General features: G+C 36.1%; 6 protein-coding genes and 2 long non-coding RNA genes across 11 annotated transcripts in view; 4 read left to right on the top strand and 4 right to left on the bottom strand.

Moving 5' to 3' along the window:
• LOC127938491 (uncharacterized) overlaps nt 1–5,448 on the bottom strand; it is an 8,669-nt gene extending 3,221 nt beyond the window's left edge. The window contains exon 1 of the long non-coding RNA XR_008148728.1: nt 5,226–5,448. This is a non-coding gene — a long non-coding RNA (uncharacterized LOC127938491). The remainder of the gene's footprint in view (nt 1–5,225) is intronic.
• Nucleotides 307–4,079, bottom strand: LOC127938395 (uncharacterized). 3 transcript variants are annotated; one of them, XR_008148723.1, is made up of 5 exons: nt 3,555–4,079; nt 2,772–3,388; nt 2,618–2,673; nt 1,599–1,778; nt 307–590 (listed from the first exon to the last, which is right to left on the bottom strand). It is a non-coding gene; the product is annotated as an uncharacterized LOC127938395 (long non-coding RNA). The 3 variants fall into 3 exon arrangements; XR_008148716.1 differs by lacking the exon at nt 307–590 and having other exon boundaries at nt 1,469–1,778; XR_008148721.1 differs by lacking the exon at nt 307–590 and having other exon boundaries at nt 1,469–1,778; nt 2,772–3,369.
• A 7,924-nt stretch (nt 5,449–13,372) lies between the features above and the next one.
• On the top strand, nt 13,373–26,644 carry LOC128026237 (CD209 antigen). The gene is made up of 5 exons (XM_052613146.1): nt 13,373–13,554; nt 19,090–20,367; nt 25,387–25,487; nt 25,556–25,659; nt 25,894–26,644. The coding sequence occupies exons 1-5, from the start codon at nt 13,416–13,418 to the stop codon at nt 26,060–26,062; spliced, it is 1,791 nt and encodes a 596-aa protein (XP_052469106.1). The 5' UTR covers nt 13,373–13,415; the 3' UTR covers nt 26,063–26,644.
• A 6,139-nt stretch (nt 26,645–32,783) lies between these two features.
• LOC127933787 (GTPase IMAP family member 8) lies at nt 32,784–36,184 on the top strand. Of its 2 annotated transcripts, none has more exons than XM_052530869.1 (3): nt 32,784–32,869; nt 33,862–33,912; nt 34,668–36,184. In XM_052530869.1, coding segments are annotated over exons 2-3 (726 nt in total). In that variant the 5' UTR covers nt 32,784–32,869; nt 33,862–33,911; the 3' UTR covers nt 35,393–36,184. The 2 variants fall into 2 exon arrangements, with proteins under 2 accessions (XP_052386829.1, XP_052386761.1); XM_052530801.1 differs by lacking the exon at nt 32,784–32,869 and adding an exon at nt 32,923–33,593 and having other exon boundaries at nt 33,777–33,912.
• A 17,294-nt stretch (nt 36,185–53,478) lies between these two features.
• Nucleotides 53,479–56,827, top strand: LOC128026679 (GTPase IMAP family member 8-like). The gene is made up of 3 exons (XM_052613967.1): nt 53,479–53,914; nt 54,954–55,832; nt 55,932–56,827. The coding sequence occupies exons 1-3, from the start codon at nt 53,896–53,898 to the stop codon at nt 56,657–56,659; spliced, it is 1,626 nt and encodes a 541-aa protein (XP_052469927.1). The 5' UTR covers nt 53,479–53,895; the 3' UTR covers nt 56,660–56,827.
• Nucleotides 56,828–60,391: 3,564 nt separating this feature from the next.
• LOC128026277 (GTPase IMAP family member 8-like) lies at nt 60,392–61,999 on the bottom strand. The gene is made up of 2 exons (XM_052613656.1): nt 61,219–61,999; nt 60,392–61,020 (listed from the first exon to the last, which is right to left on the bottom strand). Exons 1-2 carry the CDS (start codon nt 61,997–61,999, stop codon nt 60,392–60,394), a joined length of 1,410 nt encoding a protein of 469 aa, XP_052469616.1.
• Nucleotides 62,000–62,388: 389 nt separating this feature from the next.
• LOC128025608 (GTPase IMAP family member 7-like) lies at nt 62,389–76,520 on the bottom strand. The gene is made up of 4 exons (XM_052612417.1): nt 76,375–76,520; nt 72,714–72,908; nt 72,391–72,563; nt 62,389–63,365 (listed from the first exon to the last, which is right to left on the bottom strand). The coding sequence occupies exons 1-4, from the start codon at nt 76,518–76,520 to the stop codon at nt 62,389–62,391; spliced, it is 1,491 nt and encodes a 496-aa protein (XP_052468377.1).
• A 9,294-nt stretch (nt 76,521–85,814) lies between these two features.
• On the top strand, nt 85,815–142,790 carry LOC128024958 (adhesion G-protein coupled receptor G2-like). Its single transcript, XM_052611267.1, has 8 exons — nt 85,815–85,833; nt 90,492–91,024; nt 109,908–109,985; nt 110,117–110,306; nt 141,869–141,985; nt 142,118–142,299; nt 142,398–142,556; nt 142,632–142,790. The coding sequence occupies exons 1-8, from the start codon at nt 85,815–85,817 to the stop codon at nt 142,788–142,790; spliced, it is 1,437 nt and encodes a 478-aa protein (XP_052467227.1).
• Nucleotides 142,791–144,179: the final 1,389 nt, after the last annotated feature.

The raw sequence follows: 144,179 nt of genomic DNA, 5'->3' as shown, positions 1-144,179 counted from the left end.
GGCAAACAAGTTACCAGTAGGTTCAGTAGATTCTCAGAAAACAAATGAGACCCAGCATTCATGATATGCACGCTCTTAAGGCTGTGCAATTGGGCAATTAGTTGAATTAGTTGAAAGGGGTGTGTTCAAAAAAATAGCAGTGTGGCATTCAATCACTGAGGTCATCAATTTTGTGAAGAAACAGGTGTGAATCAGGTGGCCCCTATTTAAGGATGAAGCCAACACTTGTTGAACATGCATTTGAAAGCTGAGGAAAATGGGTCGTTCAAGCCATTGTTCAGAAGAACAGCCTACTTTGATTAAAAAGTTGATTAGAGAGGGGAAAACCTATAAAGAGGTGCAAAAAATGATAGGCTGTTCAGCTAAAATGATCTCCAATGCCTTAAAATGGAGAGCAAAACCAGAGACGTGGAAGAAAACGGAAGACAACCATCAAAATGGATAGAAGAATAACCAGAATGGCAAAGGCTCAGCCAATGATCACCTCCAGGATGATCAAAGACAGTCTGGAGTTACCTGTAAGTACTGTGACAGTTAGAAGACGTCTGTGTGAAGCTAATCTATTTTCAAGAATCCCCCGCAAAGTCCCTCTGTTAAAAAAAAGGCATGTGCAGAAGAGGTTACAATTTGCCAAAGAACACATCAACTGGCCTAAAGAGAAATGGAGGAACATTTTGTGGACTGATGAGAGTAAAATTGTTCTTTTTGGGTCCAAGGGCCACAGGCAGTTTTTGAGACGACCCCCAAACTCTGAATTCAAGCCACAGTACACAGTGAAGACAGTGAAGCATGGAGGTGCAAGCATCATGATATGGGCATGTTTCTCCTACTATGGTGTTGGGCCTATTTATCGCATACCAGGGATCATGGATCAGTTTTCATATGTTAAAATACTTGAAGAGGTCATGTTGCCCTATGCTGAAGAGGACATGCCCTTGAAATGGTTGTTTCAACAAGACAATGACCCAAAACACACTAGTAAACGGGCAAAGTCTTGGTTCCAAACCAACAAAATTAATGTTATGGAGTGGCCAGCCCAATCTCCAGACCTTAATCCAATTGAGAACTTGTGGGTGATATCAAAAATGCTGTTTCTGAAGCAAAACCAAGAAATGTGAATGAATTGTGGAATGTTGTTAAAGAATCATGGAGTGGAATAACAGCTGAGAGGTGCCACAAGTTGGTTGACTCCATGCCACACAGATGTCAAGCAGTTTTAAAAAACTGTGGTCATACAACTAAATATTAGTTTAGTGATTCACAGGATTGCTAAATCCCAGAAAAAAAAAAATGTTTGTACAAAATAGTTTTGAGTTTGTACAGTCAAAGGTAGACACTGCTATTTTTTTGAACACACCCCTTTCAACTAATTGCCCAATTGCACAGCCTTAAGAGCGTGCATATCATGAATGCTGGGTCTTGTTTGTTTTCTGACAATCTACTGAACATACTGGTAACTTGTTTGCCACGTAGCAATAAAAAATATACTAAAAACCTTGATTATTCTGGTTAGTCACATTGTACTGCTATTATTTTGAACAATACTGTATATGTTTAAGCAATTAACATTAAATTCTAAAATCTTAAGTAATTCTTACTTTCTCTATTCTTGCAATATTCTAGTGTTCATGTCCCTGAGTAATATCTGCATCCACCGAAGTCTGAAGAGCTGAAGAACACAATATGCTAGTAGACAGCAATCCTCGTGAGAGAGAGGTCTGGTGTGGAGGGTGGATCTGGAACTGACTTCTCTTGATTATCTCTTTTCACAAACTGCCCTGAAATACAATTCAAACATTAACAATGATTGTTATAAATGTAATGTAAGGCTCTTAAACTCATAATGCTCATTTTGGAAATATAGTTAATATCACTAATATGCAGCATGCACGATACAAGGAAGTGGTCAGTAATTACACTTTGAGGTATTATATCTATGTCAGTAAGGCTACCTTTAAGAAAAAATAAAATGAATAAATTAAGTTGTGTTATGCATTCAAATAGTTAGACATGCTAAAATACAGAATTTGTTAACAATAATAATAAAAAATAATATGCTGGGGAAAAAATTAGGGCCCTAAATATGTTTTTTTTTTTTAATGTTTAATAAATTGATGTGAAAATGTATGTCATACGAAAAAGGAGTAGAGAAAAATGAAATATTTATTTTATCATTGAGGATTTCTTAAAAAAAAAATATATATATATATATATATATATTGTCTCGCTCTCATGAACCCAGTCTCGTGTCTCGTCTCATCTTGTGGGATAAGTGTCTCATCACACCCCTAGTAGCCAGAGCAAGAGATACATTAGATTTCTTTTGCATGTCTGACAGTCTAAAATTAAGCAGAAGTATTTCGAAAGAGTTAAACCTGTATCCTGTTTTCTGGGTAACATTGAGAATATCATTATATATTGTTGCAACACCTCCGCCACGACCAGTCTGACAGGGCTCATGCTTATAACAGTAGTTTGGTGGAGTTTAGACTAATGCTAAATCAAAAATACCTGTCAAAATTAACACTGGAACAAACACAATCTTTATTGTAGTAGTACTTCTATTTGAGCGTGTAGAACAAAATTCATCATAACGGTTATTTGAGAATTGGCTTACTAGTCATATGGAGCGAAGTGTCCTGGAGATGTTGTCCAACAGGAGATCTAAAAAGCCTAGCTCCCAGAAAAGATTCCAATTATTAACAAAAGGCAGTTTCTGTTCTTTACACCATGACTATAACCATTCGTTTAAAGCAAAAAGTCTGCTGAACCTTTCATGTCCTCATCTATACGTGGGAAGTGGTCCTGACACGATGATCATCATGCAGGCGATATGCTGCGCACTGTCTTGATCAGGCTCCTGAAGTCCCTCTTCAGTGTCTCCGTCCGCTCTGATGCCCACCTCACTCTTCAGGGTCACGGGAATCTGTGCAGAAATATCAAGAACATGAGCACCAGGGAAGTAGTCAGTGTGGACTTTACCTTCAGCTAACATAGCGCAAACGTGCCGGACGATGGAGTCTCTGATGATCACAGCGTTTTGTTCTGTCTCGCGAAGTGGAGCGAATCGGGTTCTGGTGGAGATCCTGAAGACCGGAGGCGGCGGATGGAGAGAGGTCGTCGCCCAGGGCCTGGATCATGTCTTACACTATGAAATAGGGTGAAGGACATCTGGGAAGATCGCATCCTGGGTACACCGGGCCTTTGCAGAGAACCACACAGAGTAGAGGTGGTAGTAGGGTTAGCTGTATACTTACCCTGGACTTATGAGCATCAACCCCTGAATATTTCCAGCACAGCTCTCCACTCGCTCAGCTGGGCCTGCTTCTCCACAATATCATGGATCTGTATCTTCACGGCCTCCAGCTCCTTATTAGAAATAAACAAACTAGAGAATAGGGGAAATGCAGAAAAGAAAAATAGCAATATGGAAAACATACAATCTTTAGAAAATCTTTAGATACCAGAATTCACATGTTTAGATTTTACAGATGCATGATGATATATTGTAAAAAAATAAATATGAAGTTATTTAATAAGCTTTGTAGCATCACCTGTGTTTTCTATCTCTGTCAGCAGGTCCCGTTAGACATTTTCTTGGAACTTCTCCTCTGTTTTAGAGGGTTTTTAAGACACTCCTGAAATCACTGTACAATTTTTTTTATCAATATTTGTTTACAATGATAAATCAGAACAAGCTTGAAACAGTGGTTTAAAATAGTTTCAGCCCATTTTAGACCACGAGTGACGTCACTGATAGACTCTACAATGCAGATTTTTAGGTTAAATTAATTAGCTTAACTTTATTTCATTTATCTATTGACAAATTACCATCAAAAACATTTACAAAACGATCAAAACCGATCCTTTAGGCATAAGATGTAATTAAAAGGCCAAACTTTCATTAATAAGGGCTCAAATCTAATATGCTATAACGTTAATTATGTTTCTATGCTAGCGTAATACTTGATAGCAGACATTTCAGGAAAAATACCATAATCGCAGAGGTATAAATATTAACAAAAAGTACTTAAAGTAGACTGTGGATGATATTAACGTGTTACTTAACAAATCTGTCGCAGTTGATGTGTACGCGGTTGCCATGGTAACTCAACGGCTAGAAGGCTAATAAAAACAATAAAATAATAAAAAAAGGTTTTAGCGACGTTAGACTTTTGTTTTTACTTTGTTTTATACATTTTATCAACCAACTTATTTATTATAAATTGTAAAACTCACCTCAGAAAGCTAATTCTCCTGTCAGACACAGTTGAAGTGAAAAGTGCGTCAAACAAACGCGCTGTCCTTCTGATACAACAATCTCTGCTGCAGATGAGATGGTGTAGCCAGTCTGTGTCACTATTTCACGTTCATAACTCCTTACGAGATAGAAAGTTTCACAACTCTTTTCTTGTCAATACTGTGCGCGCGGTGCGTCAGTTGCGGAAGCGCGCGCCTGTATGTCACGTCACTATATATTAAAAGCATGTCCATATTCTGACTTGGTGAAAAGAAACATATTTTATCTTTAAGGAACGTTTAATCTTGAGTCTGAAGTTTAATTACACTTTTTAAATGGCTCTATACTCAGAGAGCATATAAAGAACGTAAAAAAAAAAAATATGGTAATGATATTACGTGCATACGACGTTGTAGTTACGTTGCCAGTAAGTCATGAAGTTACCAATATATTACCAATAGAGGACCTATCTGGGACGTTCTTGGTTATCTGGTCACGTTGGAAGGACGTACTGACGACGTTGCGAGTTGGTAATGTGATGGTAATAAAATTACGGGCATGCGACGTCGTAGTTACGTTGTCAATTGGTAAGTCATGGAATTACCAAAAATTACCAGTACGTTACGTAACTGTTACGTCGTGTGTTAGCAGGGTGACTGCATGTGCAAAGTTGTTTTACATCATAAAATAATCACGACAAAGTGTGCTGATAAACACTAAGTTACAGTGAATATAAACTATTAGCACTGAAACATGTCATTCATAACGAAGGATTCCAGAGATTTTCTGTCCATGGCTGCTATAGCGCCGGGGGATGTGTGAAATCCTACCGCGACCGCGCTACTGAAACCCCGCGCAATTCTGCCTCGCACCCCGCGGACGGATGATGCTTGAATCTGGGGTTACCAATATAATCCGCGAATGTAGATGCATTCATATACTATAAACTACCAAACAAGAAATATAAAAAACTGAAGTCACTTACCACAGTTGTGAATCACTCCTCTTGTCTTTAACGTTAATCTCCTCGACCGTTGACGATGCGGCTCCGAAGATTTGAAATTTACAGCAAAATTCTGTAAATTTGAGTCAGACCTACACGTGACCCCAGAATGCATTGCAGTTTACAGCAATATGCTGTATTATTAAAAAACAGTCCGCGGCTGTAAAATAATGCTGTAATTTTTACAGCAATTCATTACAGTGTGGTATGTGGACAAAATACGCACTATTAACGGTTTGGATCCATATTAAATTCCCAACAAAGAGTGGAGCACAGACGACGACTTGCTGCTGCACTTTTTCATTACAGATATCCTCGGCTCACATTACCTTGTTTTGTTTTGTGAGCACCTACACTTCAGAACAGTTCCGAAGCTACAAGTTATTGGAGTCTCATGTGCAGTTCACAAATGGATGGATTCAGGAGCTGTAGATCATAAAGCCGGCTAACATTGGGAATACAGTAATCCGGACAAAGGTAAACTGCGCTCCAACTAGCTGCTAGTTTATTAACCATTAGTGCTAACAACCATTCACACATGTACTTTTAACTATGTGTTTCAAAAGTGTAGTTAGTAGCTGTCAACCGTCACGTTTTTTTTTTCTTTTTTTTTTTCTGAGTAGCAGTAAAGGAGGCCATCAACATGGTGACCAGTCCAAGTAATGACGTCACGACGCCCAAGCCCTATTGAGTCTGGGATAATGGGAAATGACACCCTCTGGTGGTGAGAGGGAGGAACATCGGGTCCGGACTCATGCTTGGAATCATGAGCAGAAAGACAAGAAGAAGACATCAACATCAAATATATCTAGAATACAGCATTAATCAGCACATATACTCAAAAATAGTATATGTTAGGTTTTCCCAATATTCAAATTTTTGACAAGTTAAATACAGCTTAAAATCCAAGATAAATGACAGCTATGGCAATGTAACACTGTCAACACTGGGAGGAGCTTTTGCTGCAAGTAGGCTGGACTTTACAAATGGGCGGGATTTAAGCGGAAATCTCAGATCTCATCATTGCTGGGGTGCACAGCGAATGAGGATGGCAGGAAGTAGCGATACTAATGAAAAACAGATTTAGTGTGTATCATCGTAGTTTAAGTTTTATTCATTACCAAGAGCTAGTAATATAATTTTGTAACAACTATAAACACTAAAGTATATTGCATGATATTTTATAATTATACCAGTATCAAGAAAATGAATGTGTAATTTAGAGCCTTAAAATGTTTGCTGTAATGTAAAACTTGGAATTTAATCACCACCCACCTTTATTGTATGTTTTCCCCCCTTTGCATGGTCTTTTAAATGAAAGTGAATGCCAGAATAAACATTCTTCATTACATGTTACACAATTTAATGCAAGTTTAAATTCTGAGTGAACTATTGTTTAGATTGTTACAACCACCTGGCTCTAAATGAAGCAACATTACAAAGGGCAGGCCACACATGGAAGTCAATTTTAAAAATAAACATTTAATAAAAAAAAAGAAATCTAATTAGTAATACTGTCACGGAGTCACCAGTAACACCTGCCACACCATCAGAATCCAATCACCCAACTCCGCCCATCCGCTCATTATCACCAGATTACTGAAGTCACCACACCTGCACCCGCTCATCACTGCCACTTCTTAAGGCCACACTTCCTTTCACTCTCTGTTTGGTCTCGTCAGAGAATCACCAACTCTACTCTCTGTGCTACTCTTGGAATCATCTGAATACCTGAACGTCTGATCATCCTGCTTACCTGATGCTGATCTGTCATCAGTGTCCTGTCAGTTCCTCCTGTGTCCACCCTTCGTCTGTACAACAAGTATCCTCAAGTCATCCTCTTAATATCCCACTCAGCTCAACTATTCCTCTGCAAGATTGTGTGATACCATCTTCTGTCTCCATAATTCCAATAAACATCTACTTACCTGCATACCCTGTTGTCTTTCTCTTCTGTCCGTGACAGAAGACCAGAACGACTGTATGCAAAGAGCCGTTGGATTGGGAGAGGACCCTTGACGGGTCTCTCTCCCCGAGCAAGCACAAGCTGGCGATCCACCACTTCAACCTCATCTTCACTCTCCTTCAATGCCTGCCTCTCACAGTCCCATGGCCCGACCTGCAACGTACACCGGTGAGGCGGAGGGTTGCAGCGGGTTTCTACTACAATGTTCACTCTACTTTGAGATGCAAGTACATGCCTTCCCTACTGATCGTACTAAGATCGCCTATTTGATTTCCCTCCTCTCTGGTCCCGCCCTCCAATGGGCTCAGTCAATCTGGTAAGCGAATGGCCCCCTCACTCGCTCATGGGAGGCTTTCACCACCCACTTCGAAGAAGTTTTTGGCCTCAACACCTCTGCTCTCTCCATTCATGATCAGTTGTACCGCCTTCGTCAAGGAAAGTTGACCGTGAGTGAATATGCTTTACATTTCTGCACTCTAGCCGCCAACTGTGGATGGAATGAAACTGCGCTTATCACCTGCTTTCGTCAAGGATTGAATCCTACCATCCACCATCAAGTGGCAGTTTATGATGATGTCATTGGCTTAGAGAACTTCATTCAGCTTACCATTTGCATCTCTCAACGTCTCACCGCCTGTGCTCTGGAACAATCCCGCTGCGCACCCTCTGCCTCCCACACATACGATGCCAACAGCTGAATTAACTGCAGGAACAGCAGCAGGACGAGCTGCAGCGACTTGGGGTACATAAAAAAAAGGTGTGAACAGCACCAAAAGCGGTCTTTGGCTTATAATTATAGAGGAACCCATTTTATTTTATTTTTACAGGTAAATGTGAAATAAATAAGCCTTTTTTTTGTGTCAGTTTGCACTTTAGTTATGTAAGTGCCTCTTTAACATAAACTTCCTCTAAAGATCTCTCAGCGGTCAGTATGCTCTGAGTGAGTGCACATGCAGATGAGTGCACATGCATTAAATTCATTTTTACTGTTTTCTGCAAAATAAAGGGAAGTTTCTGCAAAATAAAAGGGGAAATGCCATTAAGCCAACATGTTTGATATCAGTCACATTTTTGTTGGGAAGCTGTACAGTTCATCAAAGTTTGCTCTCTTGACAGTCAGCAGTATGTAAAATCTAGAGGAGGTTCTCTATATTTATGCCTGCACTCATCCTCCAAAAGTTCAGTGTCAGCTCCAGCTCCTGAGTCCTCTCTAGAAATGGCTCCAGTCCCCACATTAAGCCCAAGGAGGGCTTCAGTCCCTAAGAGAAGAGAAGCCTCATGTTCCTACATTAAGCACAGGGAGGGCAGCTGTTCCTACTTCTGGCCCACAGAGTGCCTCAGAATCAGAAAATTCCCCCAAGGAATTTTTTTGGTGGGGAGCTGTAGGGCTGTGGTCATAGAGGTCGGGCCAAGGGTTAAGGTATACCCATTGGATATTGTGTGGCGCTCGGACGTGCCTTCCGAGAGGGGGGGTAATGCCAGTTCTGTGTTCCTGTGTCTTGTGTTTTCATCTCCCACATGTTCCTTGTTCACAATGTTTCCTAGTTTCTCACATGTTGATTGTGTTCTTTGATTTCTGGTGTTTCCTCATTAGTTTCCATGGGTTTTGATTAATTACTCCACTTATGTCAGTTCTCACTGATTACGTGCCATGTGTTTTTAAGCACTGTGTTTTGCGAGTTCTGCGTGCAGTCTTAAACATCTACTCTGTGTGCTATGTATGTGTTTCCAGTGATTTTGGTTTCATTAAAGATTATTACTGTTCTGGATCTCCTTCGTCTCCTCATTCATACACAATAGGCACATCATGACAGATTAATTATTAAACAACTTATCATTATTTTAAATTTACATTGTTATGAAAGAATATATATTATTACACACACACGCTGAAAATTCACAGTGAGCCACTGACATTTTACTCCTTATAATTATGATTATTTGAACATTATTTTCACAGCTGATTACTTATATAGTAATGTACAACTAATGTTGCAGTACAATGAACAATGCAGAACATGTGCTGTGTGACACATGTGATGTCATTCTTGCATGTTTAGAAAATCGCTGTTTGAAGTTTTATCATCCAACCCAGAAGGAAGGAGCTCTTCAGAAAATCTGTCAGCATGATGTCTGTGTGCCGAAAGTAGTATATTTAATTGGAAAAATAATTCAGAAAAACTGCAAAAGACGACATAAAAAGTTATATTGTTAATCTACAGCAGGTTAATTTCTCTCTCCTTTGCTGAAACAGAAAACTGCAGTCTTCAAAAGAAGGAGAATAGTATTGAGGCTCACCGTAATAAGAAAGCCTGTGAACCCATGGCCGAAAATGAGGGGGTTTCTGTAATGAGCCCTTTACACGCTGCCATTCCGGAAAATACACAGGTAAAGTGTTCTGGCAATTGTTCCCGGGTCGATAGATTTTGCACTTTCACACTGCCAGTGATTACCCGGGATATGTGCGTGCTTTCACACACAACCCGTGAAGGTCGCGTAATGACACGTGACATCAGGGAGTGACGTGTAATGTACGAGTCAAAAACGTTAGACACATTATACTTTCACTGAAGCTAGCGAACAATCTCGGCATCAGCGCGGTAGAGTTGTGACGTTCGCGAACGAACCGATTCTTTTGAACGGCTCATAAACATGAACGATGGGAGCCGAGTCGCGCTGGAGGGGAGCCGTTCTTTCCGTCATTCATTTTCCCTATGCGTGTTTCACACAGATGCACTCAAATAAGCTCCTCCGCGAGACAGAACAGTTATAGGGGGAGGGGCGCACCCAGCGTGATGATATTAAATTTGCCCAAGGACAAAAAAAGAGAGGCAGAAAAAGCCATAAAGTAAGGAACTGCTATGTATTTATTTACATTGCATTTTGTGTTCATTTAAAACTTGTTCTTTTAAAAACATTAAAATGTTCTTTTGTGATACTGTTCTTGTATAGAAATGTTTCACTAAAAGCTGTTTTGCACAGACATTCATTGCAGCCCACTTATTGTTCATTGACTTGAAGGGGCTGATGTCCTATTTGCAAAGTTTACAGTAGTAATAGTATGTAGTATATAGACATTTCCATTTTATTTATTCTAATTTTATCTACTTTAAATATTTTTTTGTTTTCTATCAAAATGTTCTTGTGTGGAAGTGTTTGTAGTAAAAGCTGTTTTGCACAGAAATTGTTTTGATGTTTATTTGTGAGTAGGTATTGTATGAATAACATAAGTATTGGTGTGTCATATCTGAGTTTTAATTATTTGACTACAAATCTCACCTCATAATACCTCCCAGTGATTATTTCCAGGATAAACTGAGATGCTCCCAAGCTGGCTTCTTAAAACTGACTAAATATTTAAAAAGAGCCAAAAGAGCCGTTCTTTTGAACGGCTCTTTGAAAGGAATGGATCGTGAAGATCCGGATCCCCTCAAAGAGCCATAAATCCCATCACTACAGCGCGGAAAGTGAGGAGCTAACTGATCTCTGCTTTATTACAGTTTGCACATATTTTTTTGTCGCGATTGTTGATCTTCCTCCAAAACAGCCGGCAAAAGACTCATGCGATAACGCGCGTCATCACTACGACATGGCAGTAGATCTGGCTTTTGTTCACACAGCGGTCATCCCGGGATTAAACCCCGGGTTCAATGCCGGAATCAATCCCAGGACGTGTTTGCTTTCACACAGAGGGCGACCCGGCAATGTTCCGGCAATTTGCCGGGTCCGACGTGCAGTGTGAAAGGGGCTATGTAGGGTCTATTTACACTTTCTCCACCCACTAACATGTGATTCAGCTAGTCAACACTACAAAAGACAACCAATAGTTAATCATCTCTACACTGTAAAACCCGACAAGTTAACTTAACTCAAATCGTTTGAGTAAACCGATTGCCTTGACTGTAATACCCGACAAGTAAACTTAACTCAAACGGTTTGAGTAAACAGATATCCTTAACAGATACCCTATAACAACCATCACCTAGATACAGGTGAACACCTGACAGCATTTCTTCTGGACTTTTGAGTTACAACAAATATGTTTTAGAAACACACGGTTATAACAGCCAGAGAAAAGACTAAGACAGAAATCAAGGGTCAAGAGCCCAACTAAAGCAAACACTGATCTCTAACATGGTTACTTCAAATGAAACAATAAATCAACATCTAAACCTTAGTTCATTCTCAATAAGATCTTCTGTAGACGTCTGACAGAAATAAAGTCAGTCTGGTTATTAATAAGTGGAGCTGCTGATGCTGTTTGTGGGGTTGTTTAATCAGATCTTGAGAGATTTCATGTATTTTATTTCAGTTGATTTCGTCTGTGTCTGAAGTCAGTTGTAGTAGTTCTTGTGTTTCTCTTTTCTTCAGTGATTCTGTTTGTTAACAGCAGCTGTTCATCACTAATTCTCAATCAACACTTAGTTAATCACTTAATTACTTGAAAGCAAAGTTTTAAAACTTACATGGTTTAAATCAAGGCAATCTGTTTACTCAAACGGTTTGAGTTAAGTTTACTTGTCAGGTTTTACAGTGTAGTGGTGAAGATGGTTAAGATGGTTTGATGTGGTCATTTCACAGTGATCTACCTGGGTTTGAATCCCTTTCTCCCTTTTCAAATTTCAGATCACATCAGAAAAACATTTATTTTCAATGAAAATTAAGAATATAATAAAAAAGTTGAAAATAAAGTATTGGGAAGGGTTAGGATAGGTGTGGCAATAGTGTGGCATCCATTTAATAATTTGAATAAACATTTTAATTTAAACTCCATAAGTTAATATTGCACACTGTTTTACAATGTACTACAATATTGAGGTGCAGATAATTGCCACTATTTGCAATAAGTAGTAAAATTGTAACATATTGTAAGTATAATCTAGTTATTTGCACAATATCACTAAAAATGCTGCTATTTGCACTTAGTGTAAATAGCATCTATCGCTAAGAAAATGTTATTTCCAATTAGTGTAAATAGCCGTTGCCTTTCTATAATAGTGCCCTTAATATAGAATTGTGCTATAATAACCCCTGTGAATACAACTAATTATATACACTATTAACACTTTAAAAGAGACAGAGATGTAGATGTTTCTGAAAGATGTATTCTCTGTCTTGGAGGGATGCTCATTTTTAAATCATACATTATTTATTGCATCAAAGTTTGTTAATATGTCACTATATTTATGGGGTGGATAATTTGGATGAGAGGACATGTTTGGAGTTTTGGCCCAGCTTGGAGCAGAGCGAGACTAGCTCTGAACTCAGAGAAAAATACAACGGCATGTTGAGTCTCCAGCAGGATCTGCGCTTTGGATGCAACTAATTAGTCAAATGCCAGACTATTGCTTTGAGATCCTCATTGATAAAATTAAATGTTAGAAAAATTAGTGTTGCCTCATTTTCAACTTTAAATGTGAGTTATGAGTTGCTTTTGACTTTTGCTTTTTTAGTAATTATCCTATTATTCAGTAATTAATTAGTGTATACCTAAGCATGACTTGTTTACACACCACCATTTCAAAAGCAGTGTTGTGAAACATGCATGTATAAGCAAATATCCATAATAAATATAGTTAAGCAAGATCATCTGTTCTGATCATCCCCTTATTCACTATCCAAAACAACAAACTTTTAGAAGGTACTGATTTATTACTGATGTGGAAATTCCATTTTTGAACTCAGTTTATAACTGATAAAATACTTTTTGCTTTAGAGTATTTTTAATGTAACCTCATTGTGGAAGTTCAACTTTCCAACAACTCAAGTTCAGCAGGATGTAAAATTAAAATCAAATAAATGTAAGCAAAATAGCATCCTTCTTTTTGCGAAAAAATGTGCATTTGAGTAAAGCACATCAGACTGTAGTTCATCAGCTCTTAGTGACACTGAGCACAAATAATACTGGTATAGAAAGGTCAGAATGGATGTGTGGAATGTGTGCACATGCAGTCAATTTTTGCTGTTTTTCTGCAAAAAAAAAGGGACGTTTCTGCAGAAGAAAGGGGAAGTTTCTGCAAAAGAAAGTGGGGTGGGGTGGGGGTTCATTAAGTCAACATGTTGGACATCAGATATTGGTTGAAAAGCTGTACAGTTCATCAAAGTTTGTATTCTTGACAGTCAGCAGTATGTAAATTCTAGGGGAGGTTCTCTATATTCATCCTTGCACTCATCCTCCGAAAGTCCACAGCTGAAGTAAAGTGATCATGGAACTAGTGAGTGTTCATTTAAATGACAACAAAGAGACCTGCAGCAAGTACAATGAGATGGGACTGGACAGAGATGAAGAAATGTATGCAAATAAGGACCAAAAACTCAGGCAGACTGAAGAAAGAGCTCGAAACAGTAAGACATTCAGCGTGATGCAGAAGTCATGTGTTTGTTGCCTGAATAAGTGGTAACACTTTATAATAACGTTCTGTAATAAGTTATTTATAAATTATAAGTTCATGATGAACTAATCATTTACAAAACATGACTATACTTTCATAAATTATTATTACGTAATAAGTTAACATTTTAGTAATGTTTTATTAATTCAGTTATAAGTCACTTATAAGTTATTAGTTAATGATGAACGAATCATTTACAAAACGACTATATGTTCAGAAATGATTCATGAGTGGTATGCTAACGATTTACAAATGTGTTGTAAGTTATCTTAAATATGAAATAAATCAAACTGATCATTAGTAGATGGTTTATAAGTTATTAGTTGATACATTATTTATCACTTATAAATCAATTCATTATTTTGTGCATTTTATTTCAAGTCTTCAGAAGTCGTACGATACCACCATGTGAGAAAAAGATTTGTTTTCCATAATATAATCCTTAGACATTAATAACAATACATAGCTGACATCTCATCCACTAAAACTTTCAAAATTGGCGCTTCAACACAAAGATACTGGTTTGCGGCAGTGACGTCAACCTCGCTTCTTATTGGCAGTCACTTGTGATTTGCGACCACCATAGATTGTTTGCGACATGCCAAATTGTGTTGAGCGAGATGCAGCGCGATGCTTTGAAGGATGGAAATGCAGATCAGGAGAATGTTTACAGCGATTAAACATTTAATTTAATTCTGTAACTCACACAAAATTGTTTTGCTGTCAGAACACTGGTAATGAGGCACACGCATCATTTTATCTGTTCTTTATACTGCTTTTTGTAATGTTTTAAATAAATTATTGAGACTAACCTACATTTATCTTTATAGGGTGGAGTAGGGAGCTTAAAATAATCTTTTTTATACAATAGTATATTAACTAAGATAATAGTCACTGTCAATATATCTATATTGCTTTTTATTTTTGTGAAGTGGCTAAAAAGTTGTGTATAGGGAGTTAGAGTTAGAGGCTCAAAGTTAATTAGATTTAGAGGCTCCAAAATAACTATATAATAGTAAAATATATTTGCAGAAAAAATATATAATTTAAATATCATATAAGGGATTTGTATACATTAGTATAACCTGTAACTGAAAGGTATACAACAACCTTTGCATATGGCAAATAACATTACATGGTAAATTTACAAACTGCAGTTTGTACATAATTTATAAAGATCTGAAAATGATATGTAACACATTTACAAGTGATGACTAGTTTACACTTTAGATTAGGGGATGCAGAAAGTGTTATAAATGACTTGTGTACATATACAAATAGTTTGTAACAGGTAATAAAGATCTACAAATGATATGTAACACATTTACAAGTGATAGATAGTTTACACTTTAGATAAGGGGATGTAGAAAGCTTTGTAAATGATTTATTAATGCATTTACACATCATCTATAACAGGTGTTGAACACTTTGTAGTGTGTACTAAGTACTGACTGGGGAGGGTATGGACAGCTGTCTTCTCTGACACACATAGAGTCTTTAACTCATAATTTCACCTATGCTTAACAAAACAATCATGGATTAATAAATGAAGAATACAGGTTATTTAGACTGTTAAAAAAATGTTTTAATGTCATCTGACATTCACAAATATGTCAAAATGTGTACCAATGACAAACAAAATGCAGTTTTATTTTTTTTTGTTTCCAGCAAATGCACAATGACAAACAAAATGCAGTTTTCTTTTTTTGTTTCCAGCAAATGCAAATGCAAATAAAAAAATAAAAAAATGAAAAAAATAAATAAAATAAAATTCACAGAAATACAGTTGCAATAAATAAGAACATTTGTTCTAAATGACCTGTATATCGGTTTAACTATTACATTTTGACATGTTTAACTATTTAAATACACAGTGAAATGACAATTACATTTTAAAAGACAAAGAATGTTAAATAATTTAAAGATGTCCTAAAATTTATACCAAGTATGTAAAAACTACTAGGCAAATGTACACTGCTTAGGGTAGTAAAGGTATAGTTCAACCTGAAAAAAACCAGCGACGCAAACCAGCAGGTTTAACCCAACACCTGGTAAATTGAAACTACCCAAAAGTGTTTAAAAAGAAATAAAATAACCCAACAAAATGACCCAACAGAATCAGCCCAGCATTTTGGGTTAAAAAATAACCCAGCCAATTTTAGAGTGCATTTGTTCATGATTAACAATTGTTTATGGAGATAATTATACAAAACAATTTTGACATAAATACTTGAATGATTTATAAGTGATAAATACTGTATAAACTAAAAACTTATAAACCATCTACTAATGATCAGTTTTATTTATTTCATATTTAAGATAACTTACAACACATTTGTAACTCATTAGCATACACTCTAAAAAACGCTCGGTTGTTTTTTTTTTCAACCCAAATGCTGGGTTGAGACCGCTGCGTAGGATTTTTGGGTTGTTTTAACCCAAGTTTGGGTTGAAAATTGGTCTCTATTATAACCCAGTGGTGCTGGGTTGAGAACGCGGATGTGAAGGAGAGCACACACGTCACGTTAAGATCGTATGTCTCCAGTGCGAGCAGCCGCCATTTTCTCAGCATGAAAGAATCGAGAAGCGAGTGAAAGACTATGGTAAGTAAAGATTCAAAATGTAAAGTTATCGTTTATTGTTTACCCGGTTGTATGAAAGGCGGAAGGTTTTATGAAAGGTGGAAACAAAGGAGCTTAAAGTTATATAAAAAAAAAAAAACGCGGACGCGGATTTTTTGTCTCAGAAACGGAGGTCTTAACGGCCTCATTTAACGTTACTGAATGGAAGAGGTACTTTTAATATAACGTCCTTTAGAGGCTGTTGAAGTAGTAATTGTTAAAATTATGTTTTGCATGTAATATTTCAGAGTTGTTGAGCTTGTGTCTGCATTGTCCTTGCGCCGAGAGTTAAAGACATAGAAGCTGTTTGTGTGAGGAGTAGTTTTTAGAAAATGTATGTTTCTGTTGTGTCCTGCCTGTTTACTTCACATTTTGATGCTACAACATTGTTATAACATGTTCATATTTTATTGAAATCATTGATGTCCCTCTTTGCAGAACTCAAACTTACTGGAGTTAAGGACACACAAGTCTGCTTGTGTGAGGAGGTGGTCTCAGCTTCTTCTGAAGAGAGGGAAAGATAGTTTAAGGCAAGTAAACTTCATAATTTTGTGTTATAAGTTATCAATTGTTGTCTTTCTACTAAGAGTAAAATAATGTTTTTTTTTTTTTTTTTTTTTTTTTATAGATGTTAAAAGCCAGAGACATGGGAGAGCATCATTCTTTTGAGATTTTAGGTAAGTTATTTTTAGAAAATAAATGTTTCTGTTGTCTCCTGCCGGTTTACTTCACATTTTGGTGCAATAACAGAGTGATAACGTGCTTATTTCATTAAAACCATTGATGTCTGTGTTTTTCACTGCAGAACTCAAACCAACTTTGGAGTTGTCTGATTTGGAGAGTCATCATTCTTGGTCTTCCTTCTTAAAGGTAAAGTTCACACAAAAAATCATTTACTTGCCCTCATGTCATTCCAAACCTATAAGACTTATGTCTGTCTTTACAATACAAATTAATATATATATTTTTTTTTCATAATTTTGTTAATCCATTTATAGTCTAGATAATCAGTATTTCCAAACCTCATAAATACAGAGTTATTGTAGAAGTAATAAATTCTGATATTTATATATGAATAAATCTTATATTATATGATACCAAACATGTATGTTCAAAATAAAATACTGGTCTCCCAGACTTGCAACGGAGGACAAAAATTAAGATAATATTAAATATATTTATTTGTTTTCCAAAAAGAGTTTTTATGAGTCTGGAACAACATGGTGGAGAGTAAATTATGAAAAATTGTATTATTTGGTGAACTAACCCTTTGAAGAGCAGCCCTCCACGTACATGAACATTTGTGAGGTATGTGAATGTCATGACTGTTTTAATGTTTCAGTAAAGTAGCTTTCTGAAAGCGATATTTATTCAAACAATATTACACACTCACACTAGTGCTGCCAGTATAGCACTCTAGAGCTCTTTAGAGACATTAAACAAACCACGCAAAGTGTTGAAATTATAAAACAGATTATTTACCTATCCTTACGGATGTGAATACACCTCTATCTGAAAATGAAATAGAGTTTAATTAAATGTTTTCTTTTTTCAAATGTGTTTCTCTTTTTAGACCGCTGATGAAGAGCAGGCGGTGACTGGATGAATGCTGGTCCCCTAAACTGACGCAGCAGTGGTTTTAAAGGAGGACGCTGCCCTGAATGATGTAGAAGATGTCACATGTGCTGATGTGGCTTCTTCATGACTACATCCATTATGCTAAAGAGATCATGAAAATTGACCGTGATGCATGATCTGCATTCATGGACTATGAAACAAACTGTAAGTGTATGATTTGTAAAAACAATGAATGTTAAAAGCTTGTTTTGTGTTGTTTAGTAGAAGAGTTAACACTCTGTCATTCATACACATGCTCACATTCTTTCACACACACGTCTGCTAAATGTTATAATATCAATGTTAATGTTGTGGTTTATTTGTGTGCTGTCATACCAGAATAGTTGGTAAAGAACCTAACTAATTGTACGTTTATTGAATAATAGTGTTTTCGTATATTTTATACAATATATAAAATTGATCCAATTTCCAATTTGATCTTAAAAGTTATATTCAACAAATGTTCAATGCTTTATTCATGAACTCTGCAGCTGTTAATTCAGTACTTTTCTGCATTTCTTCTTACATGTTACCTTTTGACTTTTCTCTTGTTTTTAATAAATATTTTCCTTTTGGTAATTATTATTTGTGTGTAGAAGTGATTAAAATGAACAAGATTAGTAGGTTTAATGCCTAGCTCAATTTGGGTTCATTTTAGACTAGTAGTGCAGTGTTTCCCACATCCTTACACTCAATTCGTGGCGGCACTCCGCAAATTCATTTTCTGCCAGCTGCGCTAAGAGCGGGAGAGGTAGGGGTTTCTTCGGTAATGGCTGCAAAGCAGCGCTGAGCTCACAAATGTTGCCTTATCCAGCATTACATGTGAAATGAAATCGAACATTTTCTAAATACAGTAGTTTTCCTTCTGAAATACAGTGATAAAAAACACCCGCTCTGGTTTTTAGAAACCCTGCAATGTAGTAATTTTAAACCATAAAAAAGCAACCCAGCATGCTGGGTTAAATGTAATAACTTTGGTTTAAAGTAGCCCAGCGTTGGGTTCATCCCTTTTTGACCCAGCGCTGGGTTGCCAAAAATAGCCCAAATTGGGTTGTTTTCAACCCAGCAGTTTTTAGAGTGTACCACTCATTAATCATTTATGAACATATAGTCATGTTTTGTAAATGATTAGTTCATCATTAACTAATAACTTATAAGTGACTTATTCAAGAACGTTATTATAAAGTGTTACCGAAAATTGATTAACATTTTTATTTGAATTTTGATGGGGGTTTTTTTCTGTTTGGCAGGAGGTTTGGCAGTAGGAAGTAAGTGTGTTGTGTTGAGCACTGTGTGCTTTGGCTTCATATGCATTTTGCTGGTGGTTGCCATTGTAGTATTGAGCTTGCATATCAAGGTCAATGCAGAGAGAGAAGAACAAGCTACACACATGTTACAATGCAGTTTAAGAGATCAAACGGAGAAAGACCAGTTACGAATCAGCTTCAACTCTTTGAGTCAGAAGAACCTGGAGCTGGAGACCAGAGTCAGTGATCTCACTGCCGAGAAAAGCGAATTACAGATCAACCTCAACTCTATAAGCCAGAAGACACTGGAGTTAGAGACCAGAGTCAATGATCTCATTGCTGAGAAAAGCCAGTTACAGACCAGCTTCAACTGTTCGAGTCAGAAGAAACTGGAGCTAGAGACCAGAGTCAATGATCTTACTACTAAGAAAGGCCAGTTGGAGACCAGAGTCAAAGATCTCACTGCTGAGAAAAGCCAATTACAGAGCAACCTCAACTCCCTAAGTCAGAAGAAACTGGAGCTGGAGACTAGAGTCAAAGATCTCACTGCTGATAAAATCCAGTTACAAACCAACTTCAACTCTTCGAGTCAGAAGAAACTGGAGCTGGAGACCAGAGTCAATGATCTTACTACTAAGAAAGGCCAGTTGGAGACCAGAGTCAAAGATCTCACTGCTGAGAAAAGCCAATTACAGAGCAACCTCAACTCTCTAAGTCAGAAGAAACTGGAGCTGGAGACTAGAGTCAAAGATCTCACTGCTGATAAAATAGGGTTACAAACCAACTTCAACTCTTCGAGTCAGAAGAAACTGGAGCTAGAGACCAGAGTCAATGATCTTACTACTAAGAAAGGCCAGTTGGAGACCAGAGTCAAAGATCTCACTGCTGAGAAAAGCCAATTACAGAGCAACCTCAACTCTCTAAGTCAGAAGAAACTGGAGTTGGAGACTAGAGTCAAAGATCTCACTGCTGATAAAATAGGGTTACAAACCAACTTCAACTCTTCGAGTCAGAAGAAACTGGAGCTAGAGACCAGAGTCAATGATCTTACTACTAAGAAAGGCCAGTTGGAGACCAGAGTCAAAGATCTCACTGCTGAGAAAAGCCAATTACAGAGCAACCTCAACTCTCTAAGTCAGAAGAAACTGGAGTTGGAGACCAGAGTCAAATATCTCACTGCTGAGAAAAGCCAGTTAGAGAGCAACTTCAGCTCTCTGAGTCAGAAGAACCTGGAGTTGAAGAGCAGAGTCAGGTCTATGAGTGAAGATGAGTCAAAAAAATGTCAGTACAAATCTGTATTTGTTGTAGGTTTTATATATATATATATATATATATATATATATATATATATATATATATATATATATATATATATATATATATATATATATATATATATAAACCTTTACAATTCCAATATTTTATTCAGAATACAACATAGATGGCATATCAAATGTTTAAACTGAGAAAATGTATAATTTTAAGGGAAAAATAAGTTGATTTTAAATAACATGCCATCAACACATCTCAAAAAAGTTGAGACAAGGCCATGTTTACCACTGTGTGGCATCCCTTCTTTTTTTTTTATAACAGTCTGCAAATGTCTGGGGACTGACGAGACAAGTTGCTCAAGTTTAGGAATAGGAATGTTGTCCCATTCTTGTCAAATACAGGCTTCTAGTGGCTCAACTGTCCCAGGTCTTCTTTGTTGCATCTTCCTCTTTATGATGTGCCGAACGTTTTCTATGGGTGAAAGATCTGGACTTCAGGCTGGCCATTTCAGTACCTGGATCCTTCTTCTACGCAGCCATGATGTTGTAATTGATGCAGTATGTGGTCTGGCATTGTCATGTTGGAAAATTCAAGGTCTTCCCTGAAAAAGACGACGTCTGGATGGGAACATATGTTGTTCTAGAACTTGGATATACCTTTCAGCATTGATGGTGCCTTTCCAGATGTGTAAGCTGCTCATGCCACACGCACTCATGCAACTCCACACCATCAGAGATGCAGGCTTCTGAACTGAGCGCTGATGACAACTTGGGTTGTCCTTGTCCTCTTTAGTCCGGATGACATGGCGCCTCAGTTTTCCCAAAAGAACTTAAAATTTTGATTCGTCTGACCAGAGAACAGTTTTCCATTTTGCCACAGTTTATTTTAAATGAACACTGGCACAGAGAAAACGCCAGCGCTTCTGGATCATGTTTAGATATGGCTTCTTTTTTGACCTATAGAGTTTTAGCCAGCAACGGCAAATGGCACAATGGATTGTGTTCACCGACAATGTTTTCTGGAAGTATTCCTGAGCCCATGTTGTGATTTCCATTACAGTATCATTCCTGTATGTGATGGAGTGATGTCTAAGTGCTCGAAGATCACGGGCATCCAGTGTGGTTTTCCGGCCTTCACCCTTATGCAAAGAGATTGTTCCAGATTCTCTGAATCTTTGGATGATATTATACACTGTAGATGATGATAACTTCAAACTCTTTGCAATTTCTCTCTGAGAAACTCCTTTCTGATATTGCTACACTATTTTTCACCACAGCATTGGGGGAATTGGTGATCCTCTGCCCATCTTGACTTCTGAGATACACTGTCACTCTGAGAGGCTCTTTTCCCAATTGACCTAATAAGTTGCAAATTGGTCCTCCAGCTTTTCCTTATATGTACATTTCACTTTTCCGTCTCTCTATTGCTACTTGTCCTAGCTTTTTTCGAATGTGTAGCTCTCATGAAATCCAAAATGAGCCAATATTTGGCATGACATTTAAAAATGTCTCACTTTCAACATTTGATATGCTATCTATATTCTATTGTGAACTAAATATATGTTTATGAGATTTGTAAATTATTTCTTTTTTTACTCCAATTTGTACAGTGTTCTAACTTTTGTAGAATCGGGTTTGTACATACTGTATATGAAGAGTTTGATTCAAAAGTGCAATAAATCCATTTTGATCCATTTCAGTAAAAATGTGATGCGATCTAGGAAAACCGAACACATGTTGAAATTTTACCTTTTTTAGGTTTTGATACCATATGAATGCTGAGTTGTTTTAATAGGTTTAACATAAAGTTATGGCTATCTGAAGTTGGCTGATTGCTATGTTTTTCCAGAATGGAATTTTGAGAAAAATAGGTTTTAAGTGAAATGGGTTTCACATTTACTTCAACTTAACAATTGCTGTCTGTCAGCTGTCAGGAGCACTATACTGCATCATTACACAAACAGACTAACAATACACTAATAGTAATGGAGTGCCTTATAGTTAAAAAAGCAAGTGCAGCGCAACTGTGCATATAACAAACTGTCATCGGAGTAATTTCATCTGATCCTTCATCTCTGGATGTGAAATAGTCCATCATAACATCTTTTAGGGCACTGACATCACCAAGATTGATCAGATTGAGACGAGCAAGTGAGCATCTACTTCAGACTGCGGTGTTTTTTTTGTTTTTTTTTCTTGTTGTGCTCTGCCATCTCACAATATAAAAAAAATAATATAAATAAAAAAAACTTTAGTAGTTGCCATAGTTTCCACAGGACTGGCAGGAAATGTGCATTGATACACCTTTATTATATACTTTACTTAATTTATTCTGATAGGTTAACTGTTTTTGTGGTGTTAAGTGGCACCTCCGCAGATTTTTTGCTTGCACAATAAATCGCTATTTTCTGCACTAAACAAGTGAATTTTGCCAAGATACTTTCAGAGATGATAGACAAAATGTTATAGAATTATAATTGAATGAAACCCTTTTTTCTTTACAATAAATAAATAAAATTACACACAACTTATTTTTAGAATTTACTGAAAATGTCCAATCGCAACATCCGACGGGTTTTCCCAGATCACAAAGCTAAGGGTATTTTATTTATTTATTTATTTTTTAACCAAGAAAGTTGAAAATCTATTTTTTTGTTTCTGTTTCAAACTTTCACATCACATCTTTAGCTTATAATAACATAAAAATTTCAAATCCAGATTTTGATTTTCAAAGATTTATTATTATTTTATTTTTAATTCAATAAATCCATGACACATTTTTGTTATTGTGGTATGTTTATTTGTTTTTTACCATTGAATCAATATAAAAAAATGTTTTTAGTATTGAAACTGTTGAAAATATACAACATTGTAAATTGATCCCCATATGACAGGCTCTGAACTTAGTCAATAATCTTATATAGAGGTACTGGACTAAAAATACATTCAATCAGTAATCGCTTCCAAAATGAATTCAATGAGCCATCTTGTTAATACTATAAATTAATTACAGCAATAAAATAAAATAAGTTTCACCATGAATATAGATGAATAACAACTAGCTACCAAAAGTGCATTCATCTTTGCCATGTTACATTCATTTAGTTGACTAGTACTATACACTCTATTAACAAAAAACATTAACAGCATTAATAAAAACACTTACACTGACAAGCTACACAGTATTGCATTCATAATCAAATGCGACTCATCTGCGATTATGAACGTGATATTGCATGACTTGTCAGTGATGTACAGTAAGGATATGTGTATTAAATGCCACTCCATCTGAAAGCATATGATGGAGATTTATCACAGAATCAGCTTTCCTGACAACATGCACGCAGCCCTTGTTTGTTGATCACAAAGTACAAAGTAGATGCTTTGGTGTATTCAGAGCACTGCCATTACTATCTAGAGTGTGTGGAATGGTGTGCTGTGATTGGTTGAGTGGATATATTGCATTCTGCAAAGAAAGGACATTGGCATTTGTCGTGGTTTGGAAATAAATGTAAAAATAGATTTGTCTGTACCGACCAGATACTATACTGATATTGGCAGAATTTTATAAAAAAATATTTTAATGGCGTTTATCGCGTTTAGGAGCCAAACTCTTCATATATATCAAATGCACTGACATCGCCAACCTTGATCAGATTAAAATGAGCAGATACTTCAGAAAGCGTTGTTTTTTTGTGCTCTGCCGATCTCATGTTATAAAAAAAAAAAGGAAACTTGCGTGCAGTAGTTTAGGATGCCGGGTTTATTCAGAGTGCTACCATTAATGACCAGAGTGTGTGGAAGGGTGTGCTGTGACTGGTTGAGTGGATATATCACATTCTGCAAAGAAAGGAGACTGGCATTTGTCGTAGTTTGGAAAAAAGGCAGAAAACATGACAGAATAACTCATGAATATCTCATTTTGTGTAAAATTTGTTACATGGTGTTTAGGAATCATACTCTCTCTCTCTCTCTCTCTCTCTCTCTCTCTCTATATATATATATATATACATTAGGGGTGTAACGGTTCACAAAATTCACGGTTCGGTTCGATACGATACACTGATGTCACGGTTCGGTTCGGTACGGTTCGGTACGTTTTAGATACAGCAAAATGTAAAAACATCTCAACTTTTCAGAATGCTGCAAGCGCACCGCGGGTCATGTGACAAGAACTAACCAATCAGCTTCATCCTTTCCCGTAACAACGTTGAAAGCTCAGCCAAGATGAAGGAACAGCTGATCATAGTTGTATATGGATTGGAATTTTGAAATAAATTTAGTAGCAGAGCTAGCCTACTGCAAGCGATTTTTAGAGCTGCAAATCCATTTATCCTTTGCTGAAATTTCCGCGTCTTCATGGAGAAAGCACGACATTGTTGCTTAGCAAAGGCAGACGCCTCAGGGGCGCTTCTGCCCGAGCGCTTTGGAAAGGAGGAGAAAGACGCACCTAGCGTTTTCCACGTGTTTTTAGGCGTGATATGTGGGAATATGTGGGATATGTGAGGGAATCCAAAGTGCACCCAAACACCAGACCTGTTGGTTATTGGAGGATCTTCTATTTCTGGTCTGTTAAACGCATTGGCTATTTTGAAACGAGCCTTCAGCGCGTACTGAGTGAGCGAGCGCCTGACTGAGTAGCCTAACATAAACATATTGGTGTTTTTGTCTTCTTCGGGGGTGTCAGGGGCATTGCCTGTTATGTCGTTTGGGTTATTGGGCTACCTTGTTGAACGCATATCATTATATTTCACTTTTTTTTTTTTTCAAATATAATTAATTAGTTCAACGAACGGTTCAATACGAATACGCATATCGTTACACCCCTAATATACATGTATATAAAATTTTCATAGTCATGAAAATAAAGAAAACTCTTTGAATGAGAAGGTGTGTCCAAACTTTTGGTCTGTACTGTATATATATATATATATATATATATATATATATATATATATATATATATATATATATATATATATATATATATATATATATTTACTGCAGTTTTGAAACATTTTGTGTTCAGTTTGTTTCTTCATGTCCACTGAGTTGAGCTGGTCTGACAGCAGACAGTACTGCAGGGATCGTGGAGCTGATCTGGTCATTATCAACACTGAAGAGAAGCAGGTGAGTTTGTGTGAGAGTCTGTTAATGAATGAGAGCAATCACACTTATTCCTGTTGTTCTTCACACAGAGGTTCATATCTTCATTAGTCAGTGAGAGAGTGTGGATTGGTTTGTCTGATACAGAGAAGGAGGGCGTCATGAAATGGGTGGATAATTCAACACTGAAACAAGGGTAAGAGCTAAACATCAATGTGTTTGATTGTCTTTTTGATTCTCATTATAAAAAAATGAGGCCAACACAACCTGCAGAAAACAGGTGAAGACAAATCTCTTCAACGATAAATATTTTCTTTCGCTTCTGCTTAAGCTTATGTATTACTTTAGTTTACTCTCCAATTATACTGTGTGTATTGTTGATTCATAAATTTGTGCTCCTGAAAATCTGAACATTTGATACATTTTTCAGGTTTTGGCTCAAAGGTCAGCCAAATAACCAGAATGAAAATCAGAACTGTATTGAACTGAATTATGATAGAGGGAAGACAGGATGGACACCGCTTAACAGCTGGAATGATTTTGCATGCTCAGATAAGAAGAAAGGGTTTTGTGAGAAACAGGGTTCATCCCACACATAATTATATATAATACATGATTTCTGACTTTAAGTTCCTGCCTTTTAAAACACTGTCAGCTGATTTGAGTGTTTTAGATGGAAAATAGGAACCTGTCATTTTCTCATTGCTATAATAATTTTTGTTTCTCATTGTGTAAATTTGGGTGATCTGGAACACAGAACCTCTGATGTGTTCATGTTTTGCTCCATCACAAGCAACTCTGTATTAATATGATGTTAGTCTAGCTGTTATCTTGAGTCTCATTTGTTGATCTGACATGTTGAGGAGACACCCAGCTAACAGAATTTTGTTCTTCAAATATTCAGTGTTGGTTCTGGGAAAATAAAAATAAATGTCCAGTTTTCTTGCGTTAGATGCACATTTTTAAAAGGTATGATGTTCATGATGGTGACCTCAAACAAAACATTTTCATTAAGACATCAAAATCTAAACCTCTGTTAATCCTAAATTCTGTAGACGTCTGACAGAAATAAAGTCAATCTGATTATTAATACTGTAACTGGAGTTGGTGATGCTGTTTGTGGGGTTGTTTAATCAGATCTTGAGAGATTTAATGTCTTTTACTCTTCAGTTCCTCTAAGCCTGTGGCTGAAAAAAAGTTGTAGTTTGTGTTCTTATTTCTCTTTCTTTCAGTGCTTGTTCACAGCAGGTGTTTGAAAAATTGAATGAATGTTTCAGGAACATCATACTAACCTTTAAATAACATTCTATTAACATTAAAGAAACTGGATATTTTTATGTTCTTGGAATGTTACAAATCAGTGTTCCGAGAATGTTGAATATTAAATCAAAATTAAGTTGAAAAACAAATTGAGGAACATCATGCCTTTTAAAAACGTTCCTCTAACATCAGGAAAATTGAACATTTTGTATGCTCCAAGAACCAACACTGAATATTTGGAGAACGCTCTTGTAACACAATTCTGTTAGCTGGGCAATCATAGTAAACTACAGAAGTCTAAAGTGTCCAGATTACTTTCTGCTTTCTGTTTATTTTTAAATAAAATGTTAAATTACCATAATTGCCAGAGTAAACTCTGTATTTTTGTTTTCATTTCACACTTCATTATTGTGTATTTGCTTTACTGTTGTTTCCTTCAGTCCAGCAGGACTGAACTGAACAGAGAGGAAGAGGAACATCAGAGCCAAAAAGTGTTTTTGTAACAATTTATTTTATTTTAAAAATAAAAATAAATAAATAATTTTGACTCCAAAGTAATTAAAGTAATTTAACAACTGAACTTGGGTTACGTTTCCCAAAAGCATCGTTAGCCAACTACGGTCGTAAGTTCCGCCGTTACCAGCATAGTTCAAAGATTCGGTGTTTCCCCAAACCATAGTTCAAACGAACATTCGCAAACTGCATCGCAAACTTGTGTTGTGTGAATGACAGCTCTCCTTCTGTGGTTAGAAGCATAGTTCGTTGTTAGTTTGCTGTGTCGACGTCAATGATTGCACCGCACCTGGGTTGTGTTTTATTCAGAGTTATCGACCCTATGCCCTATTAATTTAGAAGATTTCACCATCCACTTTGAGTGATTTAAAAGACTTAAAGTTGTGGTTAAAGTTTATTACCTAATTCGCATTTTTTATTATTATTACAAATTCAGTTTAAAACAATATAGCAGCTTGGCCCTCACAATTATTTTCCCTTAGAAGTGCCCTCTGAAAACATTAATCTTGCAGTTTGTCGAGTGAGTTATCTTTGTAAAAACATTCCAAAAGACATATTTCTCATATAATAATATTGGTAAAACAGTGTGTTAGAGGTTTTCACTTATTTTTTAAATATGAAAACACTCAAATCACAGTATTTTTATAGTAAATTAATTTTTAATTGTAAATGTATGTATCTAAATAAAGTAACAAAAATGTATAAATGAGTGATTTTGTTGTTTATACAGAATTAGAATAAATGTAACCCCTTTCACCCGGGTCCTCTCTGACGCTCCTCACACTCGCTCCGAGCGGGGCTCGAACCCGGGTCTCCAGCATGGGAGGCGGACGCACTAACAAGGAGGCTAAATGGCTACAGCCACTAGCGTCTGTCGCTAGTGCATTACTCTTTTAGAGTAGCGCTAGTGCGTTACTCAGTTACTCTTGAGATCGGGGAGTGAGGTTTACCTGCACAGCACTACTCGCTGGCCTCCGTTACACTCACCCCCCTAAACCTCACTCCCGTCCGGGTCACGGCACCAATGTAACGCCTCTCATCCGGCAGCACATAAATCACAGGCGGACACGGAGAACTGCGTTTAATGCGTTGTTTACTGTAACAACATGGAGACAAGGAGAAACATATATCCTCTGGCGACAGTGGTTATTTACAATAATGCATCACCTCTCAGCATCGGACACATTTCTTTGCTGTTACTTTAAACACTTGAACGCGACGCAGCGCGCATCTGTTTCAATAGAACAGTCAGGATTCAAACAAATAAACATACCTATAACAACATGGAGACAAGGAGAAACAAATATCCTCTGGCGACAGTGGTTATTTACAATAATGCATCTAAAATAACAAAAATGAGAGATTCAACTGTTTTTGATTCAATAAAGATGGTGTCGGCCATGCAATGCACATGGTGAGCAAATTGCATTTAAACTCTATAAAGCTCATCAAATACAGTCACAGTCACTTAATATCATGTTTCACAACATCGCTGAGCTTTGATTGTAACATTATTTGTGAAATTAACATATATTAAGTTACACAGACATCTAATTTCACAGGAGCACATTTTACCTACCACCTCTCAGCATCTGACACATTTCTTTGCTGGGGGTGGGGGCGTGGTTTCACGATTAAGTCAAATGACCCACTAATTACTTAATGTCGCCACAAGGGGTCTCCAAACAATTAATAAATGAACAAATACACAGTAATTTTGGTGAAAGTCATAACATTCACAGTTACATTTTAAACTCTGTTACATAAAGAATACTCTCTACAAATGTGTTTGTGTGTGAAGAGAGAGAGAAAGAGTAAATACACTGTTTGCAAAATTATTTTTTACGTTTTTAAGTGTTTATTTAATGCATATCGGCAAATAAACCAAATATTTAACTGATGTTATGTCAGATTAAAGAAATGGTTTAAACTGCACTGTTGGCTGGATGCTGCACAGATGTCAGGAGGTGGGTGAAGAAGATATCCTCCGTCTCCCAGCTATCACCAAAGCCATGCACCCTCTTCAGCCACCTGCAAACTGCAGAAGTTGGCCACAGAAAGGGTCATGTGTGCTTTCATCACCCACTACCTTCATAAATTTCCAACAGCATAATAATGCAGTGTATTTAACAACTGAATTTAAAGCAGTGTTTCTTCTTATTGCCCTCTGAAGATGTGCAGCCTGATGTTAGAGGACCAGGCAGGAGAGTGTCTGATGTTAGCGGCCTTTGAAGGCTGAACTTTGAAGGCAAAGACCTCTCTTCCATTGCAACAGGCCCCAGGATGGCTAAAACTTTCTGAATTGATCTGAATTGATATCCCATCAGTCTTGTTTGCTTCCCTCTTACGTGCTGGAGCCCTCCGTATTGTCACACATGCAAAGACACTCCACTTATTCCTGACTTCTTCTGGGCTTTGTTCGTATCCATAGCTAGAATTTTTTGCAGAACAAATTAATGATTTGTTATTACTCGACTCCTACATAACGTCATTTCAAAAGGGTACTTCGAGTACAAGAAAAGTACAAATAAAACCATGCTACTGTAGGTGGCGGTATGGGCTCATGGCTGCAGTCAGCCATTAGATGGAAGAAGAAGAAGAACGACGGCTCAAATCCATAGACAGTAAAAGAAATGGACACAGCGACCCCACTGGATTCAACAGAGACAAGTCAATTAGAAGCACGCACTTTCTGGGGTCAGGCGTACTGCGCAGACTCATACTGAGCTTGATGATGTAAATGTCACATGAGCAACCTGTAAGTCTTCTAATCGCTGTGCCAAGAGAAATCTGAATCACCCATCGAATCTTGCAGAGAATGCGAGCGTGAACATGAGCAAATTTTGGTAAGTATTGTGATTAATTATCTCCCTTGACTTTATGCCTCCACGTCCCCCCGATTGCTTCATAGACAGTAAAAGATTGTCTGCGAGCTTCTCCTCCTGTCCATACGGTAATTTATCTACTGTGCGACAGAGAGTCGCTGGTTATGACGCAATAGTTAGCCTATTTTTTAACAAAAACTGCTTCTACTGGGCCATAACGTAAGATAGAAGGCAATGGAGCCTTTTATACATTTTCGTGTTTCTTTAGAAATTAATGGACAAATGGGAGTCTTTAAACGCCTCAGATGTAAAGTTATTAGTTGTCAGAGTGACGCCAAAATGAATGGGAGTCAATGGAATGCTAACAGCAGGTGGGGGGCCCAGGGGTGCTTCAAAACAATATGAAACCCTGCCCCCCTGCTCAAATCTATCACTAGACTTCCGGCTTCTGAACCGGTTGCAGTTCCACTATGATTCCATATGAGTGGGCTCACAGGACGAGTGCAGAATGAATGGAGGTCAATGACGGTATACCCCTCAAAATCCACTTTTCTCAGGATATAATTTTTTGTCTAGTAGTTTGAATGTTGTATTCGAAAGGAGATGCAAAGGAATTACACATTGCTGGGTGTTAGATTCTTTAGAGTCTCTTATTTGCTTAAAAAAGTATTTTAAAATGTGTGTGTCTCGCTGTCTCTCTCACTCTCTTTCTAATAACTTCATTAATGACTGCAGTAAAATGCTATCAACGGTTCAAGCCTCCATTATCAGCTTTAAAATGAGGTTTTGGAAATAGCAAAAGAGGCATTGGATGAGACGCAGAAGAAATAGTCCTACTCACAAACAGTGATTTAAATACAAAACCCAGACGAATCCCTTTAAATATAATATCTGATCGATGTCTTGAGGTGTAGTCAGGGCCGCTGCTGGCCAAATGGGTGCCCTAAGCAGAATTATATTGTCGTGCCCCCTTCCCAAATTATTATGGAAGTCACTACTATACTATAGGGGTCAGCATATAACTTCAATCAAACATAAAAGTAAATTGTAATTAAATTAAATTTTTTTATAATTACAATTGTAGATATACAGTTGCATATGGCTATGATTTTAAGTGTTAAAACTGCAAATATCAGGCATTTTAGCATCCTTTGTAGGCCTTTGTACCCGTATGGACGAAGCTGCCATGAAAAATATCAGTATCATATTGAAAACAAATTAAGTGGTATCGCCCATCCCTACTGCGTTACTGAAACCACGGCTTCTTTCTTTGCTTGAACATTTGGGCAAATATGTCCACATAGTGAAATAGAGATAAGGGGGCATGTTTAAACAAGCTGTTTCAGGGGGAGGGTGGCAGTCTTAACTTTGGTAAAAAAATATCTCTTTGGATTTGAGACTTTAGTCTTAACAACTTTACAGATCTTCTTCATGCACCAACTTGTAACTCCAAAAGAGAAAGGAGAAATTGCAATCGCATCATATGACCCCTTTAAATATATATATATTTTTTTTTTTTTTTTTTTTTTTAAGTAACGACCAAGCGGCTACGCCAGACAGTGAGCCTATGTTTGATCAATTTAGCCTTTTCAAAACATCATGACATTCATCAAATAAATGAATGAACTAATACACTATCTCATATTTTGCATTATGTATGTATTGTGTATTATACTGTAGATGGGCTGTCAGTGTACTTTACCACAAGGGGAATGGCTTTTTAAGCTTAGTTCCATATAGTTCAGGGTTCTTCAAATCTTAGCCTGGAGGGTCAATGCACTGCAGAGTTTAGCTCCAACCCTGATCAAACCACCCTGTGATTTTCTAATGACCCTGAAGACATTGATTAGCATGCTCAGGTGTGTTTGATTAGTATCAGAGCTAAACTCTGCAGGAAAGTGGATCTCGTGGGACACATTTGAGGATCCCTGATAGAGTTGCATCTGCAATTTATTCTGTAGACATTTTCCACCACAAAGTGACACAATAACAGCAGAAGAGTAGCCAAATCCCTTTATTTAATATGTGCTAAATAGTGTCCCTCTGCTCCCATCTACTGGTTGTAGCCTAGTGGTTTTTAATTTAATTTAATTTAATTTAATTTAGTCTCAAGTATAATTTATTTATGGAGCCCTTTCCACTACAAAGAAAACTAAGAGATCCTACAGTAAAGAATTGAGATGTAATGAAATGTAGTATATTCATTTCAAGTTTATTTGCATATAACTTTTTACAATACAAATCATTGCGAAGCAACTTTACGGAAAATACAATTTCTACAATATTTAGTAGTAGCTTCTCCGTGGTGACTGTCAGTTTATGTGCATATGACAGACATTTTCGGAAAAATTTATACAAGACATAGTCAGCCAGACAATGAACACTTTTAACAGCAATTATTATATGACACCTGTAGCAGTATTTGGTAGTTCTGTATGTTGTTTCAGGGTTATATCTAGATAAGTATAGCCTCGATTTATAAGAAAAGAAAAACATAACAGAATTCTTCAATTGTCTTTGAGTTCAAAAATGAGTAGGAGGTGCTCTTCATCTGCGTCACATTGTGATCGACTTGTGACGCTTGCGCTGCGCAGACCAGTCAGTGATTGACATCAAAGCACCTCGAGAGCGATTAAAGGGGAGAATAAGTTTACTTGACATCCAGTACAGTAGGTGGCGATCATACTCCTAATGAGTTATTATACATTGAACAAGAAGAAGACGAGAGGAGTGGCTTTGATCGGTCTGCGTAGCGCGGTTCAAGCTGAACACACCTTATTTCAGTCGCTCACCTGAGACCTGCCGATCGAGTCATATATTAAGAAAAGAATATCGGATAATGTGTCAGTATATACCACAGAATTGATTGCAATATTATTGGCCCTGCAGTGGATAGAAGAGAGGGAAACAAATAACACTGTTATTGCATCTGATAGTTTGTCTGCACTTATGAGTATTAAATCTGGCAAAACATTATTTAGATCCAATATCATTAATAATATATTCATTATGTTATACAGGATGAAGCTAAAGGGGCTATCCACATGCTTTCTTTGGGTTCCTGCTCATGTCGGCGTGGAGGGGAATGAGCAGGTGGATATGCTGGCCAAAGGATCACTCAAAATTAAACACGTAGACTTAGAAACCCCATTAAATAAAGAAGAAGCTAAGTCAATTATCAGGAAGTATGCACAGTCCGTTTGGCAAGGGTATTGGGATAACAGTGAAACTGGAAGGCATTTATATAATGTACAGAGACAGGTTGGTGCTGGGAGGATGGTGGGCTGGAAACGGAGGGAAGAAAGTTTAATAACTCGTCTGAGAATAGGTCATACAGGTCTAAACCTTTCATTGTATAAAATAGGTAAGCACCCAACTGGGAAATGTACTAATTGTAATCAACCAGAAACAGTGGAACATGTTCTTCTTCAGTGTAGGAAATATAATATTAATAGGGAGCACCTCTTTCAGTCACTACGGAAGGCAAAACATCATGACGTCTCATTGTCAGGTCTCTTGGGGAAAACAGCAGGTCAGATATATTGTTATATAATTAGGTTTCTTGAAGAAACAGAATTAATTAAAAGAATCTGAGTCTAATAAGTATTATTATTTAAATATTTATTTATTTATTTATTATTATTATTTTTTATTATTATTATTATTTTTTTTTATTTTTTTTTATTCCTGCTTAATCTCTCGTTCCACACTCCAGTCCAGTTAGTGGCGGTAATGCACCGTTAAATGGTTTGCCAACCGCCATTAAACACCAGAAGAAGAAGAAGAAGACCTGCCGATCGCGTGAGGACAGACCCGAGCGTACGATACATTAACACGGTCAACTCCACCGAGTAAGTTTGCTCATGATGTCTTTTTAAAGGTTTATTTATGATCCACCAGGAAACAAAGTCATCATTGGTTACTCCAGTCAGTGCTTCTAGAAATAATTAAAGCTACACTGGGCTTTTTGTTAAGTGTCATGAGTCTGGACACTACTAGTAGTCTGTTTACAGCGAATGAGAGCAACATCGTGGCTTGCCTTCCACAGTGTCTTAAAGTGAGTTTGATAAAAAAAAAATAAAAAAAAATGCTTGCCACTGTTAAGCCCTTGTCTTGCTTTGTCAGATGTTGTTAGTAACGCATTGGATACATTGTGCCTGTTTGTGTGCTGGTTTCGTTTTCATCAAACACACAAAATAATAACATTATTTGTTAACATTATTAACAAATAATGTTAATAAAAAAGTGCAACAAACAACAAAACTACTTGTGCAAACAGACCAGTGTGCTTCTGATTATGACACACAAAAACACTCTCTGCCTGCCTGTTCCCATTCATCCTCAGCAGTACACTGAGGTTACTTAAGTTTTTATAATGTGTTGTCATAATCAAAAGCACACTGGTCTGTTTGCACAAATAGTTTTGTTGTTTGTTGCACTTTTTTATGTGTGTGTGTGTGTGTGTGTGTGGCTATGAAGACTTCTTTATTGTAAAATAAAGTGGATGGTACGTTCGGAGTATATCATGAATACAAATGTGAACTGAAAATGGTACATTTATCGTAATATATACATTTTAGATTTATTGATTGATTGATTTTCACAGTGGATGAAGATCTGCGGATTGTTCTGCTGGGTAAAACTAGATCAGGGAAGAGTTCGACAGGAAACACTATACTGGGTCGAGATGTGTTCAGAGTCAGTAACTATGCTGGGCCTACAACCACACACTGTTTACAAGAAAGAACGAGGACCGGAGCAAATCAGATCTCCGTGATCGACACACCTGGACTGTTTCACACAGCCATGAGTGAAAAACACCTGAAGACTGAGATCCAGAAGAGTTTGCAGATGTCTGCTCCTGGTCCTCATGTGTTTCTGCTGGTCATCAGACTCGGGAGATTCACAGACGAGGAGAAAAACACAGTCGAGTGGATTCAGGAGAACTTTGGAGAAGATGTTAAGAGATTCACCATGGTGCTGTTCACAGGAGCCGATCACTTGAACAAACCTTTAGAAGACTTTCTGCAGGAACACCACGAGCTGCAGAAGTTAGTGGCTGATTTTGAGGGAAGGTATCATGCCTTCAGTAACGTGGAGAACAACGATCAAACTCAAGTCCGTGAACTGCTGGAGAAAATCAACCACTCAATAGTTGAGACGAATCAAGGATACTACACCACTGAGATGTTCAAGAAGACTCGGAGGAAGACATTCATGATAACATTTCTAAAGATCATTGGCGTTTTAACATTAACATATGTATTGTATAAAAAAGGGAGATTCTGGCAGAGAGTGACACATATATGTAACAGTGCTGTTAAAATCTGAGTAATATTTGTCATTTTTGAGAAAGTATGCTGTAAATAATCAGGGTTCAGAGACTGTGTTTCAAATCACACCCTACACCCTCATTCACTATTCCCTTCATGAGTTCACTGATATAGTCCACCTGACAGAGAGAATGAACACAAATGAGTGAATTCAGACACTGATCAACAGCTGCTGTAAAGATTTAATAAATCTACAGATATAAATATTTGCTGTGTAGTAGAAGGCTTGCTTCAGTCAGTAAGATAAGACACATGCATATGTTGCTTCTTTATTCATTCAGCCATGTGGACAATCTTAACATTATTTTGCAGTAAGACAATTTAAGATTAATCTGATACTTGAAACTCCTTCTCTGTGATGATTTATTCAGAAGCCCCATGTTTCTATGGCAGTTAACACCCCTGATCTAGCACATCAAACTAAATTAGCTTCTTTTTACCAATGCTTTTCACTTGAGCACAAAGAGCTCTTGAGCAGATCAGCATGCACAGTCTGTATGAGGAAGTCAACAAGAGAGAGTCATGAAAGTGAAAGTTACCTGAGGCCAAGAATGGAAGGTGTGTTTGAGGAACGCATGCAGCGTGTGTGTGTGTGTGTGTGTAGGTGCATTGTCAAACACTTGTGATGTTTAGTTTTATTGTATTCATTACATTAGAGCAATTTTCAATGAAACCTCAACGTCCAAACCTCTGTTAATTCCCAATAAGAACTTAGACGTCTGACAGAAATAAAGACAGCTGCTGCTGTTTGTGCAGTTGAATTTATCTAATGCTGTGTGCAATACGTAATCATATTTATTTATTTCCACCGTGCCACCTTACTCTGCTGTTAAATGTCACTAAGCACTTGCTGGGGGTTATGGAAGGTTAGATCTGTATACAAAGTAAGGTGTGTAGCAATCTTTTCTGTATAGTGTCAAATACTGTGTTTTTTTTTTTTTATAAACTTTATAATGCCAGAGTTTACATATTGAATCTTCAGTAATATTAACTATATAAAATATATGTTCCTGAATCCTGCTCATCTTTTATATGGTAGTACTAGAAGAGACAGTTCATTATGATTGAAGTCAATCAATCAGCAGCACTGTACAGCACTGCAGCAAGTGTTTGAGCCACATAATGAGCGCTCAGACCTCAGTGTGTGTGTGTGTGTTTGTGTGTGTGTGTGTTAATCTGAGACCAGTGGGACTGTCTTCCACAGCTGCAGTGTTGATGATAATAATAATTCAAAATTAATAAACCCAGGCTGTTCTACATGGATGTATCCAACTTAATTCTGCTGTCTGTGAATAACTAGTAAAGTATGCCTCACACACCTCAGAAGAGTTGCTGATGACCACTAGAGGACAGTGTTGAGCTGGAAACAGTATCGAGCAACCAGCAGCACTTCACCACTGAAGAGGAGGATGTTGATATTTAATCATATAAAGGGTAATTAATGTAAGTAAATTTCTAGATTATTGACAAATCAGCATCTCATTTTGATTTGCTTATATCTGAAGTACAATTAGAACAAAGAGTAGAGGACATTTTTATTTATTTATTTATTTATTTTTATCAATAGTAAGTGTATGCAGCCATGAAACAGAACCTGATTTTACCAAGTGAGATATGATCCTGGGAAAACATCTTTGTTGTCCCTAGAACAACATTGTGATTAACCAATCAGATTTGAAGAACCAGTTTATAGATTTTATGAAGTTTAAGCTAGGATCACTGTTTGGTGCTTGTACATCAGTGTCATTCATCTATCATTTCCTCTGATTTTAGGGATTTCTCGTGGTTAAGGTTAGGTTTAGGTGTAGGGATATGGACAAGATTGCATTTTTGGAGTAAAATGTTGTTCCAGGATCAACAGAAAATATTGACCTAGGAACACATCTAACTCAGCAAATTCGGGACGTGCCAGCCATGAAATCGGTAAAATCAGAGACCATTCACTTTTGATGTAAGCTATATTGTGGGACAAAATAGCATCCAAGTATCTTTTACTTCATGAGGATGAACAAGAGCTAATTTTATGGGATGACTGGTATGAAAATCTTTCACACTGGTTGTCCCTTTCAGTTGCATGATTAAAGGAGGACTACAAGATGAGATGAGTATTGATGAATGACAATGAATGAGGACAGTTCTTTTTCCCCAAAAATATAACTTCTATGTCTTATTTCATTGTAAAAAAAAAAAAAAAAAAAAAAAAATGTGATGTTGCAGATGTGGTTGCAAAAAATATGATAACAGCATTTTGGATTTTACAGACTGAACTAAATATGCTGTAAAAACCTGTATTTCATGAACTGATATAATGTTAATATTCCAACCTACTGAAGTAGTATAATCTGTTCTGTACCTGCACCGTCAACCACCAACACAGGTGGAAATAAGACACCACATGATAAACCAAAGTTCATCACAAGTTGAGCTTTATTGTCATGCTGCTACATGTGTGGACATACAGTGGACAGTATACAGACATAAAACAATGAAGTAAAACCAGGGCCGTATTAAGACAGTGTGGTGCCCCTGGGCACTATACCTAAACCCCCCCCCCCCCCCCCCTCCCAGACATAATTAAGGTGATTTCTCTAATCAAACGTAATTTATTAACTTGTCCAGCTACCATATTTTTTGGACTATAAGTCGCACCTAAGTTTAAGTCGCATCAGTCCAAAAATACGTCCTGACAAGGAAACAAACATATATAAGTCACACTGGACTATAAGTCGCATTTCTTTACAACCAAAAACCAAGAGAAAACATTACTGTCTCCAGCCGCGAGAGGGCGCTCTATGTTTTCAGTGTAGAATACAGGAGCACTGAGCAGCATAGAGCGCCCTCTGGCGGCTGGAGACGGCAATGTTTTAACATTAACTTCAATGGTAAACACGGAGAGTACAGTCAATCGCATCTGTGTCATTTTCGTCCTGAGCTCATTCTTCACTCGTTTAAAAAAAAAAACTTTCGATCCCTGGAACATTTTGAATTGTAGCTAAACGTCTAGCGTCCTTGTCTTTCTTTAACTTTCTTTTTGCAAAACCACTCCATTGACGTCTGTCCATTTTGATTCATTTTCTGTAGCCGTTAAAAAAGACACATTTGCGCGTACTTGTTGTGGACAAACTCAACTCTGACAGGGACGGAAGGGGGGGACTGATAGTGGTCATGTAATCTTTATTTATTTATAATTTATTATTATTTTTATTATTGTTGTTGTTGTTAAGTTAGTGTTCATAAACAAGTTATGTATGGTCTTTTAAGAATTTCAAGTTAATAATAAAACAATTTACGAAAATATTTTTAAAGCTTGTGTCATGTGGTGTCCCCCTAGTTGTTGTGAATGGTTGGTGCCCCTGGGCACTGGCCCAAGTGCCCTTATGGTTAATCACAAGTACACCCGGCTGCAGCCTGCAGATCGAGGCAGGGCTGCACCTGGGGCGGGGTTTTACTCTGATTGGTTCAATCATCTTTCATAGACTTACATGATAGGAAATGTGTGCGTAGTTGGTGTAGGATGGAGAATGCTGTTTAAAAAGCTAAAAATGCTGTACAGTTTTAGATAGCCTTTACTATAATGCAGTTTTTTTTGTTAACTTGACTCACTATGTCTTATTTATTGAATCAAGAGATGTTAGCTGCTGCAAGTTTACTCTTCTTGACCAGATTAATTCACAAATTAATAATTGGGACGTTCTAAAAGCACGCTTAACGTATAAGTATGTCCCTTTATGCATTAACACTAGAACTACCAAGGCAGTCATTTTGACCATTTTAAAGATTTGCAATGTAATAACTTTGTTGAAATAAAAACCATATAACTACAGTTCCATGACTTTTCTTAAATTAATGTAAATTTTATTTTAACATTGTTATTTTATTAAAATTACAAAACACAAAAGAGTTCTGAGTATTTCTACCTTGAATGGCCATAGCGGTCAATTTGACCGCACATATATTACAGGCATTGTATCTCCTCAGCGCTTTTTCCCGCCGTTAAAGATGTGCGTAGCTATTGCCTAGCAACCTTTCTGTGGCAGTTTTGTATGCTTTTGCTAAGCTAAAACTTAGCTTTACCATCAAAACGGCAACAAGAAAGAAAATGACTGTCACTGAGGTTTTATCCTTGCTTGAGAACATTGATGAGGCAGAGTCTGATGGAGGAGCAGAGAGCGATGTCTCTTGGTCTCTTGACAGTTCGTCTGACACTGATTCTGAGAGTGATTCAGAGTTTATTATCTGTCCTAATATAACAGAACTATTTATTCATTCTAGATTTCATTAGAGGCTGCATAAAATTGTTTCCGATTCGTGTGGTCCAAACATTTCTGATAATGCTAAAGCATTGTAAACTCCAAAAGTCAAAATGTCCAAAATTCACAATATATTTTTATCTAACAAAATATTCTGCTTCATTTTATATTTGTTGACATTTTGACTTTCAAAAACAACATTTTAACTGCGGTGAAAAACTTTGATCTCAAGCTTGCCGGATGCAAATTGCGGAAAGCAAATTGCGGCATGCACTTTTGTGGGAGGTCTAGTAGCTCTTACACAATAATATCACGAACATATTATATTATGTATGCTTAAATTACCCCACATTTTTCATAAAACATGACCATAGAAGCTTTGAAGTAAATATAACATGACAAAAATGTCATTCACTGCTGTCTGGTATGAACAGTCAAAATGACCGCTATTGGCAGTTCTGGTAGTTATAGAACTCCGGTAGTGCTAGTGTTAAAACAGTGTTTTAAAAAGACCAAACTCAGTAAACAAATTATTTAATAAAGCATTCTATTCTGTTCTAATTCAGAGGATTGTTGCCCGATATCAAAGAAATCCCTCCAGCTTTGACCCTGTTAAAAAACTAGTGGATGCCCTGATGTCAGAAATGACTAAGAGGTTTGCCAGAGTGGAACACATTGAAAAGCTTGCTGATGCTACTTGCCTGGACCCAAGGTTCAAAAAGCAAGCTTTTGTCAATCACCAGGCAGCAGAAGAGACAATAAAGAGGATTATTGAAGCTGCAGCAGCTATTAACCCATCTCAGAGTGAGGAGGATACTTCAGATCCTGGTGTGACTGCCAGTGCAGGGGCCATGTTTTGGGAAGACTTTGACGAGAGGGTAGCAAGTTTGAGGCCTTCTGCTACCTCTTCTAAGACCTCAGATGCTATGATGGAGATGCGGGCCAACCTTGCAGAGCCACTCTTACCCCGCACATCAGACCCGCTGGCCTGGTGGAGGAGATGTTCACCAGTATACACAAGCCTTTCTGAAGTCACAAAGACAAGACTTTGCATTGTGGCCACATCCGTGCCATCTGAAAGATATTTTTCTAAAACTGGGCAGATTATATCTGATAGACGAAACAGACTCAGCCCATCCAAGGTCCGGGAGCTTGTTTTTTTGAATGCAAACATGCCTTAAAGCAAGTCCTAAAAATATAGCCATAGTGTGTTATTTATTTTAAAGCTTATTTATTTTTATTTATTTAAAAAAAGACTAGCTTGTTGTGCAGTATTTCGTTTTTCTTTTTTCTTTTTTTATATGGTACTTTTAAAGTTCATTTGTTAAGGTTATTAGACCCTGTGGCTTTATTATCTTTTAATTTTAATTTATTTTTTAATTATTTACTTTTTTATTATTTTAATTTATTTTGGAATAGTTTTCCTCTTTGTTACAAAGCTTTTCTGGCACATAAACAAACAATAAACAACAATTAAAAAGTATGTACACAGTGTTTTTTAATGTTTATAAAGTGTCATATGTTACAAGAGTATGGTTTACACAGACAACCTGATTTAATAACTGCACAATTAAACAAAAACAAACAAACAGAGAGAGAAAAAAATATCAACATTTTAAGCATAACCAACTCTTTATTTCCACATTCACTGTTATGGAAAAATACCATTATGACAGAAATTAAAAGCAACAATTTGAAACCAGAAATGCATACTGTAAGAGTAAATAAATAATAATAATAATAATAATTACTACGCAACCATTTGTAAGGAAAGTAGTAAATTAACTAATTTCTAGCCAATGTTGTCACGTCACGGGACAAAAGAACGACCAACCCGAAGAACCGAAAGATGAACTAATCAATTCTCTTTCCGGCTCAATACTGCATTCTTTTACTGTCTATGGTTTTAGCATATGGGTCTGTCACGTGATTAAGGAATGACTCGACCCGAAGACTCATGAGATGAACTAATCAATTCTCTTTCTGGCTCATAATGCATTGGTTTTAGCGTATGGGGCTGTCACATGATTAAGGATCAAGTCAAAAACCTGATAGACCCGAACTATGAACTAATCAATTCTCTTTCCGGCTCAGACTGCATTGACTGACAGGTGAATTACTACTACTAGAACAGAACCTATAGAACACTGAGCATGCACGACTGAACGAATCACTCCCCGAGAGGACTCGTTCTTCCCGATTCACATTAAAGATTTGTTCAAAATGAACGAATCGTTCATGAACGGCACATCACTAGTATCCAGACCACACATGCGATGATGCATTAATCATTAACACGCAACCAGTGTCGTCTAACCACATTTTCTTTTGCTGTTTTTGCCACAATAAAGATTACATCAGTTAAAAAACAACACTGATAAGTCCAGTGTCAAATTGCACAACTAAAGCAAACACTTACCACCATTATGGTGACATCAAACCAAACTATAACTTTTAAACAGACATCAACATCTAAACATCTGCTTAAATCTTAATTAGAATGTTAGGGGATAATGTTCTAATAATGTTATTCATAAATCTTTTTAGAATGTTTTTAGAGAACGTTATCCTATCTTTTGAGAGAACATTCTGGGAACAAAAAATAAAACCACCCGCTAAAGACATTGTTAAAACAATCCATGGGAATGTTCTTAGAACACTTTTAGAACAAAAAAAATCTAGCTAGTTATACATATTTTACATAACGTTAGTGACAATGCCTGCAATTTACCTGTGCTGCTAATGCTGTTTTCACATGCTCTCAGGAATAATCGTAAAAATTAGTTTTGAAGGTAAAATTGCACATGAATGTCCTCCAATTTTCAAACTTGAATGCAATGATCTTGTAATCATGATTTAACTATGTCAAGACTAAAACATCAACCGCCAAGACACTGTACTTTTTCACAACTTGAAATACATTGTACAAGTCTTAAGACTGTTTAACAAACTTACCCCTTCCAACTCATCTTTCTTGAGACTGAAAAGCCTGTAGATGCAGCAGGCTCAAGCTCCGAATCGATTTAAAAAGAATAAGGAGCCGTCTGACCTGCTGTTTATAGCTCTCATGAATGTTACACAACGATCAACCTGCACAGTGTAAATAGCCAAAACCTGGATATTTTAAGTGTCCCGTATGAACGGCGTATATGTCACCCTGTCAAAACGTCCTTACTGTGTTTCTGGGCCTTAAACATTTCAGTTACATTGCTGCCTATGCAGGGTCAGAAAGCTCTCAGATTTCACCAGAAATATCTTAATTTTCTGCTGTATTTTGTGCTGAAGATGAATAAAGGACTTACGGATTTGTAACTACATGAAAGTGAGTAATTAATGATGACATTGGCGCAAAATCATCTGTTGATTTAAGTTCATTTTACTGTAAAAGTCAATTTTGCTGGTCACAGATTCCTCTTTTTTGGCTTTTCTGGCTGCCAACATGGGCAATCAAATCTGCATGGGCTATATGAATGTCTACAGAGAGTTTAAACATGGGGGAAAGTCTACATTTTCCTGTGTCTGATAATGAAACCACTTCCTGTGCAAGTTTAGCACTATTTAAAAAACAAAGTACACTTCCTGAAAGACCACAGCTCATCTATGGACGCATACACCAAGACATAATAAAAAAAAAAATAATGTAATCTGAGATTTATGTAAACAGAAATGTTAACACATCTGGACCTCGAACACAGAGTCGCCACCAAACTGATGGAAATGCCCAAAAGCAGAGTAAGCAGAAAGTTTCATTTGAAGCAGAGTTAGTGGTGCTAATGTTTAAGAAACTAAAAATTCTTAGATAATTTAATATAACTGTTTAGATAATTTGAATAACTATTTTCAAGTAACAATGTTTCTATATTTCTGCTTTTATATTTTAAGTATTAACAAAATATTTTCCTTGGTTGTACATTTTATTGTGTAGGCCTAGCATTTCTAGAAGCTTTGTCATTATAATAGAGCACAATGCACTGTCAGTTACTTACATAAGTCGATTGTAAATGTTAAAAATCATAATAATAAATATCAATCAATCACCTTTATTTATATAGTGCTTTAAACAAAATACATTGCGTCAAAGCACTGAACAACATTCATTTGGAAAACAGTGTCTCAATGTCTCAATAATGCAAAAAAAAACAGTGTCTCAATAATGCAAAAATACAGATGGAAGCAGCAATTAAGGGGCCAAACACTCCACTGGAAAATTGAGGAGCTAAGCATCGCATGGAGCATCACACCAAATGCAACAATGAGCAATTACGGCAATTTTAGGATGACTGTAATTGAAATGGCTGAAAAATCATAAATGCAACCATTAGTAATATGATTAAATGGCTTATCACTAACGGTCTAGGAGGAGTTTGAAAAAGTAGGTTTTCAACATTAATCAAAATGGCGGACAGGAAGTCTGGCCAATATCGGCATAGTTGGTATCGATGTTCTCAGCATGACCCAAAGAATATAGGGAGATCTGTTAATTTCAATAGTCTAATTTATTCAAAAGTACTAAGCATTTTTGTACATTTCTCTATAACTTTTCACCACAAGGTGGCACTGTGCCCAAATTTTTGAGTACCATTAGGGCATGGTGCTAAAGATTTTTGTAATTACTTTCACAATGATTTGCTAATGTATTTGTAAAATACAGCATTTTAGAACATAATTCAAAATGGCCGATAGTTGGCGCCAAATATTGCTGACATGGGAAAATTGGGTATTATTCGACTTAGCATGATGCACCCAATCTAAAGAGACCTTTTTGTGATTTTTTATAAACCATTCAGAAGTTATAAGCAAAAATATTTAATTTTCATATCTCCTGACCACTAGGTGGTGCTGTATCGATACAATGCAGGTAGTCGCAAGTCATGCTTGTTATAACACACACTTAGTTTGGTCTTAATACGCCAAGCCTCATATGCATTTTTGTGTGGATTTCGTTGAATTTAAGGAACGGTTGGACAAACCAAATTGAATTCCATAACTTTTTGCTAGTATGGTCTGAAGATGATCTGAGCCAATTTTGGTGAGTTTCAGAAAAAAACGTTTAGGATGAGTTCGAAAAAAGAGTTTTCTCAAACAATTGAAAATAGCAAAAAAACTCAACTTTGCATTTTTTTTTTATTTTGGTGTTTATTCGACTTGGCATGAGCGAAGGATTCAGAGAAAGAAAAGTAACTTTTTGGTTTACGTTTCAAAACTTATTAGCATAAATAAATATAAATTTTGGACAAGTGGTGATGCTAGAGAGATGGAATTAAAGACTTCAAATTTGCTATGGTTAATGTTGACACTGTCCTCTATCAGTGTGCCAAATTTCACAACTTTGTACGCAAGTGGTTCTATGGGTTGCCATAGACTTTCTACAGAATAAATGGAAGAATAATAATAATAAGGCTTCATCTCGCCATCACTACCAGTGGATACAATAGTTGCCTACGCACCTTCTGTGCTTAGCCTCTAATTATTTCATAATAGTTAGGGAATTTTCATTAATATAATTAATATTTGTGTGATTTTGTCCTGTTTTTTTAGGAGGAAGTAGATGTTTGGTGTTGATCACAGTGTGTTTCCAGATTATTTGTGTTATTCTGCTGATCAACAACATACTGCTGCACATCACCATCAGAACAGAGAGAGACCTGATGAAGAGTTACAAGAACACAGTTGAAGAGTGCAATCAAACCATCAATAGCTTACAGGACAACACTGATCTAATGACTGAAAAACTGCAGAACAACTTCAGCTCTTTGAGTCAGAAGAACCTGCTGCTGGAGACCAAAGTTAAAGATCTCACTGCTGAGAAACAACAGCTACAGAGAGATTTTGACTTTTTGAATAAAAAGGGCTCAGTTTGTTTCTTCATGTCCACTGAGTTGAAGAGCTGGTCTGACAGCAGACAGTACTGCAGGGATCGTGGAGCTGATCTGGTCATTATCAACACTGAAGAGAAGCAGGTGAGTTTGTGTGAGAGTCTGTTAATGAATGAGAGCAATCACACTTATTCCTGTTGTTCTTCACACAGAAGTTCATATCTTCATTAGTCAGTGAGAGAGTGTGGATTGGTTTGTCTGACAGAGAGACCGAGGGCGTCATGAAATGGGTGGATAATTCACCACTGACACAAGGGTAAGAGCTAAACATCACTGTGTATTTTTTTTGTTTTAGTCTTTATGATTACCATTTTAAAATCACAACCTTCAGAAGAAAGCAGAAGAGAAAACTCTTCCACATACACCACAAATACATCTAAAGACATTTTAAATATTGTAAAGACAACTCTTCTCTTTTACTTTTCACTTCTGCTCCTGCTTCTGTACTACTCTACTTTACTCTCAGAACATGCTATTATACCTTTTTATGGTAAAAAAAAAAAAAAAAAAAAGTATTGTTGATTCATAAATTTGTGCTCCTAAAAAACTGATCCTCTGATACATGTTGTTCAGGTTTTGGCTCAACGGTGAGCCAAACAACAGCGGTGGAAATGAGGACTGCATTGAACTGAATTATTATAGAGTGAACACGAAATGGTCACCGCTGAACAACTGGAATGATATTTCATGCTCTGAGAAGAAAAAGGGGATTTGTGAGAAATAGGATTCATCACAGTCTTATTGTTTTGCTTCTGTTATCTAATATAATAATTCTTATTGCAAACACTTAAGTTCTGATTGTGGTTCCTACCTTTACAAAACAAACACACAAACACAAAACAATCAGCTGATCTGAAATTTGTTAGAAGGAAAATGTCAAAGTGTCATTTTCTTATTGCTATAATCATATTTGTTCCTCATGGCGTGATTTCAGGACACAAAACCTTTGATGTGTTCATGTTTTGCTCCATAACAAGCAATGTGAACAAGTGTTGAAGAGACAAATACAATACACTACAGAAATTTAAATTGTCCAGATTACTCTGATTCACCTTCTTATTCTTATATTCAGTGTCTGTCAAACCCCTTTTAAATTGCTTTCTGTTTGAATAAAATGTTCCTTTACTATCATTACCAGAGTAAACTGAGCATTTTTGTTTTCATTTCACACATCGTGTATCTGCTTTATTGCTCTGTTTCCTTCAGTCCAGCAGGTGGCAGCAGAGAGCAGGTTTATCAGACTGAACTGATCAGAGAGGAAGAGGAACAGCAGAGCCAGCACTTTATTCTGCCAGTTTATGGATATTTTTTATCTTTCAGTCTTAAAAGAAAAATAATAATTATAAAAATACAGTTTGACACCAAGTAATTTATTATTTAAACCTTAATAAATAAAACATAAAGATTATTTTAAGTCAGCCCTGAGGATAAAAATCCTGTAAAAAGGCACTGATATATATTATATAGCCTACAATTTAATCCAGTTTTATCAACATCTCCCGTTTTTGCACATGTATCCTGTAAAAACGGTGGATCACAGTTGGAGAAACCCATAGTTTCAACTAAAGGACTGAAATTTATATTGGCATGTGATCTTGCGTGATTGTATGGTGTTTTCTGAACTTGCAATACCTCGATGTTTAGTGAACTGACACGCATTAGGAAAGCCCATTGATCATTGAGATCTACTCTAGACAGATCAGTTGGAAAGAACCTACTGACATTAATCTGACTAATGCAGCACTTTGAGTATTTTTAATTAATGAATTGGTGAGTTTAATTACACATATTACACATTCTCAGATTGCAGGAGTTATATCAAACTACTGAAAATATCAGCTGCAGAGCAACTTCCACTCTTTGAGATGAAACCGATATTGGAGCCCAGATTTAATGACTGTAATTGTTGAAAAAATGCCAGTAACAGATTTATTTTGAGTTTGCAGGAAATTGTGAGATCTGCTGAACCTCTGCCATTCAGATCTCTTTCAAAGCAAAGTGTTTTTTGTTGTTGTTTTTTTTTTTTTTTTGGTAAAAATTTTGGTAAGATATATCTTTCGAGTCTTCATAGTGCGCTAAGAGAGAGCGTTACCGGGGAACCAGGACCAGATCAGCTCCACGATCCCTGCAGTACTGTCTGCTGTCAGACCAGCTCTTCAACTCAGTGGACATGAAGAAACAAACTGAACCACAATGATTTCCCAATCAAAAGACAACAACAATAATGACAATAATAATAAAAGTAAACTACATGCATAAAGACAATGAAAAGTATAAAAGCAACACAAAACCAAATTTGTGCAGACTTCCCAGCTCCAGTTTCTTCTGATTCAAAGAACTGAAGTTGCTCTGTAACTGGTCTTTCTCAGCAGTGAGATCTTTAACTTTGGTCTCCAGCTCCAGGTTCTTCTGTGTTAGATCAGTGTGTTTTTCCTGTAAGCTGTTGATGGTTCGATTGAGCTCTTCAACGGTGTTCTTGTAACTCTTTGTCATGTCTCTCTCTGCTGTGATGGTGATGTACAGCAGTATGATGAAGACCAGCAGAAGAACACAAATGAGCCCGAGACCCACTGAGATCAACAACAAACATCTACTTCCTCCTGACAAACATGAACAAAGCACACAAATATCAATAAATGAACATTTACTGAATATTATTAGAAATAACATCTCAAATCAACCTGTAAGTAATTTACTTTGGTGGACAGATAAATGGTGATGCTTTTAAATAGCATGATCTTTTATAATGGCAAACATCTGGAATTATACAGAAAATAATGGTTTCTAAGAAAACGATCGATTTTTATTTTTTATTTTTATTTTTTTACATTTCTTATCCCCTCAAACATTAGCGATAACATCTGTTACACCACCTTTGCCTCAAGACTAAACTTTCTGCTTACTTTGCTTTTGAGCTTTTTCTTCATCCTTGCAGCGGCTCTTTGTTCGAGGACCAGATCTGTTATTAATATTTCTACATACATAAAAGGTCCCTGATTCCATAATTTCCTCTTACTTACAGTAGAGTACAGTATGTGTGCACAGATGAGACGTGATCTTTATAATGTGTACTGTGTTTTTAAATAGTGCACACCCTACACAGGAAGTGGTTTCATTAGTTTAGACTCAGAAATATCTATACTTTCATTCTCATTCTAAAACTCTATGTAAACTCATATCACTGTATGATTGAATATATATTGCATATTCAACCTTATGTCGTCAAAGAATTTGTTGTTTTCCTGTGATCATGTTAGCAGCTACAATACAAACAAGAGGAATCCCAGACAGCAACATAGTGTTGCCCCAGATCCGGCCCACATCTGGACCGCATGAAATCCATGTGGGCCAGATGTGGGCCAGACCTGGGCCGAAACTGCTTGCTGTCTGGGATCTGTGACCATCAAAGTAGACTCAAACACCCTGAAACAGGCCTAAACTGGATCTTTGTATTGAGGAAGTGACTGAAAATTAATAATGTTTTAATCTGCAACTCTGTGGTATTAAGAGACAGAGAGGATGATGGTAGAAAATAGAGAGTGTGGGATGATGACTTCCTGTTTACAGCTATTACACCAGAGAGTGAGAGAGGATATTCATAGTTTTATTTTGTGAGTATATGTCACTGTTCTGCCATCTTAAGATGGTCTAAATAAATAACTTGTAGTAGAGAACTGACTGGCAGAAGGACATCAGATCCCATTATTTCCTGGAAGCTTTTAAGGTCTGTAAGAATTTGCTAGTCTCATGAGAACCGACCTTTGTTTACAGGAGCAGAGTTTCCTTACTTTTGTCTTCTATTGGCTTATATCAAAATCCTCAGACATTTTTCTTTATGCATTCCCAGACAGCAAGCAGTTTCGGCCCAGGTCTGGCCCACATCTGGCCCACATGGATTTCATGCGGGCCAGATGTGGGCCGGATCTGGGGCAACACTATGTTGCTGTCTGGGTTGTCATTTTGAACTTCTAGCTAATTCGTAATCAGTGTTTTGTCTTGTTCTCTCCGCTGCACTTCCACATTCATCACTTCTCACTGGACTTTACAATACACCTACGTCATCCGCTGGAATGAATACACAGACAGTTAGCGGAATCTAGTGATTACAGTTTAAAAAGGATTAAATATGGATGTTTTTCTTACCAAAAAAAAAAAAAAAAAACATTGGATTCACTACAAGAAGCATTTATTTACCCCCTGGAGCCTTGTGGAGCACTTTTTACAATTAATGGAAGTGCTTTATGGGATGTATTTTAGACTATTAAAAAAATACACCAATTGGATTGGGCCTCTGATTGGATTCATCTGAAAGAAGAAAGTCATGTACACATAACCCACACAGCAACATTGTGTCGGCCCAGATCCGGCCCACATCTGGCTCCCGTGGAAAGATGATCTGGCCCACATCCCTGACAGCAAGCAGTTTCGGCCCAGATCCAGCCCACCTCTGGACCGCATGGATTTCACGCGGGTCAGATGTGGGCCGGATCTGGGCCAACACTATGTTGCTGTCTGGGATGCAGCGTGGAATGATGGCACTTGGGCGGACCGCTCCTGTTTGCCAGATTTGAGCCACAAGCAGGCCATAGAAATGCCACATGTCAGCCAAGAGTAAATAAATTAACCAGAACTGGACCTTATATGAGCCACAAAATCTGTGAATATATTAAATATGAAGTAATTTCAGTGTTAATAAGCCTGTTAACAAGCAGAATCACTGAAGGAAAGAAAATAACATAAAAAGAGATGAGCAGAAACGCAAGAACTACAACTGACTTCAGCCACAACCTTAGATGAAATCAACTGAAGATAAAAGACATTAAATCTCTCAAGATCTCAGCAGAGGACGATTAAACAACTCCACAAACAGCTTTACCAGCTTCACTTATTACTAACCAGACTGACTTTATTTCTGTTAGACATCTACAAAATATTTTACTGAGAATTAACAGATATTTAATACTTCCTATTTAATATATGCACAGATTTTGTGGCTCAGATAAGGTCCATTTCTGGTTAATTTATTTACTCTTGGCTGACATGTGGCATTGCTATGGCCTGCTTGTGGCTCAAATCTGGCAAACAGGAGCGGTCCATCCAAGTGCCATCATTCCACGCTGCATGTGGGCCAGATCATCTTTACACGGGTGCCAGATGTGGGCCGGATCTGGGCCGACACAGTGTTGCTATGTGGGAAGATAGCTTCAGGGTGAGTAAATTATAAGCTAATTTGAACTATCCCTTTAAGCCAAAATAATATGTAGGTTTTATTCAATAATGGTTAAAAATGAAAATACTTTGCTACCCATATGTTTTTTGTTTATTTTTTAAGATAAAAAATCAATAAATTGACAGAATAAAGTGCTGGCTCTGCTGTTCTTCTTCCTCTCTGATCAGTTCAGTCTGATAAACCTGCTCTCTGCTGCTTCCTGCTGGACTGAAGGAAACAGAGCAATAAATTGACAAGTACACCCGGCTGCAGCCTGCAGATCGAGGCGGGGCTGCACCTGGGGCGGGGTATTACTCTGATTGGTTCAATCATCTTTCATAGACTTACATGATAGGAAATGTGTGCGTAGTTGGTGTAGGATGGAGAATGCTGTTTAAAAAGCTAAACATGCTTTATAATTTCATAAAGCCTTTACTATGATGCAGTTTTTTATTGTTAACTCACTATGTCTGATTTATTGAATTTATTGAGATGTTAGCTGCTGCAAGTTTACTCTTCTTGACAAATGAATAATTGGGACGTTCTAAAAGCACACTTAACGTGAAAGTACGTGGCTTAATGCATTAAAACAGTGTTTTAAAAAGACCAAACTCAGTAAACAAATTATTAATAAAGCATTCTATTCACAGACAAGCAGATATGAGCACAGAATATGTTACGCGTTTTCCTTTTAGTCTAATGGTTTTCTATGGGAGGAAAACGCTTAACACGTAATTAAACAAATTGCATACTTATTCTGGACTCATCTGCCTGTCAGTGAATAGAATGTTTTATTATTAATTTGTTTACTGAGTTTGGTCTTTTAAAAACACTGTTTTAATGCATTAAGCCACATTAAACATAGAATGTCATTCCAGCTGATTGAAAAGAATCGGCTCAATGGTCACAAAATGGATATCGGAGAAGATCCCAGTTTAATATAAATAGATGATACTTTATAAAGTTTATCTCAATATTTGACAGTGGCTGTGAGACTGCACTAAAATAAGAGCACAATTATCATGAAATTGTGTTCGTTACTATAGCAACGGTTTACAGGTATGTCCTTTCAGAATCATCACTGACCGATAGAAATAAAAGTTTATCGATTTCTTCACTTTCAAATAACGAGGAGCAGCATATTTTCCTGAAATAAAGGGGAGAAAAAGTCTATGTTTTGCAATGAAGTAAAGAAAATTAAAAGTTTCATAAAAATTGAATTGGCAGACACATTAGACTTTTGCAGTGTCATTTATCAACTGCATGACGGATAATTATATGTAACAATAATTGTCTTGTCATGCTGTATAAATTAAAACAGTAATGATACGCCCCTTTCATTTTCCTTTCTCATACTCTGATGATATGAAATAATGACATTTTATAAAATTATTTAATTCATAATTAATTCTTCTATCTGAAGACCTGATCGTCTTACTGTGAATAATCAACCCAATTAATTTACTATATTCGTATGTCAGCCTAAAGATCAGCTTAATTTAACAAAACAATAATTTCAGGGAAATGGCGAGTTACAGACTAATGTTTTTTCTTCTTCTTTTGTGCATTATGAAGGCTTCATAAAACTGTACAGCGTTTTTAGCTTTTTAAACAGCATTCTCCGTCCTACACCAACTACGCACACATTTCCTATCATGTAAGTCTATGAAAGACGATTGAACCAATCAGAGTAGGTGTGGGCCCAGGTGCAGCCCCTCCTCGATCTGCAGGCTGCAGACGGTGCTTCTCGATAATCCGGCTCTGAGTAAAACAGTATAAACATATACACAACAAACCTACAGACAGATTTTGACTATAAATAAACTATATGTTTGTCTATCACAATCGCTTTTCTGCAAGCTGAGGTACATGCTAATATAGAAACGCTCTGTGTTATACAAATTCAAAACACCATCAGAACATGTTCGAAAACAATGCCATAAACATTCAGTTACATAACATAGAATGCCAACCCCAAATGTCCATTACAAATGAAAAAATAAAAAATAAATAAGAATGAAACAGCTTGAGAGGAAGTAAAAGAACATTGTCCATCTGGGGGAGATTCTATTTCCTGTTTCTGGGGGGAAAAGTGTGGATACTGTAGGATTTGTTGGCAAACTATTTGTGCTTTACAGGTGTTTTCTATACTCAGCGCAGCATTGTTACTCTTGATAAATTGTGAGTGGTCTCTTTAATTGCTATTCACATATGTTTATATGATATAATAAACACAGAGACTAAAATCTAATATAACTAAAATAAATAAATAAATAAAAATAATACAGACAGACAGAAAGAAAGAACGAAAAGAAAATGTTCTGTCCAAATAGAGTTTTCTTTACCATATCCTTTGTTTTGTTTACAACTTGTGGAAATGTTTTTATTCTGCATTTCCTACGTCAGTAACTCCTGCAGACATCAGTGACTCTTCAGATGTCGGTCAGTGTGTTTGTTGAACAGGTTTGACGTGTGCTAAAGGGTGGAGCACAGAAACATCCCAAAAACAGAACTCACTGAGCTTTGTGTTTGATTTCATTCTGTGACTGAAATGAGGGTTACACTTTATTTTGATAGTCCACTTTAGATATCCTACTAACTACGTGTCAGAGAAGACTGTTAGGGTAGGTTCAGGGTTAGGGTTAAGTTGACAGTGAGTGTTAAAAGATATCAAGCAAACATTATAATTCTCTTCTAGTTGCAAGTTGACATGTAGTTGCAAAGTTATTTACTGTTAGAATGTCTAAAGTGGACTATCAAAATAAAGTGTTACATAAATGAGTGATCAGCCAACATTTACTATAATGAAAAACTCAAGGACCAAAATATGAAATTTTCATTCTCATTATTTGTGAAAAAAAGAAGAAAAATAGGTCAGTTTCAGTTACTGATGATAAAACTGACTGAATATTAATTAATTAAATAATGAATTAACTATCATCAAAAAATGGTCAAAAACAAATCAGTGAAATAAAAGTGTGTCAGGAAGCCTTTCAATCACACGTCACAGTGTTAGTCACTTGATTTTCTATAGTTCATCACAATAGAGGGCGTTTCAGTGACACAACAGCTCCAGCTCAAATCTCTTCCTCCTGTTACTGAGCTCACACTGAGACTGAACTTCTGCTGGGAGACGTACAGATATCAGCCAAACCTACACAGAGAAATGAACCCAGAACACACAGGTATGTTTGAACTGATATGCTTTAATAGCAAACTGATACGATAGTCACTGTAGAGAATATAAGAGAAACTTACACAACAAAACCTGTTCAACTAGATTGTAGTTGATCTCAGTGACTATCATGTGTCTAACACACTGTTAACATGGGTGATTTCAGAATACATAGACACTTAAACTATAAAACATGATCCAAAGGTGTCTATATTTGCACCATATGTTTAGTTAGTAGATAAAACAGTAGACTGAATACACAGATATCTGTGTGCTGTCAACTTATCATGTTTATGATCTGTTATTGTAGTTATTATGTTTCAGATACGATCAGTGTGTTATTAGATGTGTCATTTTAGGCCAGTTTACTGTGATTGAGTCAGCTTGATCAAATTATAGTATTATATACACAAAAAAAAAAAAAATGGTTTTAAAAATTTGCAAGAGCCAATGCACTTTTCCTTATATCATGCAAATGATTTGTTGTGTTGTTCTAAAGAAATAATAAAAGTAAATATTTTGTTGAAAATATAATTAGTTTGAATTGTCTTGTCATCTGACATTACTGTACAAGGGCCATAATATACTGCCACTTGATATTGATTTTATGTTGAATTCAATAATATATGATAGCACAGTTCCTTGTGTTTATTTAGTTTACTTCCTCATGCATTGTTTGTGGATTATGTGTTACTTAGGTATTTAAGACACTGTTTCTTTAAGAGAACACACCTTCAGTACGTAGAAGCTTATTGGATATTAACTTTTTATTGGTATCATTATTATTATTATTATTATATATTTTTTTTTTTGTACATTAGAACACTTTATTTATTTATTTCTCCACCAAACCCAGTCAGCACTTTCTCTTACCAACTGTAGGACAATTACCTGTTTTTTGGTTTTTTTACACACTTTCATGATCCAAATCATGAATGTTTTCTGTTGTACTTCCTTATTACCTGTAACATGTATTAAATAATCATACCGAAACTACGATTATTTAGTCCACAACCTTCCTCTGATATTTATTTCTCATTATTTCCCAGAGTCTGATGAACCTCCCGCTGTACAAGAGCTGAGGATGGTGTTGATTGGAAGAAGTGAAGCTGGAAAGAGTTCGATAGGCAACGTAATACTGGGTCGAGAGGCATTTAAAGAGAGCAGAACCATAGAGAGTGAGAAACAGACAGGAAGAGTAGAAGACAGAAACATCTCCATCATCGACACGCCAGGATTCTTCAACACTCACCTGACCGATGAAGAGATGAAGAGTCAGATGATGAAGAGTCTGTATCTCTCTGATCCAGGTCCTCATGTGTTCCTGCTCGTCATCAGACTCGACAGATTCATCGAAGATGTGGTGAAGATCGTAAAACAGATTTATGAGCACTTTGGAAAGGACGCGTTCAGGTTCACCATGGTGCTGTTCACGGGAAGAGAGGCGCTGTCCAAACGAGAGTGGATCGAGTTCAGGCTGAGCAGAAAAACTAGAGAACTGCTGAGCTTCTGTGAAGAGAAATGTCACGTCATCATTCATAAAAACAAGAGAGATAGGAAGCAGATCGCAAGCCTTTTGGAGAACATTGATGAAGTGGTGAGGAAGAACGGACGAGAACATTATGTTAAAGAGATCTACACGAAGAACAGCCAAGATGAGATGAGGACGCAACAAAAAGATAGAAAAGAGAAGATCAATCTAGACGCGGGAATAACAAGCCAAGAGAAAGAGAAGAACAGAGAAGATGACAACAGAGCAGATAAACAGACCAGAGATGAAGAAACATTAAACAGTGTTCAGAAAGACCAAAGAGCAACAAATGAGAGAGAAAAAGATTCTCCAGAAGGAAATCAAAGCAACCCAAAACATGAAACATGTTGGATTGGGCAGGAGACGAAAACAACACCACAACATCATTCCACGAAAGGTCAATATTTATCTGTTTTTAACTTGTATAACATAACTTGACCACTTTTTATTAACATATATTGCTAAGTTGACTAACCTTTTCTTTTTTTCTTCACAGTGTCTGATCTGAGGATTGTTCTTCTGGGTAAAAGTGGATCAGGAAAAAGCTCGGCAGCAAACACCATCCTGGGCAGAGAGGCGTTCAAAATCAGTACGAGTCTGCCATCAATCAGCCAAACCTGTGAGAAACAGGAAGCAGGTGTTTGTGGAAGAAACATCTCTGTGATTGATACACCCGGACTGTTTGATCCATCGATGACGAGAGACCAAGTGCAGGCTGAAATACAGAAGTGTGTAGAGATGACAGATCCTGGTCCTCATGTGTTTCTGCTGGTCATCAGACTGGATGATGGATTCACAGATGAAGAGAAAAACACAGTCAAATGGATTCAGGAGAACATTGGAGAAGATGCTATCCAACACACCATCATTTTGTTCACTCACGCTGACCATCTGAAGGGAATATCATTAGATGAGTTTGTCAGGGACACTCCAGATCTACAGGAGTTTACTGAAGGATTTGGTGGCAGATTTCACTCGTTCAACAATAAGAACACGGAGAACCGCTCTCAAATCACTGAACTGCTGGAGAAGATTGGGAAGATGCAGGAGAGAAATAGAGGGAAGCACTACACCAATGAGACATTTGTGAAACAGGAAGATATTGACAGCGAGAAAAAGGAGAAAGTCAAAGAAAACAAATTGATCTGGTGGAAAGCAGTGTTTATTTTCTTCATAGGAGCACTAGCAGCTGCAGCAGTAGTTAAAAGTGGATTTGGAGGATGAAGAACATCAGGAACAACAAATCCTTTTTTTTTTTTTTTTTTACTGTCTTCAATATTACAGACTCTAACAATAATAGTGGATTTCTATAATATATTATCTATTTTTCCTAATTATTTATTAGGCTGGACCTTAAAAAATTTTTTCGCTCATCAAACAAGTGTTATGTAAAAAAAAAAAAAGTTATAAGATTTCATATTGAAAATAAAGGAACCATGTTTAAATTTGTCTTTGTGAGTTTACCTCCCTCAAAAGTGTAAACGCTATGGCTCTGTGGCACTTTTTATGTTTTATTTCAGGTTTTCTCATCTGTGGCCTTCAAGGAGCACCTTCCTGCAGAGTTTAACTCCCAACATTGATCAAACCCACCAAACAGTAACTTTCTAGTGATCCTGAAGAGCTTGATGAGCTTGTTCAGGTGTGTTTGATTAGAACTGGAGCTAAACCCTGCAGGAAAGTGTTGAGAAATACAGAGGTCTGGCATAAAACTCTATATATGGCACACATACGCAAAGCAATGCAAAACAAGTTTACTTAAAAAAAGTAAAATAATCATAAAAAGATTTAAAAAAAAAAATAATAATACAAGGAATTTAAAAAACATTGAAAATATTTTAAAAGTTGATTTAAAATGAATTTAAGATAAGTCTAACTCAATCTGACCTAATGCCACCATTATGACATGGCACAGCTGATTGGTTGTATCTTGTATTGGTAGCCAATGAGCTCACTACTCATAACATTCAAATATGTGACTAGCACTTGCCATAGCAGTTGCAGCTTGTTTCAGAAACCCCTCACCTTCCCCAGCTCCACCTGTATAGACCCCCTACAAGATGATTCATGTATGCTATATGGGGGTTATTTCATGTATATTTGCCACAACAATATTTCTTACATGCTCACAGCAGCAGCAGCGTAGCAGATCTATTCAGCCAAGACCAAATACATTAACATTGTCATGTACATTATCATTGTTACATGATTTAGTCATTTTTAGCATTTACCTGAAGAATCATCTTTTTCATCTACTGGACCTACACCTATTATTCAATCCGGGGATATCACAAGTTTCAAGGTTTTAGGGTAAATGTTAAAGCCGTCAGTTAGTGTATTTAGAATAAGCATTTTACACATTGAAAAATGTCTTCATAGACTGTTAGATATTGTTTAGATAGAGTTACTTCTAAGAGTCTACAGTTGGTTGAGGAACTAAAAGGGGTGTGGGGATGGAGACCGCACAGTCCAAGAAACAACATACGTCATTCACTTGGTGCTTCGTCATGATGTTGTCACGAGTCTGCTGAATTTTTAGCTTGAAAGAATATCATTCTTTGTTTGGGTGGAGTCTTTTGTCAGTCTCTGGCAGATCCGGTTCTCACGAGTGTCACTGGTGGTGACTCACTCATTAATTTAATTTCACATCACTCATCCTTAACCTGTTCTCATGAAAAAAATAAATAAAAAAATAAATAAAAATAAAAATGTTGACTCTCTATTTACTTGCATTTATGGCAAACCTGAAATACATTGTTGAAGGTATTTTTAAAGTTTTAATATGTTAATATGTGTATTTATTGCATGTGTAAATAGGGTGTTTGAACCCCATTGTGCCATCTATAAACTCCATAAGGCTACTACTTTAGTTTCAGTTTATTTATTTATCCCCATAGAGAAAGTACATTTACAGTCAACACTTTCAAACACATTTAACAATTCACATTTGGCAAACATAAATTTTGTTCAAGTTCATCAAGTCACCGCTAGATGAAGAAAAAATAATAATAATGAAATTAAGTAAAATAATCTGTATATTTTTTTGAGCTTCTGGGAACACTATATAATTTATTGCTCTGAAGCAACTTAAAACGTTTGAGCTGCTAAAGAGTAGATGTGACCCAATGATCACAAAGCGTCAAAGAAACTAAAATAAATAGGACTGGATTAAAATTTCTGTTTTAAGCCTTGACAAGACATTTATAGGATGACAAATATGTTACATACGACAGCACTAGACAAAGACAAGACGAAAGCAAACATAAAGGACTTTAAAAACAATGGTTGAACTATTAAAAAAGACAATAAAATACACAACAAGAGTCAACAATAGAGATTGAAACCGGGACAAAACTTAAATAACCACACAACTGTGTATGAGGTCATGTGCATATTTAGCAATCATATTAATAGGCAACAGTATGAGACAACTGACGTTTAGAGCCTTTTAGAAAATTATGAAACTAAATTAACAGATTTTTGTTAAAAGAAAGTTCTGCAAATATACAGTGTTGGCTCTAGGAACATTATAAATGTCCAGTTATATTGATGTTTTTAAAAGGTATGATTTTCCTCAAATTTTCTGTGAACTTATTTTTTATTTAAAATTCAAAATTCTAGGAACACTGATTTGTAACATTCCAAGAATATAACAATATTCAGTTTCCTTAATGTTATTAGAATATTATTTAAAGCTTAGTAGGGTGATCCTGAATCATTCAATCATTCAAACACTTTCTTCAGACACAGCCTTAGATGAACTTAAGATGCAATACTTTAAATCTCTCGAGATCTGATTAAACAACTTCACAAAAAGCATCATCAACTTCAGTTATTACTACCCAGGTTTATTTTATTTCTGTAAGACATCTACAAAAGTGCTTATTGAGAATTAACAGAGGATTAGATGTTGACCTCTTGTTGATTTTTCTTTTATTTAAAGTCACCATCATGGAGATCATTTCTCTTGACTTCTTCTGAACAACTTTTTTTGCAGCAATTGTGTTTCAGAAAACGTTTCTGCATTGAACAAGCAAATCAACAGGTCAGTTTTAACAGACAACAGGCAAAAGGACTAATTTAAAGTAGTTTAGACAACTACATTAATTAAATGCTATATGGGAAGAAAATAATAATCTAAAATGTAAATAAAATAATTAACTTTTACAAACTAAGTTCTGTAAGATTGTACAAAACCATTTAGGACGTTTAATACACTAAGACATCAGCACTCATCATACAAACCTAAACAATGGTGACAAAAAAAAATGCAGCAATGCATGCTGGAACCCCTGAATGTGTTTTGTTTGCTGGTATGAAGTATGTCACCATTGTTGTGATTCATACTAAACATTGATGTCTGTGAGTGTATTAATGACACAAACCACATATTAAACAAAAAGTTAAAAATGTGTATTTATACACTCCAATGTTTTTTTTCCAATGAATTTATACATATCAATGTTCAGTATCTGAAATGCAACAAGAGCATTACAAGATATTTTGTTCACCTTGGTTTAGTTATTTAAAACAGTTTAATGCAGTCATTTGTCTGCTGCTAAAACAGACATGTTGAGTTGTTTTATCAACACAGAATTTTTTTTTTTGAAAACATCTGCAATTCTTGAAAATGAAACAACTCAACAAGGTCAAGAGCTCTACTAAATCAAACGCTGATCTCCATGATGGTGATGTCAAATGAAACATTTTAATATCAAGAAAAATAGTGATGTATACACTTATACAATCTTATTGTAAATGAATGGACCATTAAATATTGATTAGTCCTGACTTTTTTTCTCCTTAATGCATAGGTAGGTATACCTTTGTTAGATCTCTTCACAAGTTTTCTTGATAAATAACAGATGGTGGCTTAAATATGTTAAACTGAAGAAAATCAATAAGGCTCACAATGACCACTGTAGCAGTAATTAAGTATGATCCTCGTCTTAATGGGTTTTATTGTATCTCACAACCACCTGTTTCTCTTTTAAATATGTTTTGTTTGGTGTAGTGCCTTCCTCCATTTCCCTGCACCATTTCATCAATCTTCTCCAGCAGCTCTTTGACCTGACCTCGATTGTTTCTGTCCTTGTTGTTAAATGAGTGATATCTGCCACCACAGCTGTCTATAAGTGATTTGAGGTCCTTGATTTTTTGGATATACTCATTTAGAGGTTCGTCAATCAGTGCATCCAGCAAATCAGCATGGGTGACAAGAACAATAGTGTGATTTAAAGCATCTTTTTCAAGGTTCTCCTGGAACCATTTAACCGGGTTCTTTTCCACCCTTGCTAATCCTTCAACACCAATCACCAGCAGAAACACATGAGGACCAGGAGCAGACATTTCTAAGCTTTTGTCAATATCAGACTCATTATGATCTTGAATGTGCCTGAATAAGAATGGATCTAACAGTCCTGGAGTGTCTATCATTGAGATGTTCCTGTCATGCACCATTGCTTCTTGTTTCTCACATCTCCTAGTAGATGTCATAAAACTTTCTCTGAACACATTTTTGCCCAGGATGGTGTTTCCTGTTGCACTCTTACCAGCTGTAAGAAAACCCAGCAGCACAATCCTCAGATCTGTAAGGTTAAAGAGATACATGAGATTACTCAGATTTTTAAAATTGCTGGGTCCTCTGCTATAATAACATTAAAACCTATAATGTGCAGTCTGACAAAACATCCCATCTACGTCAGTTTAAATAAGGCTCCCATGTGATTTACAACACATGCAGAACCACAATAACATTTCACAAATATATATATTTTTTTATTTACCTTGTTTTGACAGATTGCTCTGTGCCATTGCTCTCACTTGTGACAATCTCTGAGCCATCTCACTCATCTCAAGACTCATCATGAGTGTCAAGAGTTCATCTGTTTCTCTTTTCTGTTCATGTAAGAATTTCTCTATGTCCTCTTGACTATTGTCATGTCTTATCTCCTCTTGTTTCTTCTTTGGGCTCGTCTCATTGGAATAATGTTGTCCTCCATTGTCTTCAATCAGCTGTTCGATCTTCTTCAGCAGTTCTGTCACCTGAACTTGGTTGTTTCTGTGCTGATTGTTGAACGAGTGAAATCTTCTTCCACAGCTGTCAATCAGTGGCTGTAAATCAGGGCTTTTTCTGATATACAGATCCAATGATTCGTCCTTCAGCAAATCCATGTGAGTGAGCAGAACAAAAGTGTGCCGTACTGCATCTTCTCCAAAGTTCTTCTGAATCCATTTGACTGTGTTTTTCTCCTCTTCTGTGTATTCCCCATTCAGTCTGATGACCAGCAGAAACACATGAGGACCAGGAGCAGATATTTCTAAGCATTTATCGATATCCCGCTTTAGTTCATCCGGAAAGTGCTTGTACATCTGAGCATCTAACAGTCCTGGAGTGTCAATGATTGAGATATTCCTTCCAGAAACTACTGCATCTTGTTTCTCACAGGTTAAAGTATCAGATTGTGCCCCTGCTTGAAATGCATTTCTACACAGGATGGTGTTTGCTGTTGCAGTCTTTCCCACATCAGATTTACCAAGAATCATGATCCTCAAATCTGCTGACATGAGAGACAATATATGTTGTTGTGCCAAACTGCTGAAATGTCAATGTGGAAACATTTGGTATACTCTGGTATACAACCCTTCAAGACTTTAGTAGTCAGGCGCTGATCAGGAATTACACACTTTATATACAAAACGATTATTTTTTTTTTTTTTTAACTCTGAGAACCATGGGACAGAAGATTAACTGAATCAGAACAGATGAGGACTAATGAGTGACTTTGGAAATGAATGAGGGATGACTAAGAACACAGGTAACACGAGAACAAGGAAAACATTGGGAAACCTTTATTTATTAATTCAATTTGAAAATAAATGCTTTTAATTACCGAGTAAATGCCCCCTTTGCCTTTTTGGAATATGAACATGTTAAAAATGTTACCACGAATGGTTCAGTAGTTACCTGGTCTTGATGGATTTTCTCTTTCTAGTTTCCATCTCTGTCTTTCTTTCTCTCTCCAACTTTCCATCTGTCTTCTGAGATTTTCCTGAACAGCAGCTCCGTTTTCTCTCAGATATTTGGTTTTCTTCTTTCTAACATTCTCTCTTTTCCTCTCATTGTCATCTTTTATTCCCTCCTCTTTGCTTCTCATTGTTATGTCCTCCTCTTGATTTATCCCTCCTTTCCGCTTCCATGTCCCACTATCTTCCTGTATTTTCTTCATCTCCATGTGTCCTCTCCTCGCCTGCTCTTGTTTCATTTTCTCTTCCTCTTGTTTGAGTCTCTTTTCTACTTGTTTCATCCTCTCCTCCTCTCTGACTTTCCTCTGATTCTTCAGGTAGATCTCATTACTGTAGTGTTGTCCTCCATTATTATTCACTATTTTATCAATATTGTTCAGGAGCTTTATGATCTGGCTGGAATCACATTCACTTTTGCTGTTTATCACATGACATCTTCCCTCAAAGTAGTTCAGTATTTTCTGTGTTGCTTGACTTTCAATTATTTGATTTAATTCTCTTTTGGATACTTTTTCTCGTCCAATAAACAACACCATTGTGAACAGCAAAGCTTCTTCTCCAAAGTTCTCCTGAACTTGCTCCACGAGGTTCCTCTGCTCCTCTCTGAAGGTCTTCAGGTTGATGACAAGCAGGAACAGGTGAGGACCAGGATAACAGAGGAACATACTCTTCATCATCTCATTCTTCATCTCTTCATCGGTCAGGTGAGTGTTGAAGAATCCTGGCGTGTCGATGATGGAGATGTCTCTGTCTTCTACTCTTCCTGTCTGTTTCTCACTCTCTCTGGTTCTGCTCTCTTTAAATGCCTCTCGACCCAGTACTGCATTTGCGGTTGAACTCTTTCCCGCTCCACAGACTCCCAGCAGCACAATCCTCAGCTCCTGTGAATCATGTTCTTCATCAGACTCTGTGGAACAGGCAGTAGGACTCTTATTAGCTGATGCTTCTCTTGTGACTGATTGTAGTGTTTATGTAACAGTATGTATGCATTTATTTATTCAGTCCAAACCATGAATTATCTAGCTCCATATTTGATTTTGTTTTGTCAAACATTGTCCTGACTGTGACTTTAGAGCCACCTACAGTTAAATCAGTGAAATTCACTGTTGTGACAAAACGGCCATTTGAGAACTGAAACGTTTTATAAACCACATTATTTTGTACTGCTTATGGTGTGTATATGTTAACAAATAATTTATACAGTTTTATTAAAGGGGGGTGAAATGCTATTTCATGCATACTGAGTTTTTTACACTGTTAAAGAGTTGGATTCCCATGCTAAACATGGACAAAGTTTCAAAAATTAAGTTGTGCGTTTGAAGGAGTATTTCTGTTCCAAAAATACTCCTTCCGGTTTGTCACAAGTTTCGGAAAGTTTTTTTCGAGTATGGCTCTGTGTGACGTTAGATGGGGCGGAATTTCCTTATATGGGTCCTGAGGCACTTCTGCCGGAAGAGCGCGCGCTCCCGTATAGCAGAGCAGAGAGAGGCTGTGCACAGACAATCACTCATCACAGCGAGAGCGTCGCGAAATGTCACAAAAGAAGTGTGTTTTTGGTTGCCAGGGCAAGACAACCCTGCACAGATTACCAAAAGAGAAACAGCATTAAGGGACCAGTGGATGGAGTTTATTTTGACAGAGCATCAACGGAGTTGTGCAAGTGTTTGTGTTTGTTCCCTGCATTTCGAAGATGCTTGTTTTACAAACAAGGCCCAGGTTGACGCTGGATTTGCACATCATTTATTTCTTAAGGATAATGTAATCCCAACGAAAAAGGGTCACGATCGTGTGTTGGAACCGCAGGCGGTAAGTAAAACTGCTTCAAATATCTCTGTGTTGTTAACTTAGCTATCGGTGCGTAAGCACATCAAGTAAACAACATGCGATGTTGTTATCAAACTGCACTTTCCACATGTACAGCTTAAAAAAAAAAAAAAAAAAGACGACAAAGTGGAACTTAGTCATTTTCCAAAACCGCTAAGCAAATATATACAGTTTCAGTACATACCACATAGAGAAGCCTTTGCTGATGCTGCTCTTGTTAAATTTCAGCCTCTGGATCTGTGTCACAGCTTCCAGACTCACTCAACACAAAATCCTACTCGCGCTCGTGATTCTTTAGCTCCGCCCACACGTCACGCCTCCAGCGGCTTGTGTTTTTCCGGGAAAAATCGGTACAGACTATCTTTCTCTTATGAATATAATAAAACTAAAGACTTTTTGGAGTTATGAAGGATGCAGTACTACTCTATAGGTACTCAAGATTAACAGGATATTGAGTGAAAACGAGCATTTCACCCCCCCTTTAATGTTCATAGTGTTGCATTGTCATGGCAGAGTTAAAAAAAACCTAATATACTGTTACTTGACAAGCAATTATTACACTAATACCATGTTGATACACATTTTATATATATATATATATATATATATATATATATATATATATATATATATATATATATATATATATATATATATTGTGGCTATAAGTTAAATGTTCTAAATTCAGTTCTATTGTTTATCTGTTTTGTGGTACAACAATATGCCACAAATGGTATCGATCAATTTAAGCTTGACAAAATGTTTTGCCTCAGAAAATAATGCACGGATGCTTCCCCAAAAGAAATTAAAAACAAATTGTGAACACTGATTCTAAATTAACTATGAATGTTTTTTTTTTTTTTTTATTTAAACATGAACTTACTGACCGTTTTGTGCTGATGCCATATTCTGTTTGCCCCCTTTTTTGTGGTCAGTTAATCACTCCTCTTCTCATTGTAGCAGGGAATTTAGCAGTATTTATGAACAGAGAAAAAAAAATATATATATATATAACAGACAAAAGCTGAACATGTAGGTAAATATGTATATTTAAATCAATGTTAGTTACAAATATAACCTTTGTTTATAAAAAAAAGAAAGAAAGAAAGATGTACAACAACAACAAAAACATTTACAAAGCTTAAGTGTAATGTGGTATGGGACATTCTCAGAGACTTACTCTGAAAAAAAAAAGGATAACATTTCATTTCAAATAACAGGGATGTACAAAACACTTGATGATTTTGTTTAATTCATAGTTGCTTATTCTATGTGTGATTTGTGTGTGAAAATATTACCTTGGTCTGCCTCCTGATGTTAAGTTGCTGTTTTCAATACAGGTAACTATGGGCGTCACTTCGCAGGTGCCACAAAGTAGGTCATATAACTGCTTATCTGGCTTGTATTAAACTATTTTAGTGCAGTGCTTGTTCATTTTTTAAAGAAAATGTGAAAAATATTTTAATAAACTTCTGACGCTTACCGCTCTCAGCCTGGAGATTAGCCAGTGTCGACCTGTTTTTGTACAGTCTGTCAACGTGTTCAAATGAAGCACTGGCAAAAAGGACAGCAATTTTATTTTTGATCCAGGCAGGCCGTTCCGTTGCGTCTCTATTTAGCCATGTATCCGCTCAAAATAAATAAATAAAATAAAATGAACTACCTTGAGATGCGCCGCGGGCGACTGCAGCTGTGCACGAGCGCTGGACCAGAGCGCGCGCAGAGAACGTCGCGTTTTTCCTCCTGCTAACAGTCACAACGAACACTCGGACTGAGCATTACAACAATTAGTTCTAGCACCGAAAAACACAAGAAATAATCCCCTGCACAAGATTTAGCTAGCAAACAAAACAGTGGGAATGCAGGATGTCCTACCCGCCGTCCCCACCCTTAAAAACACCTTTTCAGGTAACCAGGACTTGTGTTACACTGTCCGACGGGGAAAGAGAAACTGGAAGGGTTACCTTGATGTTATATAATCATATCCGTGTCACAATAAGCATTGTAAGGTTTGTGGAACTGGACACAATGCTGTAACATTACAATGATATGTACTTTGAATGAATAGGCTGCCACATAATGTACGTGTAATGCAACCGAGTGCAATATATTAAGGCATTATTGTTACATTAGTTATATAAATTGCCATATTTAAAGTGCTAAAATGCACGATAACTGTCTGTTGCAATCTTTAATCAAGAGTGTTAGATAAACTCGATACTGACAACACATTTGCATACACTTCACAAGACACAATGTTTGGGTATTTGCAAACTTATGCATTCAGTTTGGTTCAGGATGAGAAACATAGTTGCATGCCTGGCTCATTTGGTGAGGAGAGGTATGAACATGAAAGTGAAAGTGACCACACAGCAAACAATGGAAGGTGTGTTTGAAGAACATTCAAAATAACATTTGCCTAGTGATTTTTCCTAACCTGCATGCTGGCACGAACAGTGGAACCACAATTTGTGCCCTTTTTTTCCCCCGGGGGGTTATAGTCCTATTAGGGTCAATTTAAAGCTACTGTTTCAACACTAGGTGTCAAGTTTCATTAACGACAATCAATGCATGAAATTCAACTTGCCAATTCCTATCAAAGTCACACTGGATAAATCAGATTTTTTTTATTTTTTAATCTACATACTGGTTTAAATTGCACCAGAAGGTTGACAGGTTTATCAGCATTGATCAAAGGATTAGAGGATGACATTTTTTCGGGAACCCTGTGGGTCACGGGTATCCCACAAGAAAAAAAAATCACTATTCTTCACGTGATTGGGACGGGACAGGAAAAAATGTCATCGGCAGCGGGAGGGACCGAGAATCGTAAAAACATGATACTCAACTTTATACACAAATTTGCGCCTTTATATAAATAAACTATATATTTTAATTGTAAACTCAATTCTAGTTTAATGCTCTCCCTGTTTGTTTTGGTTTGGCTGGTTAAGTGAATGACGTGCTCCACACACCCAAAACAGTTGGTTTCAGAAAAACACTAAGTTGGTTTAAGAGAAACGCGGCTTCCCCGTGTGTTTGATTTTAGTCGCAAAAAATCATAGCCAAAATGTAGTCAGACCTGAAAGCTACGCTTCAACGACTACTGTCCGAAAATTATACATCAATTGTGCTCACTGACATTCCTGGGCGGTCTGGGTAACCAAAACATTTTTACGAGTTGAGAAAGACGGCATGAAAACGCCATACGCTAGCTGCAAGACAGATCATAGACACATTATCAAATACCATGCCGACTCGGGCACGAGTGGTTTTTGCTTTGCAAAGTCAGCTCAAAGCAACGATTTCTTCATTTATGAAGCGTAAGGTCCCAGTGACTGTAAAGTCGAGTTTCACAGACGTGATTGTTCATCTGTGCAGCCAGGATCTAGGACAAGGGTTCATTGAAGTTGTGAAAATGCTCAGTATCGGGGCTAAATATGGAAGCAGCATTGAGATTGAAGATGTGCTACCGAATGCACACACTGTGTCTCGACATGTTGAAGACGAATACGAGAAAGTAAAGAAACAGCTTATGGATGATCTACAACAGGTAGGCCTGGCTACAATGCTTTTTTATGTTTAATGTTTAATGTTTTTTTTGCCATTTTTGGAGCTTACTTTTATGGGATTTTAAACTAAAAGCATATGGTCAAACGGTTATCTGTTAATGTAAGATCCTGTGAAGGCTGAAATAACATTTACATCATACTCTATTCCTTTAGAGCCCAGACTGTGCTGTGACAACTGACCTTTGGACAGAAGAAAGGACAAACACACACTACATAACAGTCACGGTTCATTATATTCTTGGATGGAAATTGTTGGACCTTTCCTGGATACAAGGGAGATCATAAGTGTCAAAACCCATGATAATATCATAAGGACTGTGGAGTCCATCCTTCAGGTATCTTTTAACCCCAGTCTCCTGTTACATAAATTTGTAGTACATATACTTAACTGAGTTATACTCTTTTTATTGGCTTGTCCAAGTAATATGGTACTATTCTATTAAGTGTCTCTTGTTAATTGTTCTGAGTAGCTCAAGCTTTAACAATAATTTACTTACTAAGAAATCATTATGCTCTGTGATTTGTAGTTTGGAATAATCCTTTATGTTTATGCTGTATTTTTTTTTTTTTTTAACCTAACATATAGTAGTTCTTAAGCAACGATATTGTTGTAGTGACCGACAATGGTTCAAATGTGGTGGCAGCTTTAAAAGATTACACTGGACTGTCCTGTGCAGGCCATAACATTAACCTGATTCTTAAATACACATTTGTCCATTTGGATGTAGAGATCCCACTGCACAGCCCAGTCATCAACCTGTTTCAGGGTGTGAAGACTCTGGTTACACACTTCAAACCAGCAGGGGAAGATATTACACAGTCTTGCCATGTGAAATGTCAATGTGGAAACATTTGGTATACTTTGGTATGCAACCCTTCAAGACTTTAGTTGTCAGGCGCTGATCAGGAATTACACACTTTATATGCAAAACGATTATTTAAACTAGGAGAACCATGGGACAGAAGATTAACTGAATCAGAACAGATGAGGACTAATGAATGAGTGACTTTTGGAAATGCCATCTGGTGGTCAAAGAGTGCAAAAAAAAAAAAAAACATATATGGCCACCAGGTGGTATTGTGAGCAAATGAAGCCTCCAAAAATGAATCCTTTTGTCAGCCACTTCGCTGAAAAGCTTAAAGCCTCATGAGGCTTTATCTCGCCATCGCTACCTCTCACATATGGTATTCCATTCATCCACATTCCTTGGGTGGGTTTAAACAGAGAATGAAATAGAAACCCCAAAACCACAGGACTCCACCAGGCAAGGGCAACACCATGGACAATGTAATGTATAGGAAATTAGTCAAGTGCTCACTACATCCCTGGCACTGATTGTATCACTTTTATTGTGATACAATCATGTTAATCTTTAACCAGCGGTGAGGGACACAGCTAAACCTATGAGTTCCTCCTATTCTCCAGCAGAGGGGGTTATAGTAGCAATATTCATCCCATCACAATAACACGAGTGAGTCACAAAGCCTGTAACACATTAAAATCCCTAGTTTTAAAAGAACACTGCTCAGTTCTTCTATGTCCACACTACAGAGAACTGAAAGCAGTGATGAACCTGAGATTAAAAACTGGTTGAGCATCACTGATGAACAGCTGCTGATAACAAGCAGAAGAACTGAAGAAAAGAGAAACACAAGAACTACTACAACTGACTTCAGACACAGCCTTAGATGAAATCAACTGAAATATAAGACGACATTCAATGTCCTGAGATCTGACAACCCCACAAACAGCATCACCAGCTCCACTTATTAATAACCAGACTGACTTCGTTTCTATTAGACATCTACAGAAGATCTTATTGAGAATTCACAGAGGTTGCTTAAACTACGAAAAACACTATTTTCAATTAGACATCAACATCTAAACATCTTAGATGTTGATGTTTTATAAAAAAAAAATAATAATAATAGTTTTGTTTGTGATAGTTAGTGATAAAAGTGTCTGTTTGGTTAGAATTCTGTTATTTTGCTGATTAAAATCATTTAAAGAAGTTCAGTTCCATTTGCATAAAAAAATAACTCCACTCCACTGTGGAGTGTTCCTGTTTGTCTTTTTACTTTACAGCAGAAAAACAACACAACTGACAGTTTTATCTAATCACACCTGAGGGTGTTTTCCAGAAAGTAAGGTTCATTTACGATTACATATACCCTGAACTCTCAGATGAGTAACGCAAACCTTGCTTACTCAGGTTATGTCGTGTATGTCTCGCAGGGTGAGTGCTCTAATTTTTTTCTTCTTCTTTTGCAATCTCACTTAAAAACGTCTATCCTCAAGTACTTAAAATTTTGAAACACTGGAATAATTACAGAAACGGAAATAGGATCAAATCTAGAACTGAGGGGAAGTAGACATGACTTAATCCAATTACATTTACATTTATCTGACACTTTTATCAATTTACAATTGCTATATAGATGTCATACACCTCTTGAGCAACTAGGGGTTAAGTGTCTTGCTCAGGGACACATGGTGTCTCACAGTGGATTTGAACCCAGGTCTCTCACACCAAAGGCATGTGTCTTGTCCACTGCACCAACACAACCTACTATTAATTAATCAATAAATTAATAAATAATTAAAATTAAATAATCAATTAATTTTAAATCCTGAGAGAAATCCAAAATGGTCGTATAAATTAAAAACATGGGGAAAAGAATGTGACAGTTTCTCCAAAAACAATACAACAAAAGAAAGTATATTATCAGCGAATAAATAAATATGATGATGAGTTTTCCTTATGGGAGAAATAGTTTCAGATCATCAGACCGCTTGAGCTAAGGGTTCCAAGGTAGGGCAAATAACAGAGGAGAAAGTGGGCAACCCTGATGAGTACCTTGATTTATAAAGAATTGGTTAGAGCAGATAGAACCTGTGAGAACAGAGGTTTCTGGATTGGCGTACAGAACTTTTATCATGTTTATGAAACTCAGTCCTAGACCCAGATGCTGTAGAACCGCCCCGTTTTATTCTAGTTGGTCGAAAGCTTTCATTGCATCTAGAGATAATACTGTACAAGGGGAGGATGAACAATTAGTTCCCTATCTGTCGGTCACTACGAGTTATGTCGAACAACATATGGGGTCTCACTTGGGAGGCCAATCATCTGTGAGTTTAAGAGAAAACACCAATGAAAATTGGCTAGTGGATTTAACATACCTGAGCCACTCCCTGTGCCAACGGGTATAAATAGGGCGACAGGTGCATCCACTAATTAGATTTTTGCTTCGGAGCCGAGTGATTGATTTCCTAAAAGAGCAAATCACGGACATTTCACGTCTTTTTAAAGATGCCGTTTTGTCAGCGTCCTTTTGGATGCGGTCGTTTCCTTTTCTCTGACAACGGCCACGAGCATTGTCTTCTGTGTCTGGGTAACAAATGCACGAGGGTAGAACCAACCCAAGGTTGATGCAGGAGCTGTGCACGGTGACTGACCTCACCCTTCCAGGTGACGGAAGTCACAACGCAGTCCATTGGGAAGGCGAAGTCCACCCTAGTGATCCAGTAGTGCCGTTTCTGGTTCAGCCTTGTCTGTATGAAAGACGCTGACAAAGTACACTCTCTCGATGCTCCCATCTCCCAGGCTGTCCTGTGTGACGATGCTGTCAGGGGCTGTGCCCAGCATTTCATGACAGAACAACAGCAGATTGAGGCCATACAGCACATCTCACCCCGACGTGATCCTCCGGTTGCCACCATTCCGTCACGGGCAGTGCCTCAGCCTGCTCGTCGCCATGGGCGACCCCCTGCATCCTCCACACCAGCTCCGCCCGGTGCTAAGAGTTCTTCGAGGCTGGCGCGTCGAGCCCCGCGCAGGAGAGCGGCGCCCCTGTGTCACTTTTGGCTGCGAAGTCCTCTAGGAAGACGACTAAGCAGCCCTGACACAGGCAACTCGGAGATGTGGGAGATTGCTCTTCAGGAGCTGGCGGAGACATCGCGACTCCTTCCCTCTGAGGAGAATCCAAAGTTATTGTTTCTTCTGTTCTTCTGCACCCACTTTTTCATAAAAGAGCAATTTCCCTTTCCTCCACCACTTCAGCACTGGTTGCACTCCCGAGTCCTGAGATGGGCACGGCGCCGTGGTACACATCGTGGTACACCAACCTGGTCGGAACTTGCCTTTCTATGGGCCAGCGTGCCCTTAAAACAAGTGTCCCAGCATGTTTTTGTCACAACAGATGCCTCCAACATGGGCAGGGGTGCAACATGCAATGGGCAGGCAGCTTCAGGGTCCTGGACAGGACCTCAACTGCTTTGGTAAATCAACTGTCTGGAGTTGCTGGGAGTGCATCTAGCCTTACAGCGGTTTCAGCCGCTGTTGCTAGACAGACATGTGTTGGTCCGCATGGACAACACTGTGGCTGTTTTGTACAGGGCGGTCTATGATCAGGTCAAATGTCTCAACTCGCCCGCCATCTGCTCCTCTGGAGTCAGAAGCAGCTTAAGTCGCTGCATGCTATCCACATCCCGGGGGAGCTCAATCGTGCAGCTGATGCACTCACACGACAGCTCACCTTTCCCGGGGAATGGCGACATCCCTAGATGGTCCAGCTGATCTGGAGTCGATTCGGGGAAGCCCAGGTTGATCTGTCCGCTTCCCACGAGTCCTCCCACTGCCAGCTGTACTATTCCCTGTCTCAGCCCCTCCTGGGCATGGATGCATTGGCACACAGCTGGGCTCGGGGCTCTAAGCAAGAATACATTTCCCCCAGTGAGCCTGCTCACACAGATGCTGTGCAAGGTCAGGGAGGACGAGGAACAGGTCCTGTTGGTTGCGCCTTACTGGCCCAACCGGACCTGGTTTTCAGAACTCATGCTCCTCGTGACAGCCCCTCACTGGCAAATCCCCCTGGGGAGGGACCTCCTCTCTGAGGGCCTTGGCAATAGCGTCCAGATCTTTGGAACCTCCACGTGTGGCTTCTGGACGGGACGCGGCAGATCTAAGTGATCTGCCACCAGCGGTCTATCACTCAGGCTAGAGCCCCCTCTACGAGGCTGGCCTTTGCTCTCAAGTGGAGTCAGATTTGGTGTTCTTCTCACCGAGAAGACCCCCAGAGATCCTCCTAGGACACCCCTGATTCCCTCCTGGGACCTCTATTGTCCTGGCAGGACTTCAGGCCATAAAAGTTAGACCCGACAGGACCTGAGCCCGACAAGTACATTTTGATTGACAGCTTTTTAAAAGCCCAAACCCGTTTACAGCCTGACATTATTCAAATGAGCGCACACACACAGCTCTTTTGCCTTTTGTCAAGAATGACTCATTTATACATGTTTTACATAATTTATTCATAACTAACGTAGACTAGGCCACTGCACTCACTGATGGTGCGTCATATTCATTCATTATTCTCATTATAAAAATGGTCAAAACGTTTCCACACCTCAGACTTTGCTATAGTTAATGGTGCAACCAAATCGTATTCGCCAGAGGCAAGCCTCCGTTACACCTACTCAGCATCCATTTTAGCATTTTTCTCATGCTAATCGAAACATTAGTTTGGGTGTGATGCTCAAACAGCTTGCAGAATAGAAAAACCAACATGATAAAGAATCAGTATAAAAAAAAATAATAATTATTAGATATTTATCATATTGCCCATCCCTAGCTGAGGCAGAACAAACCCATACAGACTCCAAAACCCATAAAATAATAATATTTGCCTATGACAAGCACAACTACTAATAATAAAAAAAAAAAAAATGAGTGAATTTTCTGAGAAACCGTTGATTGACTCTAGTTAGATTCTGAAGCTGTGATTCCAGTTCAACTATATTTTTATGTCTGTTTTTCTGAAGGAAAGAGGAATATGAAATTTAGTTATTCCTTATAAATTCTTTAACTGCATTCCAAAGTGTTTCGGCTCATCCACTGAGCCTTGGTTAATTTAAATAACTCAGCAAAATTATTTCTGAATTGACTGCAAAAGTTTTCATTTTCTAACAATTTAGGGTTAAATCGCCATCTAGTCGCATGAGACGGTCAAGGGATCAAAGATAATCTGCACAGATTTCCATCATGATCAGACAAAGATTAGGACCGGATATCGGCATCACAGACAGCTGAAGATAAAGTATATGAAAATATAGTCAATTCGTGAATAGGATTTATGAGTAGCAGAAAAGAAAGTGAAAGACTTAACAGAAGGATTTAATAAATGCCAACTAACCACCAATGAAGATGAGGTTACACATTGTCTAAGTTTGTCAGAACAGAAGGCTTTTTGGAGTGTGATTCCTTTGGTCCAGATCTATCTAGAATATGCAACATTACAAAACCCGTGTCTATATCTAATACAATTTCAAAATATGACAATTTTAAGAGATAGGTAGACAAAACAGAGAAAAAAAGTAGAGTCAGGAGTACAAGGGGCATAAACTAAAAGAAATACAATATTTATATTCTCCACTTTTGTTTTTATGTGTTATTCTACCATCTGAATCATAACCTTTATCTAAAATAGTAATATTTTAGTAAAAGTCTTCCGCACCAGTATTAGGACTCATCCGAACATGAACGAGATACCACTTCATAAAACGTATTATTACATCCTGCTCTTTCAAATGGGATTCTTGAACTAACACTATATCAATCTTTCTACTTCGCAAAAAAATCAAGAAAACCTGTAGGGCTGGCTGGGCTATTTAGGCCATTAATATTGCAACTTAGAATATTAAGGTCAGTCATAAGTGTAAAACAGAATTACTGCATAATAAAACAAAATACACATTTAAAAAAAAAAAACAGTGTAACGCCACGCCAGCAGAGGGAGCCCTCTCCCGAGTACTGACTGTGTTCCGCTCCCTCTGCTTCACCTGTACTTCCTGTTTGTGATATATATAAGCATGGCCGCAACCACTATCCGGTTGCGAAGTATTGCTAGCCTGTCTGCCTTACCGAGCGTTTTTCCCATTGCCATAGTTTGCCTTCTTGTGTATGATCTTTGCCTGGTTTCCTCGTCTCTGCCTTTGGATTTGCCCACTGCCTTGTTGTTTGGATTGGACTGCCTATCTGTGTATAATTCTCTGCCTTCTACGATTACGATTCTCTGCCTACTGTTTGGATTTGTCTGCTGTGGATGTTATTAAACTGCAAATGGATTCTAACGCCGCCTCCGCGTCATTACAACCAGTTAAGTCTACCATCAAACCACCCCCCACTCCCACCCTTCCCGTATGATAATTAAATTAAATAAATGATTCAATGTTCTTTGGACAATATATTGCCTTTATAATAAATAATTGTTTTAAGTTTTATGAATCCCTTTTATCTCCTTCAAATTAATGCTTTCCCTTTGGGGAAAAAAATAATAATGATAATATTTATGATTGATATTAAACAAAAGTGCAAGATTTGAACAAACCATGATATAATGTATATTAATGTAACTGTGTTAACAGCACAACTTTAATCATTTATTTAAGTGAGATTGCATTAATAGTGGAAGTAGTAGTGGTGAAGTAGTGGTGTAGTAGTGAATGTCTTAGCAATTGAGTTACGATTTCGTTGAAACTTGCAGTGATCTTGATCAGGTTGCTTGAATCTCTCTTGCATACTGGTTTTATTGCTTGCAGTGAAGTGATAGGATTGCATGCAATTCTAGCTTCCTTGTTAAGAAATTCAATGAAGTATTTGAAATCAGGGAACCTTATATTCATGTTGGAATTTAGTGACTCCTCTATTTCAACGTGAACTCAACCATTCTGGCAATTTAGCTGATATCCTTTGATTTTCAACACAGTCATTCAGAGCTTGTAAACCTTGAACATAAGGCATGGCTGATTCAATGCTGCTCAAAAAATCTACAAATTCCTGAAGGTCTTTGCTATCCTTGGTAGCAATTTTGTGCCATGACTGTATTTTGGCGCGGTATGACTTGCCAACTACAAATGGATGGCCAAACCTGTCTCCAAGTATGTTCCAGGCAGCCGTGTAAGCTGCTTCTGTTCCAACCAGAAAGTGTCCTTCAATAGCTTTCTTGGCTGGACCACTTACATACTTGCGTAGAAAGAAGAGCTTTTCTTGGGCTGGTAAGTTCTTGCGAACAACTGAAAAGACAGTTTCCAACTTCATAGGTTCCCTGAAAAAAAAGCAGGTTCTGGAATTGGAATCCTATTGGCTGTAATAGCTTCAGTAAGTGCCTTCACAAGGTCATTGGAGGCTTCATTGGGTGAAGCTAATGCATCTGACTGAGATACATGAGCTTGAATGACTGGAAAACTTTTAGGAGAATAAGAGTGTTGTTTTGGTTGAGAGAGATAGTCTTGTTTTGGTTGAAGAGGAACAGAACACATTTTTCCTTCATCCTCTTCAATGCTCTCAGTGTAGCCTTGCTTGTGCTGCATTATGTCTTTTTAATTCTTCCAATCGTCCTACTTCCTTTTTCTTCTCTTCCAACTTTATTTTTCTGACATTACTTTGTAAGATAAATTGGGCCCTTTTTCTTGCATTCTCCGCTTCCATGTCCCTTTCTTGAGCTTCTCTCTCGGCCGCCAACCTTTTATCCTCTGCCTCAAGTTTCCTGATTTCCTCTTCATATTGATGCTGTGAGTTGATTATTTTAATCACCTCATGTGTAGCTGCTACTTCAGCCGCTGCTTCTTGTCTTTTCTGCAAGGAATCATGGGAAGACTGACTGGACATCTTAGAAACAGACTTTGACTTAGTCGAAGTTGCAGAGATGATGCTGGACACAGTGGCTTCAAACACTGAATCTGAAACAGGCCAGGGTATGTCCTCAGGATCTCCACAAAGAAAACGTTTCGCCTTTTCATTTGCTGTGCTAGTAACATTAATGGTGCTCACAACCTCAGAAATCAAATCTGCATCATCATTGTTCTTCATGGCTCTTTTCAACCCATTGATGTGATACTTCCATATTCTACCCTTACGAAAAATAACCATGGTTTTATTATAGTAAAACTGTAGTAACCCATGGTTTCTTGGCATATTGACTGCCATTTGTAAAACCACAGATTTACTACAAATACCATGGTTAAACTATGGTTAATATAGCAAAACCATGGTTAATTTGTGGTTACCATGGTTTAACTTCAGTAACCATGGTTTTTTGGTTTTATTTGTAGTAAAACCATGGTTAATTTTCGTAAGGGTATACTGCTGTTCAAAGCTTCTTTTCAGATTGTTCAGTCTAGTGTCTTGCAATGTTTTACCCTTTTAAGTAAGCATGCGTACACGCTGGCTTCTCTTAATGTCTGGGAACTGTGTAGTAGCTGCGCCCACCTGAGGTTGTTGTACTGAGGTTGTGGAACAGTCTAAAGTTCAAGTGTAAGCAACTATTTCACCTAAACTCATATGATTCAACCTTGTGAATTGTAAACTATTGAACTAGAAGTAGCAGAAGCATGAATATAACTTGTAAAACAATTAATATCCCAAATAATAAAGTATACAAATCTTAAACACACAGAAAATTTCAATTTCACTCTCTCAATAATACATACAACACATTTGTTTGTCTATTTAGTCCTTATAGTTTCTTAATAAGCCAGCCGATATTAGGAAAATGTCCAACTTTATCTTGGAATGAAGATGATGGAATTACCAGTGCAATTGAAACTTTAGCACAGTTCACAAGACTTTGTGCTGCTTCCAAATCACTAACTTAAAAGTGCTTGCTTGTTCAGCCTTTACTTGCCCACTGGCTTCATCAGTCAGTCAATTGCAATCTTTGAAAAGTTGTACTTCCCTTATCCAATATGCAGCGCCTTTTGCTGGCCGACTTTCTCGTGCAGTTTTACCATCTGATGATCTAGGCCTTCACCGATGCAGTGAAGTGTTCTACTATACTTAGTCACAATGCAAAGGCACAACTACGCTGTTTGGGAAGTAAAAAGGACAAAATATACAACAAACACCAGTCACACATTCAGTTACATGTAAAACACACATCACATTAAACTCGTAAATAAACAGAAAATACATCCACATACCACTTTTGCCTGCTTGTGTGCTAAGAGAGGATAATATCTTGGAAGATTCTTGATCAGATGACTTACGATTATACAGAAAAACACCTTTTAATTTTGCGATGATTAATTACATCGTTCCATCTCATCATGTGGATGACAAAATAGGCAATGACATACAAAAGCATGTTGGGAATAAAATAAAAAATAATCAGGAAACTCTTAGAAAGATTCAATCTTGCTCAAATAAACAACAGTTGAATATAGAAATCACAATAAACATGAAAAAATAAACAAAATATAAAATTATACAAACTGAACTAATCAAAAGTAGATTAAGTAAATTAGTGCTGAAGTACACAAGCGCCACAGTGGACCAACACCAGCAGATGACATGACAACCCAAACAACACTGACTGAGGAAACTTTACACTGGACCTCAAGCAACGTGGATTGTGTTCCTCTCCTCTCTTCCTCCAGACTCTGGGACCCTGATATCCAAAGGAAATGCAAAATTTACTTTCATCTGAGAACATAACTTTGGACCACTCAGCAGCAGTCCAGTCCTTTTTGAAGCGAGACGCTTCTGACACTGTCTGTTGTTCAAGAGAGGCTTGACACAAGGAATGTGAAGCTGAAACCCATGTCTTGCATACGTCTGTGTGTAGTGGTTCTTGAAGCACTGACTCCAGCTGCAGTCCACTCTTTGTGAATCTCCCCCACTTTTTTGAATGGGTTTTGTTTCACAATCCTCTCCAGGGTCTGGTTATTCCTATTGCCTGTACACTTTTTTTTCTACCACATCTTTTCCTTCCCTTCTCCTCTCTATTAATGTGCTTGGACACAGAGCTCTGTGAACAGCCAGCCTCTTTTGCAATGACCTTTTGTGTCTTTCCCTCCTTGTGCAATGTGTCAATGGCCGTCTTTTGGACAACGGTCAAGTCAGCAGTCTTCACCATGATTGTGTAGCCTACAGAACTAGACTGATAGACCATTTAAAAGCCTTTTAAGATGTTTTGAGTTAATTAGCTGATTAGAGTGTGACACCATTTGTCTTCAATATTGAACCTTTTCACAAAATTACAATTTTCTGAGTTACTGAATTTGAGATTTTCCTTAGTTGTCAGTTATAATAAGCATAATTAAAATAAATAAACATTTGAAATATATCAGTCTGTGTGTAATGAATGAATATATTACACACGTTTCACTTTTTGAATGGAATTAGTGAAATAAGTCAACTTTTTGATGATATTCAAATCATATGACCAGCACCTGTAGACGAAAATCTTGAAGGCGCTCTGTAAAAAAAAAAAAAAAAAAAAAAATTCCATAAAATAAACTGGTTGTGGTTGCCAGAACTTTACTGTACAAAATATAACACCGTTTTAGGTTTAACAGTTTTACCTTAAATGTACAATTTAATATCATATTCGGTAACACTTTAGAATAAGGTTCCATTAGTTAATGTTAGTTAACTACTTTCGTTAACATGAACTAAGCAAGAACAATCCTTCTACAGCATTTATAAGTCTTTGTTCATGTTAATTTCAACATTTACGAATGCATTATTTGAATCAAAAGTTGTGCTTGTTAACATTAGTTAACGCACTGTCAATTACCATGAACTAACAATGAATAACTGTATTTTCATTAACTAACATTAACAAAGATGAATAAATACAGTAATAAATGTATTATTCATTGTTTGTTCATGTTAATTATTACATTAACTAACATTAACTAATGGAACCTTATTCTAAAGTGTTACCTCATATTCTAACTGCTATAGGGGCCTATTTTAACGATCTTAATGCAAAGTTGTAAAGCACAAGGCGCAGGTGCACTCAGGGCATGTCCAAATCCACTTTTGCTATTTTAAAGACGAAAAATTGGTTGGTGCTCCCGGGCGCAGTGTCCCCAATTAGTAATGGGTGTTTTTTGGGCATAGCATGCAATAAACCAATCAGAGTTTCATCTTCCATTCCCTTTAAGAGCCAGTTGTGCTCGTGCCATGACGGATTTGCTATTTACACGGCGGAATTTGGCAAGCACAAAGACAGAATGAAATGAAACGGAGCTGCTTGTGTGTGAGCAAATAGATAACCTAATTCTGATACATGCAATGACTATCCATTACTATACTAAGACTATCCATTACCCGCCTATACTAAGACACTCTTTAAATAATAAAGAAAAAAAACATTGCACCAGTCTTTAGACCAGGTTTGTGTTGGTCTATGGCGCAGCCTATTTTCAGCTCCTTAAAATAGCAAGGGAGCTTCTAAAAGAGCTTCTTTTTTTTTCAGTTATTATTTTTTTTTTCTGTTTACTGAATTGGTTATTAAATTTAAATTGTTTCGCTTTTGCACTGTAGGCCTACCATTAGTGCAGGGGTGTGGCCGCAGATTGTTTCACAAATGCTTAATGTAAAGAATGTTGACAACCCTGCTGTAAGTTAACAAGAGTCACATAGCCTGTAACACATTAAAATCCCTAGTTTTAAAAGAACACTGCTCAGTTATCCTATGTCCACACTACAGAGAACTGAAAGCAGTGATGAACCTGAGATAATTAAAAACTGATTGAGCATCACTGATGAACAGCTGCTGATAACAAGCAGAAGAACTGAAGAAAAGAGAAACACAAGAACTACTACAAATGACTTCAGACACAGCCTTAGATGAAATCTGAAATATAAGACGACATTCAATCTCCTGAGATCTGACAACCCCACAAACAGCATCACCAGCTCCACTTATTAATAACCAGACTGACTTGGTTTCTATCAGACATCTACAGAAGATCTTATTGAGAATTCACAGAGGTTGCTAAAACTATGAACATTATTTTCAATTAGATATCAACATCTAAACATCTTAGATGTTGATTTTTTATTAAAAAAAAGAAAAAGTTTTGTTTGTGAGAGTTAGTGAGAAGTGAGTTTGCTGATTAAAATCATTTAAAGAAGTTCAGTGCCATTTGCATAAAAAAATAACTGAACCCCACTCCACTGTGTACATCCTGTTTGACTTTTTACTTTACAGCAGAAAAACAACACAACTGACAGTTTTATATAATCACACCTGAGGGTGTTTTCCAGAAAGTAAGGTTCATTTAAGATTACATATACCCTGAACTCTCAGATGAGTAACGCAAACCTTGCTTACTCAGGTTATGTCGTGTATGTCCTGCAGGGTGAGTGCAAAATCCCATTGTCAGTGGATCACCAATTTCAGGAGTCACCATAGAAACAAACACTAATAACCATGAAACTCATTTTTTTCTTCTTCTTTTGTCAATGACCAGAATGACTAGGGGCTGTTGTGCAATCATTTTAATACAATCAGCTTTTCACGTTCTCAATAAAAGGAATTATCTGCACTATTGGCCATCAGCCAGTTTTATGAACAGCCAATGCTCCGAATCCTGTCAGTCAAATAGGGGCAGAAATATTTAATTTCACAACTTGCGTGTCAAGAAAAACTCTTTGTGCAGAATTTAAGAAGTTAATTAGCTGATGTAATATGTTAATAACCCATTAATGCATGATTCTTGCCCTTGAGGTTAAATTTCCGGGAGTTTCATTCAGAGCCTAGTTAAACAGACCTGAACAAGCTCATCAAGCTCTTCAGGATCACTATAAAAGATACAGAAAGAATCAGATGTGTGCTTTTGATCAAGATTGCAGCAAAACTCTGCAGGAAAGTGGACCTCGAGCGACAGAGCTGAGAACTATTAATGCAATCTCACTTAAATAAATGATTAAAAATAGTGCTGTTAACACAGGTCCATTTATATTACGGTTTGTTTAAATCTTGCACTTTGGTTTAATATCAATCACAAATATAAATTATTCCCAAAGGAAAAGCATTCATTTGATTTAGAAGAAACAAAAAACAACTTGACACTTATGACTGCTAAACGATTAAAATGCCTGTGTGTGTTGACAGTGCATTTTAGATATGCTATCTCTCCATGATTCTGATGAAGTTCACTGTTTCCTTCTCAATTTTAAGCACAAATTCAAATGAATAAAGTTCCAGTTCCAAACTCACATATCCAGTTCCCTATCAGTGAGTGCATTTTCAGATGAACATGATTTTGCTCAATATAACACCATTAACATCTAAAAATATGATCACCTTCATTTAATTATGTGCAATTCTCCATTAGGTTTTAACTCAAGTACTCCACCTGTTATTACTAATCCCAACATCAAGGTTGGAATTTCAAAATAACTTTTAACAATATGCACATTTTTAAAAAATGTAGTTATTATATTGTGTTGTTTATTGTTTATGTTAACTTTTGTTGACAACTCAGAATTGAAGACCAGGACTCTTGAGTATCTCCAGCAGGATTGTGAACGTGCTCTGTGGCCTGCAGTCATCAAAAGTACAATAACACTGGACAGTAGCTGGTCACTTTCTACTCTTGTCTGCCATTGGTCAGTCGGACAGATAGCCCGACCGAAACTCACATAACTGGTTGAGTCAGAAGTTGACATGTTGAGAAAAAAAATAAACCGATCAACGTTAAGAAAGCATCTCAATGTTTCACTCTTTAGAAAGAGAAACTACCAGTTACTGACGTATGTTGAGTCTGAACATTAAAATTGGTTCAGAGAAAATATTAGCATGAAATTTACATCAAATAAGCATCTGACACAGCATCTACGTTCTCACATTGTCTGGTCTTTTAGTCTTATGTGCAAGACTTACCTGAAATTTACTCACCTGGTCCTTGTAATGCTTCACAATTCAATTTTCAGACCATATAGTGCATATGCAAAAATGCAAAAATGAAACCAAACATTCATTTTTTTTTTTTTCAGTTTTATTTCACTTATTAAATGAATAATTGCCATTTTCTCTACTTTTTTTCATTTAACTAAATTTAAATTGTTTATATTTTGCACTGTGGACTGTACCATTAGCGTGGGGGTGTGCCACAGATTGTTTCACAAATGCTTAATGCGGCTTAATGTATCCTTCTTGAGACCTTACAAATAATGCAATATTGCCAAAGATGACCGATAAACAGTTGTATTAGTATTAATTCAGAAATGTGTAAATCCCCACCTGAAAAAGCCAAATGATCTGAACTTTCTGAATTCTCTGAACTAGAATTAGAAGGGATATTTTTGCCATGACAAATTGCAAGTGAGCATGTAAGATAAGATGACCTCACTCTAACTGGTTGTCAAATACAACTTCAAAATAAAATCAACTCAATTTATAAAATAAGATGAACTTTTCCTCAGAACCGTCTGAAAGTAAGTGGCTTACAACAGATAGTTCAAGTTCCAACTAGCAATTTTATTGTCAGTGAATGCAATATATCTGTTTTGAGTTGTTTGATTTACAGTGCAGTGACACTGGAGGACACACCTTATTAGATTACAAACATATAAGCTATTATTTACAGACAAGCAACAGAAAATGAAAGCAAATTGCTCTTAATTGCAAATTAAGTGTTTTGTGACCAACTGAAAACCTAAAGAAAAATATGGACGAAGAATATGGACGAAGACGGTGGTATAAATTAAAAATCCCAAACTCTGTAAATTTATTAATACAATGTATTAATAATGTATTGGTTACTAGGTACAGGAATGCAGATGGCAATATGAACAACACGCTAAACTGTTATCCTACCATTTGCTTATGAAAGAAGAAGTGTTAAAAGTATTGCCAAATTCTGTATACAGCGTATTAATGTTGCAAACTACATTGCTTGGCTTAATGGGAAGCAGATGTGACCAGAGTATGAATGTGATATGCAAAGTCTCAAGCGGTTTCCTCCCTTTGTTAACCATTATTTGAAACTGCTTAATACCCAAAGGCTTAATGCATTAATACAGTGATTTAATAGGCAAAGCATACAGCTTATTATCAAAGCATAGCATACTATTTATACACAAGCAGAACAGACCAGAATATGAATGCAACGCACAGGTTTCACGTGAAGCATTTCACCAGGAACGTGCACAGACATTTTGAGGGGCAGTGGCCTTAACCAAAAAAGGGGCACTATGGGTTGGGTGCTTGTTAACACAAGAGATACAGTTGTTACAAATATACACTTAAAAGAGAAGAAAGCTCTGTAATAATTTCAGACTTTATTGAAAATGTTTTGATAAGAATGGCCTCTCCCTCACTCTCTGAGCCTGCTTCTGTGTGCTGTGGGGTAAACTGAGTCAACATTTTAACTTACCCCACAATAAGGCACTTTAATTTGGTTGGTTTTATGTTGCTAAAAAGAAATCTAACTTTTTGTAAGAGGAAATTCTTATTATTAATTAGTTTTTATATTGTCATTTATTTCACATTGGTTTGAATCAGATTTGGCCAGATAGTCATCTTACCCACTTACTCGACTCGGCTTACTCCTAACCCAGGACAAACTGAGCCATGGAAACAGTTTTCTTATAAGAATATATATATTAGAGGTGGGCATAGATACAAATTTTTAATCTAAGCTCATTCAAATTCTGCCGATGGCATTCAGAATATGTGTGTTACCCAAATAAAATTGACAAACAGTAAGTCTTTGAGAAGGGGTTTATCAAGCTAGATGCTGCATAAGAACATCGAGTCCGTACTACACCACATACACAACGCACACGGACTGCAGACAGAGTATGTGTGAAACAGGCGTGAGCAGGGACCCGGTGAAGGTTGTACAGTGGGCCCTGTTTGAAATTGTTCAATTTGTATGTTCGTTCATTTTTATTTATTTGTGCTATTTACACAATGTTTTTTTTTTTTCAAGTTTGTAGGTGTCAAGATACAGAAACCAAATTATTAAATGTAAAATAGCACTGGATAGTCTTCAACGTAAAAATGAAATATACAATCAAACCTACATTAATTCAGACACCTTCAACATTTCTCACATTATTACAGTTTTGCTATATATATATATACTGTAGGGGAATTTACAGTTAAAACCCAAGGACCAGATATTTGGAAATTAAGACCAGGAGTCAGAGATGAGTTCAATTAATAATAATAATTTTACTTGAAGAAAATAGTTTGCAATTTCATCAGCAGAAGTCAGCTTCAATACTCTCGACGATCTGGATCTGGTGTCTGAATAATTTTTGGTTTTACTGTTAAAACTAAGTAATTCAGTCAAGAGCAGTGAGTGATTTTCATTTTCATTTTCTTGGATTAACATTACAGCAGCTAGTGGCTAAATTAGGCGCGGTCACTTTAAGAAACGAGGAACGCATCCAATATAATACACATCCAGTTTTTTTCCTCAACTGTTTACTTTCACTTAAGAAATAACTGCAGGGTCCTCCAGTGTCAGTGTTCAGCAGTAGACTCTTCAAGACCTGTCATGTTTCTCTCTTTTTTTTTTTTTTTTGGAATATCAACTTTAAAAAGGTTTCTTGTATAGTTGGTTGTATATTTCAAAAACTGCTATTCATCTAGTTTAAACTAAAATAAGAAAGGACATTTGCCTAGTTTAAGACAAATTTTAGCTTGACAGGAAATGCAATATATAAATATATAAAACAATATAAAAAAGACTATTTGCTTGGTTCAGAAACCTGCAAAACATTATATAATTAAAATTTTAAAAAGGTATTTGAACATATTGTATTATAGCATATAATCATTGTAATATAGAATACATAAGAACAGTGAAGTCTTCTACTGTATTTTCACCTTGTCAGGTGAGTGCTTTATGGTTCAGGCTAGACTTGACTGACCTTATGATTATGATTCATTCTGAGTTAATCTATTCAAATGCTAAACGGATAACTTCTGAAACAAAAGAATGTGCACATACCCCATACTGTAAACACATACTGTACTGTAATTAGTGTCAAATATGCAGCCAATAACAAGGCTGAATCAATTGGGGGAGCAACGCTCAACATATACATAAAAAAAAGGTAAATGGAAGATCAGGCACTTCTAGTTCCACATATTCAAATGATTCAGTCAGACAGAGAACCTCTAACCAACAAGAACAAACTTTGAGAGACATAATGGCATACTCATATAAAGGTGAGTCATGATGAATTATATAGATTATATGATTGTATCTTCATAAGTATTTATTAATTATGTTACAACTTTTTTACATTCAGAGTTTACAGTACTTCTGTTTTACTATTTCATTATACATTAGTATAAAAGTACAGAGTGTTATGCATTAGTATAAAAGTACAGAATGATTAAATATGAAATAGGTTATTTCCAACATTTTGTTTAAAATATTTTTATTAAGGGCTTAATTCATTAAGGCAAATTGACATTATATTTGCTTTAAAAAAAGAATAATAAAAAAAGTATATATGAATGATTCAGTTGTTCTTTCATTCACTATTTATTTATAAAGCACTTTAAAAATAAAAATAAAAAACAACAACCCAAGGTTGACTAAAGTACATATCAAGATTCAAATAAAAATTCATGATTTTTATATTGAACGATTTAACTATATAATGAAAACTTACATAATAATATATTGTGTTTATATATTACAATATATTAAATAATACATATAAAAAATGCTGCTTTGCATATATTGAAAAATGTGTAAGTATGGAACGTACTTGTGAAAAGTGGATCAAATTAAATATCAGGTCTAATGTAAGGATCCTGGCATTTCTTTTAAATCTCACGTTGACTATATTCTTTATGAGATTAATTTTGGAACCAGTGTATTGTATCAGTCTAAAAATGTATATTTCCGTCTTCATGACTATGCTGATGTAGTTTATCAGACTACTTCTAAAACCAATCTTTTGCCTCTTACTACAGTCTGTAATAAATTGAGTTCTGCAATAAGTTCATTTGATACACACCATTGTATTATGTGTGATTTACTTAAATGATCTACACTCTACATTACAAGGCATATTCACTATAGTTGCAATTTATTTTCAAATTTCAAAATTTTTATTATCCTAATTATTTCCATCCGTATTTGATATTATATTCTTCTTCATATAAATTAAGAAATTATGCACATACTTTTTGTTCTTACAATTTTAGTTAAGTAAGTGTTTGGGAGAAAGCATATGAGGTTCCTGCAGATTGAAAAAAAAAATCTAGCTATGAATGTACCATCTTTTACTTAATTTTATGTTTGAAAAATTAGGTTTTGTGTTAAATCTGTTAAAAAGAAAAAAAATGCAATAGTGTGTCCAACACAAAATGAATTAATTATCAGTCAGTCACATTGCTGCTTGTGTCTCGTCATGAACCGTATTCTTCTCAAGAGCAAGCTTTATCAAACATAATCTTACAGTGCTAGCAAACTTCATCTGTATCTGATTTTGAAATCTGTAAGAAATGCATTCATCTGTAGATAAAATAACTGATGCAAATGTACTGGTATTTTCATCCCAAACAAAATTTGCACAGCAGAAAGCAGGGATTATACCTTTTAATGCTAACAATGTTAGTTTGGCGTGTGGTAGGAGAAAATGTTTGAACACAATAGCCTAATCCCCTTTGAAACTCTCCTGTTATTTTATTTATTTATTTATTTTTATTTAATTTTTATAGGCTATGTTATGAACATAACATTTCAACTTTATTAAATGCTCGGAGCGTGGAGGGAAGCTGTTGCTGCTCCACTCTGCTCACAGATTGTCCTCTGCTGCCGAGTGAGAGATGTTTCACCCGAAATGAACAAGACCGTCCGGTGTAATCACGGTTATAGCAGTGTCTGCTATATTTACAAATAATTTATATAAGAAATAACAATAAAAACATAACCTAAAGCAGCGGCATAACGAGATGGAAATCTAGACTAGAAAATATATTTCCACTTGCTCTGTCCTCCGTCCATGACACTGACTCTCTGTTATGACTAATAAACTTTATTGCGCTATACAGTAGTCAACATTTGAAGTGGATCAAACCTTTCTTTAAAGTTTTTCTAAAACCAATATGTCCTAAAACCTGTTCTGCAAGTTTGAAACCCTCATAAGACACTATGCATATGAACAAGTCATACATAACTACCTCTGAAAAACCCAACCCCCTCCAGCTGAACTGAAATTGCTCTGTTTTTTTGCTGTGAGGAACGGTGTGTTGCTATGTTACTGGGCTGAAACATGCCTGCACTCAGCAGCCTTACTCTTTGTATTCATTATTTTCTCACAGCCTGTATTATTATTTTCATTAGACCAAAATAATAACAAATTATCAATTGATAATTAATCATTTTTTACAAAACTTTTTTTTTTTTTTTTTAATCATTATTTGTGATTGTATTCATTTGGAGAAGGATTAAAGACCAAGCGGATTCCTCCGTCACAGAGAGTGCGAGCTCTAACAGCAAGTTAGTTTAGATTTTACCAAATCAGTTTGAGGCAAATAGAACTTTGGCATGAAAACTTTCAGTCTACCTGAAGGAAGACGTATTTGATTGAGCTAATGCTGTTAAACAGAGTGAAAAATAAAATTAAAATAATAACCTTTAGTGTAAGCTATTCTTAAACGTGGAGCTCATTATATTGAAGTACAAATCCATTTTTTATGTTTAGAATACAGCTCGTAAAAAATGCTACGATGAAAAAGTCATGCAAACTTTTTAATTCATAGAAATAATTTAAGCAATTAAAACTTTTTTTTTACACTAGATTCAACTTGAATGTCAAAAATCTTAAGGAGTTTGAAACGGTAAAATGTCACAGTACATTTTAAATAGCCTAAATTAACTTGTATATTATTTTTACGTTTTTTTCTTTTTTCAGTGCATTCAGGCTATCAATTCTTACCTATCACGTGTTCCCGGGGAATCAAACCCCCAACCTTGCACTTGACAACACAACGCTCTACCACTCGAGCTACAGTAACACTATAGAATAACATTTATTTTTTATTGCTAACCAACATTTTACAATTAAATTCATTTCACAATCCGTCCCTTCGTAGGCACCTGGCGGGAGTTGAACTCACGACTGACTTTCAGTTAACACTGCAACCCTGTATATTATCCATTCTGGTTGTCTACATACTGTACACAGACCTAGGATCATGCTGAAACTCTGACACTGTCAAAAGATGATCGTAGGTTATCTTTGGTCACAAGATCGTGACAACGGCAGTCTTTGAACCTCTCTCACTAAATGAAAGAAAACCACAGGAATCATCATGATTGTTTCACGATGCCAATCTTTCATCTGGGGCAGCCGAAACTCCTTCAGACATATACATCATCGCTTATGTTTTTCTTGGCTTTTTAACCAACGTGACCTTGCTATACTTGTTATATGTATATACAGGAAAGGTGTCTTGTTTTATTGCAGAGTTCAATGGAGGAATCCCCTGAGGTGCTTGTGTCAGTTGGCATGTGACAGGCAGATAAACAAGAGACTTCATTCCACAAAATACATACAAAAACGATGAAAGTTTAAGAAGCTGTCAAATATTATTACTCAAGCAAACTTGGTTAACCATTAACTCAAATAACGTTTTACTAAAGCAACAATGCTAATGTTTAAATTACTATATTTTGATTGTTTTTTAATTTGGATTTTTCTTTTAGCAGGTTAAATAAATTCTGCATAAACAATATCTTATTTTGCTGTGCTTTATTGCAAACAAGGTCTGTTCAAAAATAACACACTCTTGGCACAAACTGTGTAACTATAACACATCAGTGTAGAAAAAATATGTCACTTTCTGTGTAAGCAGGAATAACACAGGTTGAATTAAAAGTAACACAAAATGTGCTGTCCTTATCTAAAATGTGACGTAACATTCAGCCAAGTATGGTGACCCACACTCAGAATTTCTGCTCTGCATTTGACCAATTCAAAGTGAACAAGCTGTTGCCCACCCAAGATTCAAACCCACAACTGTAGGGTTAGGAGTCAAACTCTCTAACCACTAAGCCACAACTTCCCCACAAAGACACAGAGCTGTGTTAAGGAACAACACTGGACTAACCTTTAATGCCCAGAGAAGTGGACATCACAGGTTATACTATGGGGCCATTGAATGATTGAATCTGATTGGCTGATGAACGTTCTGAGGTGTGTAATTATTTTCTTGGAAACGCACGCCCAACGTAATTCCAGGCAACTCTCTTGACTGCATTACAGTTCCATATCACTACGCAAAGTTAAACGTAATAACTGTCATGCAGTTTGCATAAAAAGGTGTCAGCACTGCCCTGATGATTTTATCAGTTAGACATATCATATAGTGTAGTGACTTAAAGGCTACACATGACATTTCTCACTAGTGAGGGACTGTTTAGTCTTTTTAGAAACACATAGAGGTACGTTCACACAAGCTCTCTCTCTGTCTCTCTCTCTCTCTCTCTGTGTGTGTGTCTGTCGCTCTCGATGTCTTTCTAATAACTTAATTACTGCAGTAGAATGCTATCAACGGCTCAAGCCTCCATTATCAGCTTTAAAATTAGGTTTTGGTATTAGCAAATGAGGCATTGGATGAAATGCAGAACAAATAGTCCTACCCACAATAGTGATTTAAGTACAAAAACCGGATGAATCCCTTTAAAAATATATTATGGTCGATGTCTTGAGGTGTGGTAACCATAGTATAAGCGGAATAATTGACACTTTAAAGGGATAGTTCACCCAGAAATGAATTTTTATTTTAACTATAATGCTTATAGTTTTATTAAGCATGTTTTTATAAATTTCCTTCTCTCCTTTGATGTTCTCCAATATTATCAGATCTGAGGATTCATGGAAAAACCGGAGCTGGAGAGATCGCATCAGGAAACATCATCCTGAGAGAAAACATTGAATCCCACCTATATTCTGAATCTGTGACTGAGAAATGCGAACAGTATCAGCAGAAGGTAGAGGGTAGAACAATCTCAGTGATTGACACTCTAGGACTTTATGATACCTCAATCAATCAAGAACAACTTCCTGGTCCTCATGTGTCCCTGACAAGAGATGAGCAGATTAATGAGGCAGGTAAAGGCAACTACAATGCTTTCAGTAACACAGATGCTGAAAATCGATCAGAGGTCACTGAACCGCTAGAGAAGATTGACAAAAAGATGGAGGAGAACGGAGGAGAGCATTACACAAATGAAATGTACAAGGAAGCTCAGCAAAGGAGTTTGGAAGAGGAGGAAAAATCGGGAGAGGAAGAACCATTGAGTTTGGCTCAGAAAGCAGTGTATGTGGGAGCAGGTGTGTTAGGAGGAGTCACTGGAGTAGCAGGAGCGGTTGTTGGAGGAGCAGCACATGGAGCAGTTGGTTTAGTAGCAGCACCTGTAGCTTTAATTGCTGCAGGAGTTTCTCTCATGGCAGAGGGAGGTGCAATAACTATCAAACATGCATTGAAAGATTGCAAGGAGCAGAAGAGAAATAAAGAAAACACGATATAATTGGATGCACATTCTGCATTACCTAATTACTCAAGGCCAATTCACAGAGTTAAGGGTGAGAGAATCTAAGCAGGATGTGATAAACAATCCAGGCATGATTACAAAGTAAATAAATAAATTAAGTTAAATTAACTGTTAAGTGCTCTGATACTCATTCCAAAACTAATACTACTTTATGGCTATCTACTATTTATTATGTACTACTACTGACTGTTGCTAACGATGTTATGAAATCAAGTTTTTGAAACACAGTTATTGATCTCATTGTCTTAAATTCAGCATCTATCTGTACATCAATGGCTTTTGGTTGTTCATTATTCAAATTTGTGCATCAGTTAATAAAATAGCTTAAAAACTCTCCTGGTTAAAATGTACGTTTGTTGAAAACATCATGTACTGCACAGCAAAAATCCCAGTGTTAAAGTAACTCTCCCGGGAGTTTATTTGAGTCCACATTCAAAAGTTTCAAATTACACTGAAGCAGTGTTAAAGTTAATGAGATAATTAGGTGATTAATTGAGCTTTGTTAACATTTTCATGTGCTATATTCTGTATACAGCAGAATATAGTTTTGTTTTCAAACATAAAACAAATCTTAACTATGGATGATGATATTTAAAGAACACCACTGAGAGATCATGTACAAAGTTAAATGACTGTTTCTCTCCACCATTAAAAATCGCTGTAAAAAAAATGGCCAAATTTTCACGGTACTGTACAATTGCGTCTTAGTGCCACATTGAAATATAATAATCTAAGATAACAAGTTTAATATATAAATACTTCGGGAATAAAGTCAGTACTATAAGAATAAAGTCAAAATATTACAAGAATAAAGTTTTAATAATATTACAATAAAGTCGAAATGTTTCAAGGATTTAAATAGTAGGAATTTAAGTTATAATATTTTGACAGTATAGTCTTTATTGCGCATGGAAATATCCCTGATTGAGAGCATAGGGAGAAGTTGCAGGCATACAGGATTGATGTGAATATTGTTGCGTCTGAGCGGCCGCAGATTCTTACTGGGATGTAAGGACTCATAGAAACATCTTCATATCAAGAACATATTTATTAACAGAACAGGAACAACTTTTTATTTTAACATCAGCTCACACACCCAATCGACATTACTTCAGGGTGTGCTGTAGCTCTCTTATTTAACACTTTTTTTTTAAATGCACTATACATTTTGCCTATGTGGGATTATTAGCAGAAATCAAACCATGTGTCATACTCGGGGGGACAGTATGCTTGGAAAATTTTTCATATCTTCCATTGCATTTGTTATTTGTAGTGTGCCAGCCACCCAATAGCAATAAGATTCGTGCTTCTTATATTATGAAAATAAAGCCAAAATATTTCAACTTTAGTCTCGTAATCTTAGATTTTTTTTTTTTTTTTTCAGCGTGGCACTAAAACGTAAAAATATCATGAATTAACAGCATTCAAAGTCGACACTGTGTTTCAAATCACACCCTACACCCTCATTCACTATTCCCTACATGAGTTTCCTATTATTATTCACCTGACAGAGAGAATGAAAACTAATGAGAGAATTCAGACACATGAACAGCTGCTGTTAACAAGCAGAATCACTGAAGAAAAAAGAAACAAGACACACACAGTAACTACAACTGACTTCAGCCACAGCGTTAGATGAAATCAACTGAAGATTTAAACAACTCAACAAACAGCTTGACCAACTTCACACATTACTAACCAGACTGACTTTATTTCTATCAGATCAGAGATCACAGATCAAAAGATCTTATTGAGAATTACAGAGATTTAGATGATAATGTTACAGTTTCATTTGACATCACCATTGTGGAGATAAGTGTTTGCTGTAGACTCTTGAACATTAATTTATGTTTGATTTCTATAATTGTGTTTTTTTTTTTTACTTGTTACAGCAGAGTAGTTATAAATCTCAACAAGGTTAATAATCAAAAGTTTCGTGATGCAAGGACAAAACTTATCCATGGCTCCCAGCATGCACTGCGGGATGAATAAATTATGGCCCTGAATTGTTCACTTATTTTCTTGAAATCTTATTCTGGTTCAGTGGTGTATTGTAACATAGTAAGAATACTTTGTTACAGTACTTAATTATTCTGAGGGAGTATCTGTACTTTACTTGAGTTTTTATATTGCAGACAAATTTTACATTTCCTAATTAAAATGCATACTTTTATTCAGTTACATTTCTGCGAAGTATGTTCGTGACTTACTACAAAATAGTCAAGAAGAACAGGGTTTTGACGAATCAGTGGTCTAGTGTTTGCAAGTTAGACTCATAAGAACACATTTGCTCATGTGAACACAAGTGTTCGCTGTGCAAAACCGCAGATGATTTCATGACATTTTCCACTCAAGTCGAGTCAGGGGTGTGCCACCAAATATCACCAACCACACAGAGTGCACGCACATTGATTTATTAGTCTATTAAAACTCAAAATTCCTGGCATTCTAAATTGTAGACAGCAAAAATGTTTCTGCATGCTTTTTATATTTAATTTCATGTAGGCCTAGTTAACTTAATCTATACCACACCAAGTTTTTCTGCAGATGCATTTACATTAAATCATTTTATGCAAGTTCAGTAAAGCAATGAATGACTTATTTTAGACATAATATTGCTTGTTTTTGCTTAATTTATTCCAACGATAAAAGTTACAAAAAGATCACTGCACTGTTTTGCATCTCTGAGCAATGAATGGATGGTGTTTACTTATTGAATGAATCAGCTTTTATAATATATTAAGATATTATATTCATTCATTACACACAGACTGATATATACCGCATTGCTGCAGTAATTCAGGCAAAAGGAGCCACAACTAAGTATTTCTAAAAATCCTTTCTTTGTGTTGGTCTTAAGTAATATTCTAATTTTCGGAGATACTGAATTTGGGATTTTCCTTCGTTTTCAGTTATAATCATAAAAATTAAAATAAGTAAGAATTTGAAATATATGAGTCTGTGTGTAATGAATGAATATAATAAACAAGTTTCATTTTTTGAATGGAATTAATGAAATAAATAAAGTTTTTGATGATATTCTAATTATATTACCAGCACCTGTAGTACAACTCAATGTGCAGCGACAGCTGAAGTACTACTGTACATTTAATATTTTACTACAACTTATATTTTTTATATTATCTGGATTTAAACAGATAAATATTTGGGCATTGCTGTACTATTACACGTTAAGTGTTTGCATTTTGAAATATTCTTTCTCAGTGGACTTAAATGAAATACGTTCACAGTACTAACATTGTATGAATGCTAGTGTAGCTGAATGCTAATTGTAGCTAAAACTTGAACTGTTTGAACTCGGGAGTGGAGTTAATTTCCATGGTAGAATTATGGTAAAACATTGTAAAAAAATAAAAATAAAAAAATAAATAAGAGTTGTAAATTAATGGTAAATTAACCTTATTCTTTAGAAGATAAAAACTAATTTGCATGCATTGACTAATCCATATGTTGTATATGTTGTATGTTGTATGTTGTCCAAAAGTGCGACTGGTGGAAAGAATGATTCTGAATTGCCCAGCTACTCCTGTCAATGAACTTGCACACCCCCAAAACCTGCTTTGTCTGGCACTGACCCTGAGGTCTGTGGTCTGTTTGTTAATTAATTACCTGTTTTGTTTATTCTACAAGTTCTGCAACTCTTGAAGACACTGTTCCTGTTGTCTGACCTCCATGTATGTATTTCTTTTTTGGAAGAAACAGGATACAATTCCAGTTTCACCCGGTTTAAAGTAAAATAAGAAAGGACATTTGCCTAGTTTTTGACAAATGTATACCTATAGTATTTGAATATACTATATTATAGCATATAATTATAATACATAACATATCAGAACAATGAAGTCTTCCCTTGTCAGGTGAGTGCTTTATGGTTCAGGCTAGACTTGACTTGACTGACCTTATGATTATGATTCATTCTGAGTTAGCTTTTGAGACAAAAAACTGGCACATTCTGCATACGTGTGTAAACACATTCTGTGACTAGGTGTCAAATATGAAGCCAATAAAAGCAACGCTCAACGTATACATTAAAAAAAAAAAAAAAAGTATAAGGAAGAACAGGAAATTCTAGTTTCCACATATTCAAATGACTCAGTCAGACAGAAAGAATAAATAAAAGAGAAAAAAATGGCATCTTCATATAAAGGCAGGTTTATAAGGTTCAGGGGCCAAAGAATAAAAGTCCTGCCATATTTTTGTTCCACTCATGAACTCAGCAGCTGATTTCATCAGAGGAGGAAGTCATTCCTTCCAAGACACAAACTAGTCTTGAGTCAAACCCCAAGTCCTCAAAGAGTTAAAGTCAATGAGATAATTAAGTGACTAATTAAATGAAGATTGTGCATTAGTGATGAACACCTGCTTTTAACAATCAACATTGCTGAAGAAAAGAGAAACACAAGAACTACAACTGAAATTTTCATTTTCATATATTAATTGGAAGAAAAAAAAAACTTTTCCACCATAATTGTGGTCAATATTTGCTTCAGTTGAGCTCTTGAGCCTTTGAGCAGCTTTGATAAATTTGCTTCTAAGCAATTGCATTAGTGTTTTCATGGAAATGTTCATGTAAAAGTACTGATGAAAATGAATGATTTACATATTGAATGATTTACATAATATATTGTTTTATTATTTTACAATATATCAAATAAAACATAAGAAAATGATGCTTTTCATATATTAAAAATGTGTGACAATATATTTAGGCTGTATATCTAACAATAATGTATAAGTATGGAACGTACTTGTGAAAAGTGGATCAAATTAAATATCAGGTCTAATGTAAGGATCCTGGCATTTCTTTTAAATCTCACGTTGAATATATCCTTCTACTTCTAAAACCAATCTTTTGTCTCTTGTCGTTTGTTTTCTTGTTTTGACTCTCAAAAAGGATATATTTATTTTCAACAATTTTATTTTGTGTTATGACAATTTTGTTTGTGTGTGTAATATCTGGGTAAAAAATTTAAGAAAAAAAAAAAAAAAAACACTGACAAAATTGTGTCCAACGCAATATGTGTTAGTTATCTGTCAATCACATTGCTGCTTGCGTCTCTTCATGAACCGTATTCTTCTCAAGAGTAAGCTTTACCATGCTTCAACTTCCAAAAATTTGGCATTAGAAACTTTCAAAAAGTCATTTGTGATCATTTGTGGATGGTCGACCTCGATCACATGAATCATCATGATTGTTTCACGATGCCAATCTTTCATCTGGGGCCGAAACTCCTTCAGACATATACATCATCGCTTATGTTTTTCTTGGCTTTTTAACCAACGTGACCTTGCTATACTTGTTATATGTATATACAGGAAAGGTGTCTTGTTTTATTGCAGAGTTCAATGGAGGAATCCCCTGAGGTGCTTGTGTCAGTTGGCATGTGACAGGCAGATAAACAAGAGACTTCATTCCACGCCCTTCATCATCACATCACATCGCTTCCTGATCAAAATACATACAAAAACGATGAAAGTTTAAGAAGCTGTCAAATATGATTATTTATTTAAGTAAACTTGGTCAACTCAAGCAACAATGCTAATGTTTAAATTACTATATTTTGATTGTTAAAGAAAAAAAAAAAAGTCAACACACTTTCTGTGCTTGAGTTAAAAGTAATACAAAATGTGCTGTCCTTATCTAGACACAGACCTGTGTTAAGAAACAACACTGGTAAAAACGTAAGTGTCCAGAGAAGTGGACATCACAGGTTATTCCACCATGAGTCTTAACTTCAAAGGGAGCCTATATTGTCTGACCTCCAGTTTTTTTGGGAAGATCAACTTAAAAAAAGTTTAACTTTTTTTTTTTTTTTTGGTATATACAGTTTCTTGTATAGTTGGTTGTATATTTCAAGAAATGAAACTCACCTGGTTTTAACTAAAATAAGAAAAGCAATTTGCCTAGTATAAGATGCTATTTACTTGGTTCGGAAACCTGCAACATATATAATGAAGAAAATAAACCAATGGTGATAAAAAAATAAATAAAATATATATTAGTTATAGTATTTGAATATATTATAGCATATTATTATTATAATACAGAATATATCAGAACAATGAAGTCTTCCCTTGTCAGGTGAGTGCTTTATGGTTCAGGCTAGATCTGACTTGACTGACCTTATGATTATGATTCATTCTGAGTTAGTCTATTCACTACTAAACGGTTAACTTCTGAGAAAAAGACTTGCACATTCTATAGATGTGTATAAACATACTTTAATTAATGTCAAATATGAAGCCAATAAACAATGCTGAATCCATGGGGTGAGCAACGCTCAACATATACATAAAAGAAGTATAAGGAAGAACAGGAAATTCTAGTTTCCAATATTCAATTGATTCAGTCGGACAGAAAGACTCTAAACAACAAGAAAATATAAATGAGAGAAAAAAAAAAAAAAAGAATCTTCATATAAAAGCAGAGGTGGGTAATTTAAGGGTCAGAAAGTAAAAGTCCTGCCATATTTTTGCTCCACCCATGAACTCAGCAGCTGATTTCACCAGAGGAACCAAGTCATTCCTTTCAAGTAGTGATGGCAAGATGAAGCCTTTTAAAGCTTTAAGATTTTCAGCCAAGTGGTTCACGAAAGGGTTAATTTCTGGAGACTTAATTTGCTCACAATACCACCTGGTGGCCAACGAGTGTAAAACAAGCAGATATATTAAGTCCTGCCATATTTTTGCTCCACTCATGAACTCAGCAGCTGATTTCATCAGAGGAGGATCTAAATCATTCCTTCCAAGTAACAAATGGAATAATGAGTCTCAAGTTAAATCCCAAGTCCTAAAAGAGTTAAAGTTGATGAGATAATTAGGTGACCAATTATATGATGATTGTGCATTAGTGATGAACACCTGCTGTTATTGAGAATTACAGAGGATTAGGTGATTTATTATTTAAAATGATGCCACCATCATGGAGATCAGTTTTTTTCTTTAGTTGGGCTCTTGACCCTTTTAAGAATTCAAAGTAATTTGCTTTTAAGCACGCCTTCAGTTGTGTTACATAGTAAACTTTAACACATTGCTGAATTAAAAGCTTGAGTTAGCAAATTAAATTGCCCTTTTTTTCTTCTAAAACAATTTAGACAATTCAGCATAATTTATTCACGTTGCAATGCATGCTGGAAGTCAAGGTTGAGTTTTGTACTGAGCTGGTCCCCGGCACGCATTGCACCATTAAGCTTTCGATCCTCATCATTGTTGAGATTCATGTGCTGATTCTTAATGTACATGTGTGTGCAAACACTGCTGCAGAACTAAAAGATAATGTGTTTAATATGTTGATATGAATATTCAATTTGTGTTTAATTACAGTTGCAGCAGTCAAAGTCTAATTTACAGTAAAATGTATGTTTAGCATATACATAAATTTACAGGATTATTGGCAACCAAAATCGAAAATGTATAGCAAATGTTTACAGTACACACACAGGTTACGGCAGTGAACAATGAGTTCTTGTTGTTGTTATTTATAAGTTAATTTGATTAGAAGGAAATGAAAAAAGCTGGGGAATTTTGTGACATTTATGCTATCAGATAAAAACACAACTTTGACACAAGCTGCATTAACATCACTCAAAATGAAATCTGTATTGTTTCACCAGTCAATACCTGTATTTTGGGAAAAAAAAAGTTATTATATAGATTTTTCTCTAAACAGCTTCTTGATGAAAATGGATAAAGGTTTTCTGGAGTTAAACATGATTTTCTTCATAACATCATCATCATCATCATATGTCTGAGCTCAACTCTCACAAAACTGATTGCTGAAGTTTCAAAAATGAAATAAACCAAGTAACAAATATTATGATTTAATCACTCTACTTTACACTACTTTACAATACCGTGGCACTAATATTCATGCTTATTATTATTAATGCATAGACAATCATAAGTTAATGTATAACTCATTAAGAACTAATCCATTTATTAATGATTACTGCATCAGCAACTAATGGAAATTCTATATGATTCATAGATTATAATTAATTACCTAATAACATATTATATTAACTAATGAATTAAATTAATATGTTTATAACCACAATGTGTTGAAGCATGCATTTTAACTTCCAGATATCTGCTTTAATTCATTAGCTAATGATTCACAAAGGTATCATTATGTTACGACTTTACTTGTTGAGGCACATTCAAAAGGCATACTCACAATGACATATAACTTTACAATTAGTTGACAGTTCCTTATCACATATTAGGCAATAGGCCAAATAGTTATCCATGTTATAAATCATAACACTGACAGCAAGAGCTTCATGTTGTAGTGTGATTAGGAAATCTGTGCTTAGAATTTGAGAGATTGTTTAGTTGCTAACATAAACGTGATTTTGGCTGGTAGGTCAGTTTGTTCTTCTTTAGATTCTCTTCTGTAGATTTGGATATGCAGATCCTAGTCTGTTCAGAAACAACATCTCTATGCATATTCAAATTAAAACAAAAACTATTATAGCACTTTACAATAAACAATATGTATTCCTATCTATTCACACTTGGCATGAATATGTGACAAGCTGAAGATTTAATGAGGAGTTTTATGAGTTTCTCACTCTTCCTGGGTTCTGTGCACTATAAATGTGTACGACTTATTTAAAATGTGATCTTTGCATTATCTTGATAAGTTGTAAATACATCTTGGTATGCGTGCTGTCTTTGTGTATAAATTTTCATATTAATTTGAATTTTATCAGGAAGACAAACATATTTATAGTATGTTTCCTCATTTGATGAGCAGATAACGGTCATATAAAATTGTGAATCAAATATTAAATCAGTCTAGTCGGGAAAAGATCTCACATGTGAGCTCCTATCAGGTGAGACCCTCTTTACATGCTTAAATGAGAATTAACTGCTTTAATGTTATTATAAATCAATGCATTTTTGCAGTTTTGACTTCTGTTTGTAATACTCTATGTTCATACTATTTAAGCTAAACATTGAAATTCTCAATTAAACTTTTATTTTAAGATAATATAATTTTCTGATATTCATCCGTAGAGGATCAATAATTAGCCTTATCAAAACAAATATGTGACCCTGGACCACAAAACCAGTCATAAGAGTAAATACTCTAGTCTATTCCCATTGCTGTATGGTTTGTTATGATAGGACACAACTATTTGAAAATCTGAAATCTGACGGTGCAAAAAAAATCTAAATACTGAGAAAATTGCATTTAAAGTTGTCCAAATGAAGTTTTTAGCATTGTATATCACTAATCAAAAAGTTTTTATATATTTACAGTAGGAAATTTACAAAATAACTTCATGGAACATGATGATCTTAACTTAAAGAAAAATATATAATTTTGACCCATACAATCTATTTGTAGCTATTGCTACAAATATACCCAGTGACTTAAGGCTTTTGTGGTCCAGGGTCACATTTGCTTTATCATGTGTATGGAGGTGTATAATAAGGATAGCTAAATCAGAGGTTTGTTCAGTGTTGCAAGTGTTGCAGTGTTTACAGACAGAACAGTGGCGTAAAATAGAACTTAATTAAATGTAATACAATGATTGCCAAATACTGATTAATCGATTTGACAGTACTGGTTATGCTGTAAAAGTGAACATGTGTATTTGTTTTAAGAAGGTGCTTTTTTTTTATCTCATTCTACCTATAAATTGTAGTTTTGTTGCTGTAACCTTCTTGTAATCAAGTTTGAGTATCATAAAACGGGAGAATGCTGATTCAACTTACATTCATTACATTTACCCAGCATACAACATTCAATAAAAATCAGGATGAACACATTCAATGTTGTCAATGTTAATTGGTGAACTTTGCTTCAATGAAAATGTGAAAAAAAAAAATGGACTGCTCTACTTTTCTTCACAATAGTACACAGCAAAATCCCCAGTGTTAATTTAACACTCTGAGTGTGGACTCATATAAACACTGAAGCAGAGTTAAAAGTAACACTGAAGCAGAGATGAAGTTATTGAGATAATTAAGAAGTTAATTGAGTTATGATTAAGCATTATTGAAGACACCTGATGTTAACAAGCAGAATCACCAAACGAGAAAATCATAATTTGTGTGTCACCATTATAGTGGTCAGTGTTTGCTTTAGTTGGGATCTTGGCTTGTAACATTTTACTTTTAAAGTTTGTTTGCCAAACCAAGAGCAAAAATCATCGCGTGTTGATGATTATGTTTTAATGTAATCGTTGTTTGACATGAATCACTGAACTCATTTACAGTGTTTTCTCAAAGTAAAACTTTCATTATTGATTGTCACAACTTTGATTCTACAATGAAAAAAATCTGTATTTTCTATACATTTTGTAGTTATCTCTTGCAAGTGATTCTGATTTTTTTTTTTTTTTATTAAAGAATTTTATTTTTAGGCACACACAGATAACAATAATCAACGTATGAATCTCAACAACGGTGACAAACAACATATTCAGATAAACAGACCAACTCTGAACATCACAAAACTAGATACAAAATGAACATAAAAACAGCAAAAGTAAAATATAGTTAGAACAAAAAGTTAAAAAGACAGTTCAGATCATAATTTATTCATGCCGCAATGCATAGTGGGAGCCATGGATGAGATTTTATTGGCTACGACATGCTTTTTTGATGGTCACCGTTGTTGTGATGCTCACGCTGATTCCTGATGTCTGTGTGTCTAAACAAAAGATCTCTCTTTTTTTTTTTTTTTTTTACATAGAACTAACTATTAAAAACATGTCATACTATGTCAGGAATTCTGAGTTGCTTCCTTTTCTTTTTCACTTAATTTATGTATGCAGTAAAGAAACTTAAACTCAGGCATTCAGGTCACTCTATGACAAATAGCCCAAACCACAATCAATGGCACACATGATTGCCTTTTCTCTGGTCTGTCTGTATTTTATAATTCAGTCACCACAGCCCCACAAAATCTAAAGTTAATTACTGAAGGGTCAAGATCCCAACTAAAGCAAACACTGAACACTATAATGGTGATACACAAATTGTGATTTTCTCGTTTGGTGATTCTGCTTGTTAACATCAGGTGTCTTCAATAATGGTCAATCATAACTCAATTAACTTCTTAATTATCTCATTAACTTCATCTCTGCTTCAGTGTTACTTTTAACACTGCTTTAGTGTTTATATGAGTCCACACTCAAGAGTGTTAAATTAACACTGGGGATTTTGCTGTGTAACCACAACATTCAATAACAGAAACTTCTCTAAATGTCCAACATAACTGAACAAAAATTAAATGTGAAAAAACTACACATATTTTTCATAAAATAACACTCAATCCCTACATTTACACTTCTAATGCAGTCCGTTGCAAAGCATGCTGGGATCTACAGATCCACTGCCCAGGGCACATTTCCCAAAGGCATTGTGAGCTAAATTGGAGATAAATGATAACAAAACCTGTTCAATCAACCTACCTTACAAGATTTATTATATTATATTATATTATATTATATTATATTATATTATATTATATTATATTATATTATATTATATGTAACTTGTGAGGCAAATGTGTTAATCTTGACATCCAGGATTGGTTGATTCATATTTCTTCAGTTCTGTATATCTATGGCAGGATCCCAAACTCTTGAACTTATTTCATGACTAAATGCTTTTTAATGAGTGGCAGGAAACAAATAGACCAAACTTTTTCTGTCATCTCAGAAGGGTGCTGTTTATCTGGAGAATGATAGTAATTTCACACCGTAGCAAACTAAAAGGTTCAACCGACGGTGTCACACCCTCATGTCATGTTACTACATTTCTTGCTCTCCTCATCACGACTAATTTAAATTTTCTGTCTCTTATATAATTTAAGAACATCAATGCTTGATCTGGTTTGCTGAATAAATATTGAACACAGTGGACTGTCAGATTCCATAATGGTGTTCATGGTATTTAAAAGTAAGTGTTTTTCTGTTTTGATTTAGAAAAGAAAAAAAAAAGAAAAGAAAAATCTATCTCTCTCTCTCTCTCTCTCTCTCTCTCTCTATATATATATATATATATATATATATATATATATATATATATATATATATATATATGTGTGTGTGTGTGTGTGTGTATTGATTGTACATTTTAGGAACTGACTAATAATTAAATATATGCCAAATGAGTTTTGGTGGAAAGAATACATTAAATCATTTTTTTTTATAATTTCAATTATTTCTAGGTTATAGTATTGTATGAATATTGTCCCATCCCATCTGAGCAATAAAGGTCTTAACACTTAATGTCCTCTAGAAGGGGCGACAGGTTTAAAAAAACAGTCTACTCTTTTTCTGTTTAAATCAGTTTAAATTATAAATAAATACATTAATTTCATGTGTACTGCGATGAATATGCCATATCTGTGTACTAGTGTTGTCACGATACCACAATTATTGTTTAGATACTGATACCTAGTCAAGAATTGTGATTTCAATAACTTTCATCAACAACAGTCATTAATATAAACTGAGACTCAGAGGCAACATCATGAAACTGTAATGCGTCCCTCTTCAGCACACCACAGCTCTTTTCCACCGTCTCATAATTTTCTTATTTTTCTTTAGGTTTTAATGGCAGCTTGCATCCTAAAAGTTGCATTAATGCCATCTTCTGAAATTCCATTACTCCTTCATCAATTAAAAAAAATAATCTTCTTTATTAGTCTTGTATTTTTAAGGAAGCAGAACAGATATTTATTTCCTTGACATTTTCTGCCACATTTCAATATGTCCTTTCATCCACATCCTGTTAGTCCTACACTTTCCTTGTTTTATCATAATATTTGCCTCAGTTTCAAATTTCCTACACAGTAATCAAATGCTCAACTGTTTCCAAGGTTTGACACTGATCACGGAATACAGTTGGATTCTTAGTCTGTTCATTGCAAAAAAAGTACAATTGATTGATTTGTTTCTACAATGTAGGGTTGTGGGAAAATAGTTGATGATAATCAGTTGATAATTGATATTTTAAAATTAATTATTCATTGGGCAGACAGGCAGTAGCTTAGCCTAATTTATGTCATCATTTGCCCAAACTAATTAGTATGGCACCAGATCAGTTACCAAAGTGTGCTTGGAGTTTTCACACAGCTTCATGAATAAACTTAAATCCATATTATTAAACTCAGTAAATTATTAAAACTCAGTCAGTAAAACTCACTGTGCAGTCTTAGCTCTGTATCTTCATCCAGAGACAATGCGAAGAACACAAATGCAATCCAGTAACAGAAGCATTAAAATTTTCATAACCTTCCATTAGATATAAACATTAGATGTAAGTAGATTAAAACAGTGGTCAGTAACACACCAACTGTATGTAAGTTCATCATTTGTGCTGTGGGGTTTGCAAATGGCAGGAAAAATGAGTACACTTCACTTCATAATCAGAATAATGAAACTTGTAAACATGTAAACATAAGTCAAGTCACCTTTATTGGCGCTTTATACAATGATGTGTCAAATTATTTGTGTCAAAGCTGCTTTACAGTGTTAAATAGAAAATAAAGGTTGTTAATAATACAAACTAAATTAAATTCTGCTGCAGAGCAGCTCTAAAAAGAGAACAATAAGAAACAGGCAACTTTCGGTTGAGTAGAGGGGTTTGCAGGTTTCTTATGGTGATCACTTTCAAATTAAAATTTCCTGATAATTTACTCACCCCCATGTCATTCGATATTTGTATGTATTTCTTCTTCAGTCGAAAAGAATTTAAGGTTTTTGATGAAAACATTCCAAGAGTTTTCTCCATATAGTGAAATTCAATGGACTTGAACTCCAAATGGTTGAAGGTCAAAATGACAGTTTCAGAGCAGCTTCAAATGACTATAAATGATACTAGACAATGAATAAGGGTCTTGTCTAGTGAAACAATGGGTCATTAAAAAAAGTATACACTTTCTAAACACTTTTCTCTCACTTCTACCGACTGTCAAACTGGAAGCCGTTCCAGCGGATGACATAGCACGTATGGGTTGTGCGTGCACCTCTGGGAAATGTAGGAGAAAATGAAAAAACATTTTCTTACTTTAGCAAAGGAAAACCAGTCTCCTCTTGGCTTATATTGAAATCCTCAGACATTTTCTTTAATAAATCCTAATTTTGTGCTTCTAATTTGTGAATAGTGTATATAGCCCTTTGAAGCTGCACTGAAACTGTAATTTTGACCTTCAACCATTTGGAGTCCATGACATCTACTATGGAATGTGTTCATCAAAAACCTTAATTTCTTTTCAACAGAAGAAAGAAATGCAATTATAAGTAATTATCAGGAAATTTTAAAGTGAATTAATATTTTAGTCCTTACTCAATTATTGGAAATAACATTTTTGGTGCACGTCAATCCTAAAGATCTGATTTGAAAAACATTCAATATTTTTGTGTAATGTAAACAAATTCTCATAGTAAAAAAAAAAAAAAAAAAAAAAAAAAAAAAAAAAACATTTTAATATTTGTCTTTTTTATGCCAGGTGGTGTATGGTCACTGTTGGCTGTCATCTCTTTAATCCTGTGTGAGTGTAAGCGATAGTTTTCTTCAAACTGTGAACTTTATAAAACAATTCATACCATTGGCTAAATTCTTCACATAAGTATAATGACACAAATCAACAGACCAGTTAATCTCACTTCAAAATGCATTCCAAATGCATATGTCTAAATTAAATATTTAGAAAATATTTAATGGAAATATTTAATGTATTTTAAAGGACTGATACAACATATCAAAACAAATGAACTGTGTAGTCCACAGATAAAACCGTGTAAACTCTTGTGTTTCATGTTAATTTAAATGTGCTAGACATGCTGGAAATTCAGCTGATTTGGTATTTGTGTTTTCTGACTTAGAGCTCATCTTTTTCATCCACAGGTTTCATATCCACCACTGCTGCTGAACCAAGAGCAGCAGTTAGTCCAGCTTATGGCTGTGTGCTTTATAATGAAACATACATCTGCAGTGGTTCTCAGTATCAAATGCACTGCAACACAAGAATGCATCATTTCTACTACCAGAGAGAACAAAACCAACACCAGTACCGTTGCATGAGTAATGACTGTATCTGTGTTGGTAATAATGACACCTGTGCATGCTACTCTAATACTTCCTCCTGCTTCTGTGAGACATTTACCAATAACACCACTATCCCTAGTCCTGTCTATGAATGTGTGCTTTATAACGACACATACATCTGCAATGGTACTCACTACTACTTGTACTGCAATACGAGTATACATGATTTCCATTACGATAGACACCATTACCACTGTTTTAATAATAACTGTAACTGTGTTGGTAATAAGGAAATCTGTACGTGCTACTCTAATACTTCATCCTCCTGCTTTTGTACAAATAACAGCAGTAACAGCATTATCCCTGCAGCAGTTAGTCCAGTCTATGACTGTGGGCTTCATAATGACATGTACATCTGCACTGGTGCTCAGTACAGCATGTACTGTGACACAAGAATGCATGATTTCTACTACTGGAGATATCAGAACCAAAACCAATATGTATATGAATGCTGGGGTAATAACTGTTACTGCCATGGTAATAAGGACACTTGTACATGCTACAGTAGCACTTTGTCCTCCTGCTTCTGCGAGACTTACAGCAATAGCACTGCTTACACTCCAGCAGTTAGTCCAGTCACAGACCCTGACTGTGTGCTTTATAATCACATGTACATTTGCACTGGTGCTCAGTACCGCATGTACTGTGACACAAGAATGCATGATTTCTCCTACCAGAGATATCAGTACAAATACCAGTACCAGTGTGTGAATAACTGTGACTGCTTCGGTAATAAGGACACCTGTACATGCTCTACTACCACTTTGTCCTCCTGCTTCTGTGAGACTTATGGCAATATTACTGCTCTCACTACAGCAATTATTCCCATCTATGCATGTGCACTTTATAATGACACATACATTTGCACTGGTACTCAGTACCGCATGTACTGCAACACAAGTATGCATCATTTCTACCACTCGACAGATCAGTACCAAAACGAATATGAATATTTATGCTGGAGTTATAACTGTTTCTGCATTAGTAATGATGACAAATGTACATGCTACAGTAGCACCTTATCCTCCTGCTTCTGCGAGACTTACGGCAATATCACTGCTCTCAGTAGAGCAGTTAGTCCAGTCTATGACTGTGTGCTTTATGGCACATCATACATCTGCACTGGTGCTCAATACCAAATGTACTGCAACACAAGTGTACATTATTTCCATTACGATAGACAACATCACCACTGTTTTTATGATAACTGTGACTGCATTGGTAACAAGGATACTTGTACATGCTCTAGTAGAACTTCATCCTCCTGCTTCTGTACAAATAACAGCAGTAGTATCACTATCCCTGCAGCAGTTACTCCAGTTTATGACTGTGAGCTTTATAATGACATGTACATCTGCACTGGTGTTCAGTACCGCATGTACTGCAATACAAGAATGCATTATTTCTACTACTGGAAATATAAAAACCAAAACCAATATAAATATGAATGCTGGGATAATAATTGTTACTGTATTGGCAATAAGGACACCTGCACATGCTACAGTAGCACTTTGTCCTCCTGTTTCTGTGAGTATAACATCTCCATCCCAACAACAATCAGTCCAACAACTGTAGGTGAGCATATTTCTGGATCTGAATATAGTGTTTCATTTTACTGTATTCATGTTTTATTGATGAATTCCCACATTTCAGGTCTGATTATCAAACTGCCGGATCAATGCAGGGTAAGCTAAATATTTCTATTTACACCATGCACTGAGTATTTGAGTTTTATTTATTTCACCCACTTACATCATCAACACATTTCTCCACACTGGTGTTTTCCCCCTCATCAGACAGGCTCGTATAATTCCGCTACTTAAGAAACCCACCCTCAACCCATCTCTTTTAGAGAACTTCCTTCAAACAGCTAGAAGCCTTGGAGTTATGATTGATGATCAGCTAACTTTCTCAGACCACACTGCTAAAACTGTCCGATCCTGCAGATTCGCTTTATTCAACATCGAGAAGATCAAGCCCTTTCTTTCGGCACATGCTGCACAACTACTTGTTCAAGCTCTTGTTCTGTCCAGGCTTTTGCAATGCTCTCTTGGCAGGTCTTCCAGCCAATTGTATCAACCCTTTATAATTAATTCAGAACGCTGCAGCAAGATAAATTTTTAATGAGCCGAAAATAATACACATCAAAACTCTGTTTATCAGTTTGCACTGGTTACCAATTGCTGCTCGCATAAAATTCAAGGCATTGATGTTTGCATTAAAAACCACCATTGGCTCTGCACCCGTTTACCTTTTTTTTGTATTCTATATACCCACATAGCAACATTGTGTCGGCCCAGATCCGGCCCACATCTGGCACCCGTGGAAAGATGATCCGGCCCACATGCAGCGTGGAATGATGGCACTTGGGTGGACCGCTCCTGTTTGCCAGATTTGAGCCACAAGCAGGCCATAGCAATGCCACACGTCAGCCAAGAGTAAAGAAATTAACCAGAAATGGACATTATCTGAGCCACAAAATCTGTGTATATATAAAATATGAAGTAATTTCAGCCTTAAACATAATATTCATATCATATTCAGCCTGTTAACAAGCAGAATCACTGAAGGAAAAAGATAACAGAAAAAGAGAAGAGCAGAAACACAAGAACTACAACTGACTTCAGCCACAACCTTAGATGAAATCAATTGAAGATAAAAGAAGACAGATAACCACCATCACCTGACCTCAGTTCTCTTTCGCTCTCTTTGATGCCACAAACGTGTTTAACAAACACACTGTTACAGCAGCCACAAAAGACATAAGACAGTATAAGAGTTAAGAGCCCAACTAATGAAAACACTAATCACTGTTATGGTGACACACATTAGAGTTAAATCTCTGTTAATTCTCAATAAAACATTTTGTAGATGTCTAACAGAAATAAAGTCAGTCTGGTTAGTAATAAGTGAAGCTGGTAAAGCTGTTTGTGGAGTTGTTTAATCCTCATCTGGTGATATCTCCAGAGATTTAATGTCTTCTTTTATCTACAGTTGATTTCATCTAAGGTTGTGGCTGAAGTCAGTTGTATTTCTTGTGTTTCTGCTCATCTCTTTTTCTGTTCTCTCCTTTCCTTCAGTGATTCTGCTTGCTAACAGGCTTATTAAGGCTGAAATGACTTCATATTTAATATACACAGATTTTGTGGCTCAGATAAGGTCCATTTCTGGTTAATTTATTTACTCTTGGCTGACATGTGGCATTGCTATGGCCTGTTTGTGGCTCAAATCTGGCAAACAGGAGCGGTCCACCCAAGTGCCATCATTCCACGCTGCATGTGGGCCAGATCATCTTTCCACGGGTGCCAGATGTGGGCCAGATCTGGGACGAAACAATGTTGCTATGTGGGTATTTTCTTTTCACTTATTATACAATTATAAAAAAATACCTCTAACATTCGCTTGCTCTATTCTTTTTTGTATTCTGTTTTTCTTTTTATTTATTATATTATTTAAAAGCCCTTGCTACATGAACTGTGTTAACCTAACTGAGACGTTATATCACTTATATATCATTGCTCTTTTTGTTGTTTTTGTTTGCTTCCATTGTCCTCATTTATAAGTCACTTTTGATAAAAGTGTCAGCTAAATGACTAAATGTAAATGTAAAGCTCAATTGTGATTTCAGAATCAGACGTCAGAAGTGTGTCTTCAAAATATTCTTGAGCAGACTGAAAACCTTACAGCTCAAGAGCTGCCTGTGAATGTAAGTCTTCAAGTGAATAATCATAACATAATATAATTAAATCAGTATAATAGATGATTATCAAAGTGCTGTTTTAATGACTCTATTGATATTTGCATGTACACTAACTATTTATCTGATCAATACATTAGACTGTGCTGAGCATTTTGACCGTGGCTTTCAACACTTCTGAGATGATGTTAGAGTCGTTATCATCAGTAAACCCAGCTGAACTAGCCTCCTATGGAAACCGTCTGTTAAAAGCCAGCGAGCAACTCATTTCTATATTAGTGAAACCGACAGACACAAGTGAAAGTGTCAGTTTTACTCTTGCTTCTGTAGGTAAGTGGAGACACAATTATTATTATTGATGATGATGAAACATATTATGTTAGTGGCTTCTTATAGTCTGCTTTTCAAACTTGTCTCGGAGGACCCCCCGCACTGCTGTTTTGGATGTCTCCTTCATCTAACACACATGATTGTAATCATTAGCTCATTAGCAGAGAATGAAAGACATAAATTGGGTGTTTCTGATTATAGAGATATACAGATATGTGCAGGGCTGGAGGTATGAAAACCAGGTATGAAAACCCCTGAGCAGCGATGGATCAGACAGCGACAAATTATAAATGCATTAACTCTGTAATTGTATAGAGTTACAAATGTATAAAAAAAAAAAAAAAAAAAAAAAAAAAAACACTGTATATTTTTATGTTAATGTCAAAGGTCAGTATTTTGGTGCAAATTCATCCATCATTAGGTATAAAACACAGGTTCATTTTCAGTGAAGTTAATGGTTTGTGGAGATCACAATATGTTAGGGTTAGGGTTAGGGTTATCAAGCATATTATTATTTCTGGCAGTGTATCCATTATCATCCATTACAACACTGCATTATTATTATTATCAGTTATTATCTGTTGTCATTAGCAACACGTTGTGATTTAACCTATCAATTCAAGTCACATCGACTTTATTTATATAGCAGTATACAGCAGATTCAAGCAGCTTTGCGGTGATAGACAGGAAATAACGATCATGGAATATTTTCTGCTGTGGTGTAATATAATAATAATAATAATAAATCAAAGCGCTTTACAGTCAGGGGGTATCTCCTCATCCACCACCAGTGTGCAGCATCCACCTGGATGATGCTATGGCAGCCATAGTGCGCCAGAACACCCTCCACAGGGAAGTCGTGGCCTAATGGTAAGAGAGTCAGACTCACAATAGAAAGGTTGTGAGTTCAAAGCTCGGTCCAGCAGGAATTGTAGGTGGGTAGAGTGCATGTACAGTTCTCTCTCCACCCTCAATACCATGACTTAAGTGCCCTTGAGCAAGGCATCGAACCCTCAACTGCTCCCCGGGTGCCGCAGAATAAATGGCTGCCCACTGCTCCGTGCGTGTGGGTGTGCGCGTGCGCCTGTGCACGCACTTCGGATGGGTTAAATGCAGAGCACGAATTCTGAGTGTGGGTCACCATACTTGGCTGAATGTCACTTCGCTTCACCACACACCAGCTTACTCGTGAAGAGGAGACAGAGTGATGAAGCCAATCAGTGGATATGGGGATTGTTAGGAGGTTATGATGGTCAGAAGCCAGGGGGCGAATTTAGCCAGGATGCCGAGGTCACACCTCTACTCTTTTCAAAAGACATCCTGGGATTTTTAATGACCACAGAGAGTCAGGAACTCAGTTTAACGTCTCTTCCGAAGGACGGTGCTTGTTGTCAGTATAGTGTCCACATCACTACACTACACTGGGGCACTAGGACCCACACAGACCACAGGGTGAGCACCCCCTGATGGCCTTAATAGTACCTCTTCCAGCCGCAACCTAGTTTTCTCAGGATGTCTCCCATCCAGGTACTGACCAGGCTCAACCCTGCTTAGCTTCAGTGGGAAACCGGTCTTGGGCTCCAGGCTTAAAGCTGTAGTTGTAATTTTTTTTTTGTTCTTGTTCTTGCATGTTCTTAAAGCTTCTGGTTTTGTTGCATTCTTGTTTTAAAGGCTATCTGATTCTTATAGAAAACATGTTGCATAAGCTTTTAAGATATTGGCAACATACTCGTTAGGTAATCTGGTTAAGTGCAACATGCTTGTTGCTATTGCTTATGTGTGTTTGGCAACATACTTGTGGTGCACTGGGTAAGGGCAACATGCTAGTTGCTTAAGGCATTAAGATTTTCACTGACAGTTTGCATTGGAGGATATCAGCATTTTGTTTTGGGGGGTTACCGCTGTTGTCCCTACTCTTATCCATGCTATGCTGCATGAATGCTGAGGGAGTTTTTGCCCGGGGCACCAGGGCCATTTCTAGCCACGTTTACGCCCCTGGGCAAAATCCCTATTTGCGCCCCCCATTCAACTCAAAGTAACATAAAACTGATTATGTAAGCACTCAAATCTTGAATAATAAGAGCTGTTTATTTTTTGTTAAATAGTAATTTGAAAAAAAAAAAAAATCATTAAGCCCTTGTCTTGCAATCTCAAATAAAAATTATCTTTATTAGTATGTTTTCACTTTCTCACACTGTCTTCCAAAGCACACACATAAAGACGACACAGACGGCGCTATATCCCGATACACATATGCTATACACAGGTTTACTGTAGGGTAAATATATTTAGGATCCACTTTATATTAAAATGCCTTAACTACTATGTACTTACATTTTAATTAATAATTTAGTACAATGTACTTATTGTGTACATACATGTTTTTACATTGTACTTATATTTTTAAAAAAACCTACATGTAATTACATCTGTATTTAATATCTGTAATAACATTTATAATTACACTGTTGACCCATACTTTACATCTTAACCCACCATTAAACTTACCCATACCTCCAACCCTCTCCCTAACCTTACCCCTATCCCACCTCAATAGCAGCAAAAGTGTATTACAATACAATATGAACACAATAAGTACATTGTACTTATTTTTTATGTAAGTACATAGTAGTTAAGGCCACCTAATATAAAGTGGGACCTATATTTAAGTATTTACGCAAATATAATCTGTAATCTTAAGTGAACAACTGGGAAACTGTTGTGGGAAAACATCGGATATGTAGCATTATATTAGATCTACACATTATACAATGTTAATACAGACCGTCTGTCGCATTAATGTTAATAAAAGAACACGATAAAAGAAAAGAGGGAGTCACTCAATACCCCTGACTGAACTGCTTTTGGAGCTTTAACCTCTTAAGCACAAATGCTATTTTGGGGATTTCCGTTTTTCATTTTCCTACCTAATTTTGAATGCCTGCCTATACTAATACTACAGTGCAGTATTAGTATAGGCAGGCATTCAAAATTAGGTAGGAAAATGAAAAACGGAAATCCCTATGTAGTAAATTGTTTTGTGAGTGTGTTTTGTGAGAAATCACCTTCCAGTAGGAACCCCACTCCAGTGCCTTGTGATAACTTACCTTAGTTTTTATATTTTATATACAGTACTTTATGTGTGCCTCCTAGGTACCCACAGGTACCCAATTTGTAATTAATAAATAATTATAAAATAATTATGGAGGACTTATTTTGAACCTGAAACATTAGGCCTATTCTAAAGTGAAAATATTGGGAACCCATTAGTAATTAATAAAGAATTATCAGATAATTCCTGAAGAATTACTTAGAATCTGAAACAGTATTCTAAAGTGAAAACATAGGCAACCCATTATTAATTAATAATTAATTATCAAATAATTATGCAGGACTTATTTTGAACCTGAAACATTAAACCTATTCTAAAGTGGAAATGTTGGGAATCCATTTATTAATAAATAATTATTAGATAATTCCTCAATAATTACTTAGAATCTGAAACAGTATTCTAAAGTGAAAACATAAGGAACCCATTAGTAATTAATAATTAATGATCAAATAATTCTGAATGACTTATTTTGAACCTGAAACATTTTGCAATATTTTGCTGTGCGATTTTCTCCTATCCAGGAATATATATTGCAAGGAATATATCCAAATTCAGCCCTTTATCAATCGATCTTCTTCTTCATTCTCAGTAACAGCGACCGTCACATAGTCAAAGCCCGCGCTCGTTATGATATGATTTGAATGTGAAAATAGTGCCAGTACGACACCCTTGAGAAACGTTACGTCACGGTTTACGGCACTAATATCAAACTCTCATTGGTTCTCACCTAATTCGTCACAGATTGCGACATGCCGTGTTTCAGTTGATAGACATTTGAAATCAGTACTGCGCCAGTACGCCTTCACGGAGAGAAGACAGATTCATAATTTCACGGATTAATAAATTAAATTCTGCTCTTTACCTTATAAAAACCTCCAGAGAGGACTGCGACTGGAACTCATTATCATTTGAACTACTTTTGGTACCACTTTTGATCTTTTCGCAAAAAATAAATGATTAATGTTGTGTTTGTTTGTCTGTTATTTGTTTATTTATAGCAGTAACGTTATGTAGTTTTAAGAAATGGTTATTGGTAGGTTTAGGAGTAGGTGTAGAATTAACGTTAGTGGCTCAAAATAAAGTTTTAATGTTATATTTTTACTAAAATTGTGTTTTATTATGTTTTATTCTTTTAACATTCTGTATAAATTGCACTGTAAACCCTGATAAGTTCACAGACCTAAAAAAATATTGTGTAACAGATTACACAAAAAACATTTAAGTGATGTTTTTAAATGTTTTAAGTTTACATAAACTTAAACAAATTAATTCCAGTTGCCTTAAATTATCTCAGAGTTATCTTAAATAATTATATTTCTGAACTTATAATTAGGGAGTAATTCACTCATAATTTTATCTATTTTTCAACTCCTATAATGTGGGAAATACACTCAAAATTAGGCTTTTGCTGTCCATCCTCAGTCTAACCACAGGCTCTACTCTTCACCACAACGGTAACACTACAAATCCAACATAACATAAACCTTTGTAAAATCTAATATAACACAACATTTATGTATTAACTTGTGTCCCTCTATGTTAATCTTGTGTAAAAACACACAAAATAACACTTAATTTCTAAATTTATTTTCCTTGTTTTCTGATGCAAAGCATGCTGGGAACTAGAAAACACAATCATTTTAAGTTCACCTCACTACAACAAATTTTTGAGTTAACAGAACTTATTTAAATTAAGTCCAATGAACTTTCGTTATTATTTGAGTGCAATTAACTAATTTCATTTGATTAATTTCACTGTTCGGTTTTACAGTGTGATTATCACAGAATCACTGGCTCTTAGTGTCATTTTTATTAGGTTCTACTAATTACACATTTGTTTCATCAGAGATTAGACTCTGTACAGATCAACATTTGTGAATAATAATGAATAATTATCATCACCTATATAAAGTATAACAATCTGCACCTAGGTACAGGTGAACACCTGATGGCATTTCTTCTGGGCTTTTGAGTTACAACAAATGTGTTTTAATAACTCACAGTTATAACAGCCAGAGAAAAGACTAAGACAGAAGTCAAGGGTCAAGAGCCCAACTGAAGCAAACACTGATCTCTAACATGGTTACTTCAAATGAAACAATAAATCAACATCTAAACCTTAGTTCATTCTCAATAAGATCTTCTGTAGACGTCTGACAGAAATAAAGTCAGTCTGGTTATTAATAAGTGGAGCTGGTGATGCTGTTTGTGGGTTGTTTAATCAGATCTTGAGAGATTTCATGTATTTTATTTCAGTTGATTTCATCTAAGGCTGTGTCTGAAGTCAGTTGTAGTAGTTCTTGTGTTTCTCTTTTCTTCAGTGATTCTGTTTGTTAACAGCAGCTGTTCATCACTAATTCTCAATCAGCACTTAGTTAATCGCTTAATTACTTAATTGCAATGTATATCTTCTTTCAATGAACTCAACTGAATTAAGTTCAGAGTACTCGTAACTGTTAGTTTTTTCAACTTAAACGGTTTAAGGCAATCAGTTTCCTCAAACGGTTTGAGTTAACATAACTTGTCAGGTTTGAGTAAGTCTGTGTCTGAAGTCAGCTGTTGTTCCTTTCTCTCTTTTCTTCAGTAATTCTGTTTGTTAACAGCAGGTGTTCATCACTAAAGCTCAATTAATCACTTAATTGCAATATATATCTTCTTTCAGTGAACTCAACTGAATTAAGTAAAGAGTACTCATAACTGTTAGTTTTTTCTACTTAAATGGTTTAAGGCAACACTGTAAAACCCGACAAGTTAACTTAACTCAAATCGTTTGAGTAAACCGATTGCCTTGACTGTAATACCCGACAAGTAAACTTAACTCAAACGGTTTGAGTAAACAGATATCCTTAAGTTATGTTAACTCAAACCGTTTGAGGAAACTGATTGCCTTAAACCATTTAAGTTGAAAAAACTAACAGTTATGAGTACTCTGAACTTAATTCAGTTGAGTTCACTGAAAGAAGATATACATTGCAATTAAGTGATTAAGTGATTAATTGAGCTTTAGTGATGAACACCTGCTGTTAACAAACAGAATTACTGAAGAAAAGAGAGAAAGGAACAACAGCTGACTTCAGACACAGCCTCACTCAAACCTGACAAGTTATGTTAACTCAAACCATTTGAGGAAACTGATTCACTGTAAAACCCGACAAGTTAACTTAACTCAAATCGTTTGAGTAAACCGATTGCCTTGACTGTAATACCCGACAAGTAAACTTAACTCAAACGGTTTGAGTAAACAGATATCCTTAAGTTATGTTAACTCAAACCGTTTGAGGAAACTGATTGCCTTAAACCATTTAAGTTGAAAAAACTAACAGTTATGAGTACTCTGAACTTAATTCAGTTGAGTTCACTGAAAGAAGATATACATTGCAATTAAGTGATTAAGTGATTAATTGAGCTTTAGTGATGAACACCTGCTGTTAACAAACAGAATTACTGAAGAAAAGAGAGAAAGGAACAACAGCTGACTTCAGACACAGCCTCACTCAAACCTGACAAGTTATGTTAACTCAAACCATTTGAGGAAACTGATTGCCTTAAACCATTTAAGTAGAAAAAACTAACAGTTATGAGTACTCTTTACTTAATTCAGTTGAGTTCACTGAAAGAAGATATATATTGCAATTAAGTGATTAATTGAGCTTTAGTGATGAACACCTGCTGTTAACAAACAGAATTACTGAAGAAAAGAGAGAAAGGAACAACAGCTGACTTCAGACACAGACTTACTCAAACCTGACAAGTTATGTTAACTCAAACCGTTTGAGGAAACTGATTGCCTTAAACCGTTTAAGTTGAAAAAACTAACAGTTACGAGTACTCTGAACTTAATTCAGTTGAGTTCATTGAAAGAAGATATACATTGCAATTAAGTAATTAAGCGATTAACTAAGTGCTGATTGAGAATTAGTGATGAACAGCTGCTGTTAACAAACAGAATCACTGAAGAAAAGAGAAACACAAGAACTACTACAACTGACTTCAGACACAGCCTTAGATGAAATCAACTGAAATAAAATACATGAAATCTCTCAAGATCTGATTAAACAACCCACAAACAGCATCACCAGCTCCACTTATTAATAACCAGACTGACTTTATTTCTGTCAGACGTCTACAGAAGATCTTATTGAGAATGAACTAAGGTTTAGATGTTGATTTATTGTTTCATTTGAAGTAACCATGTTAGAGATCAGTGTTTGCTTCAGTTGGGCTCTTGACCCTTGACTTCTGTCTTAGTCTTTTCTCTGGCTGTTATAACTGTGAGTTATTAAAACACATTTGTTGTAACTCAAAAGCCCAGAAGAAATGCCATCAGGTGTTCACCTGTACCTAGGTGCAGATTGTTATACTTTATATAGGTGATGATAATTATTCATTATTATTCACAAATGTTGATCTGTACAGAGTCTAATCTCTGATGAAACAAATGTGTAATTAGTAGAACCTAATAAAAATGACACTAAGAGCCAGTGATTCTGTGATAATCACACTGTAAAACCGAACAGTGAAATTAATCAAATGAAATTAGTTAATTGCACTCAAATAATAACGAAAGTTCATTGGACTTAATTTAAATAAGTTCTGTTAACTCAAAAATTTGTTGTAGTGAGGTGAACTTAAAATGATTGTGTTTTCTAGTTCCCAGCATGCTTTGCATCAGAAAACAAGGAAAATAAATTTAGAAATTAAGTGTTATTTTGTGTGTTTTTACACAAGATTAACATAGAGGGACACAAGTTAATACATAAATGTTGTGTTATATTAGATTTTACAAAGGTTTATGTTATGTTGGATTTGTAGTGTTACCGTTGTGGTGAAGAGTAGAGCCTGTGGTTAGACTGAGGATGGACAGCAAAAGCCTAATTTTGAGTGTATTTCCCACATTATAGGAGTTGAAAAATAGATAAAATTATGAGTGAATTACTCCCTAATTATAAGTTCAGAAATATAATTATTTAAGATAACTCTGAGATAATTTAAGGCAACTGGAATTAATTTGTTTAAGTTTATGTAAACTTAAAACATTTAAAAACATCACTTAAATGTTTTTTTGTGTAATCTGTTACACAATATTTTTTGAGTTCTGTGAACTTATCAGGGTTTACAGTGCAATTTATACAGAATGTTAAAAGAATAAAACATAATAAAACACAATTTTAGTAAAAATATAACATTAAAACTTTATTTTGAGCCACTAACGTTAATTCTACACCTACTCCTAAACCTACCAATAACCATTTCTTAAAACTACATAACGTTACTGCTATAAATAAACAAATAACAGACAAACAAACGCAACATTAATCATTTATTTTTTGCGAAAAGATCAAAAGTGGTACCAAAAGTAGTTCAAATGATAATGAGTTCCAGTCGCAGTCCTCTCTGGAGGTTTTTATAAGGTAAAGAGCAGAATTTAATTTATTAATCCGTGAAATTATGAATCTGTCTTCTCTCCGTGAAGGCGTACTGGCGCAGTACTGATTTCAAATGTCTATCAACTGAAACACGGCATGTCGCAATCTGTGACGAATTAGGTGAGAACCAATGAGAGTTTGATATTAGTGCTGTAAACCGTGACGTAACGTTTCTCAAGGGTGTCGTACTGGCACTATTTTCACATTCAAATCATATCATAACGAGCGCGGGCTTTGACTATGTGACGGTCGCTGTTACTGAGAATGAAGAAGAAGATCGATTGATAAAGGGCTGAATTTGGATATATTCCTTGCAATATATATTCCTGGATAGGAGAAAATCGCACAGCAAAATATTGCAAAATGTTTCAGGTTCAAAATAAGTCATTCAGAATTATTTGATCATTAATTATTAATTACTAATGGGTTCCTTATGTTTTCACTTTAGAATACTGTTTCAGATTCTAAGTAATTATTGAGGAATTATCTAATAATTATTTATTAATAAATGGATTCCCAACATTTCCACTTTAGAATAGGTTTAATGTTTCAGGTTCAAAATAAGTCCTGCATAATTATTTGATAATTAATTATTAATTAATAATGGGTTGCCTATGTTTTCACTTTAGAATACTGTTTCAGATTCTAAGTAATTCTTCAGGAATTATCTGATAATTCTTTATTAATTACTAATGGGTTCCCAATATTTTCACTTTAGAATAGGCCTAATGTTTCAGGTTCAAAATAAGTCCTCCATAATTATTTTATAATTATTTATTAATTACAAATTGGGTACCTGTGGGTACCTAGGAGGCACACATAAAGTACTGTATATAAAATATAAAAACTAAGGTAAGTTATCACAAGGCACTGGAGTGGGGTTCCTACTGGAAGGTGATTTCTCACAAAACACACTCACAAAACAATTTACTACATAGGCAAAACCTCTATAAAATGTATTGCATTTATTAATATTGCATTTTCATACTACTACTATTATTGCTGATAGCATTTATATTAAAGGGTCACAATTCAATGTAATTGTGTAAAACTGTTCATTAGTAGGTACTTCATAGTTATTTTTCTTGAACCCTAACTAATAGATAATCAATAGTAGTTCTTCAGGAGGTATAACAGAATACATTAGTTATTGATTAGCTAACTGTTACTTAACATAATCATAAAATTATATTACATACTGATTAATTAACACATATTCCTTAGTAGTTAACAGTAGTGAGTTAAGTGTTAATGAATAATCACCTGTTAGTTCTTCAATAATTCCTTATAAGTTATGTAGTAAGTAAGAAACAGTATTCTAAAGTGTTACCCAGTTCTTGAATAGAAAGGAGGGTTGTGATGATTCGTTCAGCAGTTCGGACTACCCTCTGTAGTCTTCTGAGGTCTGAAGACAGTTGAACCAGACAGTTACTGAAGTGCAAAGGATGGATTCAATGATGGTGGAGTAGAACTGTCTCAGCAGCTCGTGTGGCAGGTTAAACTTCAGCAGCTGGCGAAGGAAGTACAACCTCTTTTGGGCCTTTTACACAATGGAGTCAATGTGAATCCCAGCTAGAAATTTTCCATGTTCTGGGAATGTTTTCAGCGGCACGTTTTATTTTAGTTCCCAGAATGTTCTTTTAAAAGGTAGGATAACATTCTCCAAAAACATTCTAAAAATGTGTATTGATAACATTGTTAGAACATTATCCTCTAACATTCTTATAAAGCTTCCCATCATACTAGATGGGGCTCAGAAGTCAAATGTTGGTTGAAAATGAAAACCCAACCTTTGTTTGATGTCAAACTCCAGCGTAAATAACTTCAAAAACAGTATTACCAATTTCACTTATTATAAACAAGACTGACTATTTCTGTCATAAATATGAAAAAAGTTCTTATACAGATTAACAGAGGTGTTGATGGTTTATTGAAAATAATAGTTTAGTTTGATGTCACCATTATGGTGATCAGTACATAGGCAGTATGACTCTTTTCAATATTCCTTTTTGTTTAACTGCTGTATCTATATTTGTTACAGTGAAAAAGGTGAGAATTTAAAAACAACATCAGGTGATGTGGGCTACTTGCTGATGTTAAAAATTTTGTTAAACTGGTTTTATCAGGCGTATAGTCTATGCTATCAATTTACTGCAGGTGATTGTAGCAAATGTGTTGCAACACATAGGATCCTGCAGATTTATATCATACATATTTTTGTCTATCCTTTTTACATTACATTTCATGAACTTTTTTGTAACTCAGGATGCTTAGCTACACAAAGACCTCAATAATTAGTGTGTGAATCTCAAAAATGGTGACATGCTTCATGCCGCAATGCATACTGGGTGCCATGGATGAGTTTTGTATGATTTACCCAGAATACATTGCTGCATGAAGCATGTCACCATTGTTGAGAGTCATACACTGAATCTTGATGTTTGTGTGACAAAGACAAACAATAATTTTTCTCTAATTTTTTAAATTATCTGCTTTAAATTTAGCTGGGTCTCAGGATGTTGACCCATTGAGTCACTTTTATAAATAATACCAACTAACACCATACATTAGACTGGGTGAAACCATGTAACCAGGCCACATATGTGGTGATGTCTTATCCATCAGCAAGCAATCAGCGTCATCCACATGCCCTCTTGCTGTTTTTGCCACAATAAAAAAATACAGCAGTTAAAGATCAACACTGCCAAGTCAAGTGTCAAATTGCACAACTAAAGCCAACACTTACCATCATTATGGTGACATCAAATCAAACTATTACTTTGAAACAGACATCAACATCTAAACCTCTGCTTAAATCTTACTTAGAATGTTAGGGGATAATGTTCTAATTATGTTATTAATAAACATTTTTAGAATGTTTTTAGAGAATGTTATCCTATCTTTTGAGAGAATGTTCTGGGAACAAAAATAAAACTACCCACTAAAAACATTGTTAGAACAATGGTAATGTTCTTAGAACATTTTTAGAACAAAAACAAAATCTAGTTGGGAATGTCCCACTTCAGGTCCTGAGAGATAGTGGTGCCCAGGAACCTGAATGACTCCACTGCAGTTACAGTGCTGTTCATGATGGTGAGTGGGGGCAGAGCAGGGGGGTTTCTCCTGAAGTCCACTATCATCTCTACTGTTTTGAGCATGTTAAGCTCCTGGTTGTTGAGAGTGCACCTGACAGCCAGCTCTTTAACCTCCTGTCTTTAAGCAGACTTGTCACTGTCCTGAATGAGGCCGATGAGTGTGGTGTTGTCTGCAAACTTCAGGAGCTTGACAGAGAGGTCCTTAGACGTGCAATAAGTAGTGTACAGGGAGAAGAGCAGTGGGGATAGAACACAGCCCTGGGGAGCTCCGGTGCTTATTGTGCAGGTGCTGGATGTGAGTTTGCCCAGCCTCACTAGCTGCTGCCTGTCTGTCAGGAAGCTGTTGATCCACTGACAGACAGAGGTGGGCATGGAGAGATGAGTTAGTTTGGGCAGGAGGAGGTTTGGGATGATTGTGTTATAGGCCGAGCTGAAGTCCACAAACAGAATCCACACATAAGTCCCTGGTCTGTCTTGGTTTTGCAGAACATAATGCAATCAACTTTACTGCATCGTCCACAGACCTGTTTTCTCTGTAAGCAAACTGAAGAGGATCCAGCAAGGGCCTAGTGATGTCCTTCAGATGGGCCAGCAACATTATTTCAAATTACTGACTACTGACGTTAAAGCCACAGGCCTATAGTCCTTTAGTCCAGTAATTTTTTATTTCTTTGGGATGAGGATGATGGTGGAGCGTTTGAAACATGAAGGGACTTCACACAGCTCTAGTGCACTGTAAAAAGTGTTTCCCTATATTTATTCAGTAAAATTGTGTCAAAAATTTACAAGCAATATTATTAATTAAATTTAACACATTTTAATTAAGTAGAAATAATCATTAAAAATGAGTAGAATAACATGAAACAATTAAGTAAAATTTACATAAAAATATTGATTTCATTGGACAAAAATCAAACAAACAAAAAAACACTATGCTAAAGAATACTATGTTATGCATGCCAGGCCAGTAGTTGGCGATCATGAAACACCCTGTGAAAACATTATATGCATGCACATGACATCAGCCTTTTTACAAATTCACATTTTTGTTGCTTACATAGATATGATAAAGGCATCATGTTCAAAAGGCTGTGTCTTAAGGTCCCCCAAACAGAGTTATTGAAGACACCTAAAGTTCATAAACAGAATCAAAGGGTAAATTATTGGTTACCATTATAGTGGTCAGAGTTTGCTTTAGTTGTGTTCTTGACCCTTGATGTTTTAACATTGCATTTTGCATTGCTGTTGTAACTCATTTATAACAGCTAGACAAACTAAGAATAAAGATGATCAGGTAGTGTTGGTCATGCTATTAAATAATATTTGTTCTTCCAGAATATCTGAACTCATTCAGAGTCTGATCTCTGAGACAAAATAACATTCATTATGGCAGCCCTGTGATTCAGATTCAAATTCACTGGAATTTTCAGTATAAACCAGAGTTTGAGAATTCTGTTTAAAACAGAGAAAGGGGAGCTTTCTTTTGACACACAGTCACATCAAGAACCAGCGTATGAATCTCAAGAATGGTGACAAACAGCATATTCAGACGAACTGTAAGAATCACAAAACAAGCTACTATAGAATTGTTGCTCATTATTTATTCATGCCGCAAAGCATGATGGGAGCCATAAAATGAGTTTTGATTGGTGGCACCCAGAATGCAGTGCAACATGCTTTTTGATGGTCACCATTGTTGAGGTTCTCAGGCTGATTCTTGATTTCTGTGTGTCTAAATGAAAACACTTTTCTTTTTTTAATAAGATTTTGATCAGAGGTGCTTCTAAGAATTTCTCTGATATTGCTGAAAACAGCAGAGCTTATATTGTTCAATCACAGGACACATGTTATTGATAAGACACACCCAACTAAGACCAAATGATGATGTAAAAACAAATAACACCACCTGGTCGCATGTCCTTCTTGGCTTATCTTGCTGCTGTATCACAACTAGCAACCACAGAATTCCTGTTTAAAATTTTAAGTGTCAAGAGTCCAACTAAAGCAAACACTGACCACTACAATGGTAAGCTAATTTTTTTTTTTTTTTTTTTCATTCAGTGATTCGGTTTTTGTGAACTTTAGGTGTCTTCAATAACTGTTTTGGGGGCATTACAACCTTTTGAACATGATGCCTTTATCATATCTATGTAAGCAACAAAAATGTGAATTTGTAAAAAGGCTGATGTCATGTGCATGCATAAAATGTTTTCGAAGGGTGTTTCATGATCGCCAACTACTGGCCTGGCATGCATAACATAGTATTCTTTAGCATAGTGTTTTTTGTTTGTTTGATTTTTGTCCAATGAAATCAATATTTTTATGTAAGTTTTACTTAATTTTTTCATGTTATTCTACTCATTTTTAATGATTATTTCTACTTAATTAAAATGTGTTAAATTTAATTAATAATATTGCTTGTAAATTTTTGACAATTTTACTGAATAAATATAGGGAAACACTTTTTACAGTGTGATCTGTTGAAGATGGGGGTCAGCTGGTAACCACAGGATTTCAGACAGGCTGGTGTAACACAATCTGGGCCTGGTGCTATTTTCCTTTTGTGTTTCTGTAAGACCTGGCACACAGCATCACTGTATTACAGTTATGTAATAGTTATGTAATAGTTATGCAGTTATTTTAGCACTTAACTGTATTGCAGGTGTGGGGGGAGAGGGGGGATGCAGGAGGTGTGAATGGTGAGAGCGTTTTTTTTGAAGAGGTGTTCAGGATGGGTTGCAGGAGTTGTGAATGGTGTGGATAGTTGTTTGGAGAGGTTTTCAGGATGGGTTGCAGGAGTTGTGAATGGTGTGAACTGTTGTGTGGAGAGGTGGTCAGGGCAAGTGATTGGGTGTCCTTCTTTTAAACCTGCAGTAAAACACGTTCAGATAGTCTGCCAGTCGTTAATTATCCACAGTGCTGGGGGATGGTGTCTTGTAGTTGGTGATCTCTTTCAGACTTTTCCACACTGATGCTGATACGTTGGAAGTGAACTGAGTACTTATTTTTGCATAATAATTCATCTTTGCCACTTTGATCTCCTTTTCCAGTGTGTATTTAGTCTGTTTATACAAGACATTGTCCCCCTTCCTGTAAGCATCTTCTTTGGCCTGACGGAGCAGTCTGAGTTTTCAGTGAACCACGGTTTGTCATTGTTGTAAGTTAGATGAGTCCTGGTAGGAATACACATATCCTCACAAAAACTGATATAAGACGTTACAGTCTCTGTGAACTCGTCCAGATTGGTGGCAGCAGCTTCAAACACTCCAATCAGTGAGGTCAAGACAGGATTGTAAACCCTGCTCTGCTTCATTAGTCCATCTTTTTACAGTCCTTAATACAGGTTTAGCTGATTTTAGTTTCTGCCTGTAGGATGGTATAAGATGAACCAGACAGTGATCAGAATATCCCAAAGCGACTCGTTGAACAGAGTGATATGCATCCTTTACTGTGGTGCAACAGTGATCCAATGTATTACTGTCTCTGGTGGGGCATGCAATGTGCTGTCTGTATTTTGGCAGTTCGCGGGATGGCCTGGCTTTATTAAAGTCCCCATGAATGATTAAAACAATGTCTGGGTGTAGTTGTTCTGTCTTTCTATGTGATCTGATCAGTGAGTTTATGTAAAGCTGAGCTCACAAACTGTAGAAAAACAGTTATGGACCCACTTTATATTAAGTGGCCTTAACTACTATGTACTTACATTTTAATTAATAATTTAGTACAATGTACTTATTGTGTCCATACATGTTTTTACATTGTACTTATATATAAAAAAACTACATGTAATTACATCTGTATTTAATTTCTGTAATTACATTTATAATTACACTGTTGACCCATACTTTACACCTTAACCCACCCTTAAACTTACCCATACCTCCAACCCTCTCCCTTACCTTACCTTAATAAGAACATTGTACTTATTTTTTGATCTAAGTACATAGTAGTTAAGGCCACTTAATATAAAGTGGGACCACAGTTATTTACTGGCAACCCTGCAAATATACAGTAATATGCTGTAAAGTGTAAATGTCAGATTTACCAAATGAAAAAAAAAAAGTTAATTTAACTAAAATATTTGTGTACATCCATAGAAAAAAAGTTATGCAAAGTAATACACTGATGATGAGAGTAAATACTGAACTCCACTGTAATAATGTGTGTTTGCGCAAGATAGATCTTTTAATTTAGTTTTGTGGTTCACCATTGTGCTGGAGAGTAGAGCCTGTGCTTCAGTCAATGATGAGCCACAATGCATTGCATTGTCATGCATTTAGTTACTTTACAACACATTAAGTGTTTGCATTTTTATAATTAGAAATATTCCTTCCCAGTGGACTCAAATGAAATAAGTTCATAGTACTAACATCATAGGAATGTTAGCTTTTAAACTCAAACTGTTTGAAGCAGTGGGAGTGGAGTTAATTTCCATTGTAGAATTTACGGTAAAATACTGTAAACTAGGGGTGTATCGATACGCGTATTCGTATTGAACCGTTCGGTACGAGGCTTTCGGTTTGGTACGCGGTACCCATTATGTACCGAATGGTTCGTTGGACTAATTAATTATATTTGGAAAATAAATAAAAAAATGTGAAATATAATGATATGCGTTCAACAGGGTAGCCCAATAACCCAAACGACGTAACAGACAACGCCCCTGAAACTCCCGAAGAAGAAAAAAAACACCAACTTATATGCTTATGTTAGGCTACTCAGTCAGGCGCTCGCTCACTCAGTACGCGCTGAAGGCTCGTTGCAAAATGGCCAATGCGTTTAACAGACCAGGAATAGAAGATCCTCCGATAACCAACAGGTCTGGTGTTTGGGTGCACTTTACCAATCGATCGGGGAAATCAAAATGGACTAGTACTGTACTGTGTCGGAATTTCCTGAGCAGTACGATACAATTAACAGGCCTGCACGTTATTAGATAGAATAACTGTTGTAATTAGAACGTATATGCACGGGCAGTTTTGAAAACTCCACCTACTTTGCTCTTGGCATAGTGCAGCGCAAATCGCGTTGTATCTGAAGGGCAACGCTGAGCCCAGAGTCCAGTGCCGCGCGTACCGCGTCCTGTGTGAAAGACTCTTTTGCCATTTTGCAACGAGCCTTCAGCGCGTACTGAGTGAGCAAGCGCCTTACTCTGTAGTGGAAAACGCAGGTTTTAAGAACATGCTTAATCTAATTGAGCCCCGTTACAATGTTCCTTCACGAGGCCATTTCAGCCAGACAGTAATTCCTGCTTTGTTCCAAAAAACATAAGCCCTATAGAGAACCAATTGAGTAAAAACACACTCAATATAAAGAGTTATAGAGTTCCATATAAAAAGTTACAGCTTTGTATTTGTTCATAAATACTACAACAATAGAACATTTTCATTTATTTTTATAAAGAGCTCTTTTTGTTTTATACAGTAGCCTATGCTGCTAAGAAAACACCATAGAAGATGGGTAAAGAATAGCTCCATCATTGTTCAATGTAAAAAACAAACAAAAAACTTACTTTGTTAGTTTTAATAAATAAAACATTTTTTTAAAAATCAAGGAAATTTATCTGCCATTTTTTTTTTCTTCTTTTTGCTGTATCTAAAACGTACCGAACCGAACCGTGACACCAGTGAATCGTATCGAACCGAACCATGAATTCTGTGAAACGTTACACCCCTACTTTAAACAATAATAATAAAAAAAATAATAGTGGTAAATTAATGGTTGAAAGCTGTAAATTAAATTTTTCTGGCACCTCTGCTGCCAGTAAATTACTGCTATTTAACGACACAATTTTTTACAGTGATGTGGGAATGATGTTGGGCAATCAAGTTGGTGCAGCAATCACATTTCAAGGTGGCCATGTCACACTTTATCACAACCCTGCTAAATATAGTGCAGTGTCTGTGCTCAGTGGTGCCCCCTCCTGCTGGTGGAGCCCTAGACGACTGCCTAGCTCCAAGCACACCTGGCTGCATCCTGCAGATTGAGCCATACCTACTCTGATTGGTTCAATCGTCTTTCATTGACAGACATAATAGGAAATGTGTGCTTAGTTGGTGTAGGACAAGGTATGTTGTTGAAAAGCTAAAAACACTGAGAAGTTTTACAAAGCCTTCATTATAATGCAGTTGTTTATTGTTAACTTGACTCACTATGTCTGATTTACTGAATCACGAGACGTTAGCTGCTGTGAGTTTAATCTTCTGGACCAGTCTAATTCAGAAATTAATCATTGGGACATTCTAAAATGCTTAATGTGAAAGTACATGGCTTTATGCATTAAAATAGTGTTTTAAAAAGACCAAAGTCAGTAAACAAATTAGTAAAGCATTCTATTCACAGACAAGCAGATATGAGCACAGAATACGAACGCAACATTTCATTTAAACCTTTTCCTCCCATAACCTGCTTGTCTGTGAATAAAATGCTTTATTAATTATGTATTAACTGTGTTTGTTCTTAAAAAAAAAAAAAAAAAAAAAAAAAAAACTCATGCATTAAGCCACATTAAGCGTAGAATGTCATGAATCATTAATGCTGATTGAAAATAATTGATTCAATAATGTTCACAAAATGGGTTTCGGAGAAAATATCAATTTAATATAAATAGGTTATATCAATATTTGACCACAGTGGCTGTGAGACAACTGCACTAAAATAAGAGCACAATGATCATTAAATTAAGATTACAAGTGTGTCCTTCCAGAATCATCACAGACTGGTAGAAATAAAAGTTTCTCGATTTCTTCACTCTAAAATATTTTCCTGAAATAAAGGGGAGGAAAAAGTATATGTTTTGCGATGTAGTAAAGTAAAATTAAAGTTGAATAAAACCTAAATTGCACACAGCAGACACATTTATTGCTGTGTCATTTATCAACTGCATGACAGATAACGATATGTTACAATAATTGTCTTGTCATGTTATATAAATTAAAACAATACTGATACATCCTTTTCATTTCCTTTCTCATAATCTGATATGAAATAATCAATCTTTCAAAAAAAATGTTTAATTCATAATTAATTATTCTATCTGAAGACCTGATTCTTCCAACTGTGGATAATCTAATTCATTTAATAAATGTAGTGGGTTGTTCGTCTGTTAGCCTAAAGATCAGCTTAACTTAACAAAACAATTATTTCAGGGACATAGCGAGTTGTAAAACTGCACAGCATTTTTAGCTTTTAAACAACACACTCCTGTACACTGTAAAACCCGACAAGTTAATTTAACTCAAACTGTTTGAGTAAACCGATTGCCTTGATTTAAACCTGAGCACACATTTCGTATGTCTATGAAAGATGAACCAATCAGAGTAGGTATGGGGCAGGGCTGCATGTGCAACCCCGCCCCAGGTGCAGCCTCGCCTCGATCTGCAGGCTGCAGCTGGGTGCTTCTCCCTAGTTCACCTATCCCTAGAAAAGGTACTGCAGAGCAGAATCATACTGCGAGTCCAAAATGTTTGCAAAATCAGTGTATCCTGACAGAATGTCAGAAATGGTATATTTGCTGCTTTCACAAGACATTTATAAAACACTAAAAGGAGAAAAAAAATCAGTGCAGTTTATTGTGCACAGTAAAAAAATGTTGGGTTGTTTATTTTTTTTTTAACCCAATTGTTGGGTTACACATATTGGGTCAATGTGTTGGCTCATCTTAAATTTTGTTTTGTTTTTTTCGTCGTTGGGTTATTTTTAGTTATAACCCAACTGTTGGGTTAAATATGTTTCCCGCTTCACTCCGGTTCAAATTTTAACGGTCCAGACAGAGATCAGCTCGGACATCAGTGGCAGCCTGCATGATTATGAAGGGTAAGTAACTGTTAATATAATCGTTTGATGTATATAACTGTTATAACATTAAGTAATGTGTCTGATATGTTAATGATTCTTTTTTTATACGTTAAAAAGTTTGTATTCCCTTTAGTCCGTTTGTTTCCCACAGAGAAAAAGATCGATTGTAAATGAATGGTATTCATGTTTGTTCGCCAGCATTAATACATCTAAAGATTAGATGCAAAACTTTTTAGACAAGTATTACATAAAGTTTATAAAAATGTCTGGTGAAATGTGAAAGTTTGATGAAATCATTAGAATTAAGCTAGAAAAGCTGTACAGACCATTTATCGGATCGGACCAGTGAATTTAGCTGCTCGAGCAGTTGAGCTCACACATCAGTCATGCGACAGATAATAGACTCCGTGAGAATCATTTGAATAAACCTGCAATTTTCTGTTATAAAAGTTCAAAACCCAGACGAAAGAAAAGCGCACAGTCACGAGCCAATCCGCTCTTTCAGTGGACCAAATATACATAACATTAACGTTACTCCTACAACCAACCTTTAAGAGGGGAGTGTAAAACAGAAGCCATATTCATCTTAGCTGACCAGCATTAATTAATTGTACAGTAAATGTGTTTTAATGGTTTATTCATATTGAATATTGTTATGCATCTATCAGAATACCCTATAATTACAGCAATTTATTTTATGAAGCTAGATTGATTGACATCTTTTTGTGTTGTACTAAATGTGTTTATACTTATGTTTTAGACAATGGACTTTTTCGTGAAGGAAAAATTGCAACAATAGAATTTCTGCCTGTAAATTGAAACATTTCAAGGTAAGTAACCTATTTAAATTAAGTTTTCAATTGTACTTAGACCTACACTGTAAAAAGTGTAAAAAGTGATTCTCTATATTTATTCAATAAAATTGTGTCAAAAATGTACAAGCAATATTATTAATTAAATTTAACACATTTTAATTAAGTAGAAATAATCATTAAAAACAAGTAAAATAGCATGAAAAATTTAAGTAAAATTTACACAAAAATATTGATTTCATCAATCAATATTTGATTGGTGCCACCAATCAAAACTCATTTATGGCTCCCATCATGCTTTGCGGCATGAATAAATTATGAGCAACAATTCTATAGTAGCTTCACTGTTAGCAACTGATGTAATTTTACAATATATTTTACAACAATACACTGTATTCATGTTTTTTATTGTAAATGCAAATGCATGATGGGAAAATGATGGACAGTCATGTAATATTATTGTAACTACACTGTAGAAGCATTATTTTACAGACACCACAAAGCATTGTGGGATAGCATTAAAACTGGTACTTTCATATTCTTTCTAACATAAAAAGTCCAGTTTTCTTAACGTTAAAGGAAACTTTTTAAAATATATGATGTTTCTCAAACATTCTTTCAACTTAATTTTGATTTAAAAATTCAACATTCTAGGAACATTGATTTGTAACATTTCAAAAACATAAAAAGGTCCAGTTTCCATATTAGTATAATGTTATTTTAAGGTTAGTAAAACATTCCTGCAACATTCTCTCAGTCTTTTAAACACCTGAATCCTTAAACTCTGGATTACACTGAAAATTCTAGTTTTTTTTTTTTTTTTGAATCACGAGGCTGCTACAACGAATGTTAATTAGTCTCAGAGATCAGACTCTGTACGAGTTCAGATATTCAGGCAAAACAAAGATTATGTAATAGCATAACCAACACCACCTGATCATCTTTTACTTAAGTAAACACTGACCACTATAATGGTAACCGTTAATTTACCCTTTGATTCTGTTTGATTCTGAACTTTAGGTGTCTTCAATAACTCTGTTTTGGGCAGAGGTGTAAAGTCCAGGGGTCAGAAAGTAAAAGTCCTGCCATATTTTTGTTCCACCAATGAACTCAGCAGCTGATTTCATCAGAGGAGGAACCAAGTCATTCCTTTCAAGTCACAAACTAGTCTCAAGTCAAATCCCAAGTCCCAAGAGTTAAAGTCAATGAGATAATTAAATGACGATTGTGCATTAGTGATGAACACATGCCATTATTGTGTGTTACAGAGGATAAGATGCTGATGTTTTATTGGTTAAACTGATGCCACCATCATGGAGATCAGTTGGGCTCTTGACCTTTGGCTTCTTGTGATAGACATTTCTTTGTAAAAGTACTTGTGCTGTTACAAAGTAGTGTGATCAGTGCTGTGTAGAAAACCATTACTTGCTGGTTTTACATTACAAATTAATTTTTAGGCATCTGCCTGTTTTTTTTTCCAAAAAAAAAAAAGTATTTCGTTTAACATATGTTAAGTTTTAAAATAACCAACCTTGTGGAACGGCCACATGCAAATTAACCATTGGTTCCAATAGTTATAATGAATTAATTTGAAATGTGATGAATATAATCTGAGTATTGAAACCAGGTTAAAAATATATTTTTAATTGTGTTCACATATTAAATGGGGGAAATATTACAGATTGATGGATATCTACTTTTGTTATCCTGTAAATCAGAGTATTATATGACAATAGCCTTAAAAAATGATTTTCACCATGTTTTTTGGAATAACATGTTATATATATATATATCAGGCTATGAGTAATATATTTACAAATCCCTCTGTAAATGTCTTGATAATATAACCAGGTACTATTGAAATGAAGATTTCAGACTTGGAGTATGAGAGAAATGACATTTTGAGAAAACGGGCTTTAAAGATTTATCACCAGCCAATGAGATCGCGCATTCAGTCTTTTTACTTTCACAATTGGTTGCTGATAAAAAGGAAATGACCATATTTGGATCCAACAGGATTGTACAGAAGAGAGAGAGCTTCCTAACGGTGCATGTGATGAGAGGGTGACGGCAGAGATTGCGGAGATGTATGTTGATTAAGAACGCAAACTTTTGTTGAATTTATGAGAAATCTACAGACGCAAACAGACGAAGTGTAGTAAAATAATGACCTAAATGTGTATTTCGGACTTTTTTTCACCACAAGTCTGAAAGAAGACATGTTATTGAAGACAAATATCCCAAAATCTCAAAATTGACCAAAAAAAAAAAAATTGTTTTTACCTCGCCTTAATATAAACACACACTGTTATCAGTATTATTTTGGACAAAGTTTTGCACATTTCACTTCAATGTAGCCTACAGCATGCGTCGTGAATTAGCAATGTGGAAACGGTGGTTTGTTACTGCAGTGATATCACGTTCAGTGCTATAAATCTCTTCGTTCCAAAATATTTGGTTCATAACATCAATCTTTGATTCAGGTGTTTGTGCAACCGTGCCCTGAAGATTTAACAAAAGTAAGTAGGAATTAGGAAAGTATGTGAGAAGTGAGATCAAAATTACCTTGCTTGCTTCTTTCCGCCATTTCACCTCAATGCGAGAAAAAAAATGCATTGATTTTTCTGCGAGCAACTTTAATTGGTCTTCAATTCACTGTGAGTCTGTGTAGCGTAGCAACGAGCACAGGCTGCGCTGTTATAAAACCAGTGGGGAAATAGATCTCCTGTATTGTTTATATATTTTGTGTTTCAATGTCTCTATGTGATATAATTATTATTATTATTATTATTAATGCAAATAATTCTAGCCGGCTCAGCCAAACTGCGGCTCAATTTGGCTTAGGAAATTATTGGCTGGCGGCGGCTGAAATTCTTAATGGCGTAAATGGCGGCGCCTGGCGGCGGCTTCGGGATCTAATGTGCATGCATATAATGTTTCATGATCGTCAACTACTGGCCTGGCATGCATAACATAGTATTCTTTAGCATAGGTTTTTTTTTTTTTTGTCCAATGAAATCAATATTTTTTAGTACATTTTGCTTAATTTTTTCATGTTATTCTACTCATTTTGAATGATTATTTCTACTTAATTAAAATGTGTTAAATTTAATTAATAATATTGCTTGTACATTTTTGACAATTTTATTGAAAAATATAGAGAATCACTTTTTACAGTGAATGACTTCCAAAAATGATGAAAAAGGCAAATGAGGTGAAATAAGTGTATTGTTGCATTCCGTCCAACAAAGCTTCCTTTTATTTACAGTGTACTTTTGTTCCTCCCTACATGTCCACATCGGTTAAAGGGTAAATGGTGGGAAAATGTACTCACATTAGCCGCAAATATTGCCAAACATTTTCTGGAGGGAGTGAAAACCAGAGGTGGAGAGTCCAGGGGTCAGAAAGTAAAAGTCCTATTTTTGTTCCACCCATGAACCCAGCAGCTGATTTCACCAGAGGAGGAATCAAGTCATTCCTTTCAAGTCACAAACAAGTCTTGAGTCAAATCCCAAGTCCTCAAAGAGTTAAAGTCAATGAGATAATTAAGTGACCAATTAAATGATAATTCTGCATTAGAGATGAACACCTGCTGTTAACAATCAACATCACTGAAGAAAAGAGAAACACAAGAACTACAATTGACTTTAAGCACAGCCTTGGATGAAATCAACTGGAAGAAAAAAAAAAAAAACTTTGTCACCATAATCGTGGTGAATCCACCATCATGGAGATCAGTGTTTGCTTTAGTTGGGCTCTTGACCCTTTTGATAATTCAAAGTAATTTGCTTTTAAACACTTGCTGTTGTGTTACGTAGTAAACATTAACACATTGCTGAATTAAAAGCTTGAAGTAGAAAATTTAATTGCCCTTTTTTATCTAAAACATTTTAATTAACTTCATGAAGGTGTCTCTCTTTGGTTTGTTAAATTATGTTCAGCAATTACTGAACTACAAAAAAGTCCTATTAAACAAATATTATTGTAATGCTTAAATATTGGGGGAAAAAATTGTACAGGCTCGGGATTTTAGACATGAGCACTTATCATATGATCCTCAACAGTGGTTACAATAATTATTCATGCTACAGTGCATAATCAGTGTTTTTACTATGGTGTTACCCAGCATGCACTTCAACTTGAAGTGTTTTGTTGATTGTCACCATTGTTGAGATTCATATGCTGGGTCATGATGTCTGTGCGTCTTATTAGCAAAAGATTTCGAAAAAAATTATATTTATTACATACATTAGGAAATGTATTCATTATAGTGATTAAACCAACGGTTCCACAAGGTAGGTTATTTAAAAACTGAACATTTGTTAATAATAAATACATAAAATTGTTTTGGAAATAAACAGGCTGATGCCTAATAATTGCTTTATCATGTAAAATGAGCTAGTAACGGTTTTCTGCAAAGCACAGATCACACTGTTTTATAACAGCACATGTACTTTTACAGAGAAATATCTAACATAAAAAACCAAAGGTCAAGAGCCCAACTGAAGCAAACACTGATCTCAATGATGGTGGCATAATTTTAACCAATAAAACATCAGCATCTGATCCTCTGTAACGCACAATAACAGCAGGTGTTCATCACCAATGCACAATCATCATTTAATTAGTCTCTTAATTATCTCATTGACTTTAACTCTTTGAGGACTTGGGATTTGAGTTGAGACTAGTTTGTGACTTGGAAGGAATGACTTGTTTCCTCCTCTGGTGAAATCAGCTGCTGAGTTCATGGGTGGAGCAAAAATGTGGCAGGACTTTTACTTTCTGACCCCTGGACTCTCCACCTCTGGTGAAAACTGGTTTAGTCTGTCTCTTAGTGCAAATGATTGTAGATCCCCACAAAGACTGTAAAAATTTAAACTTGACTTCAAACTCCGACATCAGACAGACGTTGAATTTTGGTTGGAATGAGCACCACACTGCAACAAAGGGTGAAATGCATGGCAGCACATTAAATATCTCAAGATCTCAGCAGAGGAGGATTAAACAACTCCACAAACAGCATTACCAGCTTCACGTATTACTAACCAGACTGACTTTATTTCTGTCGGACGTCTACAAAAGCTCTTATTGAACATTAACAGAGGTTTAACTCTAATGTGTTTAATTTCCATAACATATAACAGTTAAACACCATAACAGTGATTAGTGTTTCCATTAGCTGGGCTCTTAACACTTATTATATCTTTTGTCTTTGCTGTGACAGTTGTGTGTCAAGCACATTTGCAGCATCAAAGAAAGATAACGTGACATGAGATCAGGTGATGGCTGTTATCTGTTAATGGTTTTTACCTTCATATTACAAACACTGTGTTTCTGTCACATGAGATCCAGTGGTATTAAAACATTCAGTTAAAATCTTTTAAACGTGAGCTAAAAAAACTTAACCTATGCTGACACACACAGACATCAACAATCAGCGTATGAATCTCAACAATGGTGACATGCTTCATACAGCAATGCATGCTGGGAGCCATGAGTTTTATACTATGGTGGCTCCCAGCATGCATTGCTGCATGAAGCATGTCACCATTGTTGAGATTCATACGCTGATTGTTGATGTCTGTGTGTCTCAAAAGATTTTTCTCTCAAAATGTATTTAAAAAAAAAATCTGAATGTCTGATCTGAAGGAAGAAAGTATTGTTTCTTGAATATTGTTCGTTAACAATTGGGTCAATGACAAGAAAAATTATCCTCAATCATTTTTCATCATGATAACTATATCACCTTATATTTGTTCATGGCCCCTTTTATAACAAATTATGTGCTTTGGTAAACACTATTACAAGAACCACAAACTTACTAAGCCAAGAGTCAAACTACCCAACTTTATTTTCAAATAAAACATCAACATCTAAATCTCTGTTAATTCTCAAAAATAACTTCTGTAGACGTCTGACAGAAATAAAGTCAAACTGGTTAGTAATAAGTGAAGCTCGTAATATGTGTACTGCCATGCATTTCAACGTTTTTTATGATTTTTTTTTTTTTTTTTGTGGGGGTGTTTATTCCAGCCAAAATTCAGCATCTGCCCAATGTTGGAGCTTGACGTCAAACAGTCGTTGGATTTAGACGTCTAACTGACGTTGGAGTCTACATCCTGTGCCTGCTGGGGAATGATTAGTTTGCGAACCGGATGTCCAGACTGCTTTGATTGGAACTCTTTCTCACAACAGAAACACACATCTTTGATGATGATTTTCTTACTTTTCTGGACATGGACAGTATACCGTACACACAGCTTCAATGGAGGGACTGAGAGCTGTTGGACTAAATCTAAAATATCCGAAACTGTGTTCTGATTATAAAAGGAGGTCTTATATGTTTGGAACAGCATAAGGGTGAGTTATTAATGACATAATTTTCATTTTTGGGCGAACTAACCCTTTAATAGTTTCTTCTGCACACTGTCTCCTCCTTAAAAACTTTGTATTTTGTAATCAGTAAAAAACTTTTATTTTATTTTATTGGTCATCAGTAGGTCCAGAAGCTGGTATAGTTTTATTATTATTACTTGATTTTATGATTATTTTTGTTTTATTATTATATGTTAGGTTAATTTTATTTGAAAGGCATAAAATTTGCCAAGTATGGTAACCCATATTCGGAATTTGTGCTCTGCATTTAACCCATCCAAGTGCACACAAACATCAGTGAGAAGTGAACACACAACCAGAGCAGTGGGCAGCCATATCCAGCGCCCAGGGAGCAATCGGGGGTTCAATGTCTTGCTCAAGGGCACTTCAGCCATGAGTATTAAGAGTGGAAGAGAGTGCTGTTCATTCACTCCCTCCACCTACAACTCCTCCCAGCACCAAGACTCAAACCTGCGAATTTGGGTTACAGGTCCAACTCTCTAAACATTAGGCCACAGCTGTGAACTGTATTTGCACGTTTGTGTGTTTTGATATGAATTGACACATTTGTACATCTTGAAAATGTCAGTTGTATTTTTGCACATTCTTGTACAGTTAAATAAAATATTTAGGGCCCGAGCACCGATGGTGTGAGGACCCTCTTGGAATTGCTCCGTTTCTTATTATTAGGGCCCGAGCACCGATGGTGTGAGGACCCTCTTGTTTCTGTGTCGTTTATTATTATTATTATTATTTAGGGCCCGAGCACCGATGGTGTGAGGACCCTCTTGTATCTGCTTTGTTTATTATTATTATTATTATTATTATTATTATTATTATTCTTCTTCTTCTTCTTCTCCCGAATGAATCTTATTTTTGAGGGCTTTAACATGCTCAAAAAGTCATGAAACTTTGCACACGCGTCAAACCTGGTGAAAATTTTCGTCTGATATAGGATTCAGAAGAGGGTGTGGCAAAATGGCTCGACAGCGCCACCTATACCAAGAAAATCAACAGCCTTCCAGCTATGTTTCACGTACATGCACGAAAATTGGCACACATATGTAACACACCAATACCTACAAAAAAGACTCTTGGAGCGAAATTCTAAACCCAACAGGAAGTCGGTTATTTTTAATATTATGAGCATATTTTGTGTAATTTTGGTCATTTCCATGTGTTGTATTTTAACGAACTCCTCCTAGAGATTTCTTCAAATCAACACCAAATTTGGTATGCCTAATCTAAAGGTCTTTGCGATGTTAAATTGTGAAGATCTTGAGTTTTCGTTGAAGGGCGTGTCCGTGGCGGCATGGCGAATTTCGATGATTCGCCATGAAAAATGAAGTTGCTATAACTCACACATACAATGTCCAATCTGCCCCAAACTTCACATGTTTGATGAGATTCCGAACCTGAACAGATCTACATGCCCATATTCAGTTATAGTCATAGCGCCACCTATTGGCAACAGGAAGTGACATATTTTACGCTGCGACGAACTACTCCTAGAAATTTTATGACATCAGTGTCTTTTTTGTGGTCAGTCTAATCTAAAGGCCTGTGCGATGTTCAGTTGTGAAGATTTTGAATTTTCGTTAAAAGGCTTGTTCATGGCGCCGCGACGAAGTTCGATGTCTCGCCATGGGAATAAAAGATGTTATAACTCAGGCATAAAATGTCCGATCTTCCCCAAACTTCACATATGTGATAAGAGTCCTGACCTGAACAGATCTGCAGGCCAATATTCCACCGGGTGTGGCAGAATGGCTCTATAGCGCCACCTATACACTTTCAACGGAGTGCGCCTCGAGCTATGTTTCACGTACATGTACAAAAATTGGTACACACATGTAACGCACCAATACCTACAAAAAAGTCTCTTGGTACGAGATCCGGATCCCAACAGGAAGTCGGTTATTTTGAATTTTCCCTTCAAAATTGGTGTTGTTTTTGCCATTTTCAGGGGTTGTACTTTAACGAACTCCTCCTAGAGATTTATTCAGATCAACACCAAACTTGGTCAGTGTAATCTAAAGCCCTTTGCGATAATAAATTGCGAAGGACTTGAGGTTTCGTTAAAGGGCGGGTCCATGGCGGCCTGACAAATTTCGATGTTTCGCCATGAAAAAGGAAGTTGCTGTAACTCAGACATACAATGTCCAATCTGCCCCAAACTTCACATGTTGGATAAGACTCTTGACCTGAACAGATCTACATGCCAATATTCAGTTATAGTCATAGCGCCACCTATTGGCAACAGGAAGTTACATATTTTACACTGCGACAAACTACTCCAATAATTTTTTTGAGATTAACATATATTTTGTGGTCAGTCTAATCTAAAGGCCTGTGCAATGTTAACTTTTGAAGATCTTGAGTTTTTGTTAAAGGGCGTTTCCATGGCGCCATGACAAAATTTGATGTCTTGCCACAGCAAGAGAAGTTGTTGTAACTCAAGCATAAAATGTTCAATCTTCCCCAAACTTCACTTGTTTGATAAGAGTCCTGGCCTGAACACATCTGAAGGCCAATATTCCATTATAATGATAGCGCCACCTGCTGGCAACGGTAAGATTGGCACATATATGGGATATACTTTGATATATTCCACTTATATTTAGGACATTAAATGCATATTTCTCAACGTTCACCTTTTTACTAAAGCCACACGATGGCGGTGAGCCCGGGTGCGAGGGCCCGTTCATCGCTGCTTGCAGCTTTAATATTATTATTATTATTTTTCTGAAACTTTCTCGAAAAGTCATGAAACTTGGCACACACGTCAGAAATGGCAAAAGATTAGGTATGCAATGGTTTGCTAAGGTGGGTGTGGCAAAATGGCTCGACAGCGCCACCTATACATTTTCAACGAAGTGCATCTTGAGCTACGTTTCACGTACTTGTACGAAAATCGGTACACACATGTAACACACCAATATCTACAAAAAAGTCTATTGTTACGAAATCCAAATCCCAACAGGAAGTCAGTTATTATTTTTTTTCTCATCAAAAATTTTGTCGTTTTTGCCGATTTCGGGGGTTGTACTTTAACGAACTCCTCCTAGAGATTTATTCAGATCAACACCAAAGTTTGTCAGTGTAATCTAAAGGCCTTTGCGATGTTAAATTGCGAAGATCTAGAGTTTTCATTTGAGGGCGTGCCCGTGGCGGCCTGGCGAATTTCGATGATTCGCCATGAAAAATGAAGTTATATGAGTTATATGAGTTATATGAAGCTATAACTCAGACATACAATGTCCAATCTGCCCCAAACTTCACTTGGTAGATAAGACTTCTGCCCTTAACAGATCTACATGCCCATATTCACTTATAGTCATAGCGCCACCTGCTGGCAACAGGAAGTGGCATATTTTAAAATGTCCAATCTGCAACAAACTTCACATGTTTGATAAGACTCCTGACCTGTACAGATCAACATTCCCAAATTTAGTTATAGTCATAGCGCCACCTGCTGGCAACAGGAAGTGAATGCTTTACGCTGCAATGAACTACTCCTAGAAATCTAATAAGATCAAAATTGTGTTATTGTCAGTTTAATCTAAAGGCCTTTGCGATAGTGAATTGTGAATATCTTGAGTTTTCGATGAAGGGCGTGTCCTTGGCGACGTGACAAAGTTTGATGTCTCGCCATGGGAATAAAATTTGTAACTCGGGCATAAAATGTCCGATCTTCCCCAAACTTCATATGTGTGATAAGAATCCAGGCCTGAACACATCTGTAGGCCAATATTCCATCGGGTTTGGCAAAATGGCTCGATAGCGCCACCTATACACATTCAATGGAATGCGCCTCGAGCTATGTTTCACGTGCATGTACAAAAATTGGTACACACATGTAACACACCAATACCTACAAAAAAGTCTCTTGGTACGAAATCCGAATCCCAACAGGAAGTCGGTTATTTTGAATTTTTCCCGGCAAAATTGGTGTTGTTTTTGCCATTTTCAGGGGTTGTACTTTAACGAACTCCTCCTAGAGATTTATTCAGATCAACACCAAACTTGGTCAGTGTAATCTTAAGCCCTTTGCGATGTTAAATTGCGAAGGTCTTGAGGTTTCGTTAAAGGGCGTGTCCATGGCAGCCTGACAAATTTCGATGTTTCGCCATGAAAAAGGAAGTTGCTGTAACTCAGACATACAATGTCCAATCTGCCCCAAACTTCACTTGGTAGATAAGACTTCTGCCCTTAACAGATCTACATGCCCATATTCACTTATAGTCATAGCGCCACCTGCTGGCAACAGGAAGTGGCATATTTTACACTGTGACAAAGTCGTCCTAGAAATCTTTTGACATTATTGTATTTTTTGATGTCTCGCCACAGCAAGAGAAGTTGTTGTAACTCAGGCATAAAATGTTCAATCTTCCCCAAACTTCACATTTTCAATAAGAGTCCTACCCTGAACACATCTGAAGGACAACTTTCCATTTTAATGAAAGCGCCACCTGCTGGCAACAGGAAGATTGGCACATATGTGGAATAAACTTTGATATATTCCACTTATATTTATGAGTTTAAATGCATATTTCTCACCGTTCATCTATTTACTAAAGCCACTCGCTGCCAGAGAGCCCGGGTGCGAGGGCCCGTTCATCGCTGCCTGCAGCTTTAATTTAAAATATATTTGTAAATGTGTTATTTGCATATATGTAATGTACAACAAAGTAGTTCCAAAATATGGTTGTATTAAGTCATTTTTAATAAAAAATACTAATGTTAATTAATATAAATAATTAGCTTAACTGTTGGGTAACTTTTAACCCAACAGGATTTTAACCCAATGGGTTGGGTTGAAATAAACCATAGATGGGAAGGTGCTATACCAACCCATAGTTGGGTTACAGGTTGAGTTATTTTTAACCCAACGTTTTTAGTGTGTGGTAATTAATTACAGGGATTTGGTTTTGTGTTTAATCAGAAGGTCAAGTTTTCATAGTTGGACCACAAGTCACCTTAGAGAAATTATCTGGACTTGAAACAAGAAGTTCTGCTATGGACATAGATCTCATTGGGATCGCCAAGAACAACAATGAAAGTATGTCAAAAGTTTCAGTGTGAAAATAAAAAAAATAATAATTAAAAAAAAAAAAGAATCACTAAACCATATTCCCTTTTTTTTGATTGTTTTACATTTACCGTAGTTTCTGTTTCTGTTTCTGTCACACAGGATCAGCTGCTGTGGCTTTCATGAGCTACAACACGATGGAGAATCTACTGAAGCCAGACTTCTTCAACACACCAAAGGACACGATTAAAACCATGATGTCCACTGTGATCTCAGCTACCCTTCCCAAAACCACCAACACTAAGCTAACTAAACCAGTCAACTTCACCCTCAAACACATCAGAGTGAGAGACTGAAATGTGCTTTTGTTTTATCAGAGCACTGATGAACATCTGAAAACATCTAATATTCAGTGTTCTGATATTTTCTTCATCTTTTGCAGAAGCTTGATCCCAGCAGTTCTCTGTCCTGTGTGTACTGGAATATCAGCGAGTGGATTGTAGATGGTTGTTCTGTTTTTAAGACCAACAGCAGTTACACTGTGTGTTCCTGTGACCATCTGTCCACATTCGCTCTCATGCAAACCAGCCGCCCACCAGAGGTATGAGAGCATTTCTCTTGAAAACTGAAGAACAGCACAGATTTGGATCTCATGTTCTCTCACATGTTTTCTCAGAGCAACTCACTGCTGGTTATTTTGGTGTGTGTGATTGTGGGGCTGGTGTTCATCAGTTTGGCCCTATTGACCTTTGCCCTTTATAAGTGGAGTCCTCTGCGTGATTGGATGCGTGGTTGCGTTGTGCTGAACCTTGAAGGCTACAACAGAGAAGAGTGAGTTTATTTATTTATTTATTTATTAAAGAAGGAATTAAACCTGCATGGGGCTTATGTAACCTTTCCGCTATCTGATAAAAAAATATACTGCATACAAAATTAAAAAGTTAACATTAAATAACCTTTCAACACTGGCTCAGTATATTCCATAATAAATCCAGACATAAAGTACTTTTACAGTTGTTTACACTTAGGTCCAGTTCTAGAAAGGCATCTCAGAGGCAGTTTGTTTAATCTGTAACTCTTCTATTTCCTATCCTTTGATGGAATGTTCAAATGAGCCAAAACTATTCAAACACAAACTGTCAAAAATTCAAATTTAAACAAACACAGGATGCCTTTGATCTGCGGTAAGTCTGAGTAATTGTCTACATAGTACTGCTCCTTTCAAACTCCAAAGCTTTAAAACTGTATCCAACGTTTAGGCCCAGCTTTCTCAATCCAGCATCAGAATTTCAATTTCATTTTTTTTTTTTAAATAAACAGGAAATGTGCTTTTATTCTATATGGAAGAAAAGTAAATCCTCAATATTAACTTCAGAAATTTAACTCTAGTCTTTTTAAACACTTTTTCTTACCTATTTATTATGAACACACTCCATTGTAGTTTATGAATTTCAGAGGTTAAATTGGTCAAAGTCACTGAGCTCGTCTTGTTTCATTCTTGTCCAGGCTACGCAGCAGTACAAGAAGTGCTTCAGGTGTCTTTGCTGTAGATGAAGACTCAACAACAACAAAAGCTTCCCAAAAAACACAGAGGAACACAACTTCATGTTAACCTTAGAATGCATGAACCACAAACACATTACAAATGCATAAAGGGGGTAAAAATGGAATGAAGAAAAAAACTTATTGAAATATCTAAAACAATTGATTATACAAATGTTTTAATATATCAAAATCTTTATTTGTCCGTTTTAATATGTGTATGTATGTATGTTGTTTTTATGCAGTTATACTTTTCCTAAACAGACTCCAAACTAATTTAGATCTAAATGATGTTCTCAACTGAAACTTCACTCTCCACATTTCTCATAGATCATGTGATAATGATCTTTTGAGGCAGAGACAGAACATTTTGCATCAGATGTGATGCTTTCTAAGCATATCTTTTGGGCAAAGTTCAAGCCTCTTCCTTTGTTTGGGTCTTCAGCTGTCTTTTGCTGTGGCCTTTCTCCACTCATCTACTGCATCTGAAATCATATGCATCTGACAACTTCATGACTGTTAAAAAAGTATACAGTTTGGGGCAAATATCACCAACCATGAATGTGATTGGTATTGATACAATCGGAATATACTACATCCACCGCCAATTTAGCATCATTGTGTGAGCTGTGGAGTGTGTTGTGTGCTTTTTTTTTTACACCAGATTACTGTACCTCACTCC

This window comes from Carassius gibelio, chromosome A1 (assembly GCF_023724105.1).
Source record: "Carassius gibelio isolate Cgi1373 ecotype wild population from Czech Republic chromosome A1, carGib1.2-hapl.c, whole genome shotgun sequence".
Taxonomy (NCBI): domain Eukaryota; kingdom Metazoa; phylum Chordata; class Actinopteri; order Cypriniformes; family Cyprinidae; genus Carassius; species Carassius gibelio.
Note: the sequence above shows the minus strand (reverse complement) of the source record. Positions and strands in the feature narration are given on the sequence as shown.

Coding starts and splice junctions, on each gene's coding strand:
- LOC128026237 (XM_052613146.1), top strand. CDS start 13,416: ATGGAACTAGTGAGTGTTCATTTAAATGACAACAAAGAGACCTGCAGC. Junction 13,555..19,089: donor TGAAGAAAGAGCTCGAAACA/GTAAGACATTCA, acceptor TCTGTTTGGCAG/GAGGTTTGGCAGTAGGAAGT. Junction 25,660..25,893: donor AATTCAACACTGAAACAAGG/GTAAGAGCTAAA, acceptor TACATTTTTCAG/GTTTTGGCTCAAAGGTCAGC.
- LOC128026679 (XM_052613967.1), top strand. Junction 55,833..55,931: donor ACAACATCATTCCACGAAAG/GTCAATATTTAT, acceptor TTTTCTTCACAG/TGTCTGATCTGAGGATTGTT.
- LOC128026277 (XM_052613656.1), bottom strand. CDS start 61,999: ATGTCAGCAGATTTGAGGATCATGATTCTTGGTAAATCTGATGTGGGA. Junction 61,021..61,218: donor GAGCAATCTGTCAAAACAAG/GTAAATAAAAAA, acceptor TTAACCTTACAG/ATCTGAGGATTGTGCTGCTG.
- LOC128025608 (XM_052612417.1), bottom strand. CDS start 76,520: ATGTCCAGTCAGTCTTCCCATGATTCCTTGCAGAAAAGACAAGAAGCA. Junction 72,909..76,374: donor CTTGAGGCAGAGGATAAAAG/GTTGGCGGCCGA, acceptor CTCGGTGAGAAG/AACACCAAATCTGACTCCAC. Junction 72,564..72,713: donor CTCCCCAGGGGGATTTGCCA/GTGAGGGGCTGT, acceptor ATTCTTGCTTAG/AGCCCCGAGCCCAGCTGTGT.
- LOC128024958 (XM_052611267.1), top strand. Junction 91,025..109,907: donor GAGGAGCAGCACATGGAGCA/GTTGGTTTAGTA, acceptor TTGTGATTTCAG/AATCAGACGTCAGAAGTGTG. Junction 142,300..142,397: donor TCACCCTCAAACACATCAGA/GTGAGAGACTGA, acceptor CATCTTTTGCAG/AAGCTTGATCCCAGCAGTTC.